Source organism: Micromys minutus, assembly GCF_963924665.1.
Source record: "Micromys minutus genome assembly, chromosome: 7".
In the NCBI taxonomy this organism is placed as follows: Eukaryota; Metazoa; Chordata; class Mammalia; order Rodentia; family Muridae; genus Micromys; species Micromys minutus.
Window position 1 is genome coordinate 60,575,668 of NC_137976.1, and position 123,302 is coordinate 60,698,969.

Below are 123,302 nucleotides of genomic sequence, written 5' to 3' on the forward strand. Positions count from 1 at the left end.
CCTTTCCAGATGCTCTGAGTTCACATCTGCAATCTCTAACAGACAGATATAATGCTTCCTTGGACAAGCTAAGCTGAGAGTAACTCAGCCTGAGCTTGCCCAGTCTATGACCAGTCCCGTGCTTGCTGAGGGAAAACAGGATTATGCAGAAAGGAAGGAAGCCCAGGCTTTCTTCCTCTGGACCCCTCCCCCCACTCCACATCACAAATGTTAGCAATGTTCAGCATCTGTAATCACCAGATTCCAGAAGTCTTTTCATTCTTCCAAGAAAAGCAGAACATCCCCTTGCTCCTCTCTGGGGGGAAATATAAAGACATAGTCGCCTCCCTTTTGGTAATTACAAGTTTACACGTCTTTTCATCTCCACGTTCTATGTCACAAGAGAATGGTAAGAAATGAAGAGAGGGCACCTGAGAGGACAGGAACCCCACTGATTTTTATCACTGCGTAGACTAAGGTCAACAGTGGCAAATCAAAGATAAAACTGATAGTCTGAACTCGGCAAAGCAGAAGATTCCCTTGAATGCTCTTCACAGCTGTTTCTGAAAGGCATTGCATTCCATGGCATCATTGGTAACCCTTAGACAAATTAGACTTTGCTCTTAAAGTCACCACCTTTCCTATCACCCAGCACAACCCTTGCCTAGTGCTTCACCCCCCTCACACCTTGAGGCCTCTGTCCAGCTCTGCCAGGCAAGCTCTCTCAGTCACTGCTCAGAAAACCAGCTCTCCTAATCTCCCCGCTAATCAGACCCATTCCCTGGCTATTTTCCAGGTGGTAACTGGCTTCTTAGAGAGGAACTTACTCTGTGGTTGGTCTCGAGTTGTTAGTATGCCAGGCTTTATTGAGTCAGTTGGTGCTTTGAGGATCTCAAAGTGAATAGTTGATCCTACCTGGCCAAAGCATCGTGAGAATTCAAGCAACAGGATCCCGGGGAGTTCTGAACACTGTGGAGAGGCTGAGGATGGGTCTCAGAAGGTAGATGGGAGCAGAGGGGGATTGTGTAAGCATTGGTGCCACTGTGGTAAAAGCAATGATTTTGAGAATGTGGCCAAAGCCACCCTTAATCCTGGATCCATAGTTCACGCTACCGCCAGGGCCACAGGGTCATTGTCACAGGCACCAGCTAAGATCTAATAAATGTTCCATAAATTCTCCTGTGCCAACAGCTGATGCACAGCTTGGAGCAAATGCATGGTTAACTGACTGTAGGTCCTATGACTGGTTGCCAACAGGATGCACACTGAACCCATGATGTGCCTCTAGGTGAGATGTTTTTGCCAACAATGGGCTGGACTTCTTGCAGATGTTCATATTGGACAGATGGCCCAAACACGGGGGGCAAAAGAAAGATGCTGTAAGACCAAAGGAGGAGCTGAGAAGCATCACACACTTTTAGACAGGCATGTATGTTTCCAGAAATGGGTTCTTGGCATAAAAGATTGACTCAAATAATAATGGAAACTTTGAAGGGAATTTCAGTCCTTTGGGGAGACGTTTGGGGTCTGTGAGGCCCTTTGAAAGTCCTTAAGTCATAATCACTGTTCTTAGGAACCAGCCTGGCAGGACCGCAGTTTCAGAATTTGGGACCCCCCTGCTACTGTCTGTGACTTCAGAAGACTGTGACTGTCCTGCTAAGTTTGTTCTTTCGATAGTGTCTGAAGGCTTCTTTCATGAAGTTTGGTTAGTTCGGGTGGGTCTTCAAAAGAGAATTATTGTAATTTTAATCGTGTGTGTGTGTGTGTGTGTGTGTGTGTGTGTGTGTGTGTTGTATGTGTGAGACAGGAGCCAGTAGGGGATAGATGTCTTAGACAGCCTCTAGGTGGTGTTGCAAGTGGTTGTGAGCCCTGGTGTGGCTTATGGGAACCAAATTCCAGTCTTCCGGTATAGCCTTTCTCTCTTCCTCTTCCCCCTCTCTCCCTCCCTATGTCGACTCCCCTGACCTCAATCCTTGGGGCCAGTGAACTCATCCGAGAGCAGCTCCCCAATAAGTCTGCCTTTAATGTGTTCTAATCTGGCTTGAATTGGCTCATTCCATCTCAGCAGAGGACAAGTAACCTATCAACACCCTTTTCCTTAGCCCCACCGTCCACTCCCGTTGGCCATCACAACACCCACACTCTTTTGGCTAGAAACATCTCTCATTGTAAATTTGGGTAAAGTTTAAGTCACTTTGTCATATGATAAGATATGCCAACTATTTATTGCCATCTCCTTCCTCAAGTCCACTGATAATGCATCAGAGGGAAGCCACCTTCAGGGATGGCCTTCCTGGCTCTGCCTTGTGTTTTTAACATCCTGTGGTTTTTGGGTGCAAATTGTAGGGTTTTTCCGAGCTGGTTCCTTACTAAATAAGGAATATTACCACTCAGGGAACCCATAGGAACCAGATAGAATATTCAAGTAAGAGCAAAGCCCCAAGGCACTCTCAAGGGACAGTTTATAAGGTAGCAGTTAGGGAAAGGCATCCCAGAAAGGACAAGGCACCTACACAGGCTGGTGGCACAAAACTGCTACTTATCCCTAAGCCCATAGGGTTGGGACCAAGAGAACCAGTGGGGCCTAAACGCCAAGCAGAGATATGAGTTTAGCTGGCCACCCTGAGAGAAGCCAGCCCAAAGTAATCCACAGAGAGAAGTCTGGAAATCTCTGACCTTCCATGTCTCCCCTTCAGTCTGCTGAGGCTCCTTTGTAGCCAAATCAGCCTCCCAGGTGGGGCAGACCACAGAGCTGGAGCTGCAGAGGAAATCGCCTGGCACACTGAATAAACAGAAGGTGGGCTGTGAATGGATAGATGACCAAATGGAATCAAACTAAGGGCCATATGAGTCCTTGCAACCAGTTAGACCTCAGCAGATCTCTAATAACTCACTTTACACATCTAGGAAGACCTCCAGCTTTGGCTTTGTGATTGTCAAAATCTGAATGACTATGAATTGTGCCAACAAACAAGCCTTCCATTTTCTCCTGTATTCTAAATGTTCTTGCATCTGAGTATTCTGGCATGTGGTAACTTCCTACCCACAGCCTGGCTGTGTAGGAGATCTCAGGCAAACAGCTGTTCGGGTCCTACCAGAGAATCTGGTCTCCAATGTACTGAACAAATGTTACAGTGCACTCTTAGAAAAGGGCACAGAGGGCTGGAGAGATGGCTCAGTGGTTATGAGCACTGACTGCTCTCCCAGAGGTTCTGAGTTCAATTCCTAGCAACCACATGGTGGCTCACAACCATCTGTCATGGGAACTGATTCCCTCTTCTGGTGTGTCTAGAGACAGCTACAGTGTGCTTATATAAATCAAGTAAATAAATCTTAAAAAAAGAAGAAGAAAAGGGCACAGAGAACAAAGAAGGAGGAGGGGGGAAAGTAGGAGGAAGGAAAGAGAGAGAGAGAAACAGAGTGACAGAGATAGAGACAGAGTCTGAGGAAAAGGCAGTGAAATGTTCAGGGTTGAGGGCAGGATATACCAGGTAGGAACTGAGGGACGAGTCCAGAGCCAAGAGAAAAAGAAGCAGATCGGACATGCCAGGGTTACGGAGGGCCGGAGTGGGTGGAAAAAATTCACTATAAGGAGGATGAAAGGCTGGGGGTGTGCTATGAACCTAAGCAGGAGGAGGTGGGAAGGGCCAGGACCTTAGCGTGGGCTTTGAGATACAGAACCAGGACTTGTGGATAGGGACTGAAGGAGCCGGGAGGACACATGGGCTTTTATTGACACAGGTGTGTGCCAATAAAAAGCTCCTTTCCCCAGAGGCAAGAAAAATGACTCCTTCTGGTGGACAGAAGAGCTGTTTCACAGTTTCTGAGGAATGCTGGCTTTTATCTGACCACCAGAAATCCTTCTACAGTTCAGTTTGAGCTAAACCAAGACTGCCTTTTATGGACATATGTGCTTCCTGAGACCTAACAATGGCTCAGTGGTTAAGAGCAAAGTTGTTCTTCCATAGGACTTCCCTTGCCAAGCGGCTCACAATTCCTTTGGTCCAGGGGATTCAATACCCTAACCTCCATGAGTACACACACACACACACACACACACACACACACACACAATATAAAATAGAACACTCCACATTGCATGCATTCTTTCTCACACACAGAACAGACACTGAATGGATTTATCGGGGACTGTGTTTATGTGCAGGTGTGAGCATGTGCCCGAGAAAAGAGAGATGGGGACTGTCTTAGTCAAGGTTTCTGTTCCTGCACAAACATCATGACCAAGAAGCAAGTTGGGGAGGAAAGGGTTTATTCAGCTTACACTTCCATATTGCTGTTCATCACCAAAGGAAGTCAGAACTGGAACCCCAAACAGGTCAGGAAGCAGGAGGTGATACAGAGGCCATGGAGGGATGTTACCTACTGGCTTACTTCCCATGGCTTGCTCAGTCTGCTTTCTTATAGAACCCAGGTCTACCAGCCCAGGGATGGCTCCACCCACAGTGGGCTGGGCCCTCCCCACCTGATCACTAGTTGAGAAAATGCCTTACAGCTGGATGTCATGAGGCATTTACCCAACTGAGGCTCCTTTCTCTGTGATAACTCCAGCTTGTGTCAAGTTGACACAAAACCAGCCAGTACAGGAACTAAAGGTCTAAAAGCAGGATAGAGGGGGTACAAGAGAAGGTGGTGTGAAGGAAAAAACAACAGAAAGGGTGTGACTATTGTGTTCTTTTAAAAGCCAAGGATATGTTTTGTATAGAGGTATAGTGAGCGGTGCCTTTGTGGACCCATGCTGAGACATCTCTTCCTGTGAGGTACCGGCCATACAATGGGAATAGTGTAGAATAGAGTTTATCTAGGGTCTGGAAAAGGGAGTTGAGAACGAAGGAGAGAGAGAGAGAGAGAGAGAGAGAGAGGGAGGGAGGGAAGGAGGGAGGGTCAGTGTTGACAGCAAGGTTGGAATGTAGTGGGAAATTTAGGACAAAAATTAAACAGGGAAATCCATTAAACTAACAGCACCTTTAAAAAATCCCCACTATTCATAACAACCTTCCACAGTTTCCAACGTCTTTTGTTCTAATGTTTTATATAACCTCACTTCAGCTGAGGGAAACCCTGGGCTGAGAACAGATAAGAGTTGCAGATCACATGGAACTATGTCCAGATGTTATCAGTGTGCTACAAAAAGCAGCTTCAGCACCCTGATATCTTTATCAGATATATCAAACTGTTGGCCCTGGGTGACTAGTGGTCCCTAAAATCATACATTTACTGATCGTATGCCAAATAAGAAGGCGGCTCATGTGGGGCAGAGGTAAGAAGGCTGAGAATAACAGTTAATCATCTACAGTACCTGACTCCAGAGGCACCCAGGACAACATGGAGACAGCCCGGAGGGAGTTTACAGTCAATCTCACCAGCTCTTTAGCTCTCTGTTTGTTTGAGATGGTGGTCACACACAACCCCGGTTGGCTTCAAATTCATTTTTGACCTTCCCCAACTCCCGTCTCCTAAGTGCTGGGATTACAGCTAGTGACACCACGTACACACTGGCCTCCTCCCTTTAAAAAATACATTTATTTTTGTGTCCGTGTGTGTTTCCGAGTGTGTGTGTGTGCACGCTCAACAGGGTACGTGTATGAAAGTCAGATGACAACTTGTGGATTTGGTCTCCTCCTCCTTTTGTGGGCCCCAAGGATTGAACTCGGGTTGTCAAGTTTGTTATCCAGCAAGCAACCCATAAGCAAAACCATCTAGCCAATCCCCTCAAGCCTAGCGTGAGCGCTGGATTTGTAAACATCAAACAGGTTTTCAGTGGGGTCAAAGTTGGATTGAATGTTGCCCGTGGCCCAAACTGTGTTACAATCTACAGTTCTGAGGCTCTTGGGGGTGGGGCGGGGCAAGCATGGAAGGGCACAGAGGGGGTTGGGTGGGCAGAAAGGGCCATGCTTTCTAGCGGGTGTGTGCATTTCTCTTTCCGGCTGTGGTAAGCACATCCCTTCTACGGAAGCCCTGGAGAGGAAACCTGGCACTTCCTGTTCTTACCAATGCTGCTGCAAAAACGCAAATGGCAAGTGAAGAAAAAAAAAAAAAAAAAAAAAAAAAAATAGGGGAAAGGGAGGAAGTGGAAAGCGCGGGCTCCGTCAGGATGCCAGGCTCCAGAACACAGCTGGCTTTTTTTCCAGGAGATGCAGAGGAAAAAGCACCGTTCCTACGTATGACCATATCCTCTGGTCAATCGGGAACCAGAAGATAATTTCTCCACCTTGAAAAGCAGCCCAATGGAATGCCCTTAAGAGATCTTAAGAATGAAGTATACATAGAGTGAGACTGTCAAAGAAATCCGTATAACCTCGCTCCGTTTCACCTTTCCACTCCACCTCCAACGTCCTGCAGCGTTGGAAAGGATCATTTTAATATCAGATTCTGCATCTCATCCTTGGAAGGAAATACCTCTGCTTCCATGAGCTATTACATAGATTTAGCAGAACAGCATCCTGACAGGCGCAAGTCCACAGGTGCTGCTGACGGGTGGTGGGGGATGGGGTGATGGAGGACGCCACAGCGGGAGATCTTTCGCACTGGGGTCACTGTTCCTAACATTCCAAGTGTTCAAGAAGCTTCACGTTTGCTTTCAGGCCAACCCTGGTTTTCTTGAACTAGATCTCGAGTAATACCAACTTCCTCTAGCTCCTGTTTCAGGGAGTAGAGCATCCTTTCTCTGGAGAAAGACAACAAATGAAAATCCTGCTATCTTAATGCTCGATTAGAGAAGAAAACACCCTCGAGATTTCTAACTTTTCAGAAGTGTCCCGCTTTGCCTTCCTGTTCCCTCACCCAGGCACACTGAGGTTTTACCACTCTCTTTTTTAAGGGATTTCCCCGCCCTCAAACAGAATTTTTCTATGTCGTCCTGGCTGGCCTTAAACACAGAGATCCTCCTGCCTCTGCCTCCACAGTGCTGGGATTAAACCATCATGCCTGGTTAAGGGGATTTCTATTTTTGGTTAAGATTTTAATATTTGTCTATTGATTGGCTGACTGATTGTGTGTGTGTGCTTGTGCGTGTGCGTGTGTGTGTGTGTGTGTGTTTGAGTGCCATATAGGTGTGAGTGTCCACAGAGGCCAGACTAGATCCTTGGATCTCCTGCAGCTAGAGTTATAGGCAGTTGTGAGCTCCTGACTTGGGTGCCAAGAACCTACTTCTGATCCTGTGGAAGACCAATATGAGTTCTTCATCTGAGCCTTCCCACCAGCTCCTAAAGTTTTATTTCTAAAGATGTCTTCCTCCTCCCCTTCCTCCTCTCCCCTCCTCTCCTTCTTCTCTTCCTCCTCCTCCTCCTCTCTCTCTCTCTTTTTTTAACCAGAAATACCAACTGTATTTCATTGACTTCTGGACCAACTTTAATGAAAGTTTGTCAGATGCTTTGTAATATCCATTAATTCTCAGTGTGTAACAAACCAACATGATGTTGAAGCACTGGCTCTAATACCTATTACTACCCACCAGATATCTAATAGTTGAAGTTGACAGGAATGGAACAGTGACTGTCTCCTTTGCTGCCTTAGCCTTTGTGTCAGATTTTCCTTGTTCTGTAGACTGATCCTTCACTGGAGCTAGTGAGCTGTCTCTGTCCTACTCTGTCCTCATGATCTGCCAGCAACTGCAGCCCAACTGTCTAAGCTGTTCAGAAAAAGCTCCAGACAGGTGTGGGTCTGCCTTTTGCCCTGCCTCTTGCCGCTGCAGTGTGGGAAACTCCGCTGGGTGGGCAGAACCCAGAGACACTGGACTGTGTTTACCCTGTACTGCCGCTGTCTTTAGCTTAGCTCGTGTGTGTGTGCGTGTGTGTGTGTGTGTGTGTGTGTGTGTGTGTTTGTGTGTGTGTGCCTTCTGCAAGAGACTTAGGCAGTGCAGCTCAGTAGGCAAAGGTCTTCTCCATGTTCCCCACAGCAGTTCTTGATGAAAGAGACAGTCCTTGGCTCCAAACTATTTATTGATTGTTCATTGTGGAAAATGGGTGCATGCCACCACTTGGACTAGAGATTAAATACCATTTGCAGGAAGGAACGTTCAAGAAGGGAAACTTACTGAGTTAACCCTCAGGGCCTCTAGATACCTTATTAGCATGGAGAACTCTGTTCTGGGTTATGTGACCACAGATCTCATTTCCTATATGGGAAGTGTGGCCTATATTCCAGGCCAGGAATGTATTAGGGAGCAGGGGGACCCCTACCTTCTCAGGTGGGTACCTGGGTTCTGGGGTCTCAGATCCACTCTACCTTACCAAATGTCCTGGCATGGCCCATTATCCCACAGACTGGAAAGATGGGTTAGCAGTTAAGAGCACTGGTTCCTTGTCCAGAGTACAAGGGTTCAATTCCCAGCAACCACAGGGCAACTCCAGACTGTTGGTAACTCCAGTTCCAGATGCTCCAAAGTCTTCTTATCCGTGTTAGGAAGCACCAAAAATGCACATGGCAGACAGGCATACACGTAGGAAAGACACCCACACCCATAAAATAAATGGAGGAGGGAGGGGAGAGGCCAGAATGTCTACGCAGGAAGATGGTGCAGGCTGCAAGGAAAACCTAGTGGCCCTGAGACAGCGAGTCTGTCTATAAACTGCAAGCCAGGATGTTTGCACGCAATGTTTTAACATCTTTTGAATCTGTCAGTGCCCCGTGGAAATTTTCCAGCCATTAAATTAAATCATTCCAGCAAACCAAACATCCTTTTCGGAGAGTAGCCTGGTCTGTCTATTTGGCGTCCACTCATGAGCTAAAGTCTGGCTCTGGCAGTCTGTACGCCTGTGGTGCTTGGTGTCCTTAACACTGTTTCCACACCCAAAGACCCTGTCTCTGAAACACACTCACTCTCTGTTTTCTTGTATGGAGACTGTGCTCTTGTAAGTTCATGACATTGCATTTAGCCTGGCTTGATTTTCCAGTGTGGATATGCAGGCTACCTTTGCTTTTGTTTAGTGTGTGTGTGTGTGTGTGTGTGTGTGTGTGTGTGTCTGTCTGTCTGTGTGTGTGTGTGTGTGTGTGTGCTCGAGCATGCTCTCATGTTCCTGTGTGTGCTTGGAGACCATTTTATCCTCTTAATATTTAAAGAGTAATTTTATTATTGTTGCTGTTTCTGTTGTTTGTGTATATGGAATGCACAGGAGAGCAGCCATGTTGGTACCTGATGAACAGCTTTCAGGACTCAGCTCTCTCCTTCCCTATGGGTTCTGAGGGCCATCTCAGGCCATCATGCGTGAGGAGCACGTACTTTTACCTGTAAGCCTTTACCTTTTTTAATTTTTTTTAAGACAAGATCTCATATAGAACCCAGCCATTTTCCTGCGTTCACCTCCTTAGCACAAGTTTCACGGGAACATACTACTATGCCTGCCTTCGATGCTGGAGATCAAGATCTCATATAGAACCCAGCCATTTTCCTGCATTCACCTCCTTAGCACAAGTTTCACGGGAACATACTACTATGCCTGCCTTCGATGCTGGAGATCCAAACCCAGGCCCTCAGATTTGCTGGAACAGCACTTTAACCACGGAGTCATTTCTCCATCCCTGCTTTTGTTTTTGAGACAGGATCTTCTTTGTTATGGTTTCAAGTTATTGCAATAAAACACCATGACCAAAGGCAACATGGGAAGGACAGGGTTTATTCCAGCTCATACTTACAGAGGACAGTTTATAACTTTGGGAAGTCAGGACAGGAACTCAAGCAAAACAGGAGCCTGGAGGCAGGAGAGATGCAGAGGCCATGGAGGGATGCTGCTTATTGGCTTGCTTCAAGTAGCTTGTTCAGCCTGCCTTCTCATAGCACCTAGGACCACCAATCCAAGGACATTCCATATCTATTACCAGTCAAGACAATGCACCACAGGTTTGCCCAACAGACACACCTGCTGGGGGCACTTTCTTAATTGAGGTTTCTTTTCCTCAAATGACTTTAGCTTGTGTCAAGTTGACAAATAACCAACCTTGACAGTATCTCACACTTTATCTCAGGCTAGTCTGGAATTCTTATAGCTGTGACAGGCAGCAGTCTTCCTGCCTCAGCTTGCTGGATGATGGGATCCCAGCTATAACCACCATACCTGGCTAGTCTTGCTGTCTGTATGTACCATTTTTATCTTCTTGTACATACTGTGAGCTTCCAGGTGTGTGTGAACACCTAGGTGATCTTGCTTCCCAAACTTTTAACACTAGCTAAACATGAAACTGGATCAGTAAACTTGACTCTTCTATGGGGAGTTCCAGGATCACCCTGGATGACCAGGATGGAATGTAGAATCTCTTACGAGCAACACTTGTCAATAAAAAAGCTGACGGCCAATGAGCTGAGACAAGAAACAGGAGGTGGGACGCTGGAAGGAAGAGAGGATTCTGGGTAAGAGTGAGTGAATAAAAGGAGCCTCCTGGAGCAACACTGAAGGAGAGATTTGAGAGAGACCCTGCAGGGAGACGCTGAGGAAGAAGCAGGTCGGGACTGAAGGAGATGTAGCTAACCATGTGGACGACAGAATAGTTTGAATGAGTTCAGTAAGTTATGAGCTGTCCGGAATGAGCCGAAGCTTCGGACAAAGGCATGTAATAATAAATAGTCTCAGACGAAGGGGCTGGGAAGAAAAACACGGATTTTTTTGTTTTTTGTTTTTTTTAACAATAGAACCCCCATCTTAAGTGGCTCCCAGATGGACTGGATTTCCCCTTCTCCAGTTCCCAAATCAACGGATACCAAACGGAGAGGACAGGGCTACAGAAAGATTCGAAGTTACTGAGCACGACAACGGGTACTCCCCAGAGAACTGCCCACAGATTTCTCGGTATCGGTCAAGTGGTGTTTTAGAGAAATAGCTTTGTCAGCCCACCCCCGCATCCTACATGGATGCTCAGGGGCTTCTGTGATTTCAGCATCATGAGCCTGAGGCACATCAATCTTTAGGAACGTGCACGCGTTGTTTTGGCTTATTTTCTGTGTGAACACACAGAAATACTGTATCTTTAATTCCTTGCCCTTCAGCATCTGCCAAGGAGGAAATGGCCAAGCATCCACTCAGGAAATATCTCCAATCCTCCAGCTCTATGCCAGGTACCGCTTAACCCCGGGGATACATAACAGCGTGGGCTTGGGGCTTTGCTTGTCTGTTTTTCTTATCCGTTGTCTCTTATGCATCCTCCCTCCATGTTTGCATCTCCAGCCCCTGCACTGTTTGACTCTCCTCAGCACCCATGAGAGCTGAGAACTGACTAGTGCTGTGATATGTGGGCAATAGCAGGGAGGGTGTGTGCAGTAATATCTCCCCTCTTGTGTCCCTTGAGATTTCTTAATCAGTGAGGTCCCAAGTGAGGAGTCGGTTTCTGTTCCTGTGTGATCTGTGCATTTGCTTCGTAATGTGACACAATTGCCTCTTTTCATTTTCAGTTCCAAAGCTGGGTGACACAGAATACCAAACTGTCACAGATTTAGTCATCACACAGGTACATGAGTCCAAGCTCTACTCTCTGAATCATAAAGAAATTAAACAATATCAGTTTAACCCTGACCCAGTCCATGGCCTCTTTACCTTTAGACCTTGTCCTCACTCCCCTCGGCTTTCCTCTGCGTTCATCTATGTTATATAAGTTTTTATTTTTTTAAGGATTTGTTTATTTATTTTATGTATATGAGTACACTGTAGCTATCTTCAGACACACCAGAAGAGGGCATCTGATGCCATTACAGATGGCTGTGAGCCACCATGTGGTTACTGGGAATTGAACTCAGGACCTCTGGAAGAGCAGTCGGTGCTCCTAACCGCTGAGCCATCTCTCCATCCCATAAGTTTTTAAATGTGAGGGAGGGAAAATCTTCTTTACAGAATTTTGGTAATGTGTACAAATGCCCCTTAAGATGAAGTTTGACCTCCTCCCCCACCCAGCTTCCTCAGTTTCCTAAGTATGGACTGGAGTTAATGACTCATTTAAAAAGAATAGAATATTAAAAGAGAAAAGAAGGTGCTAGAGGGACAGCTTTGTAGTTGAGTGCATCCTGCTCTTCCAGAGAGCCCCGAGTCAGAGAGTCCTAGCACCCACACCTGGACACCTCACAACAGCCTGTAATTCCAGCTCCAGGGGATCTGCCCTCTTGTGGCCTACACACAGGCACCCACACATGCGCACATGTATCATGTATGCATACACTCAAATAAGTAATAAAAATAAATCTTTGGGAAGTGTTTTGTTTTGTTTTCTTAAGTCAGGATTTCTCAGTGTATCCTTGGATGTCATGGAAGTCACTCTGTAAATCAGGCTGGCCTTGGACTTAGGGAGAGTTCTGGGATCAAAGGTATATGCGACCACTGCCTACACTACTGATTTCTAACACAAGCCAGTTCTAAGAAAATATAAAACAACTCCAATCAGAGGTAGTCTATAAACTATCAGACCAATAGCTCTTAAACTTATCACAGTCATAAAGAACAAGAAAAGACAGAAATTTAACTAAATGCAAAGTAGTATTCTGAGTTAGATTCTGGAACAAGTCCCTTAGGTTCATGCTGGAGCTAACCAATGGAGTTACTAGTACATGAATTTTTTTTTTTTTTTTTTTTTTGAGATTTGACAAATGTATTTATTACAAAACAAGCTGGGTAAGGAATGCACATTTTTTATAAATTTATCAAGTGAAAAATACAAATTACCAGTCAGTTACAGTGGCAAACAACTTTAATCCCAGCACTTGGGAGGCATAGACAGACAGACCTTTGGAAACTTGAAGCTAACCTGACCTATGTAATGAGTTCTAGACCAGTGGTGTCATATAGCAAAACCCTGTCTTTTAAAAAAAATCTACAAATTACTAATATCAGAAATAAAAATGAGGTCAGGTAAGCTAACTCATTCATTCATCCCAGTACTTGGGACAGAGGCAGGTGGATCTCTGAGTTCGAGGCCAGCTTGGTGTGAAGAGAGAGAAAGAATTTAGGGAAAAGATACCCTTCACAATAGTCACAAACAATATGAAATACTTTGGTGTGACCCTAACTAAGCAACTGAAGGACCTGTATGACAAGAACCTCAAATCTCTGAAGAAGGAAATTGAAGAAGATCTCAGAAGATGGAAAGATCTCTCATGCACATAGATTGGAAGGATCAATACTGTAAAAATGGCCATCTTACCAAAAGCAATCTACAGACTTAATGCAATCCCCATCAAAATTCCAACTCAATTCTTCATAGAGTTGGAAAGAACAATTTGCAAATTCATCTGGAATAACAAAAAAACCTGGGGGCTGGAGAGATGACTCACCCAGATAAGAGCACTGACTGCTCTTCCAGAGGTCCTGAGTTCAAATCCTAGCAACCACATGGTGGCTCACAACCGTCTGTAATAGGGTCTGATGCCCTCTTCTGTGTCTGAAGACAGCGACAATGCACTTATATATAATAAATAAATAAACTTTAGAAAACAAACAAAACAAAACAAAAACCTAGAATATCGAAATCTATTCTCAACAACAAGAAAACTTCTGTGGGAATCACCGTCCCTGACCTCAAGCTGTATTACAAGGTAATTGTGTTAAAAACTGCATGGTACTGGTACAGAGATAGGCAGGTAGATCAATGGAACAGAAGATCCAGAAATGAACTCTCATACATATGGTCACTTGATTTTCGACAAAGGAGCTGAAAACATTCAGTGGAAAAAGGACAGCCTCTTCAACAAATGGTGTTGGCTCAACTGGCAGTCAGCATGCAGAAGAATGAAAACAGACCCTTTCTTATCTCCTTGTACAAAGCTCAAATGCAAGTGGATCAAAGATCTCCACATTAAACCAGGTACACTGAAACTAATAGAAGAAAAAGTGGGGAAAACCTTAGAACACATAGGCACAGGGGAAATTTTCCTGAACAGAACCCCAATGGCTTGTGCTCTAAGATCAGGGATTGAGAAATGGGACTTAATGAGATTGCAAAGTTTCTGTAAGGCTAAGGACACTGTCAAGAAAACAAAATGGCAGTCAACAGATTGGGGAAAGATCTTTACCAATCCCACATCTGATAGAGGTCTAATATCCAATATATACAAAGAACTCAAGAAGTTAGACTACAGAGAATCAAACAATCCTATTTAAAAATGGGGTACAGAGCTAAACAAAGAATTCTCAGTTGAGGAATATCGAATGGCTGAGAAGCATCTAAGGAAGTGCTCGACATCCCTAGTCATCAGGGAAATGCAAATCAAAACAACCCTGAGATTCCACCTCACACCAGTCAGAATGGGTAAAATCAAAAACTCAGATGACAGCAGATGCTGGTGAGGATTCGGAGAAAGAGGAACACTCCTCCACTGTTGGTGGAGTTGTAAGCTGGTACAACCACTCTAGAAATCAGTCTGAGGGTTCCTCAGAAAATTGGACATAGTCCTACCTGAAGATCCAGTTATTCCACTTCTGGGCATATACCCCAAAGATGCTCCAACATACAATAAGGACACATACTCTACCATGTTCATAGCAGCCTTACTTATAATAGCCAGAAGCTGGAAAGAACCCAGATGTCCTTTAGTAGATAAATGGATACGAAAATTGTGGTATATTTGCACAATGGAGTACTACTCAGCTAGTAGAAACAATGACTTTATGAAATTCCTAGGAAAATGGATGCATCTAGAGAAAATCATCCTGAGTGAGGTAACCCAATCACAAAAGAACAGACATAATATGCAGTCACTGATAATTGGATACTAGCCCCAGAAAGCTCTGAATACCCAAGAAACAACTCACAGATCATATGAAGCTCAAAAAAGAAAGACCAAAAAGTGGAGGCCTCAGTCCTTCTTAGGAAAAAAAAAAAAAAAAAAAAAGGCAACAAGTGTATAGCACCCACTCAGAGTGGGGTACACCCAGACCTTAAATCATTAATAACTCAAGAGCTAAGAAGATAGCCTTGTGGCAATTTTTGGTATTTTAAAATCATTATGTTTAATCTTTTCACACCAAGAAAACTTGGACTATTTTCATGTTATGTTTAGTTTTACATGTGCTTTATGCTTATGGTAACTAGTAAGATTTCAATGCATACTATCAAACCTTTAAAAAAACAAGTACTGACAAAAATATAATCATATAGTTTTATGCCAAAATGCTTTTTAAAATCTGTACATGTATCTCTGGTTTTTTAAAAAATAAAGTTGTAAGAAAGAAGAAGAAGAAGAAGAAGAAGAAGAAGAAGAAGAAGAAGAAGAAGAAGAAGAAGAAGAAGAAGAAGAAGAAGAAGAAGAAGAAGAAGAAAGAAAGAAAGAGGAGGAGGAGGAGCAGGAGGAGGAGGAGGAAGGGGAAGAGGAAGGGGAAGAAGGAGGAGGAGGAGGAGGAGGAGGAGGAGGAGGAGGAGGAGAAAGGAGAAATCTAGGACAGCCACGGCTACACAGAGAAGCCTTGCCTCCAAAAGCCAAAGCCAAAATCATACCAAACAAAACAAAAATGTAAGCCAAAATAAAAACACACTCCAAACCAAATAAAATAAAATAAATAAAAGAAGGAGGAGGAAGAGAAAGAGGAGGAGGAGAAATGAACACTGTCATATTGCTAGTAAGATTATATATCTTTGCACATTAGGTTGAATGATTTGTGTATTGATTTTGTTTATTTAAGTCTTAAATTTCAAGATGGTGGTACATGCCTTCAATCCCAGCACTCAGGAGCCAGAGGGAGAAGGCTCTCCATGGGTAGAGATCCAGCCTGGCCTAGATTGTAAGGAGAGTGGAAGGAAGGTAGGAAGGAAGGAGGCAGGAGGGAGGCAGGAGGGAGACACACAAGACAGTCAAAATCAGGAAAAGATGCAGATTCAACCTCAAAATAACTTACTAACACACACCTGCAAGAAAGGACCTAAAATCTCTGGTGATACCAATTTCTTGAGTATATGGAACCACTAATGTCTGATTGATAGGAGGGTAAATTGAAACAGTTTGTGGAAGTTTATGATATTTACTAAAGCAAATGTCTCAGGGTTTTTACTGCTGTGAACAGACACCACGACCAAGGCAACTCTTATAAGGAACAACATTTAATTGGGGTTGGCTTACAGGTTCAGAGGTTCAGTCCATTATCATCAAGGTGGGAACATGGCAGCATCCAGGCAGGCGTGGAGGAGCTGAGAGTTCTACATCTTCATCTGAAGGCTGCTAACAGGAGACTGGCTTCCAGGTAGATAGGAAGAGGGTCTTAAAGCCCATGTCCACAGTACCAAGTCTACTCCAACAAGACCACACCTACTCCAACAGGGCCACACCTTCTAATAGTGCCACTCCCTGGGTTGAGTATAAACAAGCCATCATAGCAAATATGCATATATGTATGTATATATCCTATAGTCCACAATTCCATTCTACTATACAGGAAAAAAGAAAAACAGCTTGACAAAGACATATTATGAACATTTGTCATTCTTCACAATAACCCTAAACTGGCAACAGTCTAAAAATCTGTTCACTGCTCTCAGATGGACACTGAAGCTGGAGGCATGCTCAGCATTTAAATGCTCTTGCAGAAGATCCAGATTTGATGCCCAGCAACCACATGGGGAAGCTCACAGCCACCTGTAACTCCAGCTCCGAGGTGACCTGTACCCTCTTCTGGCTCCAAGGGTACCTCACTTCACATGGCAGACACAGACTACAAGAGGACCAGATTGTAACACAGTCATCACTGAGATGCTACACAGCAATTGCAAATAGTAAAGTGTCAGTGCGTGTGGGTATCTGAGTCTCTCTGTCCTGGGCTGGGCAAAGATGCCAGCTGCCAGAGAATGCACTGCAAGAGCCAGCGATGTTTAAGATGGAAGCGATGTGGGCAGATTTAGAGTGGCTGCTGCCTTAGAGAGTCACTGATTTAGAGGGTCACGGTGTCAGGTGCAGGTGAGTCTTCTTGGACTTCCATAAAATGAAAAGGGACTATGGGATAGCAATGGTGGAGTCCTGGACAGAACTGCAGACTAGGAAAGCAAGTGTGGACATGGGGTGAGGGAAGGAGTCACAGTTCATAATACTGATGATTGGGGACTTGGAGGAAGCTACAATAATATCACCCAGAGAAAAAGAAGGGGACAAAACCAGCCCTCCTCTGATGAGCATATAAATGCACTCTTGTCACTGTTTTGTCTTATATTTTAAGGGACATTCTTTACATATTTGATAGAAACGTTTTTTTAAAAAGTGAATCATATGCCTGATACCCCAGTACTTGGGTGCCAAAAACAGAAGGGTGCTGTGAGTTTGTGGGTAGGCTGGTCTACATACTGAGTCCCAGGTTAGCTAGGGCTACACAATGAAATCCTGACTCAAAAAAACAAAACAAAAGGCCCGGGATGGTGGAGTAGACCTCTAGCATTTGGAAGCTGAGGCAGGCGGATCTCTGAGCTCAGGGGCAACCTGTTCTGTGTAGCAAGTTTAGACCAGCAAGGGCTTATAGTGACACCCCAAGTACCCTATATCAAACACGAAACAACAACATAAACAAAAAATGGGAAGGAAGAAAAAAGAATTACCTGAGTGTTATGATCTAGCTTAGGGAAATCTGCCAAAGGGCTATTAAATTATTGAACACACCTTGTTTATGAAGCGTGGTGTAGGAAATGGTTCTTCAAACCATGGTAAAAAGTGAAATTTTTCTCTTACTAAAACATAAAGACCTCTCTCTCCTGGAAGATATATTTATTAGGAAGATTTTTGTGTGAACAGGTGTTGTGAAACAGCCTATGGCAAGTTGGCTGCTTATTTTAGGATCTACTGACACCACCTTGATGCCCCAAGGAAAGTGAACAGCCCAAATTTGGTCACATGTGTACAGTGTTTGCTATCAGATACATAATGAAATCATTATAAGACATGTTTTGTGGACTTATGAAGTGTCAGGCGTCTGTCTTTCCAGGAACTGCCTCCCCTGTCCTCTCCCCCACCCCATTCTTCCACAAGGCGGAGGTTGTCATCCTATCAAATCCTAATTAGGGCCAAGAGAAGTCTTTCTGGGCCAGCAGTGAATTGCAGGACCATTTAGAGCAGGTTTGAATGCCATTCAGTCTACAGCATGTGGATAACAGGCTTGTGACCCTGCTTGGCAGGGCAAGGTCTCCAGTATCTCCAGAGAAGTTGCACATCTTAGACACTACCAACTTTCTCAGTGAAAAACCTCTCGCATCCACCATGCCGGTCCCAGAGCTCTCTGAAGCATATGGTAACCTGCCTGACTAACCATGCCTAGAGCATGCACACTGGTTAAGGCACCTAGCCGGCTCAGCATAGAGATCTAATGTAAGGGATGCACCCACGTACAGCCGGTGGATTCTGCTGGTGTTTTAGAAGAAAGCTGTAACAACACAACCACCACTGTGGAAATGACCTCTCAACGGAAGACATAACGCCAAAGTTAGTGGATGTGGCTAAGCCTCTGTCTTTAATATTCAGTACAGGGCAGGTGGTACTGGGAATGATAAAACCTTGGCTTGGGTGCGGCTCGCTTGGTAGGGTACTTGCCTAGCGTGCATGAAGCCCTGGGTTCCATCCCAGCACAAATAGAACTGTCATCCCGGGAGCTGCACTCCTGCTGCAGTCCCTGCAGGAGAGAGGGAGACAGGGGTGGGGTGGGGGTGTGGGGGTGTGAGAGACGGGAATCGAAGGTGAAGGTTATTTCCAGCTACATAGTGAGGTTGAAGGCAGCTTGGGCTACACAGGACTCTCCCTAAAGGTGGAGGGGGACAGTGGGGCACTGGAGAGATGGCTCAGTGGTTAGGGCCACTTGCTGCTATTGCAGAGGACTGGCTTGAGCTCCCAGTGCCCGTATCTATTGGTTCCCAACTACCTGTAACTCCAGTTCCAGGAGATTTTACGTCCTCTTCTGGGCCTCTGGAAGTACCTCGCACACATGAACACAATCACATGAATACAAAGTAAATGAAATAAAACAGGAAAGAGAGTTGCAGTAACGACTGATTTTTCTTAATGGATTTTTGCCTTTGGTAAGGGGGGGTGAAGAAAATGGAGAAATAAGTTATAAATTCCAGTGATCTCTAAAGATCCTTAACCAAGGATTAGCCCCACTTCTGATGCTCACCAAATGCTAAGTCTCCTACTCTTTACTTCATCCTCTCTCTCCCCAGTCGTTACTAACGGTACTAGAAATTCCGAGGGATCTCAAGAAAAGCCTAAAGCGAGCAGGTTAAGATATAGAGTCACCGGAACACTCCTGCCCCCTGGTGGCCATGTTGAGAACTTCATGGACAAGGCGGGAGGTGCTCGTGCGAGGAGGGGAGATAATACGTGGAAACCGTGAAAAGAAAACCATGAAATAAATGGTTAATTTTCTTGCCTCCCCGGTGTTTCCTGTCTATCAGTGTCCACTGCACCCTGCAGGAAGTGTCAGAAGCTGCCCACCTACTCACAGGAATTGCAGTTCCGCTGCTTTCTTTTTTATTTTTGATTCTTTAACCTGTGGAATATATCCACGTCTTCCTGTCATTAGGGGATATAAGACCAAGCCTTGGGAGAAGTATGACATCCATCCAACAGCAATTTATATGAGTAGGCTTACGGGGGTATGGGCAAGCGAAAGAACAGGGGAAGAATTGAAGATTGGACACAGCTGTAAATTGATTAATTGGGTTTAATTAAGGGGAAAAGCAGTGGTGTGGTGGAAGTTCCGTCCACCTTGGCAGGTGGAAAGGAGGTTGACGAGTTCGGCTTCCCGCTGAGAGGAAGGGCATTGCAGCTCCAAGCCCGTTGACAGGACACTTTTCTTCAGAGGCCCAGCTTTTGGCTTGTTTATAGGAGCGCGGAGCTGGAGTGGAGAGGGAAGCCAACAAGGGAGGGACAGTAAAGTCCGGAGATGGGATTTAGGGAAAAGCAAAGGCAGGAATCAAGTCTTTGCGGGTAAGTGCCGAAGCCCTCCGCTGGCACGGCCCCTCTGCAGCTGGCTGTTGCCGCCGCGGGGCCTGTGAGGCTGGTGGGTGGGCTGGGGGATGGGAAGGGTTTAGAATCTGCTGCCTGACAACTTGTTTTTCACAGTCGTGGTTCCAAGTCACCTCTGACTTTCCTCCTGATGGTTCGTCTTTGTTTTCTTTTTAAAGATTGATTGGTTGGTTGATTGATTGATTTATACACTGTAGCTGTCCTCAGACACACCAGAAGAGGGCATCAGATCTCATTACGATCGGTTGTGAAGCACCACGTGAATTTGAACTCAGGACCTGTGGGAGAGCAGTCAGCGCTCATAACCACTCACGCTGTACACTGTGCTGTCCTGGAACTCACAGAGATCTGCCTGCCCCAGCCTCCCGAGTGCTGGGATTAAAAGCGAGCTCCACCACCGCCAGGCGTGACGGTTAGTTTTGTTCAGTTTGCTCCAATCTAGGATCACCTAGCTCGGAGTCTGAAGGAGAAGATGTCTAGATCAAGTTGGTCCTCAAGCATGTGTGAGAGGGATTTTCTTAGCTGAGGTGGATGGCACCATTTCACGGGCTGGGCGCCAGACGCGTGCACACCGGTACTTGTTCTGGTTTTCATGTGACCAGCTCCTTCAAACCCTCAGCCACTGGGACCTCCATGGACTGTAATCTGATGTTGTGAGCTAAAATAAACGCCCCTCTCAGTTGCTTTTGTAAGGACACCTTATCGAAGGGATCGAGAGGACACTAACCCAGCATGCCACAGCGCAGATGCTCCACTGTGGATTTCGCCATTCCTTCCCGGCGGCCACGTGGGTGGTTTGCAGGGGCCCCCTGCCGTTCATGTCCCCTTCTCACTCTTTACAGCTCAAAATCACCGAGCTGAAACGCTTCCTCATTTTAGCACCGGAGCCTCATTTCCTATTGAGCAAAGCTTCCTCCTCTGGTCAGTTCTCGCCGCGCCCTTCAGGGGTGAGCAACTTTTTCCACAGAAAGAAGAAGTAGATTAATCTGCCCTGCGCCTAAGGAAACACACCCATTCCCCGGGTGGTTGCACACTGACTGCCTCACCCGGTAGTACTCTGGAGTGCTCTGGCTTTAGTGCAGCTCGGTTGTACTAAACCGAGTGGTTGGTTCTGGCAGCAGACGGGAATCATTTAAATCCTCCTGTTTTCTGGAGTCACATGATTCCTGTGTCAGCAATGCTCAGTCCTCTCCATTGCTCGTTCCTCTGCACTCTAAATAGACAAACTTACCTTTAAGAACAAAACTGAACCTAGTCAGGGTTTCTCTGTGTAGACCTAGGATTCACTCTGTAGACCCCATTGGCTGCGAACTCTGAGATCTGCCTGACTCTGCCTCCCAAGTGCTAGAATTAAAGGTGTGCACCGCCACCCCTGGCTCAACCTGGTCCCCATTTTAAAGTGTCCCAGTTGTTCCAGCCTACATCAGTCCTTTCCTCTGTGGAATCTCTTTAGTGACACGCCTTTTACATGCCTAGTGCCTGCATAAGGGCGAACCAGTGAGCCACAATGTCCAAGGGCAGTGGCCGTGGGAAGGTTTGTTTGAATGGAAAGTAACTTAGATCTAATAGAAACCGAAGAACAAAAGCCTAGCACGGTGGTTCTCAAAGTGTGGTCTGAGAGGACCAGTAGATTGCAGAGTCTCAGTCCTATCACCAGGTTCCTGAATCGGAATCCCCAAGACAGGGATCTATCTGTGTTGTGATGGTCAGGTAAATCCAACCATCCTTAAGATTGAAAGCCACTCACTTGAGTTAGAAGCAGTCCCATTTAGGCTTGGAGAGATGGCTCAGTGGTTAAGAGCACTGACTGCTCTTCCAGAAGTCCTGAGTTCAATTCCCAGCAACCACATGGTGGCTCACAACCATCTGTAATGGAATCTGATGCCCTCTTTTGGTGTGTCTGAAAACAGCTACAGTGTACTTATATGCATAAATAAATCATTTTTAAAAAAAAAAGCAGTCCCATTTGTACTCAGAAGTCTCTGAGGATGGACTCTCCCACCCTTGGTACCAGCGAGCCCCAATGTGCTGACTCAGTGGATAGGGGATCCACTGCCAAGCGGATTCCAGTTTGATCCATGAAATCTACCTGGAGGAAGGAGAGTCCTGAGAGTGGTCCTCTAACCCCCCACCCCGTGCACCTGGCACACGCTCGTCTCCATCCCCACAATTAATAACTTTTAATTAAAAAAAACTGCTGTGTTGTGTTTTGTTGCCACCGGTCTCAGGGGTGACCAAGCATACAGATGTGGATGCTGGAGTGGCAGCCTGTAGGGTCACAGGAGAAGGTGCCAGGTCAGCTGCAGACAGATGAAGGCCTAGGATGTGGAAGGAGGGAAATCAGAACTGCTGGACCCTTCCCTGTGGGGTGACAGGTTTTCAGCCTTGAGAATAAAATAAAATCAGAGGGAAAGAATTCCGAGGATAAAGTTGGATTTTACCATAAAGCTATTGAGCATAAAGTTCGTTTCTTTTTTCTTTTGTTTTTTTGAGACAGGTTTCTCTGTGGAGTCCTGGCTGTCCTCAAACTCAAAGAGATTCACCTGCACCTGCCTCCTGAGTGCTGGGATTACAAGCATGCACCTTCAAGCTTGGTTTGAGCATAAATTTCTATAAAATGTGACTTGGTTATACAATGTCCTAATTCTATGAAACTAATTTGTATACAGGGCCTCCTCTGGGCTTGCACTTTCTCCTCAGCCTTTCGGGATCTGCGGTAGGTGATGATGTCAGTGGTGACGTCACCTCACCCACTTTGCTGCACTTACGACCGACCGTGTGGCATTTTTATCGATGGTCCTTCCTACTGAAGCTCTAGCTGTCTTGTCTTCTGTGTTCCCATTACTGCAGACAGCACTAGGCATCTTGTCAGTGCTTGAAATGATTTAGACAAATAAAGAACGACTCTTCCTCAGATAATGAAAAGGCATCTAGAGGCTGAGCAAGGCTCCCCATGGATGTCAACCAAATTGCTATGTCATCAAACAGACTGATATAGCCTTCTGCTCCCAGACGAAAGGAACACTTTGATAAATTAAAAAACGAGTGCTGCCCTCTGATGGTAGTTTTTTTCTTTCATGTTTTGCTTTAGCAGCAATAAGCATCCTGCTTTTGGTTGTTGTTTTGTTTGGCTGATTGGTTTTGGGTGTTTGAGACAGGGTTTCTCTGTGTAGCCTCGGATGTCCTGGAACTCACCCTGTAGACCAGGGTGTAGACCTTGAACTCAGAGATCTGCCTGCCTTGGCCTGATGGCTGGGATTAAAGGTGAGTGTTACCATTGCTTGGCTTACATCCTACTTTTATTATTTATTATACGCTTGCATTTGTACCTGAAGGCCAGAAGAGGGCACCAGATCCCATTACAAATGGTTGTGAGCCACCATGTGGTTGCTGGAAATCACTTCTGGAAGGGTTAGAGCTCTTACCTGCTGAGCCATCTCTCCAGCCTGGCATCCTGCATCTCTTAGGATGAAAACAGAGTGGGTATGGTGGTTCCCAGCTTCCAGCAGCTGAGAAGCTGAGACATGAGGCCTACTGAGGACAGCGTGAGATAGAGTGAGATGCTGTCTCAAAAGCGGAGGCCGGAGAGATGACCCAGTGGTTAAGAGAGCTTGTCTTACAGCTCTTAACTCACAGGTTCAATTCCCAGCATACACATGATGGCTCACAACTCTGGAACTCCAGTCCCAGGGGATCCAAGGCTCTCTTTAGATCTCCAAGGGCACAAGATACACACGTGATTCACATGCATACATGCAGGCACTCGTGCACATTAAATAACGAAATTACCACCTTCTAAAAATATTGTAGTTAAAGGGCTGGAGAGATGGCTCAGCAGTTAAGAGCACTGACTGCTCTTCCAGAGGACCCGAGTTCAATTCCCAGCAACCACATGGTGGCTCACAACCATCTGTAATGTGTCTGAAGACAGCTACAGTGTACTCACATACATTAAATAAATAAATAAATCTCTTTTTAAAAAAAATAAAGAGCTCATATATAACATGAAGTGAGTACATATTAAGATGTACTTCATTAAAGAAGAGGATAAGAGGCTAGCCTGGCTTAAATATTTTATTTAATATTCATGCATTTGCATGTATGTGTTTGGAACAAATCCACCGTCTGCTTCCTCCCCTCTAATTCCTCCCCACCTCTCAGCCTTACGTGCTTTCTCCCTTTCTCTTTTTTAATTCGGATAACTGTTTAGAACCGAAGATTTGCAGGCATTCATAGAAATATGCTCAAATTATGTTTAGGTTAGATGTGGAAACAGTTAATGGTGATAGAAAAATAAACCACACTCCCCATGATTAATGTCTTTATTGGGCCGAGACCTTCAAGTTACACACAAGCCCACACTACCTAGGCTCTAATTAAAAAGTAAATAGCAAAGCCACGCAGTTCTTTCATAGAAGACAGAGCTGGGGATTTAGGTCAGCGCGGTAGAGCGCTGGGTTCTGTCTTCAGCTCTGTAACTTCCAAGCAATGCTGTGCTATACGGTTGGGAAGACCTTACCTCTTGCCTCACTGGTACAAACGCTACAAGTGGATACACTTCCTTTCCTTACTAGCTGGTAGTCCCACTTTTAGGGTTTGATGTATATGGTGGAGGGGGATGGGAAAGGGGGAAAGGCAGATTAGAGGGTTTGGATACAATGAACCTTGAGGATTATATTGAGATTTATTTTCTTCCCTGAGTTCTTACTTATATTATCTCTCTAGCTGTCGCTGGCCTGCCTTTGCCTCCCAGGTGCTGGGATTATTACAGGCATTGCCGTGTCTTCAAAGATCAATTTTATGTTTTTACACAGCTGACACACAAGCACACACAAATCTTCATATCAGTGTATTATTTTAGAAAACTTATCTCCTCTCTGTATTTCATCATTGGAAACAAAAGATACTTTTGTCTTGTTGAAGACAGGATTTCAGTGTGTCGGGTAAGCTAATCTTGAACTCTGATGCTCCTTAGTGCAGAGAACCTTGGTTCCAGGCATGTGCCAGCATACTAAAGCTAATGATGGACTGACCAAACTAGGAAAATGCTCTAGTACCTAACATAGAGTCGGGACGAGGGTACTATAATTAAGAAATATTTAATAGTAGCAATCATAGATTTCTTGGCTTTGGTTAAAATTCCCTTCTAAGCCGAGAGGCATATAACCATTATTTGGCTGCAATTAACAAGGTCACGGGCAATGGGGAATTAGCAATCAAATGTGCCAATGTAAGAATTCTCATCCTACAAACTCAAAGTTTCCTAGGTCAGGTATGCAATAAATAAAGAGCATTCATTTTCTCTGAAGAACACTCCGGTTGTGACCATGTATTTACAGGCCATTACAGAATACTGAAAATCCACACACCCCTCAAAAAAAAAAAAAAAAAAAAAAAAACCCCTAGAAAATATAAAGAAAATGGACAAATCCTGAGATATACGTGACACAGCAAAATTAAATCATGATGATGTGAACAACTTAAACCCACAACGAAAGCCTTTGGCCTCACACCTGCTGAAGTAAATGTTGGCTATTTGCTCAATTCAAAAGAAAATAAGAATCCATACGACAAACCGACAGACAACATAATTCTAGACGGGGAAAATGTTAAAGCGTTTTCTCCTAGATCAGGAACGAGACAAGGGCCCTCGTTCTGCTTGAGATTCCAACTGAGAAGATGCTTCTATCAGACTGGCAAGTGTTTGAGCACTCGCTCGGTTAATGATTAACACAGGAGGCCCGGCCCAGTGTGCACGCAGGAGGCCCGGCCAGTGTGCACGGTGCCACTTCTGGGCAGGTGTCCTGGGCTGTGTAAGAAAGGCAGCTGAGGTCAGGTGGGAGTGGTGCAGGCAGCGTCGAGTCGACCTTTAATCCCAGCACTCAGGAGGCAGAGGCAGGAGGATCCTTGTGAGTTTGATGCCAGCCTAGTCTACAGAGTGAGTTCCAGGACAGCCAAAACAAAACAAAACAAAAACTAAAAAACCAAAATAACAAAAAAAAAAAAAAAAAAAAAAACAACCCAAGCCATTAAAGAAAAGAAAAAACAAACAAACAAACAAACAAAAATACAAAACAAAGACAGAAAAGAAAGGAAGCTGAGCAGGCCAGGAGGAACAAGCCAAGTAGCATTACCCATGGTTGCTGCTTCAGTTCCTGCCTCAAGTTCCTGACTTCTCTTAAAAACTGACTATAATCTGTAAGATAAAATAACGCTTTCTTCCTCACATTGCTTTAGGTCATGGTGTTTATCTCAGCAATAGAAAGCAAACTAAGATAGAAAGGAGATGAAGATTTGTCCCTATGACATAGGACCCTAAAGACTCCTATAGACCCTAAAGACTTCATGAGAAACCATTCAGACCCAATAAAACACTTTCAGCAAAGTAGCACAATATAAAATCAGTGTATAAAACCCACTGGTCTTTCTATATACAAACAATAAACTTGCCTAGAAAGAAATCTGTAAAGCCAAGCCCCACCCTTAGCTGAGGAGCAGTTGGCAGCCACTGCCAGAGGGAGACTTCACTGTTCTTCAGTGGCGTGGCCCATGGTTAGGTTGTCCACGTTCCAGTGGATGGCACCCTCCACCCACACACACACAGAAAGCAGTAGCTAGATCCGTGTTAAAAAGCAGTCATGAAGGTGGCAGGGGGATTGGGAGGTATTGTCAGGAAGGAGCCAGAGCTGGGGAGTGGGCAGTAGAGATACTCAGAACACATTGTATTCACGTACGAAACTAACAAAGAATTCACAAATAGCCTAACTAGGGAGGTAAAGGAACTCTCTAACGAACACTGAAGAAAACATTAGGCTGCCTGTGCATATGGATTAGAAAAATTAACAGTGAAAAAATGTTTTTATTACTGGAGCAATTTAAAGATTTAATGTGATCCCTATGATGTGACCAAAATTCCAGTGACATTATTTACAAAAAAAAAAAAAAAAAAAAGGAGAGCGATGGTGGCTGTTCCATATCTCTTCTGAGACTGCACTACAGAACCACAGTAACAAAATCAGCATCTGTAAGCCACCTAGTTTTCAACAAAGGTGCCAAGGACATACATCAGTATAAGAAGAAAGCATCTTCAGCAAACAGCAGGGAAACTGGATACCCACATAGAGAAAAGTGAACTAGAGCTGCACCTTTTAGTTGACACACAAACAAATTCCAACAAAGACAGCAAACTCCAAATGGGCCAACGACCTTAGTGTAAGACCTAAAACTCTCACACTTACGTAGGTGTAGGCTAGGGCACCAATAACATAGGAAATCATTCTGAACTGTGATAAAGGTTCTGTGCAGAAACAATCAGCAATAAAGAGATAACCTACGGAATGGGAGAGATGGGCTGGAGATGCAGCCCAATGGTTAGGAACATACACTGATCTAGGAGGGCCCGAGTTCAGTTTCCAGCACCTACGTAGGGTGGCTCACAGCCACTTCTAGCTCCAGCTGTGGGACTTGAGGCCCTCTTTCGGAATGGTCAAGCACCTGTACTTACATATACACTTTAAAAATAGTGTGGTCGTTTTCCGTCCACTTGGCAGAACCCAGAGTCACCTGGGAGGAGGCAACATCAGTTGGGAATTAGCTCCATAAATATTGGCCTGTGAGATGTCTGTGGAGCATTTTCTTGATTAACATGACAGGATGCAGCCCAATGTGGGTCCTTGGTGGTATAAGAAAGCAGGCTGCGAAAGCTAGGAGAGTAAGCCAGTAAGAACTCAGTCTACCGACCAGCCTCAGAGATCCACCTGCCTCAGCCTCCAGAGTGCTGGATTTAAAAGCATGAGCCACCACGTCTGGCTTAGAACAAAAGATTTTAAAAAGAATGAGCAAATCTTTGCCATCTATACATTATACAACTAAAACTCTACATATCATCTATCTATGAGAGATTTTGTGAGTTCTTTCTATAATCTATCTAAGATGAATGATTACTTAAAGGAGTAACAAATTAAGTACCAACCAAATCATTCAATCAACGAGTAGGCCAACAAAACCTGAATAAACAGCTCTGGGAAGAACAAACGCTAGTGGCCTGGTACTGTTCACTGAACTGAACACTGAGAAGTGTTCATGTCCTTAGTCATCAGAGAAATGCACATGAAACTGCTCTGCAGCCCCAGTCAGGATGGCTACCAGGAAACCAAATAACACTAAATGCTACTGAGTATGTAGGGAAAGAGGAATCTACGCACTGGTGGTGGGAATGTAAACTGGCACAGCCACCATGGAAGTCTCTATGAAGGTTCAGAAAAAAATAACCTAAAAACAGAGCTACCAAACAACCCAGCTATCCCACTCCTGGAATGACCCGACATCAACACAGTACAAACATACTTGGGCACCCACGGTTACTGCTCTATTCACTCCAGCTGGGAAATGCAACCAGCCTAGATATCCATCAACAGGAGAACCAGTAAAGGAACTGACTGTACTTACACACAGTGCAATTTTGTTTAGCCATAAGGAAAAGAAATTGTGATATTTACAGGAGATGGAGAGAAAAGGAAATCATTATGCTATACAAATAAACCAGGTTCAGGAATACTGCATTTTCTCTCCCTATGGTGTGTGTGTGTGTGTGTGTGTGTTTGTGTGTGTGTGTGTGTGTGTGTGTGTGTGTGTGAGAGAGAGAGAGAGAGAGAGAGAGAGAGAGAGAGAGAGAGAGAGAGAGGTTAGAAAGGACACTATGAGAGGAGAGGAAGAAACTTTCAGGGGTACAGAATGTAATGAGGCCCACGGGCCATGGAAGCAGAAGGGGGGGGACTTTGGAAGAAGGGATCAAAGGGAACACAGTAGGAAAGCGGAGCAGACAGGGACAAGGGACACTGAGACACATGAGAACAGGTCATAGTAAAGCTTACTACTCTGACAAATCACACAAACTAGCAACATCCCAAAACCTGGCAAACAAAACACCAGACTGAAGGATAGAAAACCCATGAGACTTAACACTTACATTCACAGCTTTATTCAATGAACAGTTTCCTTGTAGAAAACATGATTTCTATCAATCAGATAATATTCTAGTAAGAACTGAGGCCTTGTGAGGCTGAGCTCTTTGAACATCTAAACTCACGAACAGGTCTGAACAGCAGTACCCATCTCTCACTGTGGGCGGACTTCCCACTGTACAAACCAGCCTTTTGCAGGAAGTGGCTCTTGGGTTCAGAGTAACGTTAGAACATACTTCCTGATTGCAGAGCAGAAATGCCTGCCTTCCACCACATGTTCTGTAGCTATGAGACATTTTACATTTACAGGTGTTCCTGCCTACCCCAGAGTTAATACACACAGAGTCCTAATGAACACAGGCTAACTCCAATCTTGTCAAACTATAATTACTCACCCTTTCTCAGACTTTCCTATTTCTTGACTCTTTACTAGACCCTTCCCCCTTTGCTTCATTTCCATTTCTATAAAAACACCAGTAGCATTTCAAGGCCAAGCATGGGCCCCTCTCCCCTCTCCGCTGAGGGAAGGCCTTTCCAGCCCACCCTCTGGAAACTGGATTTTGACCCTTCTCTCTTCTCTTTTTCCTGAGTAATATTACTAAGTTATCTTTTTACAAGTTCTTGAGTTACCTTCTTAGATTGGATTAGATTGCCTGCCAACTCCTTAGAGGCAGGTTCCTGTCCTGTAGTTCTGTGTTTCTTAGGCCACAGTAGCATGTGTAAGTGTCCTGGTTTTATCACTGTTTCAGCGCTTTCTAGATGCCATCTTTGTTCTGTGTGGGAACATGCAGTAGTAGGTCTCAGAACTCATCGAGCGATGCTGTGTCCCAGCTGCAGGATAGCAGCTGTTCATCCTGAGGGAACTCAACCTCAATGTCATACACAAAACTGGGGTCGTCCTTTTTCTTCTGATTTTTCTCGAAAAGCTCATCCATGATGCTCTTTCTTTTGGCGAGCTCCTTGTCGTCCAGTTTGTTCAGGTCTTCCTCGGGATCAATGGTGGTTTCCCGCTGAATCTGTGCCATTGTTTCTGCCAAGCTCTGCCCCTGCAAGGAGCCCCGTAAGAAAACAAACAGCTTCTCCAGCTGCTTCAGAGACACCTGTTCCAGGTAAGTCTTGTGTCGGGGGTTATTCTTTAGCTGTTCCGCAGCTCTGGTGCAATCTAGGAGGGAGAAAAGCATTTGTACAGCACCCAGCACACCCAGGACAAACTACTGCAAGGCCTAAAACAGACCAAAACCCTGAGCTCACTAGCCCCAAGGTAGCCGACTAGCTGAAGGCTGAAGGGGTTTACTAAATCAATTATGCTTTAGAACTGCCCTTTCATAACCAATTGAGTTTTAACATTTCTCAGTTACACATGTTGCCACATTAAAACATTACCCCTACAGGGAAGTTCCTTCAGACAAGAAGTAAACAGTTCAAAATAACTCCAGGAAATCCCTAAAACTGACCAAATTCACTAGGTCCTTCCCTTCCTTAGGAAAAACAATAAAGACTGCTGAGGTCACTCCCAAAGGAGCTAAGCTACACAAAAGACTCTTGAGACCTGCCAAACAGCCTAAAAGAAACTAAAGGCACTCTCCTCCCTCTGAGCTGCCTTGCTAGCTGTCACGGATGCTAGGGTAAGCCTCAGTGATGTAGCTGTCTGTAGTTGAGTCACTTCTGCTCCTGTGAGTAACCCCTCAACCATATTCCTGTAAGTAACCCCAGTAAAGCTTGTTGGTTCATTAAGTTGAACTTCAATGGCATTTACAGTTTGGTCAGGGATTCACTACCTGAGATAAATATACATAACTATGTTGTTTCAACCTAGAAGTTTGTCATACAGCACACACATGCCTGCAATCCTAGCATCTGAAAGAGTTGGGAGACTAGAATGTTTGAGGCTAGCCTGGACTACTTCACTAGGTCCTGCCTTAAAAGCAAAAAATACAACAGGCTGGGTACGGTGGTACAAGTTTATAACTGTTTCTCCTCCCAACATTAGGAGGCTGAAGCAGGAGGATATTTATGAGTTCTTGGCCAGACAAGGTGAAGCAGAGAGATCTTGTCTCAAAAGATACTATAAAATAATATAATTTTTAAAAGAATTTATTTATTTTGACTTTAAATGTTCAGTGTTTGCCTGAATGTATTAGTGTGCACCATATGTGCGGTGCTGGCAGAGATCAGTAGAGGGCGCTGGATCTCCCAGAACCGGAGTGAGATGACTGCAAAGTGGGTGCTGGGAAATGAACCTAGATCCTCGGAAAAAACAGCAAGTACCCTTAACTGCTGAACCATCTCTCCAGCCCCCAAATAAAACACTTTAAATAAATAAATAACAAGCTTAACTTTGGTGTGGAGAGGGAAGGGTGGATTTTTTTTTTCTTTTTTACTTTCTTAACCTAAAATTACTTTGTGAAGATGTTTAAAAACTTTCAACTGAAGAAAATGTCTAAAGATAAAAACGGCATGTTTTTTTATTGTTCTAGAGACTATGATGCCTCTGCTGGGTTAGAGCTCACTATGTAAGACCAAGTTTGGCCTCAAACTCAGAGATCCACCTGCCTCTGCCTTCTGTGTGCTGGGACTAAAGCTCCTTTACCCCTCCCTCCAAAAAGAAAAAAGGACATAGTTCTTAAGAGGCAGCTGTGTGACACTAATAGAATGTTGTCTACAAATAAAAATATTTGGAGAGAGAAGGAAATTTAGTATCATTAAACAGTAGTACATTATTTAACTCATACAACTATTCTAAAATATTAAGTCACCAATTCTGTAACCGTTACAAAGTACAGCTTGGGGGGGCGGCTGTCATGATTAGGACTTCTGTTGTGATAAAACACCATTATCAATAGCATAATGGGGCGGAAAGGTGACTTCACTTACACTTTCATGTCACGGTCATCTCAGAGAAAGCCCAAAGCAGGAACCCAAGCAGGGCAGGATCCTGGAGGCAGGAACTAAAGCACGTAGGAGCGCTGCTTACAGGCTCTCTCCCCGTGGTTTGCCCAGCCTGCTTTCTTATACCACCCAGCACAGGGTGGCCCTGCCCACAGTGGGCTGGGCCCTCCCACATCAGTAATCAATCAAGAAAATGGACCATAGGTCTGCTACAGATCAATCTGTTGGAGGCATTTTCTCAAATGGTATTCCCTCTTCCTAAATGATTCTAGCTTGTGTCAGGTTGACCTAACAATACCAGCACAGAAACTGAAGTCGATAAGTAATAAGTGATCTACCTCACAATGGTCACAGGTCGGTCCCTGATGATTTAACTCTGAGGAACCTGCCATTCCATCGGATGAAACTAAGATATCCTCCCCTTCCGTCCTCACTCCTCTTCCTTTTCCCTCTCAGCGAGACTGACCCAGGACCCTGTACACAAGGCCAGTGTTCCGCCACTGACTCACACCCCTTCCCAACCCATGGCTTTTGTTCTTTGCTTTCACTTTGAGACACGTTATCTCAAGTTATCCAGGCTTATTCTGAACTTGCAACTTTCCTGCCGTAGCCTCCTACATTGCTTGGGTTATAGGTGTATGTCACCATACCTGATGATGTCATGTTATTTTTGTTAAGTGACTTAAGAATATTTAATGGGATGGAGAGATGGCTCAGTGGTCAAGAGCACTGACTGCTCTTCCAGAGGTCCTGAGTTCAATTCCCAGCATCCACATGGTGGCTCACAACCATCTGTAATGGGATCCGATGCCCTCTTCTGGTGTGTCTGAAGACAGCTACTTACATATAATAAATAAGTAAATCTTTAAAAACAAAAATTAAAAAAAAAAGTATTTAAGACAGGAGGGAAGGGCTGGAGAGATGGCTCAATGGTTAGGAATGCTTGTAGGGTTCCCAACTTCAGCAACAATTAGGCTTGTAACTATAGCTGCAAAGAATCTGATGTCCTCTTCTGGTGTCTGCAGACACCCAATCACATGGACACACATACATAAATAAAAATAAATGGAAAACCAGATAGAAGGCAAGATAAAGAAGGAGTACCTGAGAACTTGGAAAAGTTTCGGACAGGCATGATACGCTGGCGGCTCTTTCCTTCTGTTTCACTCTCGTAGATCAAGATCATAGCTGGAGGCTGGAACCTAACTCCACATTTCTTGGCAATGTATTTCATCTTCTCGTGTTATTCAGGGTAAACTAAAGGAAATATAATACAAATAGGACAGCTGTACAACAATCTCCTAAAAAAGGACAACCAAATCGAGCTAGGTGTTGAATAAATCTTTTCTCCTCCCCCTTAGTGGATCTGGCTGTGGACTAGCCCAGGATTGTATGCTTACAAAGTTTGAGACTTTGAGGGATAACTGAAAGTTCAGTTTGGTCCAGGCCAGCCTCGGTTCCCTGGATCTCTGAGTAGGTAATGCCATTCTGTCTGGAACCCTTAGTGTGCTGCATCCTTACCAGGGATTACACACAAACCTCCTGGGAGCCCAAGAACTGACCCGCTGGCCTTCAGAATCGTTTTGATGTTTCAGTTAAAGAATTTCTGATTCACCTTCTATGAACACATTCTTTTAAACTTTTTCCTTCTTCTAGACAGTGTCTCCTGTAGCCCAGACTGGCTCTGAGTTTGTTATGTAGTGGAGGATAAGCCTGAATTTCTGAAACTCCTGTCTCTACTTCCCCGTGCTAGAATTATACCATGTGCTACTAAACTTGGTTTATGGGCTGCTTTGATGGAACCCGGGGCTTTATACATAGTAGGCAAGCATTCCACCAGCTATACTACATCCCCAGCACTTTTTACTTAGGAGCATTTTGTGCTGAGCAGTCCACTAGCCCAGATCTAATCACCTTGTGCTTTCCAAATTCATTCATTCATTCTTTCTTTCTTTTGGTGTGCACCAAGATTGGCCTACTCCCACCAATTCTTTTATTTGTCAAGATGTTATTTTTACGTATCATGTATCTTCTCTGTTAGTCTACTTGCCCTACGAAGGCAGAAAGTGTGTCCATTTTCATTAAGCTCATGTCTGGAACATAACAAGGGTAAGACTTGTTCATGGCTGTGTATTGATATAAGCTAAGGTTCCTATATACTATCCTGGGGCGTTGGGCAGGAGTCAAATGCTGTTACACAGCGTTAAATAATATGAAGTACTGTTAACTATTACTCGAATTGTTAGTTTGTGTTGAGGCTTCTTTAAGACCAGGTAGGGCAACATTTTCACAGGTTTTACAATAAGCAGCCTGGGGTGGAACTTTAACTAACTGACCAGACCCTGATTTCCTTCCTTCCTTTAGTTCTGTTTCTCTGAGGATAGTACAGAAGCACAGCTGAAGACAGCCATCACGAGCACCCCACAGCCTGCACAGGCCTTAGAAAGCAGCAGGTGAGCAGAAGCCTCGGTGAGCATCAGTAACCCTCCTTTCATCAAAGACAGAGAAGCAGGAAGCAGTCATCATGGCTCCGCAGGCTTTCAGGCCTTAGTCCATAATACTAGCCATTGTAGGAATAGAGTGTCTCAACAGTCAAGGCCCCCAGGAGCTGTATATTCAGCAGATGTTGTCTGCTTACTGGACTCTGAGCATTACGGTATCTGGCAAATGCTTGCCAAACGGATGCCAATAGCCATCTGATCTGAGCACCCAGAGCCAGGAGCCCTAAATCCCTACCTCTCAGTGTTTGGAACTGTAATCATCTAGTCTCCTAGTCCAGACCTTGGGCACTCAAGGGCTTAGGAACTTCTCTTACTCATAATTTCTATCTCGTTAGAGCAACATGACCCCGGCCAGCTGATCGGTAACAACCTAAGTATCGGTGACAGTTAAAATGGCAGATCTGAACAAGCATGGTGCTTTACACCTGTAATCCCAGAACTCAGAAGGCCAAAACAGTAGGACTGCCCAGAGTTCCAGGACAGCTGGGGGTAGGGTGTGCATAATCAGCCTCTCCATCTTCAAAACAGTCACGTTTATGTGGCTTTCGCTTCAGCTCCTTTTTCCTAGTATGGTATTTTTCCGGGTATAAGAAACCCAGATATTTTCAGATTAATACTTTCTGCTCTCTCTTTCCTTTTCTACCCTCAGTAGTAAGGTCCACTCAGTTATAAGAACTGCTTAGATTCTTACAATTACATAGTGGCTATGATTTGGAACTGTTGAAATTGTTGAGGTAAGGTAGCATAAGGTAATAATATCTTCAGAATATAACTTAGTTCTGTAGGAAGACAACTATAGGTACACTGTTTTAGAAACTAACATATCAATTCATTGTAGAAAAACAGGGATAAATGGGAAGGAGAAAATGAAATACTCATCTAACTTCTATTCTTTTTTTTCTAGCTATATAGATGTATATATGCATAAATATAAATACACCAATAAACTAAGATTTAGTCTTATAGCATACATATGGTTTCCTTACTAAAATGCAAATTTTATGGTTGCTAGGTATTTTTATCATATAGAATCATAATATGTGTTCTCACCCTTAGTGATAGATATGAGATTTTTTTACTCCTATGAGGTTAAGTCATACTAAAGAGCTGTTTTTCATACTGCTTTGCTTTGCCTTTGAGCTGAATCAATGGCCAATCACTATTCCTAGTTCACCTCACTAAAGTGTAATGTTTGTAAACTTTCTAGACACTATATGATCTAAAAACACAAACAAACAGCCATATTTGTCAAGAGTTGATAATAATGTAAGGTCTTGACTATAGAGTTTTCCTTTTAATTTATTATTGTTGTTGTTGTTTCAAGATAGAATTTCTCTGTGTACCTCTGGCTATCATGTCCTGGATTCACTCCGTAGACCAGGCTGGCCTCAAACTCAGAGATCTGGCTGCTTCTGCTTCTCTAGTGCTGGGATTAAAGGCACGAGCCACCATTTCTCGGCTTTTTGTTTGTTTGTTTTGTCTATATTTAATAGTCTGTTTGTAGTGCTATATTCCACTATTCTCCCACTTTTGAGACCTTATAGCTTTCTGATCTGCAGTTCAGCACAATCTAAGCCAGCTAATACATTCTGCAGTTGGGAGGAAAGACATCACATTTACCTAATGTACTTTTTTTTTTAAACCTGATATACTTTTCCTACCAGGGATCAAAGACAGTATTCCCCCCACCCCACCCCCGCGCGCCCAGGGGCACCTGAGGGAATAGAGTTCCCGATTCATGTCCTTACCAATGGAAAGCGACCCTTCCTACCCTCCGCGACCCTTCTTACCCTTGAAGAAGTACAGGAAGTGCAAATCTGAACAGCAGTGAGAGGGTGGTTTCCATCCTACTGCATTACACAGTGGAGATTTTAGATCGACTTTGAGGCGAGATGGAGCCTGACGCTGTTGGAAGCGACGACAGCCATAGCCTACAGGAGTAACCATGGGGTGAATTCAGCGTCAGGGGGGCCCAGCCCTCACGTATCCGGTTGTGGACAGGAAGCGGGGCTGAGCGCGGCGAGCGCAGTGCTAAGGCAGCTCGCCGCGTCCAGAGGCCCGCCAGGGTGCCCCTAGGGTCGTTCCCTAGGCAACAGCGGGGAGCGCTGACTGCGCTTGCGCAGCCTCTCGCCCCGCCCCGTCTGGGATAACGAGGGGCGGGGTCAGGGCAGGCCTCTGGGGAACCTGGAGTTATAGGGGGTCCTGGGGTGGTAGTGCAAGCAGCGTTCTGCCCGGTCACCGGAGAAGGAGGGAGCACGCTAGCGTGCTCAGATTGCTCCCGTGCCCGCAGCTTGCTCTGCGCGCCCCTCTTGGGCGTCGAGCTCCGGCGTCCTGGCTGCCGGCGCCGTGGCCTGGCTGCTCCTCTGGGCAGCTGGGTTGGTCGGCAGGCTCGCCGCAGACTTCAGCGACGCCCCCTTTGGCGCTGGTAAAGGTCTGGGGGCTGAGCGAATGTGTGCGGAGCTGGGGCGGAGGTGGGGAGCATTCGCGTCTTTTGGGGTACCCGAGTCCGGAGGAGGTTCGCAACAAAGGCCGCGCGGGCCCTTCCCTCCTTGTGATCTTTGCTGGGTGTTCCGTCCCGGGCTTCAGAGCCGGGCTTTGTCTTTCGGAGACGGTACTGGCCCCGTTGTGACTAAAGGACTAAACAAGTACAGCCAGCCACGCAGCATCTTGGGATGCTTATGGTACCCCCTGAAGATGCTTTGGGCTAGCTGAGAAGCAGCGAACCCTCGGCGTCCAGCGAAGTGTGAGAACGCTCAGACAGCGTGTGTAGGAGAAGGGGTGAGGTAGTGTGTGTGACACTTCCTAGAGAAACACACACACACACACACACACACACACACACACGCACACAACCTACTCACTCCAGAAAGGTAACCTTTGTAACAGTGTTCAGTCTGGTAAACCAATTAGTTTTTTTAAATTGGGATTACTAGTAGGAAAATGGGTGAGGGGTTGCTTACCAGGGGCAGGGATAACTCAAAAGAAGTTGCATCACCCATCCCCAAATAGGTGACTCCTGAAACGCTGGAGCTCACTAAGCAACTTCCAGGCAGCAATTCAGCACCAACATGAGCCCCCCCCCCTCTCTCTGCAGTTTGGCCCCCAGCAACTGTTGACTCCCATTTATATTGTTGGTAGGACCCTCAAGCATTTCCCAACTGTTTCTTCTTCTGGCTTCACATTGCTGAGTAACAGGTTTATCAGTGATTCACACTCTGTTTTAATGTTCTTCCCACACATTTCTAGCCAGTGTTTTATAGCAGGGTACCTGGCTACTGAATTTTTAGGGTTGTTTGTTTGTTTTGTTGTTTAATTTTTGATATTTGAGAAAGGGTCTCTCTTGAAACTTGGTATGTAGACCGAGGTGTGTGGCATCCCGCCAGTCGTGAATTTTTAGTCACGGAGTAATAGTTTTGGTGAACAAAAGTATGGAATCAGTTTATGAAAATTTCTGTTTATTCCAAGTGTATAAGTGAACTATTTGAATCTTCACGTGCCCCTCATTTTCTCCCCTCACCTTTTTTTTCAAACTCTCCCAACATCTTCGCAAAGTATCTGTGTACAATCTTCCAAGTCTCGTAGACATGGACATAAGAGAGTACAAAAGCTGCTCTATCATGTATCAAACATGATTTGGTAAGCCAGGGTAATGTCTTAAGGTCACATGAATGAAGTCCTTTGTGTATGCTTCTAACTGTATTAAATGCCTAGGACAGCCACAGAGACACAGCTGTTGAATGATGGGAAACAGACAACCCACTCCAGTGGCGGTTCCCAGCCTCAGTACTGTACTACTGGGCTTAGATTTCTATGTAACTGAAATTGCATACATTTAAATCTCTTACCTTGGGCTGTTAGGTGGCTAGACTTTTCTCGAAAGTAAAGCCTACTGTAGTAGTTATTTTTTAACTATTAAGATTTCTTTTCCCGAGCATATTTTCATTTTTAACGTCTTGATTTTTATAGGTATAAGGGCCACTTGTTCTGAAATTATTTTGAGGCAAGAATTTTTGAAAGATGGTTTCCACAGGTAGGTTGCCCACTGATTTCCTGCTTACATTAAACTACTGTCTTATAATTTACAGCAAGAAATTGATAATTGAAATATGGATAAACTGAAAATTTCTTTCAATTTTTTTTTTTTTTTTTTTGCTTGTTTGTTTTGAGACAAGGTCTTATATAGTCCAGGCTGGCCTCAAACTTGCCATGTAGCTTGGGATAACCTCAAACTTGTGATCCGCTTGCTCATCCACCCAAGGGCTGGGACTATAGATGTATGCCACCAAGCCTGACTTTCTTAAAGTTACAGAGTAACAGATTTGTCATATTTGAAATAATTAATTAAAATAACAGTGGATTAATAGTTGATTGCTATGTACCTGTGTATGTGTAATTTTATTTAATTATTGTATGTCTTCATTTATTTATTTATTTTCTTTCTTGAGACAAAGTATTTCTGTGTAGTTCAAGTTGGCTTGAGACTTTTGTTGATCCAACTTGGCCTGCCAACTGCTGGAATTACAGGTATGTACTGTGATTCCTGGCTTATTTTGCTTTTACTTTTAATATCAATTATTAATATTAAATGTGAAAGCTGGAGCATAAAAAGAAGAAAGATTGGTAGCAAAGAAGAACAGAAGCAGTGAACTCGAAGTCACAGCACACAATCTAGTTACTAGCTTTCACACTTTTCTGCTGCTGTCTCCAACTCCTTGGTCTCTCATTATTCAGTCTCTAATTGCTTTTAATTAGGCATTCAGAAAGTTTACTTATCTTTTGAAGTTACAGCCAAGTCTTTAAAAATTAAAAACAGACTTAGGCAGTGAAATAGCTCAGTAGGTAAAGGTGCTTGCCCCAGGACTAACATGGTGGAAGGAAAGAACTGACTCCCACAAATTGTCCTGTGACCTCCACATGTTAACCATGACAAGTGCATACCTACACGTGTATATACACACACAAGATAAAGAATTATTAAAAACACTTCCCTTTCCCTCATAAAGTTTTTGCTCATCTTTAAATCCTTGGTCATATTAGATATATTTACAGATACTTTAAATATATTAGATTTATTCGTTCTGTGTATGTTTTGCCTGCATGTATGTATGTATGTGTACCATATGCATGCTTGGTGCCCATGGAGGACAGAAGATGGATGGCACTGGGTGTCCTGGAACTGGAGTCATAGACAGTAGTGAGCCACCATGTGGGTTCTAAGAATCAAACCCTGGTCCTTGGTACGAGCAACAAAAGCTCTTAATCTATGAGTCACGTCTCCAGACCCTTAGAAAAACTTTTAAGGTCTACTTGACTTTCCACTTCATAATATCATAAAGAATTGAGGTTTTCTTCAGCTCCTGTTTCTGGAGGTACAAGGATGAAGTATGTCTTACATTAGGGTTTCTTTCTTTCTTCTTTCCTTCCTTTCTTTCTTTCTAAAGATTTATTTATTATATATAAGTACACTGTGGCTATCTTCAGACACACCAGAAGAGGGCATCAGATCTCATTACAGATGGTTGTGAGCCACCATGTGGTTGCTGGGAATTGAACTCAAGACCTCTGAAAGAGCAGTCAGTGCTCTTAACAGCTGAGCCATCTCTCCAGCCGCTACATGAGGATTTCTAGTGCTGTGATTAAACACTGTGAACCAAAAGCCACGTGAGGAGGAAAGGGTTTGTTTCATCTTACAACTCTCAGGTCATACTCCCTCACTGAAGGAAGTCCGCGCAGGAATCCTGAGGCAGGAACTGAAGCAGAGACTATAGAAGAGAGCTGCTTATCGGCTTGCTCCACATAGCTTGCTCAATGTGCTGTCTTGTACAGCTGCCCAGGGGTGGCACCGCCCACAGTGGGCTGGGCCCTCTCTCATCAATCATCAGTTAAGAAAGCTCCTCAACACACCTGTATGCAGGCCACTGTGATGCAGGCAGTTTCTCAGTTGAAGTAGCCTCCCTCCCACATGACCATAGCTTGTGTTAAGTAGACAAATAGATAATAAATAATAAAAACAAAACACAACCCCTATCCCCAAGAGGCCTCACCTGGTAGTGACTTTCTTTATGGCCAGATCTAGAGGTAGCACTGGACGTTCACATGAGAAGACCGTAACAGCAGGTCCGTGCCGGCCTCTTTCTGTTGACTGGTATTTTCCTTGCTGTTGCTCACATTGTCCTGACTCTGTACATGTTCAGGAGCTTGTGATGAATGCTGACCCTGTCAAAGCTTTGTTGTTTGGAGTTCTTGTTTTCCTTTAAAGACTTGGGTTCTTTCTGCTGTCAGTAATGGTTTTTATTTATCAGCTTGATCCTTTAACTTTTGTTTGTTTAGTTTTAAAGTTGCAGAGGTCTTCACTTTGAGGCTAACTTAGATCTAAGACCTTATCCTACTGGGGTCTGTACTTAATGCTTGTGTTTTATGTGTTCACTGGACAGAACTCAAATGCTTTCATGTTAATCATGCATGAAGTTTTGGAATGCTTTAGTTTCCAGCTCCTTGGTCACTTTCATCTTAGGCTTCTGGACTTTCATCTTAGCATTCAGGAACTTCTCTTTGGATTTTTGAATTTTATTTGTTTATTAAATTTTAATATAAACCCTTTTCTGGGCTTAATTCTGTGGTTTCCAGCTACTCTGACAACCTGTTTCGCTGTTTCCTTAAGCAAAGCACTATGCTGTACTTGGGTCCCCTCTGCCTCTGGTCAGAAAGCTGGGACAATTATGCATCTTATTTTATGTCGTTGTTTTGCTAGTTTTGAGATAAGGTTTCTCTCACCAAATCTCCTAAATTGGATTTAAATTTTATAGATCCTTCTGCATTGGCCTTAGGTTATAAGTGCTAAGGTTATAGGTACTTCCCCCCCCCCCCCAGTTTGTAACCTATTTTAAATTAATTTTTGTTGTTTTTATTAATTAATTATTTTCTAATATTATTCTTATTTTTTGAGACACCTCCTGGCTTAAACTAATTTTTAAAGAAGACATATTTTAGCCAAGGATGGTAGTGACTGCCTTTAATCCCAGCACTCAGGAGGCAGAGGCAGGTAAATGTCTGTGTGTTTGAGGCCAGCCTGATCTACAGAGTGAGTCCGAGGACAGTCAGGGCTACACAGAAACCCTGTCTTGAAAAACAAACAAACAAAACAAAACAAAAAAAAAAAAAAAACAAGCAAAAAAGACTTATTGTATGTGTGTATGAGATCTTGTGGGTAGGTAGGTGTGTGTGTGTTTGTATGTATGTGTGTGGATACCTTAGGTGTGTATATACCTTAGGTGTGTATATATGTGTGCCAGTGGGTAAGTGTGTGCAGCTGAGTATTCCTGTAGGCATGTGGACTTGAGTGCAGGAATGTATGGACCTGTGGGTATTGTGTGAGTGTGGTGCCTGAAGAGAGGAGTCTAATCTCTTGGAGCTAGAGTTACAGGCTGTGTGAGCAACTGGGCATGGGTCTGACACTGAGCTCAGGTCCTCTGCATGAGCAGCACTCTCTTACGCACCAAGCCATCTCCAGACCTAAGTTAGTTCTTGAAGATGCTTATGAAGTAATGAGTCTTTTTCTACATAGATAAGCAGTGTCAGTACCGCTGTTGAAGGTCACTGCTTTCCCCTCAGATCATACTGGTTCTTCTCCAGTATAAAGTGTGACTGCTTTTGGAGTTCATGCCTTCTCTTTGATCTTCAGCTGTTTTCACACTAGCACTGTGCTGTGGCTCATGGCACGAGTTATGAAACATTTAATGGGTGATCTCTTGTGGTGTAAGTATTTCATTTGACACGATAATCTACTTTTGGAAAATGAATTCGAAATATAGTCTCTACGTTATTATGAATGTGAAACAAATCTTTCTTATTTAATATCTGCATGAAGAGATTTACTTTAAATATCCTTGTCTTACAGAGACCTTTTAATAAAAGTGAAATTTGGAGAAAGCATTGAGGACCTACAGACCTGCCGGCTCTTAATTAAACATTCCATCCCATCAGGGCTCTTTGTGGATCCGTATGAGTTGGCTTCATTACGAGAAAGAAACATAACAGAGGTACAGATACTGGAGAGTTTTCAAAGAGAAATTAATACAGGAACGCTAGGATGTGGATTAAAGTAAGATGGTAGCTAAAACAACGTTGTAGTTTTGTTTAAGTTTTTAAAGTACTTTTTAGCAATAGTGTAGGCTTATTCTTCAACAAACGAGTGGCAATTGTCAGGACTAAACAACCAGCCTGAGGTAGTTAAATGCTTTGCAGGGGTATAGTTCAGAGGTTAGTGACTAAGAAAGTTAATGTATACATGTGTGACTCAGCCTCTGAGAAGATGAAGGGTTGATAAATAGTGACCAGCTTTGGTAATAAGAAAGACGCTGGCATTTTGCTTTCCTGTTTGCTTTGAATATGTACTTGTATTTGTGCATGCACTTGTATGTGAAGGCCACAGGTTGACACAGGATATGTCCGTCTTATATTTTGTGGCTGGGTCTCTATTACTTTCCTATTTCCATGATAAAACACCATTACGGAGACAACTTATAAACGAAAGTTTAGTTGGAGTTACCGTTCCAGAATCTGTGGCAGGCTGCTGGACCACAGCTGAGAGCCATCCACAAGCAGGAAGCAGAACACACACTAGCGTTTGTGAAGGCTTTTGAAACCTAAAAGCCTGCTCCTCCCCTCATGACCCCTGCCTCCTTCAATAGGGACACACCTACTATTCCTACCACAGGATCTCTCACTGAACCTGGGGCATGGTCGTTTTTGGTTAGACTGGCTGGCCAGCCAGACCAGAATCTTCTGTTTCCCTCCCATCCCTCACCAGCTCTAGGGTTACAGATAACACGACAGGTCTGGTTTTTATGTGGGTTCTAGAAAGCTGAATTCAGGTCCTCAAGTTTTCTCAGTGGGTATTTTACACATTGAGGCATCTTCCAGATCTCAAGTATTTAAGGACTAATATATTTCTCGGGGACATGAAAAATAGTGTATTTAAGACAAGTAAAAATACAATGTCACAATGAATAGTTTGCTGCTCAAACTAGTTAGGAAGAAATGCATAGTGCTAGGTGATTATATGAGAAAGAAGAGAGATCTCAAGTAAGTAAGGGTCTGCAGAGAAGGTTCAGTGGGTGGAATCACTTGCTATACAATTGCACTCGCTGGTTTTGTGTCAACTTGACACAAGCTGGAGTTATCAGAGAAAGGAGCCTCAGTTGAGGAAACTCCTCCATGAAATCAGCTGTAAGGCATTTTCTCAACTAGTGATCAAGGGGGGAGGGCCCAGCCCATTGTGGGTGGTGCCATCCCTGGGCTGATAGACCTGGGTTCTATAAGAAAGCAGGCTGAGCAAGCCAGTAAGCAACATCCCTCCATGGCCTCTGCATCAGCTCCTGCTTCCTGAGCTGCTTGAGTTCCAGTCTTGACTTCCTTTGGTGATGAACAGCAATGTGGAAGTGTGAGCTGAATAAACCCTTTCCTCCCCAACTTGCTTCTTGGTCATGATGTTTGTGTAGGAATAAAAACCCTGACTAAGACAACAGGCATGAAGACCTGAGTTCATGTCCACACAACTCATGTAAAATCCAGGTGCTGAAGAGCAAGTGTCTGTAATCCCGGTGTTTCTGTGGGGAGATGGGAGACAGGAGGATCGAAGGTGGTTCCCAGAAGCTCACAATCCAGCTAGGCAGGCATAGTGGTGTCCCAAGTAAGTTTGCACATGAATTCACACATACACACAGACACACACACAGACACACACACATCTCAGAGCTAGGCTTCTTTAAGAAGAGCAAATGAAGAGGCTGAGAAGCAGCCTAGTGGTAACAGTGATTGCTGCCCTTTGGTTTCCAGTTCACAGCTGCCTGTAAATCCAGTTCCTGGAGGATCTGATCCTGTAGAATAGGGAACAGAAGTATTGCAACCTCATAAACAAGAACCAGTATTATAGGCTAGTACTTCAAGTCTCCACGTGGGAAAACAAATACCTTTTTAACAGTAGGTAGAATGATCTTTAAAGTAATGAGCTCCCTTGTGGCCATTAAAGCATTGAAGTAGTGGCTGAATACTTGGTAGATCTCTTTCATGAGACAGTGGTTTAATGTGGTTACTTCCAAGGTCCCTTGATAATTCATGTCTGTATATAACCCTGACCTTTGCTAGTGGGTTGTTATTCCTGTGCATAGGAGGGACAGACCATGTAAAAAGCATACAGGGCTTGCTGTCACAGCCAAATAGGAAAATTATAATGCTCGCTGTGACAAGGAGTTAATGTTAATGGTTCTCTGAGGAGTATCAGAGCTTTGCATAGAAAATCTAAAGACAAGGAGGAGTGCATGAGTGTGTGTGCACTTCCATATACATATTTAATATCCCTGGATACAGATACACATACATATCCCTGGATATATACGCAGGTATATATATGAATATATAAATGTCACATGAATATTGCTAAATAAATATATAATGCAGAATTTCACTAGTTGTAATTGTTTAGGATATCTGCAATAATTCTGTTTTCTGTTATATTATGGATTCTCAAATATCAGAATGCAGCCATAGCCAGCTGTGGTAACACATGCCTTAAGCCCCAACACTCGGGGGGCAGAGGCAGGTGATATCTGAGTTAGAAGGCAGCCTGGTCTACATAAGAGTACCAGGCCAGCCAGGAATACATCCATTTTTGAGACACGGTAGTCCAAATTGACCTGGAGTTTGCTGACTAGGTGCCCTGGGTAACTTTGAACTTGTCATAATCTTGGCTCAGCCTCTTAAGTGCTGGGATTATAGGTATGTGGCACCTTGCTTGGCTTAGGATATTTATTTTAAAACGATTCTAAACACATTTTATTTTTGTTTGGTTAATTTTCTTTTTTGAGACAGAGTCTCACTGTGTAACTCTGGATGGCCTGAAACTCATTATGTAGACTAGGCTAGCCTCGAACTCATAGAAATCCACCCGCATCTACCTCCCAGGTGCCGTGATTAAAGGTGTACCTCACCATGCTGGGCTCTTAGCACATTTTTAAAAACACATCATTTTATTTTATTTTTTTAAAGCTCTATTTTATTTTTAATTCTGTGTGTGTGTGTGTGTGTGTGTGTGTGTGTGTGTGTGTGTGTGTGTGTACATGTATGTGTGGGTGCCTGTGGAGGGCAGAAGAGGAATTGGAGTTACAGACAGTTGTGAGCTGAAATCAAACTCAAGTCCCCTCTGAGAGCTTTTAACCACCTGAGCCATCTCTCTCTAGCGCCTGTTTTATTTGGTGCTGTGTGTAGATGTGCATTCCATGGCAGACATGTAGAGATCAGAGGCCAACCTTTTAAAATGATTTGTTTATATTTTTATTGTTGATTTTTATAGATATGTTTGTGTAAGTGCATGTGTACATGCATGTGTAAGTGTCCACAGAGTCAAGATTGTGTTGGGTCTTTTGGAATTAAGAGTTTGCAGGCATTTATATGTATACATCATGGAAGCTAAGATGCAAACAATGGCCTACAAGATAGAGAAGCAGATGCTCTTAACCACTGAGCCCTCTCTATAGCCCAGGGGGAAACTTTGTGGAGTCAGCTGTCTCCTTCCACCATGTCCGCCAGAGTTTGAAGTCAAGTTGTCTGACTAGTTTAGCAAGTCTTTTATCTATGGAGCTATCTCTCCAAGTTTTTTTTAAAAAATGTGATTTCCTGTTTGGGAATCTTGGTGCATACCTGAAGTTTTAGCACTTGGAAGGGTGAGGCAGGAGAATTGCAGGGTAAAAGCCAGTCTGAGATGCAGAGTAAATTCTAATCCAGCCTTAGCTAAACAGTAAAACATTTGCCGTGGGGGGGGGGGGGGGGGGGGCGGCAGAGGGAGGGAGGGAAAGAGAGAGAGAGAGAGAATAATTTGTTGCTCAGTGGGAGGAGGAGAGAGAGAAAGAGAGAGAATAGGTAGATCCCTTACCTGGAGTGTATAAAGCCCTGGTCCTGAGCCACAGCACCTCAAAAGTAAAATCGTTTCTCACATTTCCACTCTACATGCACTCTCAGAAGTTGCTGACCTTTGTTTGGCTTCCTGCCTGTACTGCTGTGTCTTACTCAGTACCGTCTTTCTTCACCAAAAGACAGGAAATGGCCGGGATGATACCAGTCATTTTAACCTAACTCGAGTTGGGTGGTTTTTGTCAATAGTTGTTCCCTGGTGTACTTTTATTGTTCACACATCATATCCTGTGTTCTCTACCTCAGTTGAGGAATGCCCATAGCAGGATACAGCCAATGCTTCTGCCTATGTGTACAGCAGTCTTCAGGTCTACTTTTTGTCTTTTTCTTCCTTAGTATTTTTCCTTGGCTGATATTTGTTTTCTCTCCCACAGGCAGTGATGGTATCAGAAAGTTTTAATATAGAAGCCCCCAACTACTTGTCCAAAGAGTCTGAAGTCCTCATTTATGCCCGGCAGGACACACAGTGCATCGACTGCTTCCAGGCCTTTATACCTGTGCACTATCGCTATCACCGGCCACATAGGAAAGATGGAGACACACTCATTGTGGTCAACAACCCAGACTTACTGATGTACTGTGACCAAGGTGAGGGTTGAAAATAAGTGGAAAGGTGTACTGGCTTAGTCAAGGACAAGGACGGAAATGACAGATGCTCTTCCTCTGTAACTTTTTTGTTACAATTTTAAGCTCATATAGAAAACCACAGTGTGGTTTAGCGAATTGTTGTAAGGCAACTTCACAGGCCTGTAAGATAGCTCAGGTAAGACAACTTGCTGGTAAGCCTGACCAAGACCCACATGATGGAAGGAGAGACAAACTCTCCTCTGACCTCTGCATTGTACATGGTGCGGTGTACACACACACACACACACACACACACACACACACACACACGCATAATGTAATATTTTGTTGGAGGTAGTTTTGTTTTGTTTTTTTGAGATGGGGTTTCTCTGTGTAGAACTCAATGTAGACCAGGCTGGCTACGAACTCAGAGATCAGCCCGCCTCTGCCTTCCAAATGCTGGGATTAAAGGTGTGTGCCACCACCGCCCTGCTCTAGTTTTTATTTTCATATTTTATTTACGGAGAAACAGGCCTTCCCCCTGCCCCTAGCTATTCCATGTGTTCTGTCTCTGTCACGGTCTCCTCCATCCTCCAGGACTAACTCATTTACCCACTCTCTCTCTTGCCTCCTCTTGTATTCTAAGAATTTTTCAGTTGTTTGTATGTTTGTGTGTCTGTGTAGATGTGTGGATATGTGGAGTTCAGCACCCAGAAGCTGCTTTCAGATGCCCTGGAGGAGCTTCCAGTTAAAGTCAACTGGGAGCCACCAGCTGTGTGTGTGTGTGTGTGTGTGTGTGTGTGTGTGTGTGTGTGTGTGTGTGTGTGTGTGTGTGGAAGAGCAGGAAATGCTTAACCTCCAGGCCTTCTCTCCAGCCTCAGCCCTCAGTTCTTAATGGGCATAATTTTTCCCTGGTGTTTTTGAGACAGGGTTTGTCAGTGTCGTGGTGGCTGACCTGGAACTCGGGGATCCTCCTGCCTCTGCCTCCTGAGTGCTGGGATTAACAGTGCACGCCACCGTGCCGGGGTGTGTCTCCCTTTGCTTTGAAGCTCCTTTGGAAGGCCAATTGATGTGAAGCTGTGTCCCAGCTTTTCTGATTGAACTCAAGTAATTGTTTCCTGGAAGTGTCTGATGACTTCCAGGATATGTTCAGGTTCACTTGTGTCTGGCTCCTTATACAAAACCGTAGGTAACATGTTCTTTTATGAGTAGACATGAACAACTGGTCATTTCTCTTTAGGGGAAGGGAATGAGCTAAGATCTTCCTATATAGGTCCTTCTTGCCTTAAACTTGCTTGGTGGCATTGCTATCCTCTGATGCTGTCTCTTTTCTGATGTCCCCCTACCCCCACTTTTTGTTTTGCAGAGTTCCCAATTTTGAAATGCTGGGCTCAGTCAGAAGTAGCAGCTCCTTGTGCTCTGAAGAGTGAGGAGATCTGCCAGTGGAAAAGCATGCAGTACAAATCAGTAAGATGCCTTTATGCTGCTCTTAAACAGCATTGCCTCACTCACGTCAGAGTCTGTCTGCTGTACTAAAGGGTTAGCATGTTACATTCTAATACAGAACACTGGCTGTTTTAATGTTGTCTTTGCTACGGATGGCCGCAGTAGGTAAAGTCGGTATCATTTAAATTGGCAGCTGGAGGTGTAAGGCAGTCCCATGCCTCATTGGATCAGAGTACAACATAGCTGGCACCCTTTCTAAGGGTGCGAAATGGCAAGGAAAAGCGGGGCGAACCCATTCGGTTTCCTTCAGCAGGAAGACTAGAAATTATGGTTTTAAGGCCATCCTTGGCTGCGAGTGAATTGGAGTCCAAGAGAGTGACTCTTCCTCCATTAGCAACCGCCAGTTTCCTACAGCTCCTTCAGTAGCAGTGGGGCCTTAGAGGTAACTCCAGCTGCCATGTACTGATAGAGGTAGCTGCCATAGCATGCCCAGAAGTATGCATTTTACTGCTGTCTCCCACATCTTCTGGCTCTTAGATTCTTTCTGCCCCCCTTGTGAGAAGTCCTTAGAGCCTTGAATGGTAGGAGCTTGATGTAGATGACCCATTCATAGTTGAACATCTGAACGTCTCCAATTTTCTGTCCCCCTCTCTCCACAGATACTTAAGAATTTGACAGTCCAGGTCCCAGTGGGACTGACTATCCACACCTCTTTAGTGTGTTCTGTGACGCTGCTCATTACGATTCTGTGTTCTACTTTGATCCTTCTAGCTGTTTTCAAATATGGCCACTTTTCCCTGTAAGTTTTATACAATCAAGTGTTTTCTACAAACCTAATAAATGAGACCTATTCGTTTGTGACGAGAGTGTTCTTTTCAGATTTAACTGGTTATTTTGTCTTCATTTGTGGTTAAAATTGTGTTTACCAGACAGCTCTCTGTCAGTTCATGGCCAGCCTGGTTTATATTGTAAGACACTGTCTGGAAAAACAAACAACAAAAATATTTTGTTTCCTAGAAGAAATTTTGGGTCATTGTCAGATAATTGAAAATTTTAGTGTTTTGTTGTATAACCTTGAAGTGCTCTTTGGTACTCAAGGAAAGAAAGCTTCGTTGTGTTAAATTAATACTTAGAAGTGATGCTCTTCATTTGATATAGAAAAATGAGTTCATTATTTATTAATGTCAAATTATTTTCATTTTGTGAATAGAACCTTTTAATTCACACTAAACATGGAGACACCCTTATAATTAAGAATAAAGTAATTTAGATGATTATTTTAAAAATATGCAGTCCTCGGGTGATTTAAAAAAACAAAACACACAAAAACAAATGGTCTTGATTTAGTGTTACACTTGGTGGAAACTAAATAGGGTCACAAATAGGTTAACAAGCACATTCTACAGCTAAGGGAGACAGTTCAGTCAGTGCATGGCTCACCACATAAGCATGAAGACCTGATTTCATTCCCCAACACCCCTGTAAAACGCTGTGTATGGTGAATGCTTAGAGTTTCAGTCCTGAAGTGTGTATGCATGTGGGAGGATATGGGAAGGGTGAGGGCAGGAAGATTCCAAGAGCTGCCTGGTCAGCTAGCCTAGACTAACTGGTGGAGCCCCAGGTCCCAGGCAGAGACTTGGCTCAAAAACAAACCACTCAGTGGATAGCTCCTGGGAGCACCCGCCCAAAGTTGACTTCTGGCCTTTACAGACATACACATGTGCACACATACATCACTTTAGAATAAAAATGTTGGACCAGTGTGGTACATGCCTTTAATTCAGCTCTTGGGAGGCAGAGGCAGGAGACCAAGTGTATTGACATTGTTTTATGTTGAGTGCTGAGAAATGACTCTTACGTACCTACAGTTTCTTACTCTGCTAAAAGTCTTTTAGTGTTCTTATGTGAATAAGCCATTTATAATTTTACATATAAGACTTGATGTGCCATAATAATCCTTATTGATTTAAATATTAGAAGAAACAACCCAGTGCCATAAAGTTAGTAATATTAGAAATCATTTTTGTTCTTGTTTTTTTATTTTGATTTTTCTAGACAGGGTTTCTCTGGCTTCCCCTTCTGCCTTTGCCTCTGCCTTTCAAGTCCTGAGATTAAAAGTACCACCACCAGAAATCTTTTAAATAACTATAAAGTTTCAAACCAGTCAAGTTCCATACCTGTTTTATGTTTTTATATAAGAAACAATTCTAAACTGTGTGTGGTAGCATCTGACTGTAGTTTTATAATGTGGAGTCTAAGTCAAAAGAAGGATCAGGACTTTTAAAACTAGTCTGGACAACGTAGCAAGACTGTCTCAAATATATATAAAAATGTGTGTATGTTTGTATGTATATATTTTCAAGTACATTTAAAAATACATTTGTAACACATGAAATACATAGATACTAATATATATTATAAAGAAAAATACATTTGTTTTATAAGCATTAACTCTGAGGTTAATAATGTGACATTGAAATGGGATTACTTTTATCACAATTAAAATCCAAATTGTTTTTTTTTTTAATTAGCAAACTCAGTCAAAACCCACTACTTCAGAATCAACTGTTTTCTTTCAAGCCACAGTAATACTTAAATAGGATTTAAGAATTGAACACAGACACTTGGTTGGTTGGTTGGTTGGTTGGTTGGTTGGTTGGTTGGTTGGTTGGAAAGCTAATTAAATTTCCAGCTTGTGGCTGGAGAGATGGCTCAGTGGTTAAGAGCACTGACTGCTCTTCCAGAGGACCTGAGTTCAATTCCCAGCACCCACATGGTGGCTCACAACCATCTGTAATGGGATTGACACTCTCTTCTGGTGTGTCTGAAGAGAGTGACAGTGTACTCCCATACATAAAATAAACAAATCTTAAAAAAAAATTTAAACTTCCAGCTTGCTTAAATAGAATCACAAAAAGGCACAGTGTGTCTTCACAGAGGCAGAATCTACTACACTCACCGATGTTGGCCAGCCATCAGGAATTTTTAGAGCTAGGCATAGTGGCTCATGCCTTTAATTCCAGTACTCCAGAGGCAAAGGCAGGTGAGTCTATGAATTCAAAGTCAGCCTGGTCTACATAGTAAGTTCCAGGACAGCCAGAGTTTTGTGTTTTTGTTTAGTGTGTTTGTATTTAATGAGACCTTGTACCACCACCCCGAAAAAATAAAAACAGGCTATTGAGAGTGGGGAGCAGGCTGGTGGTGATGGCTCACACCTGTAATCTCAGCACTTGGAGAGGAAAATAATCAGGCTTTCAAAACTAGCCTTGGCTATCTAGCCAATTTGAGGTCAGCCTGGATTACATACTTCACGAGGCCATTCTCAGCCTATCCCCTCCCAAAGAGAAAGGGGGATGGGGATTTAACATCTTGAGATAATACTTATTAAGGCACCCTAGACATTCTTCTGCTGTCCTTTAAGTGATGTGGGGCAATACGCCTGTGGTACATTTCCTGCCACCTCAGCTACCTCTGCGGTGAGGTGCTCTGGGACAGCTGCACTGTTCTCCGCAGCAGCTGAGCCCCACAGATGGTTACCCTAGATTTCAGGTGTTGGTGAGTGAAGGGAATTGTAAGCTGGCTTGCGAGTGGGAACTGATTCAGTTATGAAGTAGCAGTGAAAATAACTTTATGGATGGGGGTCACCCCTGAGGAACTGTATCGGTCACAGCATCGGACGGTTGAGAACCACTGCTCTAGAGTCTTACCAGGCCTCAGCACTGCCTCTTGTATTCTGAAGCCGAAAAGAAACAAGGCATGGAGACTGAGATGACATGTCAGTAGAGACCCGTGGGCCCAGGTCGACTCTGTGTGAATCGGATTCCTGGGTCCCCCCAAAGTGTCAGGAGAGAACTGACTTTTGAATTGTGTGGGTACACAAGGAAAAGAAAGGAAGGCGTAAACATAAAACCAAAGCAGAGAAAAACCTAAGTCAGATAAAAAACTAGATCCTACTACATATTCCTCTACCCTATGGAGAGTCAAACTGCATTAAACTATTTCTAGTTCATTTATGTCTGAGTGTTTTACCTTCATGCATATATATGCACCACACGTCTGGTACCCATGAAGGCATCGGATCTCCTGAAACAGGAGTTACAGGTGATTGTAAGCTGCTGTGTGGGTGCTGGGACTCGAACAGGTTCTCTGGAAGAGCAGCCATCTCTTAACTGCTGAGTCATCTCTACAGCCACCCTAACCTCCCCTCTTTTGTTTCTTTAAGTAAAGTCTACCTTTGCTTAAGTATGGGTATGCATATGTACTGCATTCATGAGTGTGTGTGCGTGTGTGTGTGTGTGTGTGTGTGTGCAAGCACACACATAAAATACTAGTTTTGTTCAATTGAATCAAATTTCATCTGTCTTTACAGTTAATGTTTAAGATTGTGTCTTATTGGGCTGGTGAGACAGATGGCTCAGAGGTTAGGAGCACTGACAGCTCCTCCAGAGGTCCTGAGTTCAATTCCCAGCAACCACATGGTGGCTGTAATGGGATCTGATGCCCTCTTCAGGAGTGTCTGAGTGACAGTGTACTAACAGACATAAAATAAATCTTTAAGAATAAAGATTGTGTCTTTTTATATAATCCAGTGCTCTCTTTATTTATAGGGGAGTTGAGAAGTGCAGGCAAACCACAAGTGTCACAAACTTTAATGTGGCTCTCTTCTGATCAGTAGATGGCACTGATTTTGATACAACCACATGTCTGAGTGTGGCTGCTTCATACTGTCCTCCTTCCACAGACACTGAGTAGGTGTTCTGTATTTCCAGTTCGTTTCGTAATTCTGTGTGTGGTCCTCTGTCTCAGGCCCAGAGGATGGATATCATTTCCTGTTCATTATCTCCCAGGATTTGTTCCATTTTTATAACTTATCTTAAAAGTTGGGTTAGGTTCTTTTGGATGCAGAAAACAGAAAAACCGCTCACCTCAACTAGGGGTGGTGGTAGGAACGCAGGTGTGTATTAATGTGTATTTCAGTCACTTTCCAAAAATATTTATCTGTTAGCTAGTTATTCAGGAGAATGCTACATGCTTTCGGAACTAAAATGGTCTTTTGCAGCTCTAATTGGAATAAAACGGACTTAAGGATCACTCTAGGGAAGCTACCTATTTTGATAATCCATCTTCAATGCCAATAATAGGAAAACAGAATTAGAGTTAAGCAGCCAATATCCATGTAAAGTGACATATAGTCCTATGTTACTCAAGCGTACTGGCTGGTTTTGTGTCAACTTGACACAGCTGGAGTTATCACAGAGAAAGGCGCTTCAGTTGAGGAAACTCCTTCATGAGTTCCAGCTGTAAGGCATTTTCTCAATTAGTGACCAAGGCGGGAGGGCCCAGCACATTGTGGGTGGTGCCATCCTGGGCTGGTGGTCCTGGGTTCTGTAAGAAAGCAAGCTGAGCAAGCCAGTAAGCAACATCCCTCCATGTCCTCTGCATCAGCTCCTGCTTCCTGACCTGCTTGAGCTCCAGTCCTGACTTCCTTTGGTGATGAGCAGCAATGTGGAAGTGTAAGCTGAATAAATCCTTTCCTCCCCAACTTGCTTCTTGGTCATGATGTTTTGTGCAGAAATAGAAACCCTGACTAAGACAACAAGCATCCATCCTATGTTAATAGCAGTTGGCTGAATGTAGGATTTGATAGGCTGCAGAGAATAAAATGGTACACACAGATATGCATTTCACAACTGTCCTAAGCAGCCATAGTACTGGCTGCTCATCTTCTAGCTTCTTTTGGGTGATGTAGTTCATTTGACCTCCAACTCGCCATGTACCCCTTATCCTTCCTCTACCTCTGGGTACTCAAATTCCTCACCTTACCTCAGCCATCCAAGTGCTGGAATTGCAGGTCTGCTTCATCGTCTTGCACTGCACTACTTTCTGATACACCCATCTTACACTACACAAGTCTTGTGGTTTTGGTTGTCGATGGCTGAGACATCTCTCTAGCCCAACATGGGTTTTCTCCACTGACCATGGCGTTCCTCTTCCTGCTTGTACTTCCTACTTCCTTTCCCCTCAGTTCTGGTTTTCCTTTTCCGCTTTCACGTTAAATGCCACCTTTTCTGCCCACTCCATCCACAGTATCACGCCCCCCCAGTTTTTTTCCTTGTAACAGAGATCCATGTTTTGATCATTATGTTTTCATATTCTTAACCTTTACAAAGGCTAAGTGAAGCATGTCCACCCTCGAATCTCTGGTGCCTAATGGTGTCCTTTGTAGATATTAGATATTGACATAGTTGTGAAGTAAGAACACATAGATTAACCCCTCCATTGATAAAATACAGAAAAATAAATGAATCTTTCGTTTGCAAAGAGGGAGGACCTAATTTAGCAGCACAGTCTGGTTAAAATGGGCAGTGGTTCCCAGCACTCAGGAGGCAGAAGCAGGTGGATCTTTAGTTCAAAGCCAGCCTGGACTACAGAGTGAGTTCCAGGACAGCCAGGGTTACACAGAGAAACCCTGTCTCGAAAACCTGTCCCTTCCCCTCAAAGTGGTGATAAATTCTCAGAAACAAAGACCTTGTATGAACAAACATGTATGGATCAGCTGTTCTCCGTCAACATCTTCAGTAGGTAAAATGTAACTGCAGGTAATGCAGAATGCAGAATTAAAAGAGGGACAAGTTTTCCTCTGTAAAGCCCACTGTCTCTGGTCTCCCCAGCAGATGACTGGACTACAGTTCCCAGCAGCCCTGTGAGAGCCTGCCTCTCCGGGCATGACGTCACGGTCGGAGCGGGGCTACCTTACGGCCCCGCCCCGCGCCCCGTCGCCGCCCTCCCCCAGGGTTGTGGCCACGCGCAGCGGCAGCGGTTGTTCCGCTTCCCCTCCGGCCCGGGCCGTCGCCATTGCCGAAGGCTCCTGCCCTCCCCTCCCTGGCCCAAGGGGTTCTGCGCCTCACGGCCTCGGTAGCGACGGCCGCGCCCCGCGCTGCTCCCCTCCGCCCTGTCCTCCTCCCTCTCTGCTCTCCAGCGCAGAGCTCGCCCGCTTCGGCCCGACAGCCCGCTCTGGGTCGGGCGGAGACCTTTCCTCTCTGGTAAGTGCGAACGCCGCTCGCCCGGGCCGAGCCGCCGCCCTCCTCCCGCCTCCGCGGCCTGGGCCCAGCGGCCCGGGACGCCGACACCTGCGGGCGGGCCCGCGGCTCCGGGCGGTGGCTCATTGTCTGCGCCCTGGCCCTCCTCAGCTTCGGCCGGGAAGAAGCTTGCTCGGCTGTGGGGACCCTGGCCACTCCGGCCGCTCTTGCTCTTCTCTCCCGCCGGCGCTGCACCGGACCCTTCGGGTTTGTTTCTGGATGTTCTCTCCTTTACCAGCTGCGTTCTCTGCAGCCTCGTCGCTCGGGAATCCCGTCTCGAGCCCCTTAAGTTCAGTCTGTAAACTCTTCCTCATTCTCCACATTAGGATAAAGTTTTGCAGGGCTCTGCGCTTAAGAACAGAACTTAAGGATCTTACAGTTTTTGCTTGGTCTTCAGCCAGGAGGTGAATATTTGCTTCTTAAGGTTAACTTGGGCTGAGGTTGGCTTTTCACCATGTTTGGCTGTCTGAAACACGCGCGCCCTCACTCAAAAAAAAAAAAAAAAAAAAAAAAAAGTTGCTGCAAATAACTTAGTTCTGGATCAAGTCGTCCAAGACAGGAGTGTAAAATAATTGCCATTGTGGCTTGATGGGAGGTTCTCCCCATCCCCAGTCTTAATAGAAATAGGTAGAGTGGAAGTGAGATTTGTTTCCTCTTTGACAAATCACCAACACCCATCGATACAGCAGCCAGGTTCTTCTTTACAAGTGACCTGTAGCTTTTCTAGCTTTTCATTTCTAACCTTTTAAAAAAAGACAACCAAACCGGTTAGGCCCAAAATTAGACAACGGCGAGCTGTGTTTTGGATGAAGGTTGTGCACGTCACGTTTTTCCCCTGCTGTGTTCGACTCTTCCGCTCTTATAAGTAGGCAGGATATTGAAATAAATACACAAGAATTTGCTCTGGGTATTTTTTTTTTTTTTAGTAGAGCTATCCAGAAGAATAGTATGAATAAAATTATGTTGGGATGAAGGCAGTGAATAGTAATTTTTAAAGCAGGTTAGGGCATGTCAACTTTGCCAGAAGCTCTGTGGCATTTGTAGAACATTCTTGCACGTCTCTACCCCAGTCTTTGTGTGTGTGTGTGTGTGTGTGTGTGTGTGTGTGTGAAGGAAGTACCTCATGCACTTTTACACCCATCCTCTGCCTTTTGTAGACAGGGCCTCATTCCAGCTTGGGCTGTTCCGACACTCTTCCTGTCTCAGCTTTATGTGCTGGGATTACACGTGTTAGCCAACATATTTGGCAGCCTCTGTTTTTAGATCTTTCTAGAGATTAATTAGCCAGGAACACTATTGTACATTTATATCAGGTAAACTGAATTTTATATTGTTGCTTAGCTGTAGGTAGGTAGGTAGGTAGGTAGATAAAGTAACTCTTGGGTTTTGGTAAAAAGAGGTTGCCCTAAATTAAAAATGTTTTGTTCTTGTTTTCACTAGTCTATCGGGGAAATGGATTAGCATCAAGAACTGCCATTCTTTGGTACTATGACTTGTTCTTAGGTTAATGAGTTGGCACTAGGGATTTAAGTGTAGAAATGTCAGGGAATGAAAAAGTACCTTGAGGGTTGCTTCTGCTATTTCTTTCTCTTTTTTAACCCCTTGTCCTGGACGGAACCACAGACCTCCCTGTGATTCTAGGCAAGCACTCCATCGCTGAGCTACGAGCCCAGCCCTCTCTTCGTTCTATAGAGCTCCCTCTCAACCACGTAAAGCCTTGAACTGGGTTTGTTCTTCTCAACCTCCTTAGTACTTTGATTGTAAATCTGTGCCAGCAGAATGGTTCATTTCTTTCCAGAAGCAGGTATTAGTTTGTTTATTTTTCTTTTGAAACTGGCTCTTTCTACAATACCCAGGTTTGTTTCAACCCAAACTTCTGGACTTAAGATCTGCATCAGGATCCTAGTAAGTGGGAGTACAGATGTGCACCATTGTGTTGGGCAAGCACATGTTTTTTTAAAAAGAATTCTTGAGTATTTCACTTATCTTGGGGTCTTGATTCCAAATTTACCTTTTGAGAGAAAGAGATTAATTCTTCTGGGCTACATGGTACCAGCACTGCAGACCTAATTCATGATGTGGTAATGTTTAGTTGACATCTGTCTGATAAAGGGTCCTCAATATTTCTTTGATCTTTATGATAGGCAAGTTTCCAAGGAGACATGAGGAAGGCTAGTTTTACATGTTTTAAATGAGGGAACTTAGAACTTGTTCTGGTTTGCTAAAGATGTGCTCTGAGTTATACTTTCACAAAGCTCAGGAGCTTGTATAAGTAACCAAGTATAAAACAAGTAGCTGTGGTCGAATCCTTACTGTCTTCATCAGTATTGGTTTTATAGTGATAATGTTCAGCACACAGTTCTTTCTGTTCAAGTCTTGCACCTAGAGCAGCTCTTCTCTCCTCAAGCACTTCTAGTTACAGAAGTAACTGACTGGGGTCTAATTAGAGGGAGGTTGTTACTTCAAAGGAGGTTGTATCCTTTTTATTTTTTAAGGAATTTTTTGATATATATGTGTGTCTTGCCTGCATGTGTGTGTATGTACTATGTGAGTGCCCATGAAGTCCAGTATAGGGTGTCAGATTCCTGGAACTGGAGTTATAGACAGTTGTGAGTTGCCAGGGGTGCTGGGTGCTGAACTGAACTGTCTCTCTTGTCCTTTATTTTTTAAGCCTCTGTAGAAGCAAGAGAGAGATGATAAAAATGTCCCTAATTATAATAAAAAAGTACTGTTTTTTGTGGTCAAAATTAGCTTCACTGTTTCATCTCATTTCCTTTTTCTTTCCTTTTCTTTTTCTTTTCTGTTTGTTTGAGACACAGTTTCTCTGTATCCCTGGCTGTCCTGGAACTCACTTTGTAGACCAGGCTGGCCTCAAAGTTAAGAAAGAGAACCACCTGTCTTGGAACAAAGGTGTGTGCCACCACTTCCTGGTTTGGTAATTAACCTGGACATTCATTCAGCATTGTAAAGCTTGTGCCTGTCTGTGTAGTGAAACTTACTCTGTGTCCCAGGAACTGGAGACTTGAGTTTGAATCTTGGCTCTTCTAACTGATCTTGGGAAAGATACCTTTTTTATTTTTCTTTTTGAGTTTGTTCTTTGAGTCGATTTCATACATGTATCTAGGAAGAGAATTCTGATTATTGTAACCCTTAATTTCCCACCCTTACAAGTCTCTTTACTACACAAATATCATATGAACTCAGTGCTTTTAATTGCTAAGCCATCTCCCCAGTTCCCCGTTGTTATTTTATTTAATAAGAAGTTAAAAGTAAGCCTCTGTTTAGGATGTGTATTTTTTTACTTGATTTTAATTCTTTTGTTTTGTGTTCCTGAGAAAAGTCTGAGTATGTAGCCATGAACTCCTGGTGATCCCCTTTTCTGAGCATTTAAGTGCTAGGGTTATAGGTTGAGCTACAATGACCTGTTTACCTTGATTTTAAAAATTGAAAGAAAAAAAAGCCCTTGTATATTGGTTTCTATTTACATAATACAGTCATGCTTCATCTTTTTAACAGTTCTGAGCTGCCCCATTATGCGGTTATCTGTGCTCATTTATGATTTTCTAGTTCTGAGCCTTGAGAACTTTAATGAGCTTCCCATGTATCTGTGCATGTGCATGCTTATGTGTGTCTTTCAAGAGGATTAAATGCTTCTATTATTACAATTAAAAGATATTTCATGTACATTGTGGGGAGGGACATGTGAAGGTCAAAGGGCAACTTGTGGGACTCTGTTCTTTCCTGTGTTCTCTCCTTCCATGTGGGTTGTATTGAATCAGGTCATCAGGCGTGGCAGCAGACACCTTTTACCCTCCCACTGAACCCATCTTTCCTACCAAGGGGATTTTAAAAATTTTTTTGGTTTTGGAGCCCTGGCTGTCCTGGAACTCACTCTGTAGATCGGGCTGGTCTTGAACTCAGGGATCGCTATTTCTGTCTCCTGAGTGCTGGGATTAAAGGTGTATATCACCACCACAACCACCTCTGGCTGTGTTGAAGTTTTTTGGTAGTAGCCATGTTACTGTGTATGGTGTATCTTGTAGTAATTACTAGTGACATTGAAGGTCTTTTCATGTGTTTGTTGTCATTTATTAACTTTGACGTTTTGTCAGGTCCGTGCCATACAGGTTAGTTTTTCTGAGGCCTTAACTTTTCTACTGATGGGGTTAAATGAAGGAGCTAGATTGTGGCAGTGATTATATTTAGTTTCATGAGAAACTTCAGTACTGTTTTCACAGCTGTATTTTCTTGCATTCCACATCTTTGCAAGCATGTGGATTGTATCTTTTCTAAAACATGTAGTAGCAGTGTGTGCTTGGCTGTTGTTTCATCATTGTAATTGGCCATTACAATGATGTGTAATGTTGAACAAATTTTCATTGCATTGTGCTGTTTGTATGTCATCTTTGATAGGGTGTCTCATGAGTATTTTGTCCATTCTAGTAGAGCTGTTAATTTTCCTGTTACCGGGTAATGAGTTCTTTGTATGTATTTCATATAAAAGTCTTATATCAGGAACTTTTTTTGTGGATATTTCTACTGGTCTGTGGCTTGTCTCCTCATTCTCCTAACTGATGACTTTATAATGTCCTCTGGTGTGGTATTGTTTGGTGACAGGTAGGTTCTGCATTTCTTGAGATGTTTTTTACAGATTGTATATTATCAGTAAAATAATGTCCTAATATTTTTGTATCTGAGCTTATTTTTGGTATTTATTTCTGGGGTAGGGGCACAGGTGCATCAGAGAGCACCTTGCAGAATCTGGTTCTCCCCGTGTGCATTCAGTGGATGAACTCAGATTGTCAGGCTTAGCATCAGACACCTTTGCCTACCTCACCAGTCCTGTGTCTTCTTTTTGAGAAGGAGTCTCATGCAGCCCAAGCTGATCTAGAGAACAAACTATCTAGAGGATGTAGCTTGAACTCTTGATCCTCCTGGCCTAGCCTCTCCACCCTCCTATTGCTGGGATAACTACTATTATAGGAATGTGCTGTTTTACTCTGTTCCATCTTGGATTTTGTTTTAAAATCTTGTTTGTACCTTTTTGACTCTATATTATTAAGCTTTATCTTTCTTACATTTTGGTTTTGTTCTTTCTGTTAAACTGCACGTAGCCTGCTTGTAATCCCAGCACTTAGGAGGCTGAGACAAAAAGAAAGTTAGAACCTTGGTTACATACTCTCAAGAATAACCTGCTATGGTTTTATTTTATTCTAAAAATGGATAGTTAAAAATGTTTTATTATAAAAGATGACAATAAATGATTGCTTCTGATGTTTATTAGTGATTGCCTTTGTAATTGCTGTTGGGAGGTTGCTTTTTAAATTTTATTGAACCCATGTACTATAAAATTACCTTCTTAACTGTTTCTTTTTTAGGGGTGAAGGGTCTCTTTTTTTATAGCTTATTTATTTTTATTTTATGTATATTGGTGTTTTGCCTGCGTATGTTGTGTGAGGGTGTCAGAGCTTAGAATTACAGACCGTTGTAAGCTACCATATGGGTGCTGGGAATTGAACCCTGGTCCTCTGGAAGAGCAGTCTTAAAAGAATGCTTGCTGCTCTTTCAGAAGACCTAAAGCTTGGGTCCCAGAACCCACATGCAGGTTTAACACACTCTTCTGGACTCTACGGGCACTCCCTTCACATGGTACTCATTCACACAGTGACATACATATAAATTAAAATAAATCTTTAATAATCTTTTTTCTCTAAAATGTGACTTTCCAGATTTGATGATCCTTTTTACTAGACTGCTTCCCTTACCCAACATAAACCGTGTGTGAAGCATAATTTGACCACTGAGCTACATTCCCAGTCATGTTTGGTTGCTGCATATGTGTGTGTGTCAGATAGAGAGACAGACCAACAGACACACAACATTCATGGGCACATATGTACTTGCATGTGTATGGAGGTCCCAGGTTGACAAGAGGTGTCTTCCTTGATCTTTCTACTATATCTGTTGAGTCGGTTCTAGCTGAACCCCACAGCTTGCCAATAGGGCTAGTCTAGTAAACTAGCTTGCTCCTGGGATCCTCTAGTGTGTGTCCACCTTCTTAGGAGCTGGGATTTCCAGCAAATCAACACCTCCCCTGGCATTTATGTGTGTTCTGGGGATCTGGACTTGGCCCTCCCTCATGCTAGCACTTCCAGCACTTGAACCTTTGAGCCATCTCTCCAGTTTATTCTGGATTTTTATGATACTCCAGGGAGATACAGGAGTGGTAGCACAAGCCTGTAATCCCAGCATTCCAGAGGCTGAGGTGAGATTGGGAGTTGTAGTCTCAAGAGAAAGAGGAAGAAAGACTTCTTGCTACTTAGTTAACTCAGGCTTGACCTTCATTCTTCATTAAACAATACTTTGTTTTAGACTGTGTGGGCATTCCTTTGATAGGAAAGAATCTAGTTGTCCCAATTTGCTCCTCTTTGCTGTTGAGTGAATCTGTGCTTAGGTATTTACTGCCCTTCTACTCTCTCTTCTGTGTGTGTTTGGGTTTTTTGCTTTCCCATATTTGAATTGCCATTTAGAGTTTGACCAAATTTAAGGAAAGCTAAATTTCCAAGTGTTTTGTTCATTTTTTAGTTTTTAGTAATCTTTGTTGCTTGTGTGTTCTCACTTAATGTCATTGTTGGTCATGTTTTATTCTGAGAGGATGGTGCTTGGATGAAGGCCAAGGAGGAAAGACAGTGTCACTGTGTAGATTACAGAATTTGCTGTTTCCTCTGCATACCTGGAACATTCCTTCTTTATTTTTAAAAGCCAGGTGTGACTTCTGGCTAATGTGTGCACAATCAGGAGCCTTTCCCCACTGTGTTCACTGGCCCCTGCTAGCCTTGCCATGGTGCAGCATGCTGCTATTCTCCCATGGTCTGTATTCAAAATCAGAACTAAATCTTCACCCCGTAATAGCAAGCAAATTGTGCACTAAATAAACAAACTAGTAACTCTGTCTAGTCTGGAACTCTTATAAACCAGGACCTGGCCTTGAACTCAGTAAGACCTACCTGATTCTGCCTCCCAAGTACTGATATTAAAGACACAAGCCACTGTCTGTGTCCAGCTTCAGTAAATATTTGGATGGATGGATGGATGGATGGATGGATGGATGGATGGATGGATGGATGGATGGATGGAGAATCTTTATTCTTAAGTAGTGTCATTTAACTTCTTGTGTGAAAATATTAAGAAGTGGGTTATTTCTGGAAAGTAGGATAGTGAGTATTCTTTATTTTTTTTCAGACTTTATTCTGGATTGAGGAGTTATTTTTAGACAGGTTAAATAGGTTTAAGAGAGGATTAAGAGAAAGGGGTGTTCAGGAAGACTTAGCCCAGGACATGGGTGTGCTCTGTACAACCACATTGTAGTGTTTGAGGTTTGTGTAATGAATGACCGTATACTGTTTTTATTTTCAGAATAAAACACTATTAACACTAACCCCTCACAAACTTGGTGTTTCCTGTTGCCCAGGAATTGCAGGTGTAGCCTTACTTTCCACCACCTGCCACCACCGTGTGCCTTCTGACCTTACTGTCCCACGAGCTACATCATACTGATCCCACCCTCTGCTGCTTGCTACTTGGATGAGTAAGTTATCATCCAAGCAAAACCAGAGCATTAACATCCTGTGTTTTGTCTTAAACATGAAATGGAGAAAGTGGGAGGCTTCTGATCTGTCTGTTTGGTTAGTTGCTAGGATCAAGACAGTGAAATTTTTTATTGTCTTGGTTTTCTAGAATATTACCTTAAATAATAGTGATGTCTTCTAATATTTGGGTCTTTATCATCCCAAAGAACAACAGCAAAAAAAAAAAAAAAAAAAAAAAAGCTCTTTATTCAACTCTTAATACCTTTGAACATAAAAATTTTTTCATTTATTTTTACTTTACAGGTAGTTAAATTCTGTCTCTGTCTGTCTCTGTCTCTCTCTCTGTCTCTGTCTCTCTTTCTCTCTCTCTCCCTCTCTCTCTCTCTCTCTCTCTCTCTCTCTCTCTCTGTGTGTGTGTGTGTGTGTGTGTGTGTGTGTGTGTGTGTCATTGTAAGCCACAGGGTCTTGGGAGTTGAACTCACCTCGTTAGGCTTGGTAAACAGGTGCTTTCACCTGCTGAACCATCTGGCCAGCCCAACAGATAATAGATACTAAACATTATCTGCAGCTGGCTAAAGACAGTGCTAAGATTTGAGAACAGTCTGGTTAGTTAATCAGATGACTCACTGGCTCTGTACTTGTGGGACTTAGAAGTAGTGAGGGAATAAATATTCATTCACTGTAGTGTTAAGTTAGAAGATTAGTGCCGTGGGTGTGGTTGGAAGTTTCCTGGGGAATGTGACCCGACCTTAGAATGGGTGCTTACTGAGTAGCTTTGGGGTAGAGAGATCAGCTCATCCTAGTTTGCCCTGAGGCCTCTGACTGTAGCACTGAAAAGACCTATGACCCAGGCACTACCCTGGTTCTAGAGGAGGGGAATGGTTAATCACCAAACACAAAGCCTTGGTCACATGTAAATGTTTGAGGGGCTGGTAGAAAAACTAAAGAATGGATATAGTTAAAGCTTAGAGAGAGAGAGACTAAAAGGACATGCCTCTGGACAGAAGTAGCCTGGTCCTGAAGGTGGCTTTGGGAGGCTTTTTTATACAGTGAACCAAAAGCATGTGATATTTCTAAAGTTACTACCTGCCTTGTGAGGGATAGACTCTGGGAATCTGAGAGTGAAGAGTAAAGTGGAGGATAGTTGGTAGCAGTAAGTAAGTGATAGGCTAGAGTGAATTGGAGAAATCTATTTTGGAAGGTATGGAGAGTTTGGGAACTGAAAATTAGAGCAAGGTATGAAAACTAAAATGATTTTTAAAATCATCTAAAATATTAATTTATTAAAAATAGAAAAACCTAAAAATTTTTATTTTATTTTTTTAAATATTTTATTGCTTTTACTTACATGAGTACACTGTGGCTATCTTTAGACACACCAGAAGAGGGCATCAGATCTCCTTACAAATGGTTGTGAGCCACCATGTGGTTGCTGGGAATTGAACTCAGGACCTTTGGAAGAGCAGTCAGTGCTCTTAACCACTGAGCCATCTCTCCAGTCCCATATTTTTATTTTGATTATTTTTGTCACTAGTTACTAGAAGAATAAATCTAGATAAATGTTTGAGACACATACACTTTGTACAAAGAACTATAACAGCAGCCTCGTGTGGTGTTAGTGCACAGCTTTAATCCCAACATTCAGAAAGCAGAGGCAGGTGGATCTCTCCGAGTTTGAAGACAGCCTGGTCTATGTAGTGAGCTCTGGAACAGCCAGAGCTATGTGGTGAGACCGTGTCTCACAGAGAAAAGAAAGATGAAACAAGATGCAGAAAGATAAAATGATAAGTGACTTTTTCAGAACATAGCAGAATGTAAGTGGTATTGTCACTTTGTAATGTAACCACTTTCCAAAGCTGTGGGTATTCCAGTGACACCTGCGTCATTTGAATCACTTGTAGAACTTTTAAAAAGGCGTTCCGTTGGTTCTTTTTGAATTTCACCTGTACACTACAGCCCCAGTCATCTCTCCCTCTCCTTGTACCCAACCTCTTACCCTTGCAACCTATCCCCTCAACAGAGGAAAGAAAAAAACTAGTATAGGAGCTACAATGTGTCCTGCAGTATACCTTTCTGTCCATATTTTTTTTCTGAAAAAATTGCTTTTTGCAATGATTCATTGGTCTGGTTCAAGGCCTTTGGCTTCTGCTAGTCTGTCAATACTGGAATCTCACTGAGACTCCTCATAGAGGAGTTCTCAAGGATATCCTGTTGTTTGTTGCCCTGTATTATGGAGATCCTGTAGTTTTGGATCTGTGGGGCCAGCCCCTTCATGCTCCGGCAGTTATTCAGTGGTGTAGATGTTGGGGTGGGCCAACTCAGAGCCCTGGATCTGGATCTGAGAAGTATCTAAGCTGGTCAGCCTGCCGGCTCCTACCTGCTCTCCCTGTTCCCTGCTCTCTTGCAGGCAGGCTCACTGGCAACAACACCCACCTATCCCCAACCACAGACAACCAGAATCATATCTACCCTGTTGCCCAGGTGAGGTGCAGGGCCCACTCTCCTGAAGGTTACAGTTGGTGAGGACCCACTCTCATGACCCTGGGCCAGCCCTCCCACTTGCCATAGGATGCAAGGGATGGTGGAGGGCAGGAGAGCATCTTTCCCTCATCTGCACCACCACCCAGCAGACAAGAGGTAGGGCTGGGTCTCCTGATCTCCTACTCTCAGAGCCAGTTCACCTATAACCTCCATGTCCAGGGCCAGCTCTACTGTGCTCTTCCCAGTGCTGCAGCAGGTGAAGGACAGGGCCAGCTCTCCTAACGAATGACCGTAGGTGGCAAGGGGTAGGGGCATCTCCCTTGCCATGTCACACACTGCAGACAAGTGATGGGCTAGCTCTCCTGCACTCATGCCCTCTGGGCCAACTTGCCTTTGTCCCTCCCAAACACACCAGGCTCAACTCTCTGTGCTATCCAGGCAAGGTGCACAAATGCTGCAGGTGGTAACGAGGGTAGGAGGGTATCTCTCTCTTGTCCATGCCACCACACGGGAGAGCTCTTCTATGTTCATATTCTTCAAGTCAGCCCACCTCCAACTCCTGAAATGTTGAGAGCCTGCTCTCCCCAGTACTGCAGCTGGCTAGGGGCAGGGTCAGTTCTTCTGTACTCATGCCTCTAGGGCCAGTTCTCCCATAATACCCAGATGAGGAGTGGGGCCAGTTCTCCACAGTCTTCAGACATCAGCATGTCCTCAAGCAGCATCCCAGACCGGGGACATCAGCCTGGCCTTTTGGTGGTAACAGACCCCTGTTGCTGCAGGGCCATGGACCCAGACATGGCCCTTAGTGGCAGCACAGGCCAGGACCCCACCATGGTCCCAGGTGGCATCACCAGCTACTCACATCAGGTTGTTCCTCAGTACCCTCCAGTCTCCAGCTCTTTCTCTCTTCACTGTGCCCACATCCTTCTGTGTCTCTCTCTTCCATTTCTCCACCACCTACTTGCTCCACTTAGTGGTGCCTGGGGTCTCTGAGTGTCTGGGCTTTTCTCTGGAGTGCTATGCCCTGCTCATGCACTGGTACCAGGCAGGGATTATATTATCTGGGATATGGCCTGCCCTCCAAGGCCTGCCCAGCACCAGATTGGTGGTCATCTCAGGCAAGCTCCCTTTCCATATCCTTCTGGCCCAGGATGGGCATCTCAGGCTAGCTTTTTTCAGGAAATGTTAGGCTGCTAATAATGCAGCTGTCATAGGTCAGAACACTGAGAGTAGACATAACCTCTCTTCTCTGTCACCTCCTGATGCGCATGTGACACAGCAGCCACACCTGCAACACCTCTAGGGGCAGGGTTAGAACTTTATAAATTGTTTTAGAAACACGGCTATATTCTGCAAAGCCTAGTTATTTTTCATATATTAAAGTAGTTTTTATTTTATATGTATAGTGTTTTTCCTGCATAAGTGTCTGTGCATTCTTGTACCCATAGAAACCAGAGGAGGGGCATGTGAGCCCCTAAAACTGGGAGTTACTCGTGTGAATGGGGGACTTGATTCAACCTCTCTGGGAGATCAACTTGTGCTCTTAACCACTCAGCTATCTTCTAGCTCTCTACTCCTTAAAAATATTGTTGTTGTTGTTTTCCAGGTATAGTGACACACACCTTTGGGCAGAGAAATAAAAGAATAAAAATGTCAAAATGAAAAGAGGTGTTTCAGGCTGGAGAGATGGCTCAGTGGGTAAGAGCACTAACTGCTCTTCCAGAGGTCCTGAGTTCAATTCCCAGCAACCACATGATGGCTCACAACCATCTGTAATAAGATCTGATGCTCTCTTCTGGTGTGTCTAAAGGCAGCTATGGTGTACTTATATATAATAAATAAATAAATCTTTTTTTAAAAAAAAAGAGGTGTCTCATTATGTAGTTCAGGCTGACCTGAAACTTGTATTTGGGGGGGGGGGGGCGTGGGTTGATTGTTTTATCTTGTTTTGTGAGTTTCACATTATATATCCTAGTCCCACTTCATCTCCCTGTCCCCTCATATCAGCTCTCTGCCCTTGCTACTATTTCCCCTCTAAAATAGCACACAAACACATAAAACAAAATAAGCATAGAAAACACCTCGTCATGGAAGCTATAGTATGTCCTATGGTATACGCCCAACCATAGAGAGAGAGAGAGAGAGAGAGAGAGAGAGAGAGAGAGAGAGAGAGAGAGAGAGAGAGATTGACATAGACCTGAGAGAGAGAGAGAGAGAGAGAGAGAGAGAGAGAGTGTTTGACATAGACCTGCTCTTTGTCTGGATCTCTAAGCAGAGTGTGAGACGAGGCTTATGTAAGTTTACCTTATTAGGAAGTAGATCCCAGAGAACAGAAGTGTAAGGAAAGGAAAGTGGAGCCTGGAAAGAGTGATAGCACCTAGAGGGAAGTATAACCAGTAGTTCCTGCATTGTCCCATCCAACACAGTGTGTGCTACCAGATTCTGTATGTGGGTGCAACATAGCATGACAGTGTTGTGAACTGTTAACATGTTGTACCTGAATTAAAAAATTTGACCTCAACAAAAAGCTGTTTGCTGGGGTAGTAGCTTGAGCAAGATGAGCCCAGAGGATCTGAAAAGCTACTAGTAATGCAATATCAGAAACTAATTTAATAATATAAAATTTTTCCTATTAGGGTGAGCTAAACATAATTATATAGCTATATAATTATTCTTCCAAGGCATCCTGGGCCTTTGGTCTTCTGTATGTTTTAGAATTGGTCCCATTGTTTCACAAAGGTGTCATAGAATTGATATTGTAATGAATCTGTAGATCATTTTGAGGAATGTTGATTATTTATAATGTTGAGTAAATTCATAAACATTAATATCTCTTTCCATAGGGCTTTAATGTCTTTCAGTACATTTTCCCCATTAGACCTTTCAGCCCACAGTTCCCAAGCCATGTGGGAGAGCACCCCACTGAGTTTATATGCGCCGTGGAGTCATTTTAGATTTAAAGTTAAGCAGTGAACAAAATCTATTGGTCTCAGCAGGCTTGTAGTTCCAGGAAGACTAGCTTCACCATGGGTTGTTATTTATTTGATGTCCAGCTTAGTGAAGTGGCTGTTGAGCTGGACTTACAGCAGGCAGTGTGGAGTAAGAGTCAGGGTGGCTAAGTCAGGGGCTCAGAAATTTACAGTGTACATTGAATGATGTTACCCATTCAAAGTACTGTTTCCTCTTGACTTACATGTAATATTTTTTCAAATAAGTACTGCCTTTTAAAGACAGGAATGGGAGATGAAATTGTTTCAACAAGTTCAATAAAGAGATGACATGGTTAAACTTTTTTGTTGTTGTTGTTGTTGAGGTACCATGCAATAATTAATCTGAGATAAGAGGGATACAGTGAACTGAAAATGTGTCCTAGGAAGTTTCTATTTTTAATTTATTATAAATGATAGTTTCAGCCAAGCTAGTCTCAGCCAGGTGGTGGTGCACACCAGGGAGCAGAAACTGGTGGATCTCTGAGTTTGAGGCCAAGCTGGTCAACCTAGTGAGTTCCAGGACAGTCGGGGCTACAGAGAAACTCTGTCTTAGAGAAAACAAAAATCAATCAATTAATCAATGATAGTCTTTAACCTTTACTTTAATTTTATAGGCAATCATTTGTGATTAATAACACTTATTTGGAGACAGAAGAATTAGGTAATAGAAATTTAGGTGGTGTGATAGTTAACATTGGTCGTAACCCTGACAGGATTTATAATAACCATGAAAACAAAACTTTGTGCATGTGTGTGAGAGAGGTATCTGGATTAGGTGTGTTGTGGGAAAAAAACATCCTAATTCTGGACACCACCACCCCATGGGCTAGGACCCTAGACTGAGTAAAAAGGACAAAGAAGCTGAGAGCTAGGGCTTTGGCTCTGCCTCGTGAATGTGACTGCAGTGTGGCCAGCAGCCTCATTTCCTACCACCACACCTTCCCCACCTCTGATGGGCCATACACCCAAACTGTGAGCCAAAATAAACCTTTCTTTTGTAAGCTGTTTTTGTTAGGTATTTTATTACAGCAACAAGAAAGGTAGCTGGTGAAACTTAAAGATACTTTGCACATCTGTTGCTTCCCACCCTCTCTTTGTGAAAGAATAGGCAATTCACAGTGTTAGTCCGTTTGCTGGTGTCCAAAGGATCAACTTAAGATAAACTTGAAGATAAAATTGAAAGAATGGCAGCAGTTTGCTTAAATTGGCAATTGTTGTTTATTTGAAAAACACTTTTAGATTTTGTTGTCTGTATAATACCTTGCTTTGTGCTTTTAGATAATTAAAAAAGAAAAAAAGACATGCTAGATATGATGGTACACATGTGATCCCAGCAATCTGTAGACTGAGGCAGGTAGGTAGAAAGTTCAGGTCCACCCTGGACTATGTTGGGTGCCTTTCCATCCTCCCTCTGCAAACCAATAAAGTTAGTGTCTTCCCACAAAAAGTAGAGCTCAGGAGAGGAAATAAGATACATCATATTAGGTAATATAGTGGCAATGTCATAATTGGTCAGTATGTTTAATAATACTCAATGCGGAAAGTTCCCATTGTAGTTATTGAATTTGTAAAGACAAGGTGAAAGTTAGCAGTCACAGTCAGTTTTGTTCAGCCACAAAACTACTCACAGTCAGTTTTGTTCAGCCACACACATTTCAGTTCCCGTCTTCCACATGGAAGCTCACAGTGGTCTGTAACTGCAGCTGCAGGGGATCTGATGGACCTGACCTCCACCAACACCTTGCATATGTGAAGCACTCATACATATACATGCAGGCAAACATTTATACACAGAAAATAAACCTTAAAAAGTAGCCATAGTCAAGCACACCTGTAATCCCAGAGCTTGGAAGATGGAGCAGGAAGACAAAAGTTCAAAGTTGCCAGACTTGGTGGCAACTTGGTGGCTATGCCTTTGATCCCAGCACTTGACTTTGACAGCTAAATGATGAGACTATCTCTAAACAGTTCAATATCATCCTCCACAATTAACATGTTTCAGGTCAGGCTGGGCTACACCAGCCCGTGTTGCCAAATGTATTTATCTGTATTAGTTGATAAGGGTTGTTAAAGCTCATTTTTCCTGAAAAGCTTTTATACTGGTTTGTTTTGGGTTTTTTGGTTTTGGGTGCTTTTGTTTTTTGTTTTGTTTTGTTTTTGACTCATCAACAAATACTTCCTAATGAAACTGTTCCACAGGTTGAGTTTAGACTATTGAAATACATTTAGAGCTGGGTGTGGTGATTCATTTCTGAATCCTCAGTGTCAGGAGGATCACAAGTTGAAGGCCAGCTTTCATTACACTGCAAGCAAAGGAGGGTGGAGGTTGTTAGGATTGCTCAGTGATTTGTTTTTTCCTTTCATTATGCTGAGGCTCACTAGTTAAGGTTTTTTTCCTTTTATTACACCCAGAGAGATTTATTTTTTATTTGTCCCTGTAGACTATAGCTTTTTAGATCTTCTCTATGTGAAAGGGACTTACAGTATAGCTTTCAGACTTAGGTAAAGTCTGGTTTTGTTGCCTATCCCTTCTGGCTCCCATCAAAGTAAAAGCGTAGTAGGTTTAATCAAACATCACTGAGAATTAGTGGGCTTGGTCCACTCACTCTTTAGGGTGACTATTTTCAGTTTGTTTTGGGTTCACTGAAATCTTGTTTTATTTACTAGCATTTTTTGTGTACTAAAATTTTAAGCTTTTGTTTTTTACATTTATTTAATTTGTGGATGTATATGTGTGGAGGTCAGAGTAAAATTTGTAGGTAGGTGTAGGCATTCCTTCCACCATGTAGATTCTGGAGATAGAAAGAACCAGGTTGTCAGGCTTGGCAGAAAGTATCTTTGCTCACTGAGCCATCTCTCTGGCCCCATGACGTAAATCTTTTGATCAGTCCCATGAATGTGTGTTTATCTGAATTCGATGCGGGTTCACTTCCTTTGTTCTTTACAAGCCCTCCCTGTGTTTCTACGCCTCTTTGAATCATGCCTTTGCTTTGGAGCTTTGCCATCTTGGCTTTGACTGCCTACCTCTCTGAACGAGCACATCACTTCATTTCTCAATGTGGCAGCAACTGCAGGTAGTTTGGGCCTGTTTCATCTATACTTATGCTCACAGGGGTTCTTAAGGTTTGGGATGCAATGGTGTCAGCTCATGAAGAAATTAGAGTTCAGGTCAGTGTTATTATATTAGTAAGCTCCTGAAAACACACAAAACGTAAGTAAAAATTTGAATTACAAACCACAATTTCTGGTAATGTGTTTTTCACTTCTGTGCCACAGTTGATCCCAGTAGATAATAATAAATTCATTTCCACTAGTTAGACTGGTTTCAGACAGCACTTCTTTATTTCTGCCTCATATTTAGCCACCTCTGGTCTTCTTCAGTACACAATTGAGGAATTGTTTGTGTTTGAGGCTCATCACAGTTTAACAATGGGCCTGTTAAAGAGTACAGTGTGTTTTGGGCACACTTTTTGTTTTGCCTACTTGCTTGTTACTGAACAGTATCAAAAAGTGAACAGATTGGAGAGAGGCACCACTTACTTGCTTTTTTTTTAATACAGCATTTTTGAGTAGTGGTAAAACAGAATATAGGCTACATTATCATTTTACTATAAAGTTTGTTTGACTTGTTTTGGTTTGGGGACAGGGTCTCATGTATCTCAGGCTGTGTTCAACTCTTTATGCGTCCAAGGATGACTTTGAACTTCTTGCCTTCAGCCTCTCTGTGGTAGAATGCATGCATCCCTTGTCCGGTTTTATACCGTACTAGGGATTGAACCCAGGGTTTTGCACACTAAGCAGGCCCTCTACCAAGCTACATTTCCAATTCTGTGGATTGTTTTGGTGTCTATTGTACTTGTCTAAAATATAAGATTAAAGAATTTCATCCAGACCTTATTAGGCACTTTCCAGGCACTTAACACTGTCTATAGAAGCATTGCACAAAAAGCTGCTCTGTGGGAAAGAGACTAAGGCCAAGTCAGCTGTGAGGGATGAGTACAAAGCTTTTCAAAGGTAATCCTGTTAATGTGGCATGCTTTATCTGTGTCTAGTGAACTGCTGTGTGAGAAAGTGACCACTATATTCAGGAAGGATAGGCTTCATTGGGGAATAGAGCGTGGCCAACGTGAGTCAGTCAGCAGTCCTGTCTAAGATAGGCACGGTCCTTGCCCTTTGGGCTGAGTGAAGTTGAGGAGGAAAGTGACATAAGTCATTGACTAATTGTCACAGTTATAATTTAGTGCCAGAAGTCATCCAGCACACTGGATTAGTATAGAGAAAAGCAGAAGGAATGCTGGTTTTCTAACATACATACTTTAACATCAGAATTTATGTAAGTTAAAGATCTTCTACTGCTGTACTTCACAGTTTTTATAAGACTTGGGGGTCTGGTACTGGTATTAGATCTGTGTGCAGGCTTTAGGTAAGTCTCTTACTTTTTGATGGTCGGCCATCAAATGTGGCAGATAATTTATGTTACAGTAATGTACCAGAACAAGTAGCATATGTGCCGTGCTCTTTGAAAGGAATCAAAGCTGCAAGATTCAGAGGGAAGTAATGTCTGTGTTTCTGAGACAGAAACAGGAGATTTCCTCAGAAACTCATGAGCCAGGTAGACTGGCATGCAGAGCAGTAAATGAGCCCCTGGCTCAAAACATGGTGGGAAGTTACCTACCTCTGATCTCTATATGTGTGTATACACTCTCAACAAGGTGAAATAACAAAGGACTGGAGAGAGCAGTTATCCTCAAGAGGAAAAAGTTCAGGTGACTCAACCTCTAGTAACTCCAGCTCCAGTGGATCAGATATTCTCTTGTGGCTACCTCAGGCACCCCACACAGGCAGAGTATACCCACACAAGCATGGACATAATTTTTTTAAATACAAAAGACAGAATATATATCTCCTATACCTGTATGCAAGTGGAGTTAAAATGTCTACCAAGTTAGCTATGAGAGAGATATCACCTATCTGAGCAGGGCATTAAAAGGTGACAGAGTCTTGGCATTACAGCCACACTGATTCTTGGGCTTGCTATATGTTTATCACTGTACTCAGACCAGTCATATTTCCTGTTCCCTATTTTCAGAGACTGACTCTTGTATCCATAGCACATCCCTTAAGTTTTAGTGCAAATGTATTGTTGTGTTTGAGTCTTTGACTCCCCACTATGCCCTGCGCCCCCTTTTCCTTGCCTCTCCCACTTAGATCCTTTTGTCCCTTTAGGCACTTCCAAGATAGCCCAGACTTTCTTGATCCTCATGTTGGATGCCTGTGGCCCCGTGCCATGATGTAGTTCCTTTGAATAGTGCTGCAGTGAGCACTGGCCTTCTAGTGTCTCTGACGTGTTGACTTGGAGTCTGTTGGCAAAACCATCAGTGATAAGCTGGGGCTTACAGAAGTTTTGGGGAACCTCCACTACTTTCACAATAGCTGAACGTTTATACTCCCACCAGCAATGCTTAAGCATTCTCTTTGGACTCTTTAAAAGCATTTATTACTGTTTCCTTAGTGACTGCCATTCTGACTACCTCAGGGTAGCTTTGATTTGCATTTCCCTGATGATTTATTGAGATTGGGCATTCTTTATGTGCTTATTGCTGTTTGTTTTTTCAGATTTGTTTTGTATCCATGTGTTTGTGAATGCCACAGTGCCTGACAAGGTTGGAATTTAGTTCTCTCCCTGTCACCTTATAGGAGTCTATCAAAGTGTTGTCAGGCCTGGATGCAAGCACCTCTACCTACTGAGCCATACTCTCTGGTCCTTATTTTTTGAGAACTGTCTGTTAATTTCATTAGCCTATTAATTGATTGTGCTGTTTGATTTTTTTTTTTTTTTATTTAGGATTATTTTATGTTGTTGCTGTTCTTTGTATATTCTGTGAGGAATGTCCAGCCTGCAGTTCATGGGCCACATGGATAGAAAGAGACCCAAAACGAAATATTAAACTTAGTTCAAATATTATGAGTTTTTTGTCTTTGTATGTATGTGATTTAGTTTTGTTCATAAATGATACTGTGTTGCAATAGCAAAAGACAGAATACACTGGTGTGATATTAAACCTCTATGAGCTATAAAGCTAGCTAAGTTTTCCCCTTATTATCTGGGCTGTCTCTCACTTGATTAACTATTTCCTTTATTGTACAGAAGCTTTAATTTCATGATATCCCATTTGTCATTTGTTGACCTTATTTCCTGAGTGAGAGGAGTTCATTCAGTACAGTGTTCAGTGTTTGGCCTAGTTTTTCCTTTAGCAGTTTCAGAATTTAAGGGCCCTGTACAGAGCCTCCTTGCATATGCCAATGTCTTAAATTGTTTTTCCTCTAGCAGTTTCAGAATTTTGGTCTTATGTTAAGGATGATCCATTCATCTTTGGTTTTTTTTTTTTTTTTTTTTTTTTTTTTTTTGTGAGACATAAGGATCTAATTCTTCTGTATATGGACATCCAGTTTTCGTAGCAGCATTTGTAGCTATAGGGTTGCATATTTGAGTCTTCTGTTCAGCTGATCTGGATGTCTGTTTTTGTGCCAGTACCGTGCAGTCATTATCACCGTGGCTTTATAGTGTAAACTGAAATCAGATATGCTGTTACCTCCAGAATTCTTATTTTTGCTAAAGATTGCTTTGGCTCCCTGGGTCTTTTGTGCCTCCTTGTTAACTTTAAGATTCTTTTTCCTATTTCTGTTAGGAGGGGCATTGGAATTTTGATGATTGCCTTGAATCATCAGATTGCTTTTGGTAAAAGCAATCAGTGGGTGTTTTATAATATTAATTGGTAAAAGTCATCAGTGGGCATTTTATAATATTAATTGTACTAATCCAAGTGTGGTAGGTTTTTTTACATCCGCTAGTGTCTTCAATTTATTTGGTGTTTTAAAGGTTTCATTTTAGAGGTCTGTTACTTCTTTGGTTGGATTTATTCCACTCTGTGTTTTGTTTTGATTTTTGAGGCAGTGTGCAGTTGTGGGGTTGTTTTCCTACTTCCTCAGAATGTTTGCTGTCAATCAGCGTGTAGGAAAACTACTGATCTCTTGTCCCTAGCTAAGATTTGAGGTGCTATTGAAATTAGAGTAGAGAAAGATGATGTCTCTAACTCTGATCTGGGCCTGAACTTTGCTTAATTAGGAGGGTTTTGCTGTCCTTTTAATTGTTTCATTATCATTTCTTATTACAGATCTACTTAAATTATCTATCTTGGTTTAATTATAGTAAGCTATCTGCATCTAGAAATTCATCATTTCTTCTAGTTTTTACAGTTTAGTGGAATGTAAATTTTTAAGGTATGTCCTTAGACTTTTCTGAATTTCATTGATCTTTGTTATAATTTTTTGTCTCTTAATTTTAAACTTTTTTTGTTAATTTGGCTAAGAGTTTATTGATCATCTTACTCTTTTCAAAGAACAACCAGATTTTCCTTTCATTGATTTTTTTTTTTTGTATTCTCATTTCCATTTCATCAATTTCTATTAGTAGCATATTCTTCTAAGAAAGTTCATGTGAAAGACTAAATTAAAGTCATTTACAAGGCTCCTGTGCATCCAGTTAGATTAAAGAAGTGTTGGTTGGCAGGTTTAAGAGCTAAAGAACTGGTAGCTGGAGAGATGGCTCAGTGCTCGGAGGTTAAGAACACTGCTGGCTCTTCCAGAGAATTCCCAGCACCCACATGATTAGTGTGTATCATATTCTGACACCCTCACACAGACATACATGCAGGCAAAACACCAATCAGTGCTCTAAAAATAAACAGTGAGCTAAAGAACTGGATCTGAGGAGATGGCTCAGTTGACAAAATGATTGTTGTACAAATAACAGAGCCTAAACCCGGGTCCCTAGCACCTATAGAAAAAAGCTAGGTGTTACGATCAGAGCGCTAAGGAGTGGAAACAGAACGATCCTCGGGGCTTGCTTAGCTATCCAGTCAAGGCAGCTGTTGAGTTTAAGGTCCAATGAGAAACCCTGTCTGAAAATTCAAGGTCTAGAGTGGTTGAGGAAGACACCTTTACCAGCTTCTGGTCTTCCTGTGCATGTGTACATGTAAATACACATATAAAGGAGAGCCAAGCATTAGTCATCTCTACTTCTGACAGTCAACCTAGCAGAGATATCCAGAGATAGCTCAGTGGCTGCTCAAGAGACATACTGTTCTTCAGAAATCTGGTTTTCTTAATATTCTATATTATGTAGCGTGCCATTCCTGTAATTCTAGCATTTATGAGGCAGGACGAGCCCTACAAGTTTAGGTCTGATTACATAAACAAATGGGCTGGAGAGATGGCTTGGTGAATAAGACCAGTGGCTGTTGAAGAGGACCTGGGTTGGATTTCTAGTAGTCACATGGCAATTCACAGCTGCTTGCAAAACACACACACACCCCACAGCACATGCAATAAAAATAAATCATAAAAAATCCAAACTGTTTTAATTTGCCTCTCTAATGCTGTGTTGAAACACTGATACTACATGAAAATTTTAAAATAAACAAAAATTTTACTAACTGACTAAAACCAACCTGGGGAAGGAAACTATTAATTTGGTTTAAAGATTGCAGTCTATTATCAGGGAAAGCCAAGGCAAGAGCCAGAAGCAGAAATCGAGGAAAGCTGCTTATTAGTTTGTTCCTCCCCCGTGCCTCACACACTTGCTTTTTATATGACCCAGGACTCACCCAGGGGTGGCACTGTCAACCGTGAGCTGGGCCCTCTCACATTAGTCATTAGCCAGGAAACCTCCCACAGATTTATGTACAGGCCAGCCTGATGAGGCAGTTCTTATCTACGGGTTCTTCTTCCCAGGTAATTTAGTTTGTATCATAGCAACGAAAATGAAGCAACACACAAACATTTCTTCTATATTTTGAAATATGTTTTATCTTTTATCATTTATCCAAAGTTTGCAAATGTCACTAACTGGATCATATTTTTCTAATTTGCCGCTGTGGTGGGGGTAGTTACTGTCTGTGCTGTCTTTAACCATGTAATTAATTGAATGCTTTGGGGGTTGTCTCTTTCAGGCCGTTTCTTAATTCCGAATCATGTCTGATAACGGAGAGCTAGAAGACAAGCCCCCAGCGCCTCCAGTGCGAATGAGCAGTACCATTTTTAGCACCGGAGGAAAAGATCCTTTATCAGCCAATCACAGTTTGAAACCTTTGCCTTCTGTTCCAGAGGAGAAAAAACCCAGGAACAAGATCATCTCCATATTCTCAGGCACAGAAAAAGGTAAACAGCTGCTGTGATTAGCACATTGGCTTATGATACATTGCCCATCTTGATATCTTCATGGTGAATTACAAACAAATGTAAGAAAACATGAGGGTAAGAGCACTTGCTGCTCTGCAAACAATGACCTCGGTTTGATTCCCAGCACCCACAGGGCAGTTAACCAGTCTATAACTTCAGCTCTAGGGGATCCAGCGCCCTTTAATAGAATCTCACGGGCTTGATGGCACACCTGTCACTTAGAACTTGGAAGACTGAGACAGGAGGATGACTTGAGCTCAAGAATTCAAAGCCAGCCTAGAGGTATTTAGAGATACTCTGTTTCTAAACCAAACAAAAACAAACTCATTCTCCATTCATTCAGAGTCTTACTGTTTAGCCCAAGCTGTTGGTCCTCCTGGCTGCAGGTATATGCTGACATACGTAGCAAGATTACCTTATTAAACTGTGATTAATTGTTTAATGTGCTTGCTGTAGATGGTGGATTTCTGCACTTCATTTTCTGAGACCTTTTTACAGCTTTCTAACATTAGTGAGATTTCTTTGACCTTTCTAGTTTATTCTGAGTGACTTTAACAAAGTATCTTAAGACTGGGTACTTTATTGAAGATATGGTGGTGTACACCTTTAATCCCAGCACTCAGAAGGCTGAGACAGGTGGATCTTCATGAGTTCAAGACCAGCTTGGTTTACATATTAAGCTCTAGGTCATCCAAGGCTACATAAGTGGAATCCTGTCTCAACCCTATTCAACTTCCCCAAAAGAGGTTATTGTTCATTTGGTCTGTGCTTCTGGTAACTAGAAACTGCAAACAGCATAGTTCAGGTGTCTGATGAGGACAGTGTCACAGTATGGTGAAGATTCAGAAGAGGAGCCTATGAAAATGTTCAAATCCAGAAGCAGGCTTTGGTGCTTACTCAGAAGTCATTGTGCTCTCTGACACCAACATCAATCCATTCTGAAGGTGGTCATTACCAGATATCTTCTGTGAGGTCCTTCCCCTTTGAGTTTCAGCTACCTTTCTAAACCGTTTGTTGTTTGGGGTTTTTGTTTTGTTTAGACAGTCTCTTGTAGCTGAGGCTGGCATCAATCTCTGTATGTAGCCAAGACAGGTCTTGTGACTGCTGGTCTTTCTGCTTCCACCTCTCAAAGAACATGAAAGATTCCAGGCCTGCAGAACTGCCCCACTCTTTTTCGTACTGCTGACTGAAGGTCAGGCCTCCAGGATATGAACCATTAAAGAAGAAACCTTAGCTAAACGATAGCATTGATATTTGAGGGTATCTGCTTATAGTGGTTAATCACAGTTGTCAGCTTCATCTGTAATCAGTGGGAACACCTGCCCACCATGGGTAGCATATTCCTTGGCTGCAATCCTGGACTAAGTGGGAAAAGGGAGCTGAGTGAATGGAAGAAGTGTTCACTTTTCTTGGTCCCTGGTTGTAGTGAAAGAAAATGAAACTAAGATGCTGCTGATATAAGAATGGCAATATGAATGAAGCCCAACACCCACATAATGAAAGAGAACCAACTCCCACAAATGGTCATCTTACTTAAACACACACAAGGAAAAAAAGGCAATATGGAACAGTGTTTGGTGGGCAAAGTGCTTGTTCTGGAAGCCTGGAGGTCTGAGTTCTGACTGGAGCATTTACATAAAAAGCAAGGTGTGCCTGTAACCCCAGCCTTGGGAGGGTGTGGTCAGTAAGGAAGACCGTCTAACACTGTCTCAGAAAATAAGGTAGAGGGGATAATAGAAAAGGACAGTATAGACTTCTGACCTCCAAAACACACTCACGCATGCACCAAAAACACATATTAAAAAATGACAGGATAGGGGCTGTAGTCTTCTGAAATCCGTAGTCAGCTGTGGTTAGAAATTAAGGATTTTTCTTATTTTTCAGTGGTAATATAACATTTGGTCCTATGTCCTGTCATAGTTAGAAGGAATTGATGCAGCCTCAACATGTCTTCTTTTAAGAACTAGCAGAGGCAGAGACAAGCAGTTTTATTGAGTTCAACATCAGCCTGGTCTACAGAGTGAGTTTCAGGATATCCAGGGATATGAAGAGAAACCCTGTCTCAAAAACAAACAAACAAAAAAGTGTCAGGACTGAAAGTAATGACGTACAGCCTTTAGTCCCATAGTCCCAGCACTGAAAGAGACAGGCATGTCTCTGAGTTTCAGGATAGCCGGTCAAGGCTGTGTAGTGAGACCCTGTCTCTCCTCCTCCCTCCCCCATCAAAAAAGAAAAGTCTGTTCAGATCACTTATCCATTTTTTCTCAGGATGTTTGTTTGTTTGTTTGTTTTTGCTTGCTGAGTTCCTCATATACTCTGGATATTGATCCTTGTTGATTAAATAGTTTGAATATTTTCTGTCCTCTCATTTACTCTTTTATATTAGAAAAGCTTGTCAGCTTGACACAATCTCATGGAATTAGACTTTTTCATGAAGGGATCCTCTTTGGTTGTCTATTAATGTTTGCATACTCTGTTTGAGTTACCAGGAATAAAATGATAAGCAAAGCAGATGGTCCCTAGCCTTATGATGCTAACCCAAAAGCTAGTGGGGCTGGAACTGTATAACTCATGGGTCATATGGTGCCTAGCATGTTGTGAGACCCTAGGTTCATTTCAGCAGGGTGGTGAAAATGTAATTGTGAACTATGAAGAGTGACATAGTGCTAGTGTAAGATGTCGGATTAATTTGAGTATTTGGAAAGGCTTCCTACAGAAATAAAAACAGCTTGAGACTAAAGAATAAGAATGAAGCAACATTCTTCCAGGTGTATTCTGTGCCTAGAGAAGAGCTGTTAGTGGCCAGGCCACAGGAACATGTGCACTTGTGGGTACTACAGGCTAATGTAACTTAACAACAGAGCACCTCATAGTTACAGGCAAGTGTGATATTCACACAGAACTGCACACAGCAGAAAAGGTGGGAAAAGATCTGGTCACAAGGGGCCTAGTATTCTGTGGTATGGAGTCGAGATTGTTTCCAGGGAACCATTGCAAAATTTAAATCAGGACAAGAGCTGGCCACGTTTCTATTTGAGGTACTGGCAATAGCCATACAGAAACAAGGCTTTACTGGAGGTCTAAGACTGACTGCCTTGGAAACTGTCGTGCTTTTGCAGGAGCCCTTAGCCAGTTTAGTAGTTTTAATAATGAAAACAGCAGTGAGCCTTTGTCTAGCTTAGTCAGATAGCTAGTGTTGAGTTGGTGAAGCAGTTATCAACTGAGGCAGATTTACATGCCAATAATTCAGACTGTGTACATATTTATATCTGATGGGTTACAAAGATGATGTATGAACATCTTTCTTGTCTAGAAACCCAGTATTAATATTAATGTTAGATTATATTTCACCTACTTCCCTGAGAATAAGTATCCTTATATGTAAGTTTAATTTCTCTCACTTGAAGCTATCCTAAATCTTAAGAGTCTTGTGTTTAAACAGATGAGTGTTTCCTCTCCTCTTTTCTGTTTTGGAATGCACAGCAGTCTTCCAGCTCATTGTGCCCAGTGTGGGGTCCCAGGCTTGGCTTCAGATGGGGCTGTTTTTAACTGACTTCAGCTAGAAATGTACAGAGAGGCAGTGGCCTTAAGATTTCATGTTAGCATGTGGCTCGGGATTTTCCCACCTCTTCCTACTGCTGCTGCTTTGTTACTTAATAGGTTTCTATGGCCCATTATTTCCTATCAAGTGATCTGTTGCCTGTAGATATCTTATAGATTATTACGTGTGACAAGCAAGTAGAAAATGGACTTAAAGTTTTAAACATGAATGTATTTCTTTTCTAAAGCTGGGGTATCTTGTATAATTATTTTTAATTAGAAATGATCTTCCTCCTCCTCTCCCTCCTTTTTCTTCCTTTTTCCTGCTCCTCCTCCCCTCTTCCTCCTCCTCCTCCTCCTGTTTTTTTGGCCAGCAGTGGTGGTGCATACCTTTAATCCCAACACTCAGGAGGCAGAGGCAGGTGGATCTCTGAGTTTAAGGCCAGTCTGCCCTACAGAGAGCATTCCACAGCAGCCAAGGATATACAGAGAAACTGTATCTAAATATATATATATATATATATATATATATATATATATATATATATATGGCCAAGACTGGAGACACATCTTTAATCCTAGCACTCAGGAAGCAGAAGCATGAAGATCTCTGTGAGTTCTCAAACAGCCAGGGTGAAATATAACGAGAGAATCCTGTCTTAAAAACAAACTGAGCATGTGTGCATGCATTTGCCTGCAAATCATGGTATGTGTGTAGAAGTAAAAGATACCTTGTGACAGTTGTTTTTTTTTTTTTTTCCTTTTACCACGCATGTACAGGAGATCAAGCTCAGGTTGTCGGGATCGGAAGCAGGCATGCAGGCATCTTTACCCACTGAGAGCCCTTTCTTGCCCATCATTTTTATTTGAATGGACTAATATATTTTGGTATATCTCTGGGCTATCATGTTCTAGTCACGTTCATGTTTTTCTCTGATGTTTTCATCTATATCTCTAACATTGATGAAATGTTCTGTCGACACCAGCTGGCCTTCCTTATAATCTGGTCACCGTAACTATGGTGATTTTCTGGAACTCAGATAGTCACCCTGTGAAACAGCTGGCTGGAATGTTAGGTCAGTGGCAGACATTGTGGTTGATGTACCTTGATGTTGATGCCCATGTTGGATTAGGTATCCATGATCAAGGTCATAAAAAAAGGGCACCTTTCCCAGTAACATACATTGGGAAACAGTGAAGAAGTTCCCAGGATAACAGGAGAAAGGTCTTTGGAGAGTATTTTTTTAAAAAAATACTTTTCTTAATACACAAGTTTTGTTTCTCTGTCATTTCTACAAAACAGTATACAAATTAAGCTATTAGTTCATACCCAGCAAATACGTTTTCCTGTTTGCAGTATGATTTAAAATTACAGGGACATACAGAGAACCAGAAGTCCTAACAGATTACTCAGGTCAGTCTGATAGAAAGGAAAGGTTGATTATGATAGGTGTAATTGTGTGTTTTAGTGAAGACAACAAAATTTTATGCAAGCTTACTGCCTTCCCTCTGCTCCTTTCTATAATTGATGCGACCTGCCTTCCTGCCCCATCTCTTGTTGATGAATATATGTAACTGGACGATCTACAGGAAGTGTGGACATTTTTCAGAAATGTGTCATTTCTGGTCAAAAACTGGTATTGTTTCCTGTGAGTGCCAGATTAGTGATGTCTTTGTGAGCAAAGAAAAGCATGTGCTAGCATGTTTACCTTAGTATGTGTACAGACTTATCAAACAGCAATGAAGTAGAATCTCATGGTTAAACATGACTGTGGACCACATTTTTAATTCAGATTCTGTATTAAAAACACTTTCCTCTTTTCCCTGGGATGACTAAATACAACAAGTCCTTGTGAGAAACAAGTGGAATTAAATAGGTTTGGGTATTAAGATATTGAAATATTTTATTTTAAAATACTTTCAGAGAGAGAGAGAGAGAGAGAGAAGGGGGAGGGAGAGAGAGAAAGAGAGATGTGCACGCCCAAGTGTGTGTGTGCGTGTGTGTGTGTGTGTGTGTGTGTGTGTGTGTGTGTGTGTGTGTGTGTGTGCGCGCGAGAGCATCTGATCCCATTACAGATGGTTGTGAGCCACCATGTGGTTGCTGGGAATTGAACTCAGGACCTCTGGAAGAGCAGTTGATGCTCTTAACTACTGAGCCATCTCTCCATCCCCTGTTATTTTGTTTTTCTAGATGAGGTTTCACTGTGTAGCCCTGGCTGTTCTGGAATTTGCTCTATATAGACCAGGCTGGACATACACCTGCCTCTGGCTCCCGAGTACTAGGATTAAAGGCATGTGCCACTACCACCGATACATATGAAATTTTGTTTTGTTTTGTTTTATAAAGTTGCATGTTAGGTTATAATGAAAAGTTTGCTGGAATTGGGAGTGAAAGGGCAGAACATAATTCCCCATATGTATGATTGCCCATACAGGTCCAGGTACAGTCTCCACTAAGACACAATGGGATGTTATACACAAGTATCTCCTGATAAATTGAAGTTATGGAAAATAAACTTTTTTCTAAAACATACAGATTTCCAAAGTTTACTTTTTAAAAAATGATTAAAGACTGTGTATGTCCTAGGAAAAATTAGTTTATAGCTAAAACCCTTTCTACAAAGAAATTGTTAAAACCTACCTGACTTTATTAGTGAATCACATGTTTAAGGAAGAGATAAAACAATTCTATATCATTTCCAGAAAATAAAATGAGATGTTTTCTGACACATTTAGTGACTTCACGTTACCCAAACCAAAACATTACAAAAGAAAGAAAGCTATATTTCTCTTGAAGTTGGCCAAGTTTCAACAGTGATAATCCAATAGTATATAAGAAGAGCAATTGATCAAGATCAAATAGAATTTGTTTCATAACTGCAAGGACAATTAAACATTTGGAAATTGGTGTAATTTATATTTATTTCTGACTTAAGTGTTGAGCAAACTTGAAATTGAAGGAAATGTAATAAATTTGATAAAGGGCATGTTAGAAACATTGACTGTTTATTAAACTAAAGAAATCTGTTTTCATTCCGTTTCAGTAAAAACACAAAAATATCTATTAACACCTTTACTTAACCATGGTCTAGGGACTAGCCAATTCAATAAGGTGGAATGAATGAATGAGTAAATGATCCACATTAGGAAGGATATGGCAGCCTTTCCTTAGTTCACCATAGCATATTATTTACAGAAAATTCTGTGATGCCTACAAAAATTTTACAAGTAAGTAAAAGAATGTCCAAAGGTCAGGTCTAAAGGACCTAAATCTCTAAAGAATGAGATTTATTTTGTGTTTTCTGGTGGGACTGAACCCAAGGCTCCAGTCTGCTAAGCAAACAAGTACCTCTGAGCTACATTCCCAATCCCAAAACTGTTGTTTTTAGTAGCATCAAAAATAAATATTCCTTTACAAAAATATGAAAGTAATGGCAGGGTCAGTATTCTGTTTCCCAATAACTAGCAAACATTGCTAAGAGAAATTAAACACCTAATTCATAGATATTTGTTGTTGGTTCAGAAAGCAAGATGTATATATATTCTAAGTTGATTTATAGATTAATGCAATTCCTGTCACAACCCTAAATGGCTTTTGTAGAAATGTAAAACATTGTTAATTTCATATTAGAAATGGCGAGGACATGAAATAATCGTAGCAGATTTGAAAAAAAGTTTAAAAAGAAAAAAAAAAGGACTTAGACATAGAGAGTTCACTGTAAGTTTACTGTACTTTTGATGTTTGTTTTAAGGATGACAGTAATCAAGGTAGACAGGATTGGCATAATGATAGACAGATGATGTTAAGAGAGCAGAGCATCCAGAAATAGATCCATGATTTTAAGAGCTACAGATTAGAGGAGGAGAACTGGGGAGAAAAAGGAGTTGATGTGTTTGAATGTGCAAAAATGTTACTGATGTTGCAAGAATGTTGCAATAATCTTTTTACAGTGCAACTATAGTAGAGTTGGGTAATTTTAAGATGTAATATTTATAAACTGTAATAAAAAGGAAAGTGTAAGCCAGGTATAGTGGCTCATGCATTAATATTCTTAGGCTATACAGAAGAATTGCCATGAATTTGAGGCCAGCGTGGGCTGGAGAATGAAGCTCTGTCTCAGAAAAGCAAGGTGGAGAAGGAAGAGGGAGTGAAGGAAGAAGTCAGCTTTTCATAAGTGGCATTCATGAACTGTCACTGGAGACACCTTCAGCAGGGCGCATGTTGTGTGTACCAGTTTCCTATCATAATTTCATTCATAGTTGGTTTCAGGAAAATACAAACACAATAATAAATGCCATAATTAGCTTTGTTTAAAGAGATGATTTTTCTCCCCCTACCCCCATCCCTCAGGAAGTAAAAAGAAAGAAAAAGAACGGCCAGAGATTTCTCCCCCATCTGATTTTGAGCACACCATCCATGTTGGCTTTGATGCTGTTACGGGAGAGTTCACTGTAAGTTTACCTAATGAGGTTTGTTTATGACATTAAAGCAGTGCTAAAGGGTTGGGAACTAGCTCGGTGGAAAGAAACACTTACTGGCTGGGCAGTAAGTAGTAGCATGCCTTTAATTCCAGCACTGGGGAGGCAGAGGCAGGAGGATCTCTAACTTCAGGATCAGTTTGATCGACATGGTTCCAGAACAATCAAGCCTGCATGGAGAAACCCTGTCTCCAAAAAGAGAGAAAGAGAAGCACCTGCTATGCAAGTATGAGGACCTGAATTTAAATCTCCAGCGTGCACGTAGTCAGATGAAGTAATTGTAGTGCTTCTACTGTGCAGTGGGGACAAGAGACTCTGCATGCTACTGTGGTTATGATGATTTATTTTAGTAAGAGCAAAAGACTTGTCTCAAGGAGGAAGGCAACCATTCCTGAGATGATTCTCTGACCTCTGAAAATGTGCACACAGTCAAAATAAGAAAGCAAAAAAGGTACTCAAGTATTTTGTTTAATGTTAGGTTTGAAATTAACTTTTCTCTCTGGTTTTTTGAAACAGGACTTTTATGTAGCCCAGGCTGGACTCCCACAACTGATTTTGTAGTTAAGACTGATCTTGAATATAGTGCTCCTGTCTCTGTCATCCATGTACTTGGGTGATAACTATGGAGTCACATGACTGGTGTTTTCGATCCTATGTGACAATCAGTTCTTTTTCCTTTTTCCTTTTTTTTTTTTTTTTTGGTTGTTGTTTGTTTAAAGCAAAGTCTCACTATATCCCAGTAAAATCTGGAACTCTGAATCCTCCTGCTTTCAGGCGTCAGAATGTGGAGTTATGCACTGACTACTGTGATTAGAATTGTCAATTCTTGTCATAAAAATACTAGTAGTTGGGGCTGGAAAGTAGCTAAAAATTTAAAATACTTGTTGCTTTTACAGATCTGTGTTCCATTTCCAGCACCAACACGTGGCTTACAACCATCCACATCTCCAATTCTAGTGTATCTGATACCTGTTTCTGACCTCTGAAGGCATGAAGCATAGGTGGACATACATTAGTCACATACATAACATAACTTTCAGAGGAATTAGAAATTAGATGACCCTTTTCTCTAGAGTGCCAGGCCTATCAATTATAGTTATGAAAAACAGATACAGAGTATGATGGTTTGTAATGCTCGGTTCAGGGAATGGCATTATTAGAAGGTGTGGTCTTGTGGGCTTTAAGACCCTCATCCTAGCTTCCTGGAAGTCAGTATTCTGCTAGCAGCCTTCAGATGAAGATGTAGAACTCCGAGTTCCTCCTGCTCTATGCCTGTCTGGATGCTGCCATGTTCCTGCCTTGATGATAATGGACTGAACCTCTGAACCTCTAAGCCAGCCCCAACTAAATGTTGTCCTTATAAGAGTTGCCTTGGTTATAGTGTCTGTTCACAGCAGTAAAATCCTGACTAAGATACAGAGAAATAGACTTTTAGGGATAGAATGATGGCTCAGTTGGCAAAATGCTTATTTTGCAAGTATGAAAAGGTCTGAATTCAGGTCCTTAAAAGTCACATAAAAAAAGCCAAATGCTGTGTTGTGATCCTGCACTCACAGCCTATTTGGTAGCATTTTGGGCCAGTAGAAGATCTATCTCAAACAAAATTTGGAAGGTACTGGGAGGACCACACTAGAGCTTGTCCTTTGACCACAGAGTTCTTTAAAAAAAAAAAAAAAAACTAGACTTTTGATCAGACATAATGAATTTGAGGCCAGCATTGTCTGCAGAATAAGTGAGCCCCGGGACAGCTGGCATTACCCAGAGAAACCCTGTCTCGAAAAATAAAATAAAAACTACTGTACTTTTGTAATCCCAACATTAAGGCAACTGTGGGCAACTAAGGCACTAGAACTCAAAGTATTTTGAGTTCCAGGCAAGGCTGAGTGATACAGAAAAATAAGCAAATACAGGCCATAGAGCTGGCTCAGTATTGAGGAGCACTTGCTCTTGCAGAGGACCTGGTTCAGTTTCCAGCACCCACACAGCAGCTCACAGCCTTCCATGACATGTGCTGTGCAGGCATTGTCATTGGTCTGTGAAACGTTTTTATTAGAGCATTAAACATAACTAATTTGTGGCTTTCTTTTGGTTAGGGCATGCCAGAACAGTGGGCACGGCTGTTGCAGACCTCCAACATTACCAAACTTGAGCAGAAGAAGAACCCACAGGCTGTGCTGGATGTCTTGAAGTTCTACGACTCCAATACCGTGAAACAGAAGTATCTGAGTTTCACTCCTCCTGGTAAGACCCCAGATAGTGGTAAGAGGCTGGACCAAATGCAGAATGCCAAAGCCCTACCAGATAAAAGATTCCTCCTGGGAACATAAAAGATGGAAGTGTAGCTGTTGTTGTTCCTTCTCTCCTGCATACATCTGCTCTTTGGAGAGTGATGAGGTAGGCCCGAGCATGTCTGGAGATTATGTTAACCTCATCATTTTACCAGAAATGGGAGTTGGTGGATGTTTGGGTCTTTGCTTATTTAGTCTCTTTCTCTTTCAAATGACTGCCAGCAATAGAAGGCAAAGCATCTAATGTGTAGACAGGTTTATGTTAGAGATGGTTGCTATGAGTAGGTTAGAGTGGACGTGACTTGCTATATAGAAACGGCAGGCATTGACATGAAAATGTGTTTCTACTCCTCTGGTGTTATGGAAAACACCCTTAATCCCATCGCCCAGGAGTCTGAGGTAGGCAGATCTCTATGAGTTCAAAGCCATACTGGTCTACATTTAAAGTTCCATACCAGCCAAGGATATACCTAACCCTATACATGCAATAAATAAAATCTAAAATGGGGGTGGGGGTGGGGAGGAGAAACAATGACTAGCAGGGACTGACTAGAAGGGAATGTATAGCAAATATCAGGCCAACCACAGGTACAAAGCAAAACCCTGTCTGCTTCCTCCCTTTTTTTTGGGGGGGGGGGGGGAATCATTTTCCAGTTTTCTTTCTCAAATTGGTAATCTCTTTTCTGTTTCACATTCAGAGAAAGATGGCTTCCCTTCTGGAACACCAGCAGTAAGTTAATAATTTATTACAGTTTCTCTTCTAAGTTAGGTTTACTAGAACAAGTCTATTTTATTTTGCTTGGTAAATATATAAGAACAGGGGGCTGGAGAGATTGTTCAGCAGTTAAAGAGCACTGGCTGCTCTTCCAGAGGTCCTGAGTTCAATTCCCAGCAACAACATGGTGGCTCACAACCATCTGTAATGGGATCCAATGCCCTCTTCTGGTGTGTCTGAAGACAGTGACAGAGTACTCATACATAAAGTAAATACATCTTTAAAAGAAGAACATGAATATATATATATAAACAGTTAGATATGGTAGCCATGTCTTCAACCCCAGGTCTCAAAAGGCCAAAATCATGAATTCTCTATGAATTTGAAGGGTTGGTGACTAGAAAGACCATGTCTCAAAAAAACAAAAGTGAAGTAAAATTAGCTATCAGATACATACTTGTTTAGTTTTTCTTTTTTAAAGTTAGCCATTTGATTAATTAAAATATATTAAGTAAATAAGATTTGCTTATTGGGCAGTTGAAAGCAACTAATCTTTACAATGACTTCCAGAGCAATTTAACTACTTTCCATATGCCACGTTGAACCTGAATATGGTTGAACTAGATGGAATTCTCTCCTCCCACACCTCCTACCAGGACTGTTCTGAGCATGGCAAACTGTGTCAGAGTCTGAATAGTTAAAACCTTGTTGGCTCCTTTTCTCACTTTGTTAACTGCTGAGTCTGGATCTTTTAAATCCCTTAAAATGAGGTTTATGTCTACAGAGTCCAGAGAACCTTCAGTTTGGTCCTAAGAAGACAGCACCCCAGTATACTTGGGAGCTCTGAACATAGCTCAGTGGTAGAGCAGTCACACCACACACAAGCTCAGGATCAGTCCTTAGCAGAGTCCCCTCCCCACTGAAATGATAACTCATCATATATATTTATTTACTTTTTAATTGGTGTATCAGAACCAGTGAAGTTCAGTAATTTTTATATTGGCTATTGGAGAAATAATCTTTTAAGTCTATTTTTATGGGGGAGCCCCATTTTAACCTTGGATATTATTGGTTTATCCTCTTTTTCTTGCTGTAATAAATGCAGCTGAACACCAAGGGGTCAGAGACGTCAGCTGTAGTGACAGAGGAAGATGACGACGATGAAGATGCTGCTCCTCCCGTCATTGCCCCTCGGCCAGATCATACAAAATCAGTGAGTGACAGACGGATGACCTGCAACTATATGTCTTGAAAACATGGCTCTGTATTTGACTTACAGTCAAAATGCTTAAAATACTGTATTGTGGAGAAACTTGGTTATTTTTTAGAAATTGCTCTTTGGAGCTGATGAAATGACTCAGCATGTAAGAGTGCTGCCCACCAAGCCTGACAGCTTGGATCCAATCCCTGGGACCCACATGGTAGAGGGAGAGAACTGACTTCTGCAAGTCATCCTTTGACTGCCACATGTGCAGTGTGGCTTGTGTTCACACACATACACACAATACCTAAAGTAACACTGATAAAACTCCTCTGAGCCGGAATGTCCTGAGGGGTGTGGTGCTGTACAACTTTAATCCCAGCAAGGCATGTAGTCTCTGAGTTGAAGCCAGCTAGTTTAGAGAGTTCCAGGCCAGCTAGAGCTGCATACTAATACACTACACCCTATCTCTGAAATAACAAACAGAAAAGAAAATTAACAGCCTCTTCAAAAGTTAAAATGCTTAATTCACAAGGCTTTTTTTTTTCTAAACCCTCCCTTATTGTAAAGAGTACATATTTCTTTAGCTTTCTCAATATAGGTTACTATTATATCTAAAACTTAGATCATTTCTGCTCCCTGGATTATATATTTTAATCTTGTTCTCAAAGGCTGTATGTCTGATGAGGTGGTATTTAAGACTGAAATCATTCACCAACTAAGAATTCTAAGAGTAGGGGCTTCCATGGTTCCAGGCAGTAAGGAAGTGCTCCAGCACTGCTCTTCCTGGTGTGAGGGGAGCGCAGACAGATGCTTGTGCCTCCATAGGACTCAGCAGGCTCCACAGACAGGTCTGAGACTGGTTCTTTATGACTTAGGACAGGCTGTTTAAAAGGAAAGGAAAATGTTGAATTTGTATAAAATTTACAGGCCAGGTAGTACATTTATTTCAATATCAAGACACTTATTCTTTTCTCTTAGTAAGTTGTGTTGGGGTTCATTTTGCTTTTATTTTGAGCCAGAGTCTCATGTAGTCTAAGCTGGCTTCTGACTCACTATGTAGCTCATGTTGGCCTGGAACACCTGACCTCTTGTCTCTGCCTCTCAAGGACCCGAATATGGGTGTATGCCACCATACCAAGATGCAAACTTGCTCTTTCGTTATTTTTATTTTATGTGTAGGTTATATATGTCTGTGTACCTACCACATTACACCTGTTGCTGTATAGACATGCACCACTGTGCCTGCTAGCTGTGTTCCTTGTTTGAATATACTGTTCCCATTCTTCAAAACAGTGGAAGAGATAGCTTAGTTTTGCAAAAAGGGGGTGGGAGGGAGCAAGGGATTTTCTACTACCAAGATCATTTGAAAATGTTTTTTCTCATCATCAATGACCTATATCTCTACAGATTTACACACGGTCTGTCATCGACCCTATTCCTGCTCCAGCTGGTGATTCTAATGTTGACAGTGGTGCCAAGTCTTCAGACAAACAGAAAAAGAAAGCCAAGATGACCGATGAAGAGATTATGGAGAAATTAAGTATGCAGTCTGGGGATATGTGTTACTCATTTGGGAGCACTTGCTTAGTGTGTGTAAAATTTTGATCCCTGCCAGCCACATTGAAAGGGCATAATTTGAAACTCTATCAAAGGGGTTTATGTGTTTGTACATGCATTTACAGTTTCTCAGTACAAACCTATAAAGATGTCTCTTATGGACTGTCGAGACAGTTTCACGAGAAAGGGCACACCAAGTCTAATGACTTGAGTTTCATTCCTAGGATCCAAAAGTAGAAAGGAAAGAACCACTCCCAAAGTGTTCTGACCTCCATACACAACACAGTAAGCAAACACAAACCTTCTGTAATGTATGAAATATAATGTCTGTAGAGGGAGGCTCTTTTCTTTCCTTTTAACCTACAACCCGCTATTGTTGGTTTAGGTCAAGCATTAAAAGGTAACAATAATAATCTGGCAAATCTCCAACAGCTTCAGAGAGCACTGGCTTGGTGGCAGTGGTGGTGATGGGAGAGGGGGAATCAAGGAATGATTCAGTGTAGATTCTGTGTAGATAGTGTTTAAGACATGATGTGCTCTAGTTACTGCTTCTATGCCTCAATGCTTTAAAGTGTAGACCTGCAGGGCAGAGCAGAGGTACCAGAGGGAGTTCCAAGACACAACAGAAACCCTGTCTCAAAAAACAGTCTAACTGGTAGAAAAGTGCAACCACCTTTTATTTCTTTTCAACTTTAAAATTGAGTGTATTAAGCCTTTTGCCTGTGTGTGAGGAGGTGTGGTTGTGTGCATGTATGTGTATGTATTGGTACCAGCAGAGGTCAGAAGTGGGTGTTGGATCCCATGGAACTGGAGTTATGGGTGGAGTTATGGTGGGTGTGGACCACTGGATAGGTGCTGGGAACTGAACCCAGGTCCTGTGCTTTCACCCACTGAGACATTTCTCTAGCCCCTACTTATTTTTCTTTAGTGTTGATTATTTAAAGCAAATTATTCTTGAAGTTTGGTGTATGAAAAAGCACTTTTATAATCAGTGTAGATTATTAAAAGGAATAATTGTCAAATTAGCTTGCTTGATTGATTTCTAATTTTTGTTTAAAACAGGAACTATTGTGAGCATAGGTGACCCTAAGAAAAAATACACAAGATATGAAAAAATTGGGCAAGGGTAAGTGTTGCTCTCGTCTGACATCATATTTCCCTCCAACACCGAGCACAGAAGTGTTAAGCGTGGTGCTTTGAGAGATTGTAAATACTAAAGCTGCACTTGTAAGTTGACTGTACTGACACACACTTGTAAACCTATCACCTGAGATGCTGAGGCAGAATTGCCTTAGCTTATAGTGAGACTTGTCTCAAAAAAATAAATGTAACCCAGCAGTGCTTAAAAGTAGCTTTACATCATCTGTTCTCCCTCCTCCTCTCCCTCTTTCCCTGACCCTGTTCTCCTTTTCTCTTCCTCCATCATCTTCTTCTTCAATAAGGTTTTCCTATGTAGCCCAGGCTGGCCCCACATGCACTATGTAATTCAAATCTTAGTGATCCTCCATCCTCAGCTTTCCTGGTGCTAGGACCACAGCTGTGTGTCACTGTGTGGTTTTCATTGCTTTTTGCTGTATGTCATTTCCCATAGGTGGTGATGGGTCAGATAGATAAAACATTACATTCATAATGTATTTTAAAAACAATGAAGATATTTATTGCAGGCTTTTGGTAGTATTGGTTTTTTATTTTATTCTCTCTACAAATCTTATTTATTTATTTATTTATAGAATTCTTTATTTTATGAGTACACTGTAACTGTCTTCAGACACACCAGAAGAGGGCATCAGATTCCTATTACAGATGGCTGTGGTTGCTGGGAATTGAACTCAGGACCTCTGGAAGAGCAGTCAGTGCTCTTAACCACTGAGCCATCTCTCCAGCCCCTGTAGCACTGGTTTTAATAACCAAAAAAAAAAAAAAAAAATGAAAGTCACCTTTTTTGTTTTTTTCAGTGCTGAGGAGTAAACATAGTTTTGTGCATCCAGGCAGGAGCTCTACTACCTAGCTACTTCTCCAACCTTTTTTAACCTTTGTATTTTTGCATAATAATAGATAAGTTAAATGGTAGCAATGATGAATGAACAAGAATATTTCTAATGTGTATGAGTGACAGTCATAAATCTAGTGTTGAAATTGTAGAGAATTTATGAGACAAAACATTGTAAAGTTTAAAAATAAAGTGAAATATATTTTCTTGAGAAATATACCCATGTCTTTTTGTGATTAGAAATTCAGAAAAATGCTTAGGAATGGTACTGATCTGTAAAGTTGGGTCCCGGTTCTTCCTCCCAGCCCCATGCTTCCAGAAAAAGACTCAGACTCAAAATATATTTATAAATCCCTCAGCTATATATCTCTGACTAGATCATAACTTAGATAACCCAGTTATTTCAACCTACATTCTGTCACGTGGCCATTACCTGTGCTCAGATGCCATGTGTCTGTCTCCTCACGTCTGCACAGGTGAATCTCCTGCCTGGCTGTATCCCAGAATTCTTTTTTCTCCAGGATATCTCACCTTCTATTTCTTGCTTAAGCAAATTTATTATTGTTAGGTGCTACATCTCATACAGACATAGATATTCTTTCTAGTACACATATCAGACCTAGGTTCCATGTAGAACATAGACCAGAGGGTCTTGTTACAAAGGCTAGGAGGCAGCCTTCAAGTTTGTCATAGTTCATTGTTTGATTTTGTTGGTTGGTTTGAGTTTTGCTTTTTTGAGACAAACTCTCTGACATCCAAACTGTATCACCCTCCTACCTTACACTCTGAACAGGGTCATAGACATGTCCACTCTGCCATATTTCTTTGTTTTGCAGAGAAGGGTTTTGTTTTGTTTTATGGTTTGTTTTTGTGTGTATGTGACAGGGTCTTTCTCTACATAGCCCTGGCTGTCCTGGAACTTACTATATAGACCAGCCTGTTCTCAAACTCCTTATATCCACCCTCTGAGAGTTGGGCTTACAGCTGCATACAGTGTTCCACCTGCACATATATCTGCAGGCCAGAAGAGGGCACCAGATCTCATTACAGATGGTTGTGAGCCACCATGTGCTTGCTGGGAATTAAACTCAGGGCCTCTGGACAAGCAGAGAGTGCTCTTAACCACTGAGCCATCTCTCCAGACCAATACCACTTCTTTTTGTCTTAAGCACAGTAGATTTGTGAGTGTATGCTGTTTTCTCTATATTTTTTAATTGAACAACTTTATTTTAAAAAACAAAGATAAATGTCCAGATTTTAAGCATTTTTGCATAAAAGTATATGAATACATTTTTGTCGGTACTTGGTTTTTTTTTTTAAGGTTTGATAGTGTGCATTAAAATCTTACTAGTTACAATGAGCATAAAGTACATGTAAAACAAGATGTAACCTGGAATTAGTCAGTTTTCTTGGTGTGTAAAAGACTAAGCATAATGGTTTTTCATTTTTTTTTTTGTTTCTTTTTTTTTTTTTTTTTTTTTTTTTTTTTTGTCCTTTGTTTTTTCTTGAACTTCATATAGTCTGTGAGTTGTTTCTGGGGTGTTCTGAGCTTTCTGGGGTTAGTATCCCATTATCAGTGACTACATATTATGTCTGTACTTTTGTGACTGGGTTACCTCACTCAGGATGATATTCTCTCTATATTTTTATAGGTCTGAAATACTTCATGTGTAAGTCTCCGTCATAAGGATTGCCTCTTCCCTTTCCTCTTTGCTTTTCCTAACTCTTGAGTCTAAGATGTTAAGTCTTGTTTTAGTTGTTCAAAGTCTGAAGTCTTTGAATTGTATAAATACTGTAATGTAAGAACTTGGATTTCACTCTATTTTTCTCCTGCAGGGCTTCTGGTACAGTTTTTACTGCAACTGATGTGGCCCTGGGGCAAGAGGTAGCTACTCAAGTCTGCATGTTTGCATGTTAGTTCGTTGTATAGGGAAAGGGAGAATGAATGCATGTTTCCATGTACCTGAATATGGAGTGACCAGAGGCTGTCTTCATCAAATAAGTGAATCTGGCTGTTCAGGCAGCTGAAGGTCTACCTGCATGCACTTCCCTAGCCCTGGGTTTTATAAATACATGCCACCACAGCAGGGCTTGGGGTGGGAGGAACTCAGATCTTTGTGATTGGAAGAGCTTTACCACCTGAGCTGTCTCCATCGCCCTATATGTGGTGTAAGAATTGATCTGTCAAGTCTTAATAGCATTTATGTTAGGTGAACAAAGAATGAATATGTTTAGAATCATGAATAAAGAAATGTTTTTAAAGTATTTACCAGTTCTTGAATTTTAAAAGTTAATCATTTATATAGCCTGACCTTAGGTTGGTTAGTAAACCTGAAGATAAATCTAGGGTTGGTCAGTGAGATGGCTCTGTGGGAAAGGGCTCTCATCATCTGAGCTCATTCCCTCTGTTTCAGCATGTGCAGCCATGGCACATCTATGTGAGCAAGGCGCAACCCTGCTGTGTAGGATGCATGTGGTGAATTACCAATTAATCAGTGCTTGTAATATTGTTAGAGAATTGGGAATGTTATCTTGATGTTCCAAATATGTTTATTACAGGTTGCTATCAAACAGATTAATTTACAGAAACAACCAAAGAAGGAGTTGATCATTAATGAAATTCTGGTGATGAAAGAGTTAAAGAATCCGAACATAGTTAACTTCTTGGACAGGTAACTATGAGTGTTTTCTTTAGGGTGAGACCAACTGAAGAGTGGTGAACCTTCACTGTAACCCAGCCTTGAAGTCAGAGAGGAGGGAGCGTGCAGAGCGGGCCTGACGAGTCTGTCTTTAAAAACGAGTGAATGAAAGAGAGTAAAAAAGAGAAGGTAGAGCTGGAGAGGGTCCAGCACCAACAGGGCAGCTCTCAACTGCCTGTAAGTCAACTGCAGAAGAGCCACACCCTGCTCTGGCCTCTGCTAGCACTCACATGTACACATAAACTCACTGAGGCAAATGTATGCACAGAAAGTCACAAATAAGCCTTAAAACTAAGTAAATGAAAAAAGAAACACACACTGAAATAAAAATATGGAACCATTGGGCTGGAGAGATGCTGAGTTGAGAGCCTTTGAAGATACATGGTGGTTCCCAGCACCCACCTAATGGCTCATACCCATCTGTGACTGTGGTACCAGGGCATCCGGGTCCCTCCTACAGCCTCTGTACACACACATACATGTAAGCAAAACAAATAAATTAAAATTTTACTGCTAGTACATGATATTTTTAGAAAGTACAGGAATTTGCAGTTTATTTGGTGCAGACATAGCACTTCAGATTAAAATGGCGATGCTGAGAAGTGAGTCGGTGGGGGTTGGGATGAGACAGTCACCTGCACTGGAGGGACTTTTCTCAAGGATCTCACTTGACAGGTGACAGAGGGCATTTACCCAAAGGCCTGCTGGTCATGCTTTCACTCTCTGAAATGAGGAGAGCAGGCACATTGAGGAATGGCTGGCTGTGATCTCGGCAATGACTAGCCACCCAGGTTTTAAAGTGAGATTAGTTTTTATTTTACATATTTTAAAAAAGGAATCACATTTACTTTAGTGAACAACGACATAGATTATATTAGTTATAATAGATTATAAATGATTTTCTATATTTAAATTTGCTTAGAATAGGGAGAAAATAATATATTTTGAGACTTTAAGCCTTGTTTGTGAAGACTATATTCAAAGAAACAAATTTTTTAGGGCTATTTCCTTGCTTTCTTTTTGGAATCTTCTTTATTTTTTTTTTAATTATATATAATATGGTTATATCACGTACTCTTCCTCTTTTAAGAATGTGTTTTACTGGTGTGTACGTATGTGTCTGCTTGTCTGCATATGTCCTACTTGGCATGAGGTGCCTGTAGAGGCCAGAGGAGTGTAGAACCCTAGAACTGGAGTTGCAGGTGGTTTTGAACTTTCAGTGTGGGTGCTGGGAACCAGACTCAGATCCTCTGGAAAGGCAGGAAATTCTTGTAACACTGAATCATCTCTCAAGCCACTCATTTTCTTGCCTTATTAAAATATCAATTTCACAGTGCTGAAAGGATGGCTCAATGGTTAAGAACACCAGCTACTCTTACAGAGGACCTCTAATCACAAAAAAAAGACCTCATGACTCTGCTTCCAGTCCCAGGGGATTCAGTACACTCTTGCTTGCCACTAGGCATGCACATTGGTGCACAAACATATACACAAGGAAAACACTCAAACACATAAGTTAATTTAAATAAAATACTTTTTCCTTTAAATTATTCTAATTGCAATAACACATTTATACATATATACTCAAACTGTGGGCAAACTGTAAGTATAAAATGATTCTGAAATTATAGGGGTGGGGGTCTTTTGTTTGAGACAAGTATTTACCCTGCTGGTCTCTAATTTAGGGTGATCCTTTTAATTGTTTCCTGAGTATTGGGATTGTCCTTACCCAGCTAAGAACATTTTGTATTTGTTTGGTTTTGGGTCTCACTTTGTAGTTCTGGCTGTTTGGGAACTCACTGTGTAGATCAGGCTGGTCTCTCAATGCAGATAGCCTGTTCTTAGAATATGTTCTTTTTCAGTTACCTGGTAGGAGATGAGTTGTTTGTGGTAATGGAGTACCTTGCTGGTGGGTCCCTCACAGATGTCGTAACAGAAACCTGCATGGACGAAGCACAAATTGCAGCTGTATGCAGAGAGGTGAGTTTGCCTTCCTGTTGGACATTAGGGAGATGTGTACAAGGATGAAAAAGGAAGGATTTTGTGGGCAGAGAATTATTCTTTGTATACTGGAAGGCTTTCCTCTGTCATTTCATCAGACAGGAGCTTCAGCCCTGCTGGGTATGGAGTCCAGCCCTGTCTGCATGGTGTGACCCTGTTTTTATAAAAACAAAAGGAACTTGAACTCTTTCCTTCCAGTGGAACAAGACATATGCCTGTGAAGTTCGGAAGTTACAGGCAGACTTTGGCAGCATGATCGTAATGAATTATGTCATCATGTCATTCAGATAGGACACTTTCCAAAGTAAAATATGATAACATTAAAAATGTGTAATTAAGGCTGGAAAGATGGCTCAGTTAAGAGCACTGACTGCTCTTCCAGAGGTCCTGAGTCCAATTCCCAGCAATCATATGGTGGCTCACAACCATCTGTGATGTGATCTGATGCCCTCTTCTGGTGTGTCTGAAGACAGCGACATTGACTCATATAAATGAACCTTTTTTTTTTAAATATGTAATTCGGTAGTGAAAAATAGGGCCAATGTGATAAACAAAATACTGTCCTTGGATTTAGTAAAGACCATTGAAGGTAAAGAGACTAGTTGTTTTCTTAACACATTTTAAAAATTTTACTACATTTTTTACTTGTATGTGTGAACATGTACATACTGTGACACATACGTAGAATTCACAGAAAAAAGCCTGTGGGCGTCTGTTCTCACCTTCCACCATGTGTGTCTGGGAGATTGACCTCAGATCTTTAGGCTTAGCAGCAGGAAGCCCATCCATACTGCTGAGCCACCTCACTGGCCTACACTTCATTTTTACTAATGAATGTCTGGACTACTGTTTGCTTAAGCCAAAGTGCTAAGTTCACAGGACTATTCTGTGCTTTCTGATTTGGCTTTAGCTCTCAGCAACTATAGTAATACATATGTGATTGGAAACATTGCTTATCTGAGGTGGTCCTCTTTCAGCTTTTATTAAAGGTGTTTAACACATGATTCTTAGAAAATATTAACCAACTGCTATGTAAGATGAGGCCTCATGTCACCCAGGCTGACCTCAAACAGTGTGCAGGAAGGATGATGTTAGGAGGATCCTCCTGCCTCTACTCCTGAGTGCTGAGATTACAAGCACTCACCACCATGTCCAATGTGACACGGTGCTGGAGGTTTATCCAGGACTTTATCTATTCTTGGCCAGTACTACCATCTCTTTCATATTCCACATAGCACACATCCCTTTAAGAGCATGTTTATATTTGATCACTTACAAGCTGGTTAAAATGTAAGAATTTTTTTAGTTGGGTTTTTTTCAACAGTTCTTCTGGGTTGATCTTACAGTTGATATAAGAATTCTGTCATCCACTCACTTGGATTTTCCTTATGTGCCAGCATGTTAGAAATGTAACAGAAAGTATTTTCCTACCCTTTATCCTTTCCAAGAACCTGATTAGGTGTCTATTTTGATTTTTTTTTTTTTCCTTTTTAAGTGAGTAGTTGAATATTTGGAATAAAATTTTTAGTTGTTATGAATGGTGTACAGATTTTGTTCCACTCTGATGGGAATAATTTTTAAGAAAATACAACTGACTTTTCTCAGATTCACAGTTTACAGTCTTCTCTGATATTTAAGCGCACTGGACCAAACAGTTTTTGTTTTATTGAGATTTTGTTTATTTTTATTTTGTGTTTATGGGTAGTTTGTTTGTATGCATGTATGTCAGGTGTCTCCACGCATGCAGTACTTAAGGAGGTCACAAGAGGGCGTTGGATCCCCTTGGACTGAAGCCACTGTGAACATAGGACCTCTGGAAAAGTGGCCAGTGCTCTTGGCTTCTTAAATCTCACTTTCTATTTAAGGAAGGGAGGAACCTAGTCCTTTTTCCTCGGTGTTTTCTGGTGTGAGACATCAGGGGAAAGCCACTCTTATTTCGAGGGCTATCTCTCTTATCTTTGTTGTGCTGGCACTGAGCCTCAGAGCCTCGTGTGCTTTGCCACTGAGCCCTACTGCCTGCCCTCATCTCATCAAACTGCGTGTAGTGAGAGTATGAGAATGCCAGCGTACACATTGAAGCCCTGAACCAGAGCCAGACTATCCGAATCTTACCTACTTGTTCATGGCTTACATTAATTAGACTTTGAAGTCTCGGTTTCTAATGAGAATAATCACAATTCATTCTTGAATCTGTTTGCCAGGGTCTTACTATGTAGATCTGTTTGACCTCACAAAAATGCTTCTTCCTCTGACTATTGAGAGCTGGGATTAAAGATGTGCGCCTACCCTATGCCTGGTTACAAGTCCACTTTAGGTTGACATCATTTCTCAAGAAACTGTGCATACTTACCAAATGCAGTGTAGCTTTAGTCATTTAAACCTGGAAAGACCTGAAAGTTAGATGGGCCCAGTCAACATTTTACAAATGAAGCCACTGAAAACTAAGTTTTGAAAATCAGTGGGAAGGGGAGCTTGTAAAGGTGGCTCAAAGGTTAAGAATGCATCCTGTTCTTCAGAGGACCAGAATTTGGTTCCTGGCACTCACACCTGGGTACTTTCAACTACCTGTAACTCAAGCTACAGGGGATCTCATTTCCTCTTCTGGCTTCTGAAAGCAATGAACTCATGTGCAAAACTACCCTTCCTACACATAATTAAAAATAAGGTTTTTTTTTTTTTTTTTTTTTTTAAATGGTTGGGGAAACCATCTGCAGGTACAGTGACCTGCACCTGTAGTCCTGGTACTCTGTGAGACAGAAGCGACGGGATTGATTCCTGGGCTTTGCAAGCTTAGGGTATTGGAAACACTGCCTCACCCAACCCCCAGAAGCAATGGCCAAAAAAATAAACGAGGCATTATTTAATAAGTTCTGATCATCTTTTGCTATACAGTAGAGTTCGAGGGCCGAGTGGAAGAAAAATCTTGGTTTGGAGGCTGTTTTAATAGTGTTGCTTTGTACAGCCTGGAGCTTCCCAGTGCTTAGTATAGTCATGTTGCGTCATGTCCACACAAAGTTGTGGCTTTATTTGTATTTACCTTTGCAGATGAGAGGATATCTTTTCTCTACAAATGTTAAATCTTAGAGGGTCTCCTACTAGATAGAGCAGTGCTCAGGCTATTGCCGCTCTATGTGACCTCCCTTAGACTTACTTGTTGGGGCTGTTTCATTGATAGGTGTTTTCTCTGTTCAGTGTTTACAGGCATTGGAGTTTTTGCATGCTAATCAAGTGATCCACAGAGACATCAAAAGTGACAATGTGCTTTTGGGAATGGAAGGCTCAGTTAAACTTAGTGAGTAGCAATGAAGTGATGTTTTATTAATATATCTGTGATTGACTGTGAAGCGTGGGTGGCTTATTAAATGTGCACTGTGAACTGGGCAACTTGTGTTCAGAGCAAAGCTGTTACAACTTGAATATTTTGAGCAAGTTGATCTTTTTTGTCTCTTTTTTTTTGCAGATGTACAATAAGGAAAATAATGTTGGGAATTATTTCTGAGATTAAAACAAAGTAATATTCAGAGGACTGGTGTCTGGTCTACCTTGATACTGGTTCTGCTTATAGGAGAAATGTGACTAAGTGTCTGTAATTATTTGGAGTATTTTTCACAGCCCTCCCCCTTACACCCTTAGAATTTTGAGGAGATAGCCTAATTACAGGAAGACTGTGTAACCTGGACCTCAAGGGTAACATGAAAAACAATCTCTTTTTTCTAAGATCTTTCTCATCTGTCAGATGCATTTTTCCTTGAGGACCATAATCCCACAGCACCAACAAAACCCTCTGGAGGACTCAGCAAGACCCAAGAATTCTCTAGTTTCAAAACTCAAAGCATTGAATCAAAAAACCAAGGTTATTTTAAATCTGATCTGCTAAAAGGACCTGTTCCCCGAAAATTGTTATTCTTTTGCTATGGTGCTTGCTAGCATAACCTAGGCTAGCCATGACCCTACAGCAGTCTTTTTCCTCCTAAGTTACAGGTGCCCCACCACACCCAGTTTTATGCAGGATTAAACCTAGATTACCAAGCTGTGTACCCCACTTTTTGTTTGAGATAGTGTCCTGTATTCCCTCTAGCCTCGAGTGTCTGTGTATGTATGCATGTATGCATGTATGTATATTTCATTTTTCTCTCTGCTACACATACTAAATAACTTTTAAAAGATTACTTGGGAGGTCCCTGGCTTATTATAAATACTCTTTCACTATAAATACTATTTTACCCAAGTTATACTTTTTATAGTCTCATTTATAGAATTACTGAATTTATGTATGAAAGAGTCCTAGAAAATTAAACTATCTTAAATGTTGACCAGAACATTGATATTTAATATTTTTAGTTCTAAGAATTCAACTGATAAATCTACTAAAATGAAAAGGTAATCTAAAAATAATTTGGGATGGGGCCTGCCTATAATTCCTATACTCTAAGAAGCTGAGGCAGAAGGATTGTTACTAATTTGAGGTCAGCTAATTTGAAGACTATATCTTCACAAAGCCAGAAATAAAGCCAGCTTTGGTGGCATATGCCTTTAATTCCAGTGAATTGAAGACCAGTAAGACCCTATCTCCAAAAAAAGAAAAAAGAAAAGAAATAAAGTTTTTAAAATAAGTTACAAGATAAAACAAGTCAAGCAGTTCATCAATATTATTTATAAATAGTAACTATATAATTAACTAGAAGGGTTACAAGGCACTTGCTAACAGGTTACATGAGGAGTCAGTGGATGCCAGATAGACATGGTAGCACATGCTAGCGCTCAATCAGTTCAGTTAGAAGGCCCAGAGTTGGATCAAGGTCTATCTTTTTTGGGTTTTGTTTTTGTTGTTGTTGTTTTTGTTTTGAGACAGGGTCTTGCTCACTAGGTAGTTGTGGCTGCCCTGGCATTCAGTGTGTAAACCAGCCTCAAATGCACAGGCCTACTTCTTACTCCCCACCAATTGCTTAGATTAATGGCACGTGCCACTGTGCCTGGCCTTCAAGGTCTTTCTTGACTACACCTTGAGTTCAAAGCCAGCCCAGGCTACATGAAACTCAATAAAATCTAAAAGTAAAATGAGTTAAATGGGTTTAACACAGTTATTCGGACTTTGGTTATTTTACTCAAATGTAAGTTTCTGCAGGCCAAGTGGTTCATCCAGTAAACATATTTGCTATCAAGCCTACCTACCTGAGTTCATTTCTCAGAACTCATACGGTGAGAGTAAGTGAACTTTTGAAAATTGTTCTTTAAACTCAGATATACATCCTACATACATGTTAAAAGAAAGTATTAAAAAAAAGAGCAGCCAGGGCTGAAAGATGGTTTTCCAGAGCTCCTGAGTTCAATTCCCAACAACCACATTGGTGGCTCACAGTAATCTGTAATAGGATCTAATGCTCTCTTCTGATATATCTGAAGACAGTTAACATTGTACTCATATACATAAATAATTCTTAATAAATTAAAAAAAAAACAGATTTGGGGCTGGAGAGAAAGCTCAGCAATTAAGAGCACTGACTACTCTTCCAGAGGTCCTGAGTTCAATTCCCAGCAACCATATGGTGACTCACAACCATCTGTAATGGAATCTGATGCCCTCTTCTGGTGTGTCTGAAGACAGCTAAAGTGTACTCATGTACATAAAATAAACAAATAAATATTTTAAAAAATAATTTAAAAAAAAAACAACAAAGAATTGTAGCTTCCATGTTCTGAACATGTCCAGATTTAATCACTAAATTTAGTTTTATTGTTTACTGTACATAATTTTTTAGACCTTTATTAATTTTAACTCTTAAGAAATAAGGTACGGGGGTGGGGGGGCTGGAGAGATGGCTCAGTGGTTAAGAGCACTGACTGCTCTTCCAGAGGTCCTCAGTTCAATTCCCAGCAGTCAGCATGGTGGTTCACAACCATCTGTAATGAGATCTGATGTCCTCTTCTGCTGTGTCTGAAGAGAGTCTTACATACATACATACATACATACATACATACATACATACATCTTTTTTAAAAAAGAATTAAGTTACTCAGAAGATAAAGGCCTGATAATTTATATGTAGTTGTCAAAAGTAAATATGAAAATTATTAATAAATCAGAACCTCAAAAATCTTTAAACTTAGCCTACTTTGCTTTAGCCTACTTCACATTCTTTACAAGAAGAGGTTGATTGGAGGAAGTACGGCTATGTCTACTGATGTGGATATGTAGACGCTTCAGCTGTCGACCTGGTGCTTTGCTTTATTCTGAAGAGATATGAGGAAGCTCCCCTTGAAGCTATTAATCCTGATGCTTTGCTTTTTCTGTAGCTGATTTTGGCTTCTGTGCCCAGATCACCCCTGAACAGAGCAAACGCAGTACTATGGTTGGAACACCATACTGGATGGCACCAGAGGTGGTTACACGGAAAGCCTATGGTCCCAAAGTTGACATATGGTCTCTGGGCATCATGGCTATCGAGATGGTTGAAGGAGAGCCTCCATACCTCAATGAAAATCCTTTACGGGTAAGACTAATAAAACACCAGCCTAACAGTAAAAATAATAGTTTGCTTTTCTTTCTATAAAAAAAAAAAATGTGTTGCATATATGTTTGCCAGGGGACAATGTGTAGGGATGGTTTCTCCTCTTTACCTTGTAGGTTCTTGGATTTAACTCAAGTTGTCCTACTGGGCAGCTATCACTCAGGACCAGAAAAGGTTCTCTTTCGAATATCCTCTGCACTTGCTGTGTCAACCAGTGTACAAGAGTTTTGAATATATATGGTTGATGGAATCTAATCTCTCTATATTTGAGTATTGCTTCTGAGTTACAGAGTAGAGTTCAAAGATTTGGTGTAGTGAGTTACATAGTTTTGTGTGTTTGTAAATCTAATTACCTAAAGAAGTACCCTAAATAGGTGGTGGTGGATTTTGGCTTTTTTTCCTTTTCTCTTTGGTTAGAATGTGTGAGGGTGCTCTGTAGCTATAAATGACCTTGAATTTCTGATCTCCTACCTCTGCTTCCCAAGTACTAGAAATACAGACATGTACATCTACCACAAAGTTGTTATGTGGAGCTGAGAACTGAACTCTGGATTTAGTCACATACCAGCCCATTTGGTGCCTTTTTCTACACCTCTAGGTACCCTGTGCATAGCAAGAAGGTTCTTACCAATGAACTTTGGCCCAGATGTTCCAAGGATAGAGGAAAGGTTAGATTCTTGAGACAGGATTCCTAAATGGTAATGTTAAAGCCTGTATTCACACAAAAGAGTAGATTGAACTGAATATTCCAGCAACTGAGATGATGAGATTCTACCACTGCTTCCTTTAAATTTTCTTACAGTAGCTCAGACCTGTAATATAGCTCCAAGAGGTGAAAGCAGGAGGATAACCAGTAGCCAGTCTCAGCTACATCGTGAGTACCAGGCCAGCCAGAGCTACAAAGCCAAAATGCCGTCTCAAGAGACAAGGAGAGGGTCTGGAGAGATGGCTCAGCAGTTAAGAACATGGGCTGCTCTTACAGAGGACCCAGGTTAGGCTCTTAAGCACTCAGGGTAGTTTACAACCATTTGTAACTCTTATTTCCAGGAGATCCATCATCCTCTTCTAGCCTCCACAGGCACTAGACACACACATGATGCACAACATACATGCAGGCAAAACATCCATACACATGAAATAAAGTAGTGAACATAAAAAGAGACAGTTAGGAGCATGGACCTTTGCTGTGCTACAGTGAAGATTAGTGCTCTTCACTGACCTTAATGCTGGTCTAGTCATAGGAATGAAATGTACCCTGCAGTCAGGAAAGGAGACTAGCCGACTGATGGCAGCACACGCCTTTAACCCCAGCATTTGAGGCACAGGTGAATGGATCTCTGAGTTTAGGGTCAGCCTGGTCTAAAGAATGAGTTCCAGAATAGACAGGGCTACACACAGAAACCTGTCTTGAATTTTTACCAACCCACCCCCAAAGGAAAGGGAGTATGGGGTAGGAAGATGTTTTGTGGTTGTTGGAAACACTAAGCCTATATGAGGTGATGAGTGGTGTTTTACTTTATTTGGGTTGTGGTTTTGTTTTGTTTCTTGGGTGGGTGGTAGGGCACTGTGAAGCCCTGCTTGGCCTAGAACTTGCTATGCATAGACTAACTCTCCTGCCTCTGCCTCTGCCTCTGGAATGCTGAGATCTCATGCCCAGTTTAAGCAGATGTCCGTTTAAAGAGATGTTAGCCAGTATGATTTTACCTTTTCTATCACCATACTTAGCTGCATAGATTTAGAGAAGTGCTAAGAACTTTAACCACATTGAGCCAAAAGAATGCTGTGAAATAAAGTAGGCAAAAAAGTGACAAGAGCTGACAGTGAAGCTCAGTGGAAAGTGTTTTCTTACAGGCACGAGGCCTAGTCCCCACCATGCACACCACACAGGAAATGACGGAGTGAGAGCACCAGGGCCCCAGAGTTGTGGAGTTTGGGCACTGGAGTGCATCAGTTACTGCAGCTACCAGTCCTGATGAAGGGAGAGGGGGTGCCTGGAAGCCATGTCTATGGAATCATTGGGAGAGCAGGTCGGGGAATGTGACATACTTCTCTGGGGCTGCTGAAATTACCACAAATTGGGTAATTTACCACAGGAGTAGCATTAGAAATCCCAGTGCAAAGAGCTCTATTGTCGGAGGGAGGAAGAGCCGCCTGAGTGTTCTTGGCACTGAAACAAGAAGAGAGCTATACGCTGGGCGCATGAGTTAGGTGGGTGCTGAAGGTCTCAAAGACAGTGAGGAGCCTAAAGCCCGGGGCTTCTCTAGTCCCCGAGTGTGGAAAAGAGAAAAACTGCCACTGGAGAGTACTGGCTTATAGAGGCCAGAGTGTGAAACTTAATGCACTGTCATTTTGTGAGAGACCTTAATATACCAAAATGTTTATTTTAGGCATTATACCTGATAGCAACAAATGGAACTCCTGAACTTCAGAATCCAGAAAAACTTTCCCCAATATTTCGGGATTTCTTAAATCGGTGTTTGGAAATGGATGTGGAAAAAAGAGGTTCAGCCAAAGAACTGTTACAGGTAAGTTTGGTGAAGGTAATGAACTTTTTTGGGGTGAACTTGATGGTGCTGCTGTTTCCCTATTTACATGCCAAGAATATAACAGCTGTTGGCATTTTAGGCTTTCATTTCTGTTAGTAAAGTTTGCTTCAGAACTTAACTGTGTGATGTGTATGCATACAGACATGCATGAAGACTTGTAAGAGTTGGTGATTGGTCCTCTCCTTCCACCAAGTAGGGCTCGGGGATGGGAGGCAGATCATCAGACTTGTTAGCAAGTGTCTTTATATGCTGAACCATCTCTTTGGCCCTTTCACTCTGAAGAACTAATTTTTATTTCTTTACTTGTTAGTGGCCCAAGCTCACTAATGTCCTTAAAGATAGGGAATGACCTTGCGCTTCCTGCCTGTGCAGTGCTAGGGATTGAATCCAGAGCTTCATGCATATGAGGCAAGCACTCCACCCTCTGAGCTATCTTTCTAGACCCGTAAATCTATAGATGTTAAGCAGTTAGCAAAATGTATTTGGTGTTGTTAAATGGTTCTCTGGGTAAAAGTAGTTGCACCAAGCCTGAATGCCTAAGTTTGATCCCTAGAAAATCCCCAACCCCAGTACACACAGTTGCACTCTAAATAAAAAAGTGTAATTTAAGAAAATAAAAAGGTTACAGGTGTAATGGTACATACCTTTAATCCTGCACATCTTTGAGTCCAAGGACAGCAGAGAAACCTTGATTCAAAAGACAAGTAGAGAGAGAAGAAGGAGGTGGGTGGGGGAAGGGAAGGAAAATGAGAAAGAGAAAGGAGGTAACTTCTTAGGTAGCAGGCAAGAAGACTGCTGTGAGTTTGAGGCCAGGATAAGCTATATAGACCTTAGCTCAGAAAGCAAACCAGGGCTGGAGATGCCTCTGTTGATAAAGTGCCTGCTACACAGCATGAGGATTTGAACTTTGATCCCTAGACCCACATACTGAGCTAAATGAGGCTATATATGCCTATAAGCCGTGTGAGGAAACAGACACATCCATGGAGCTTGTTTGGTCCACCTAACCAATCCATGGACAGCAGGTTCAGTGGGAGACTGACTGTCAAGAAATAAGGGGAAGAGTGACAGGAGAGCTCCGGACACTGACCTCTGGCCTCCACAGACGCACGCAGATACGATGACAGTACAGACACAAACAAGCTCGTGCGCCACACAGACCACCCTGTAAAAGTGATGTGCTGAGTGGGAGGGGTTTGGTTTGCTAAATGATAATCAGGAGGTAATTTGGGGGCTTTAGTTTCCTGAGTAATACTTCTAAGCTTCCTCTCTCCCTTCCATTTGACAGCATCCTTTCCTGAAACTGGCCAAACCATTATCTAGCTTGACGCCACTGATCCTGGCAGCTAAAGAAGCAATGAAGAGCAACCGCTAACATCGTCACTGAGGCCTCACGTTCCTTTATCCATTTTCTAAAAGAAGTCTTTAAATACATGAAATTGTTACTCTGAGGGGTGTAAAGAGACAGTCTGCATCACATGGAGAAAAACAAGCAAACTATTACCTTCTAAAGATGACCAAGAGAAAATTGCAGTAAGAGAGCCCCTGCTCTAGGGTCCAAAAGGAATCGTGGACTGACTTCATCACTAGCCTTACATTTTCCAGCAGACAGCGCTTGACGTTTTTGTACTGTTTTGATGACTCTTAGTGTGGTAGATCCTGTTCATTGTCTCCTTTGGGGTATTTCCCATACTTGAATGTCAGATTCGAGTTTTTCCCAGAATTTCACCTGCTGGTCTTATCTCTCCTTTGTAACCTTCCCTTCCTCTAACTCGTTCCTTTTGAGTTGTCAATTTGAGGTTTTTCTTATGCCTAAATCCAAGGCAAATGTGATAAAATTATGTAGCTCTTTATATTGGAAAAGGAGCTTGACTTTTTTAACTTTTTATAGAAGTTAGGACCAGCTTTGTACATGTAGTACTTCAGTTCAGAGCTTAAACTGAAAGGGGAGAAGTATGTGATTTTTACCTTTTTTAACAAATGTGAAAGAGTCAACTAGAAATTTCATGGTAGTTTGACATTTGTTACATGTATAGAAAGAGGACTAATAATCTATATTTATAGCTAAATCATTGATACAGAGAAAACAATCCCACTGACTATATTCTCACCATTTTGTCTTCTTTTCTGCCTGTTTCTCCTCATATTCGGCATTAGGAACTAAAGTGATTTGTGCTTGTTTGCGGGGGCTGTATGACTTTGGTGCCGCTCCCTTCCCTGCCTTCACTTGGAAACGAGTGTCTGTGTATGTTGTGATTTTTAGGTGTCAGTTTTAAATCAACCCTTATTTCACATACACCCCCTCCACCCTCTAGGACAAGTAATAACCATTGAATTATCAGAATTTAAAAGCTAAAAGACTTTTCCTATTTAAAAGGAAAAATATTTGGGACTAGCAGAAACCAAGCGAGTTGTGAACATTGGTGAGTTCTAGGCTAGATGTAATGATGAAATGTCAATATTGTAGAGGTGAAGTTTATGGCAATAAACTGTAAAGACTCATCTAATCTACAGTGTTCCCAACCCATTATTAATGTTTTACTGTTCATGAGATGAAATATCACAGTATTTGATGGATCATTTGAGGTGTTGGGTACTTTAGTGTTTTTCCAAATAAGTAGAGTATTCATTGCAAAAAACTGGAGAAAGAAAGCTGCAGTGTTCATATTGTTAGTAATACTTTTTATTTTAAAGATTTAATAAAAGGTCTGTGACCTGTAGTACTAGCTGTTAGCTGCCCTCTCTTCCCTCCTGTCTTCCCACTTCCCTGCTTCTCTGTGTCGCTTTGTTGTTTTGCCTGTGGAGGAGGTAGTACTGTCTGTTCTACGTTCCTGCAGCCATAGGAAAGTTCTCTGTGGTTGGCTCAGGTTTGTCCCCACCATCCCCTTTCAAAGAACTTGACCCATGCTTGCCATTCTGCAGAGTACAAATCATGACTGAGTAAGTTTGCTCTTTGCGGTATTTGGGAAAGGGGCAGGGCTTCATTTCCTGTTGTTCCCATTAAAATAGAGGGCTAAGAAGAGATCACTAGGGGTTTTGATAACGGAAAGGTTTTCAGCAAAAGTCAACATCTAGAGCACTTACTAGCCTGTTTCCCATGTGAGTTCTTTTTCCTATGGACTATATTTTCCTCTGTCACTAAATTACAGAAACAAACTGGTTTGTTGGTGGTGAGAAGCTGTGCTGCCTCTTGAGTTCTGGCTGTGAGCACTGTTTGTAAACAGCTGTCTGGGTAGATCGTGATGACAATGCTGCCAGCATAGTAGAAAGCCAGCTAGCTACCTGGTGGGACTACTTGTCTTGGGACTGCTCCAGAAGGTGCTCCATCCTAAGTCATAGACAGCACAGGGGACACATGCCACTGCTCTCCTTATGCTGTGACTCTCCGAGGGCTTTTATGCAACAGAAGCAGTCTGGGGTTTGGACTTACAATTTCTTGGATGGTTATTTGCATGTCCATTGCTGGCAACGGACTTTGTCGTTCAAACCTGACTCCAAGGTTAAGGGAGCTGCACTGGTTTATTCTCTCCTGACCTGGATAAACTAACCTGGAATAGCTAATAGTAATGGTTAATTTTGAGATGTGTCATTTTTAAACAAAATAATCTTTAAAGCAATATAGAATTGTGATTTATTGGTTAATTTTAAATTAAAATGTTGAAATCCTGTTGAAAGACAATTGTATGAATTGAGATTCTTTTTTTTTTAATAATTGCCTCTGTATTTCCTCTTTTGCCATCTCCTAGAGTAAGAATCCCCATCCCCCATTGGAGCCTCCCTTAGTCCTCTTGTGCCATTAGAACTGTTTGCCTTACTGCTTATTATTAGCTGACAGACTTTGTGGTGGCCACAAAGGTATCTTCTCTGGTTCTTCCCTGACTGACACCGTGCCCACCTAGAGCAGTGACAAGCAGAGTGAGTGCACATGCTGCCCCTGACCAGCCCGGCTCTGTCTTCGTACACTGAGTTCCTGGAGCAAGGCCGGACTCTGCTCCCCTCAGCACAGAGCATTACGCTGCTTGAAATTCCTAAACATGCTGTGTGCGTTGGCAGGCAGCTTTAAGCTGCCAAGAAGTGTTTCTTCGTGGGCTCATGTGTATGCACTGTGTTCTTGACTGAATGCTTTTAGGCCTTATCAGACATGGTTAGTTAGAAGGCAGGTGTTTAAACAGTCTGCATCCAGTTTTGAACATGAAATTCTCAAAAGCATACTGAGATCTGTAATCAGTCAGTTGTCAGAATGTTATGGGGCTAGTGAGCATCTGCTGAGCCTAGTCACCAGAGTAAGAACCGATTCCTTCTCATTGTCATCTGACCTCAGTGTACACTCCCACATACCACAGTCTCATAGATAACAAGATGGTTTCTTACTTTTCTGACACAGGGTCTTGCCCATATAGCTTAGATGAGTCTAGCCTGAAACTCAGATATCTGTCTGCCTCTGCTGCCCAAGTAGTGGAATTAAAGGCATGCACCACTGTGTCCTATGTTTAAGTTTTCTTCTAATGTAGAGTCAGACTGTAGTTAATGGGACCAGAGGTGTCGCTCAGGGGTGAATTACATGCCTATCATGCACAAAGCCCCAAGATTGATCTCTTACTAAAAATAGAAAGTATCTAGGCCACCACTTAGTTATAGGTATAATTTCAAATTTTAAAAAAAATGCTAAAATCTTGTGAAATATTTCTTTTTGGTTTTTCTAACAGAATCTCATAGCACTATGCAAAGCAGATCGGTCTTCCACCACTATTCTGTGATAGATATTTAAATGGTTTTTCTGTATCGAGTGTGTAGGAAGCACCTCTCTTGTCAGTACCACTCTGGCAAAGATGCTGTGTTCGATCATGTTAGAGTTAGGAACAGATTCAAGCACTGCCTGGCCTTGAAAGAACTCAAGTCTCTCTCTCTCTTACTGCTCTGTGCTACCGAAGAGCAGAGGGGAAAAAAAGCCTGGTCAGACATGCTCATTCTGTGTCAAGAAAATCAATTGGTTGAAGTTCGAAGAATTTGTTTGGAAAGTAGTCACTTTTTTATTTATTTATTTTTTTGTTTTGTTGTCCTTGTTTTGGTAGATAGAAGTTAAGTTGGGTAAAAAAGTAGCCTATTTCTGTTTTGTTTTCAAATTTTATATTGCCTTCTATTTTTAATTTAATCTAACATAATCAACTGTACTTTGCTATTAACTGCTGTATTTGATGACTGAATAATTTTGTTTTTTCAGGGCTAGAAATAAACTTTCATGTCTATTTTCTTTTCTTAAATTTCCTTTTTTGTCAGAATAGCATAAAAGCATAAATAGTTAAAAGTCTTAACACATTTTCAGCCAGGCAGTGATGGCAAATCCCTTTAATACCAGCACTTTGGGAGGCAGAGGCAGGTGGGTCTTTAGGAGGTAAAGGCCAACCCATCCACAAGAGTTCAGGACAGCCAAGGCTACACAGAGAAACCAATCCTGAAAATAAAAGTGGGAGGAGGCTGGAGAGGCTCAGTGGGTAAGAAAGAGCAATGGCTGCTTTTTCAGAGGCACTGAGTTCAATTCCCTGTACCACACGGCAGCTCACAGCCATCTGTAACTCAAGTTGCAGAGGATCTAACACCCTCTACAGACATGCATGCAGACAAAATACCAGTGCACAGAAAATAAAGGATTTTTAAAAAACAAAAATATCTAAAAGTAAAAATTTCAAAGAAAATACTAGTATTTTGAAGGGGGCAGGAGGGATAGGGTTTCACATAGCTGACTTCAGATTTTCCATACTGCTTGGGATGACAAACTTCCCCTGCCTCCTCTCCCCAGGTGCTAAGGCTACACTCATACAAACACCACCATATTCAGTTCAACGCAGTACAAATGCTCACACCCTGGATTCCACTAACTGAGCTATGTCCCTACTCCATGTGCTAGCATGTTTTAAGGATAGGTGTTTTAAACCTGTTAATAGTGTCATGGTACCGTATTTGTTTTTAAGTAGTCTCATGTACTTAAAACAGTAGCTGGCTTTGAATCTGATAGCCAACATTTGTCTTGGACTTCTGATCCCTCTGCCTTCACCTCCCAAGGGTTGAGTGTACAGGCTGTGCTACCACACCTGGCATTATTTGACTCTGTCCCAAAGCTCCAAGTTTTAAAAGGTTCTATAAAGCTGAGGCAGGGGACAGCGATGGCTTGAGGGTTAAGAGTACTTAATCTTGCAGAGAATCCGGGTTCAGTTCCCAGCATCCACATAGTGACTCACAGGAGATCTGATGCCTTCTTTTGACATCCTTTTGCACCAGGCACACACATGCAAGCAAACACTCATGAACATAAAGTTCTATAAAAAATATAAAAAAAGTAAAAAACAAGGTTGGATCAGAAAGCACAATGCTTCTCTGTTCTAAGTCTAATTCAGAACAAACTAGCTGGGCTAGTGCTTCAGTCAGTAAAGTGCTTAGCAAACAAGCATGAGGGTGGAATTCAGTTCCTAGCACTCAAAGAGCTGGGTATGGTGCCATGCACGAATAATCCCAGCAATAAATATGGGTTAGAGGTGGGCAGATCCTGGGGTTCACTGGCCAGCCAGTCTGGCCAGATCAAGTAGTGACAGACACTCTATACTGAAGTACAGTAGCTGCAAAAGACAGCTGACATCAACCTGCATCCTGATACACATGACTTTAGGTAACACTGTCCTGTGCTGGAGGGAGGAGGGAAGCACTTCAGACCTGCTTGAAAACCTTAGAAACTAACCTTTACCTGGTTGACTTGGTAATAAGCATCTAGCCAGAATTTCTGTCATGCACAAAGAACTTCAGAGTACATGATTCGGGGGCTAAAGAGTTGGCTCAGCAGTTAACAGCACTGGGTTAGATCTGGGTTTCCCAGCACCACATGGCAGCTCACACATACATTATGTATAGCATATACTATACAAGCTCAGTAGTGGTAGTACATGTCATTAATCCCAGCACTTGGGAGTTAGAGGTCATCCCAGTCTACAGAGTGAGTTTCAGAACAGTCAAGCCTACACAGAGGAACTCTGCTCCCCCCACCACCACCCCACCACTCAAAGAACTCAGAGAAAGACTTGGCAGGAGTCATTCTCCCTTCCACTGTGGGTTAGTCTTTCTGAACGACTTCTGTCACATTGGTCGGAGTTGATTTGACTCACAAGAAGAAAACGTGTTCCTGGGTGGGAGAGATGGTCAGTGGGCTAACGTACTTGTGGTCAAATACCCAGAACCTACATAAATGCTGGGTGTGTAAGTAGGAACATTTGTAATCCCAAGGTGTCATGGGCAGGTGGGATGTATAGACAGTAATCCCTAGAAGCTAATGGGTGTGCTGGTCTGGAAGTTTAGGACAAACATTAATGTTATCCTCTGACCTCTACCTGCTCACTGTAAGGCATGTACCACATTTATACACAGCTATTCACACAGAACACACATAGTATGTTTTTGTTTGAGACCAAGTTTCTCTACACCTAGCTGTCCTAGAAATAAAAATATATAAATACACACACACTCTACCTGCTTCTGCCTCCTGAATATTGAGAGTTAAAAAAATACACAGTTGTGTTCAAGAGAGGAAAGAAAGTAAAAGTAAAAACCTGTCAGGCTACATCCCTCACACATGTATAAGCCAATAGCAGAAGTACCCAGCCTGTCTGACAGTCCTTGGCCAGCTTCTAGGTCCTCTGCCTATATCTGAAAGTCCAGTTGAGGCAGACAAGAAAAAAAAAAAAAAAAAGGAGGCCTGGATTCTGTTACCTTTAAAGTCCGAATTTGTAACTATAACCACAGTACCAGAGTTTGTGTTGCCTGTCACTACAGTGAGTCAGGAATGGAATCCCTGAGTTATTCCATTTTCATAGAGCTGGCAATTTGAGAAGGTGACACATTAACATCTTTAAAGCACTGTCTCGTCTTGGACTAAAGCCCTGGGTAGATCACCCTCACAGTAAGTGCACAGGAGGCTCTGGACTGGATCATTAGCACTACCAGAAAAGCCAGGTGCAGTGGTATGTGTTTGGGCGGTGGAGGCAAGAGATCAGGAGTTCAAAGTTGTACACAGCCACATACCATGTTTAACGCCACCCCGGGCTACATCAGACCTGCCTCAGAAACAGTCAAAAACTTGCATGTTTTATAAGGATGGGAGCAAAGACCCGGCAGGCATCCCAAAGTCCCATCTTGCCCCTCTGGTAATGCAGTCAGCCTTGTCTCCATTATCTCCTATAACTTAACAGTCTGCTGAAGAGTCTACATGCTCGATCTGCCACAGAACCTTACATTCCTCCGACAGTCAGAGCAGACAAACCATTAGAGAGTGTTCATGCTAAGTCACTTAAGAGTGTGCAGATCCTGCTCCACAAATGTGAAGTGCGCATGTGCCCTTGATGGCACAACAGATAAAGGCTTCTGCTGTCAAGATTGACTCCCTGAGTTTGATCCTGAGACCTGAGAGATGGAAGGAAAGAACTGATTCCTACAAATTGTCTCTGACCACTACACACATGCTCCGAAATGCATCCCTCCATAAATAAATGTAATAACAATATATAAATAACTCTTAATGACTTTCTCACCCAAAAGGATAGCCCAACACCTCAGTGTCCCTCGAACCCCAAACCGGGACCTTTTAAATTAAAAAAAAAAAAAAAAAAAAAAAAAAAAAAAAAAAAAAAAAAAAGCCAGGTAGTGGTGTCACACACACCTTTAATTCCAGCACTCAGGAGGCAGAGGCAGATAAGTTCATTGTGGTCTACAGATGGAGTTCCAGGACAGCCAGGGCTATGTGGAGAAACTGTCTTGCAAAGACAAAACAAAAGTTAAAAATTACATGTGTTCCTGGGTGTAGTAGTGAAAGCCTTTATTCCCAGGACTTAGGAAGCAGAGGCCATTCTGTCTACATCGTGAGTTCAGGACAACCAGAGCTATATACTGAGACCCTGTCTTAATAAGAAAATGTGTGTGTGTGTGTGTGCACTCGCGCGAGTGCGTGAGCCCTCGTGCATGCATGACACACGTGAGGGGTGCTAGTTCACTTTCTTTTGCCATGATTATTGAAGAGTTTATTTCATGGTAGACTTCCACTTCCAGGTCACAGTTTGTCTTTGAAAGAAGCTAGGGCAGTATCTCAAGGTGGCTAAAGGCAGGAGCACTTGCTATTCCATTCAGCATTAACTCCATCCAGGGAAACACAATGAAAACTATTAGTAACACTGCTTGCCGGCGCAATCAAACGTTGCTGGCTTTCTTATACAGCCCAGAACTACTTGCTAAAGGATGGTGCCACTCGGTGGTGCCTCTCAAAGTAGGCCGTGCCCCCTTCATCAACAGTCCGGACAGTCCTCACAAACATAACCCACAATCGAATCTGATTGAGGTAATTAATACCTCCATTATCCGAGACCAGCTCAGGCAAACAACAGTGGTCCCCCAGGGCCTGGGTGAGGATTGAAAGAAGAAAGACAAGTTAGTTAAAGTTGCAGCATGACTTTGGCCAGCTGTGAGATTGAAACCTCATGGCTGAAGCAAAGATTGGTTTAATCCATCTCTTTTTAAATCATTTTAATTACATGCAAAAAGGTAATAATGGTTCTGAGACCAGGATCAAGCAAGATAACAACCAAAGATCCTGTAAACATCTTACTGGAGGTCAGGTGGAAAAGGTCAGAGACAAAAATGGATACTGCTGTGCCTACATTCTGAAATCCACCCTGCCCTGAGCTGCATTCCTAAGGATACTGCCTGGAGCATCAAATACGAACGTACTTCCCTATGCCACATTCTTAAAAGCCCTGCCCCGAACTTCTGGTGTAGACGTACTTCCTTATAGCCTCATTCTTGAGAGCTCTGCCTGGAGCTACAGATGCCAATGTGCAAGATACTGTCCCTTACAGGGTGTAGCACAGAAGCCAGATTCCTGCCTACGATCAGCTTCAGTGTCCGGGTAAAAATAATATTATTACCCTGCTACCAACTGTCCGGAGGTGCCAAAAATGCTCTCCACACTCCATTTTAAGCATCTCCTCTCAGATGACTCAAGGCTGAGGCAAGTTAACAGTGCTAACCAGGATGATGTGTGTATATGCACACGTCTCACCACATTCCCAAAGAGGTGTGACTAAATATATACTCCCCAGATAGGTAACCAGGGACAGACCAAAGTAAGGATACCACAAATGTCCAATTCAGCCGGCCACTTGAGGCTCCGCCTTCCCCACATTTGCATAAGTGGTGAAGACTGCTGAGAGATACTCTGACCCTCGGCGCTGTTTGAAAAGACCCATTGCAACCTGTCAAGCTACTTGCTGGCTGGCCCTGGTGACACAGCTGCCTTTGAGTAATTTCTGCTCCTATAAGTAACCCCTCACCCACACTCCTGTAAGTAACTCTCGCTAGCGGTCTCTTTTTCTCTGTTTTAGATAGGGTCTTATGTAGCATAGGCTGGCTTCCATCTAGCTCCCAAGTGCTGGGATTACAAGTATGCATCATCACACCGGGTGCAAGAAAATTGTCCTTCCCGAGTTCCCTTCTGAGTATCTTTTGTCTGTGACACAAAGATCTTGTAAAAGGGACCAAGACTGGAGTTTTTAGGGCAAAATCTTGTCTGGGCAGTTCTTCAATGCTAGGCTAGTCCTCCAGTCTCTAGTACACCAGTTATAGAGGCGTAGGACGGTGAAAAGCAGAGAAGACTTACTCAGTGTGGTTAGTGAGAAATGGAGCCCAGTGATCCCACATTTGTATTGGAGAGTCCAGTATTCTTCTTCTGGGTCCTGATCTGAGGGCAAGCACATAACTAAACAGTCCTGGCTAAGGTAGAGTCAAGGCCATCCCAGAGTTATTGTCAGATCCAGTCTTGCCAGCAAGGGGCTCTGATACATTGCTCAATTGCTTGTTTATCAATCTGTGGAGGGCCATTGCTAACCTCTGAGATCACTGGTTCTCGACCTTTCACAGATCGCCTAAGATCATTGGAATATTTATTTATTTATTTACTTGAAGATCTTTTTTATTTTATATATAGATGAGTACACTGTTGCTGTCTTCAGACACACCAGAAGAGGGCTTCAGACCCTATTACAGATGGTTGTGTGCCACCATGTGGTTACTGGGAATTGAGCTCAGAACCTCTGGAAGAGCAGTCAGTGCTCTTAACCGATGATCTATCTCTCCAACCCCAGATATTTATATTACAATCAATAACAGTCACAAAATCACAGTTATGAAGTAGCAATGAAAATAATTTTATAGTTGGAGGTCATCAGAACATGAGGAACCGAATTAAAGGGGTCGCATCATTGGGAAGGGTGAGCACTGCTGTCTTCTAGGTGGGGACATGAGCCTGTTCTGTAAGGTTTTGTTCCTCATGGAATTCAAGATGACTCAAGAAGAAACTGCCCTCTTGCCCTGTTGAAGTACAGACCAGAACGAAGGACAGAGGTGCTAAATATTCCTTCTGCCTCTAGTTAACTTTTCTGCACAAGTGAGTAACCCGTGCGCTTGGTGAAAACTTGTAAATGTCTATTTCAGGACCTTGCCCTCAGTGACAAGATGGCTGAAAACTTACTAACAAAAAAAATTTGTTTACTCCCCTCCCCTGTGTATAGGTACCTGTGTGTGTGTGTGTGTGTGTGTGTGTGTGTGTGTGTGTGTGTGTGTGTGTGTGTGTCTGCACACACCATAACAATACCATTTTGTAAAGTGCTTCCATTTTGGTTAAACAGTGACAGTTCTCAAAACTAAAGTAACTTGTTTGTCCAGATTCTTCCCCAGGGGAGAAGTTTGTCTATTACTTGACATTCTTTAGCCCACTGTTCATCTTGGTTCCCTGGATACTCCTAGCAATGACAGGCATAGGACACAGAGAGAGAGTCAGAGAAAGAGAGACACACACACACAGAGAGACAGAGAGACAGAGAGAGAGAGACAGACAGACTTTAGTCCTCTTCCCACGTCCTTCCCTCTGCCCTGCAGCTACTGTCTGCATACTGAGGCCCAGTGTGCAGTCTTTTTCCTGCATCACGCCTGGACTTGTGCTGCCTGCCCTGAGGTGCTAACACTCAGCTGTCTGAGATTGCTGACCTTCCTGAGATGACCCACATGGGGATCAGGATGTGAGGCCTCCAGGCCTCCTTCATTTCCTGACTCCTCCTTGTATGCCTTCCTCAGGCAGCTCCAGCACTGACTCACACCAAGTACAATCCTTGGCTTCCCCTGACATGCTGCTCTTTTCCTCGGGGACACGTCTTTCCTCCTGTCCGTGGGCATCTCATCGAGCAGAGGTCTAACTTGTGTGGATGTCCTTTTTAAATTGAATTTAATTTTCTTTTCCAAGACAGCATCCCTTTGTGGATGAGGCTGGACTTGAACTCACAAAGATCCTTTTGCCTCTGCCTCCTGAGTTCTGAGATTAAAGGTGTGTGCTACCATGCCCAGCTAGGATGCCCTTTCTTTTTGGCCCACCTCTGCTAGGAAACATTTCCTTTCTCTTCCCTCCTCACAGCCGCAGACCAAAAATCTCTCTAATATGCTTAGGAGCTCTGCCTTGGCATTTCTCCTCACATATTTATCTACCACAGGCCTAAAGGCTCAATTAAATCAAAGCATCTCAAGTTCTACTGTAACACTTCTTAGGCACAGTATACCCTCGACAATGGGTCTACCCAGACTCCTGTCAGAGGAGGTACACTTGGCTTCAAAATTCCAAGGAACTCTAAAAATGTCCTACAAGGGAAAATAGCTGAGACCGCTGACATTCAAACTTGATAAATTATTTCTCTGCTGGTGAAACGAGACAATTCAAGCCAGATGTGTGTGTGTGTGTGTGTGTGTGTGTGTGTGTAGTTTAAGAGAAGCTGCTCTGGGATGGATGAGTTCACTTGCCTCAAGGAAGGAGGCCAGAGAAGTTACCATGGGAAGGGGGACAGAGGGCAGGAGGAAGAAAGAGAGAAAAAGCTCATGCAGAGAGAAGGAAAAGGGAGAAGGAGGGAAGAGGAAGGAGGAGGAAGCGGCGGCAGGGGCTGTGGTGGTGGCTTTAGGAACCAGAGTTTTGCTGGCTACCTGCAAAGCTTCCTGTACCCAGCCCCCTCCTGCTCTCTTTTACTGCCTCTCTAAACTGTCTCTACACACACTTCCACTGCCTTAGATTTCTGGATGACCAGGAATACTTGGCGCTCCCTCCTAAGGTCCAGATAGCTTTCCGTGTATATAACTGACCTTGGTCTCGCCCTGACTCCCTCTTCCCACCCATATCTCAAAACTGCAAAGTTCTAATCCAGGATATACCCTCCCCAAACAAACAAACAAAACCTAGACAAGCACCTTGTTTTCTTCATGGGCTTAGCAAATTATCTTTGTGTGTATGGATTCCCGAATTTGAAGTCTTACCTGAACCTCTTTAACCAAGCTACTCATGATCATCTTAACAGAATCTTTGGCCCACCTCTTAACCTAGCCAACCCTCAACTCCCCAAAATCAAAGAGGCCCTTTTGATTGCTACAGCACTAAAGATTCTAGACCTCTCTAAACCTTTCACCCTGCTTTTACATTCCTCTCAGAACCTAGCCTTAGTCTTCTCTTTGTTGTATGGAGAGACGCTCCAAGCAATACAGACATGTCCAAACAATACTCTGCATGCCCAAGAGATAGCCTGCATGTCTCCAATGCTCCTGGAACTGGCTCCCTCTTAACCTTTAGTTTTTTAAGATTTACTTTTATTTTTTTTAACTTATATGTATGTGTCTACATAAGTGCACGTCTTATGTATGCGTGTGGCCTTGGAGGGCAAAAGAGGGTATTGGATCTCTTTGTACTTGGGTTGTGTGTGGTTGTGAACTACCTGATGTGGGTACTAGGAATCAAACTCAGGTTTTATTTAATTTTTTTTTTTTTTTTTTTTTTTTTTTTTTTTTTTTTTGGTTTTTTGATATGTGGTTTCTCTATGTAGCCCTGGCTATCTTGAACTCAGTCTGTAGACCAGGCTGACCTCGAACTCAGAGATCTGCCTGCCTCTGCCTCTTGAGTGCTGGGACTAAAGGTTTCTGCCCTGATCTTAATGTTTTCGTTTCCTATACTGTTTTGAGGTCTCATTTATTCTGATTCCGGGGCTTTGAGGTATATCATTGGGTACTTGAGATCTACCTGATTACCTAAGGTGGGCATTTAGAGCCTCCCGTTTGGACTGCTTTTATCACATGGGCTTTGGCATGTCTTTTGTTTTCATTTGCTTCTATGACTTAAATCTCCTTGATTTTGTTAAGGACTGGTTTGTTGTTCAGTAGTGTGCTATTTAATCTCCGTGAGGTTTCTATGCTCTAGCATCTCTTTTGTTATTGATTGGTGGTTTTATCCCATTGCTTTCAGAGAGAACACCTGAGACCATTTCAGCTTCCCTAGACTTGTTAAGATCCACTGTGTTCTCATGTATGACCTAAAAGAAAGGCTTCAGAGAAAATGTATATTGTGTAGTGTGGATTTTCGATATTCTGCTGAACCCATTGACCTATGGCGTCATATAATCCAGATGTTTCTGGTTTTGTTTTTGTTTGTGTTTTGTTTTTTGGTCAGGATGACCTGTCACTTGGTGGCAGTGGTATACTGAAGTAACCCACTGCTATTGCTCAGGTTAACCTGTGACTTTAGTCATATTTGTTTGATGATATTGAGCACATAGGGGCTCAGGTCATATGTCTTAGAATATTAGTGTCCTTTATTGGCTTGTGCCTGTAATTAGTACAAAGTGACCTTCTCTACCCCATCTTACTAGTTTTGCTTTTGAGAATTATATTTTAAGGTGTTTGAAAGAACAGTTGTTATTTTAAAAAACAAAAACCCCAACTACTTAATTTTACCAATGGGCTGGGATGAAAACCTGCTGGCTCAGAGAGTCAGAAAAAGCATCCAGCTGACCTTCCTACTCCACAGATGTCCCAGAAGGAAAGGGCTCCTTCTCCACGATGTCTTAAAATGCCTTCAGCTCAAAGGCCCTTCTTCCTGTCTAGTTACTCAGGTCCTATCATCTGATTGCTTGCTCCTCCCCTTGACATAAGGTTGACCTTATGTAGCTGTTGGATTGAAGGTGTGTGCTGGGACTGAGCTACACCACAACTACTTGTTTACAGCAAACAGAAAGCTGTCACAGACGGAGCCACAATTAGAAAAATTCTCACAGTTTCCAATCTCAGGGTTTGCAACGTGATCAAATATTCTGCAAATATTCAACAAACAGTGATACCTGCTTGTCTCCTAGATCCATTTTACTTTGAATAGCTTTTTCCATCTTTGGAGGGCTGTTGGGGCCACTTGGCAGGAATTTGACATTGGGCCAGGTCAGGGGAGTAAGCTCGGGCAGGAATCTGATTTTAGGCTAGAGCAAAGAAGTAGGCCTCAGACAAGAACATGATTTTGGGTTAGGGCAGCAAAGTAGGACTCATATCTTTGTCATTCTGATAAGCCCTTAGAAACATCGATCACATCACAGGACTTTGTTTATTGCTTGCTTAGTCCTGGGCCATTTGTGATTATATTCTTGCTTGTTCCTTTAACTAAAAACTGACTTTATTACTTGTATATAATCAAAATGGTATAAAAGCAGACCAGGAAAAGATAAGCCGGCTGTGGTCATGCTACAATGTTGTCTGATTATCTTTTTTCTTTTTAACCCTCCCTCCTGCCCTGGAGAACTTGTGGACTGACTGAACCGGCGAGGTCAATCCATTTTACTTTGAATATATTTTCCATCCTTCTACCTAACCCTCTGTGTGTGTGTGTGTGTGTGTGTGTGTGTGTGTGTTTGTGTGTGTGGTGTGTGTTGAGTTTCTTGAAAGAAATGGCCCAGGACTAAGCAAGCAATAAACAAAGTCCTGTGTGTTGAGTTCCTTCCCTGTGATCCAGTGTACTAGTTAGAATCTTTTGATTGGGAGTGGAGGCTGTCAGTGCACACATTTTAACTGAAAGCTGGTTACTCATTCTTTGCAATCATTTTGATGAGCTGGCACTCTTTGTTTTTTCCTCTTCCTTTCTTAACTATTCTCCTATGGGTTATTTTTTTCCCGTAGCCTCGTGGATGGATTTGTTTTTCTCTTCGGTCCTAAGGTTCACTTAAGTATGTTCTGAAGAACTGGTTTATTGGCTATACATTCCTTTAGTCTACTCTTACTGTGGGAAGTTTCTGTT

General features: G+C 42.4%; 3 protein-coding genes across 3 annotated transcripts; 2 read left to right on the plus strand and 1 right to left on the minus strand.

Annotated features, from left to right (window-relative positions):
- Positions 1–28,867: 28,867 nt before the first annotated feature.
- On the minus strand, positions 28,868–36,290 carry CEP19 (centrosomal protein 19). The gene is made up of 3 exons (XM_080919664.1): positions 36,041–36,290; positions 32,854–33,006; positions 28,868–30,022 (listed from the first exon to the last, which is right to left on the minus strand). The coding sequence occupies exons 2-3, from the start codon at positions 32,981–32,983 to the stop codon at positions 29,661–29,663; spliced, it is 492 nt and encodes a 163-aa protein (XP_080775790.1). The 5' UTR covers positions 32,984–33,006; positions 36,041–36,290; the 3' UTR covers positions 28,868–29,660.
- Positions 36,143–49,134, plus strand: PIGX (phosphatidylinositol glycan anchor biosynthesis class X; the record flags this gene model as incomplete). Its single annotated transcript, XM_080919529.1, has 7 exons — positions 36,143–36,157; positions 36,513–36,675; positions 38,217–38,280; positions 42,148–42,289; positions 46,592–46,805; positions 48,151–48,251; positions 48,890–49,134. The coding sequence occupies 7 exons, from the start codon at positions 36,143–36,145 to the stop codon at positions 49,031–49,033; spliced, it is 843 nt and encodes a 280-aa protein (XP_080775655.1). The 3' UTR covers positions 49,034–49,134.
- A 5,927-nt stretch (positions 49,135–55,061) lies between these two features.
- PAK2 (p21 (RAC1) activated kinase 2) lies at positions 55,062–112,351 on the plus strand. The gene is made up of 15 exons (XM_080918750.1): positions 55,062–55,273; positions 77,381–77,588; positions 85,501–85,601; positions 87,722–87,869; positions 88,615–88,646; positions 89,737–89,844; positions 91,243–91,375; positions 92,455–92,518; positions 95,219–95,267; positions 95,942–96,054; positions 97,944–98,061; positions 101,275–101,374; positions 104,377–104,573; positions 106,979–107,116; positions 108,426–112,351. Exons 2-15 carry the CDS (start codon positions 77,402–77,404, stop codon positions 108,510–108,512), a joined length of 1,575 nt encoding a protein of 524 aa, XP_080774876.1. The 5' UTR covers positions 55,062–55,273; positions 77,381–77,401; the 3' UTR covers positions 108,513–112,351.
- The last annotated feature ends 10,951 nt before the right edge of the window (positions 112,352–123,302 follow it).

Bases quoted from the DNA above. Each gene is read 5' to 3' on its own strand.
- CEP19 (XM_080919664.1), bottom strand. From the start codon at position 32,983: ATGAAATACATTGCCAAGAAATGTGGAGTTAGGTTCCAGCCTCCAGCT. The intron at 30,023-32,853 runs GTACTCCTTCTT...TCTCCCTCCTAG, and splicing joins AAACTTTTCCAAGTTCTCAG to ATTGCACCAGAGCTGCGGAA.
- PAK2 (XM_080918750.1), top strand. From the start codon at position 77,402: ATGTCTGATAACGGAGAGCTAGAAGACAAGCCCCCAGCGCCTCCAGTG. The intron at 89,845-91,242 runs GTGAGTGACAGA...ATATCTCTACAG, and splicing joins GGCCAGATCATACAAAATCA to ATTTACACACGGTCTGTCAT. The intron at 101,375-104,376 runs GTGAGTAGCAAT...CTTTTTCTGTAG, and splicing joins GGAAGGCTCAGTTAAACTTA to CTGATTTTGGCTTCTGTGCC.